Genomic DNA, 112,296 nt, shown 5'->3' on the forward strand with positions numbered 1-112,296 from the left:
CGAACTTGCAAAGTTCCTGATGTGCACTAACCGGTCCTGGCACACAAGGGGAGCCCTTGTTAGTCAAATAAAATGCACACTTTTAATCTCCAGTTCTTCTGCCATTTTTCTTGGAGTGAATATCCTAAAAAAGCGGAAGAAAAAAGTTGGGGGGAGACCACGTGTTCCCCCCCCCCCCCCGCCCCCCCCCTCGGTTCCTTGTGGAAAAATTTATCCACGGTATCAAACGTGTTGTAAGGGTGTGTTTCCTTGCTGTGAAAACACATGGCATCCAATGCATTTCCATGGCCCCCACGGAGGCAATGCAAACAAGGGATTTCCCTTTTTTTCCGGGGAAAGGGAGCGCCATTGAGGGGTGTGGGCTCGGATTCCCTTCCCTTGCAAGACAAAGGCACCCTAAAACTAGCTAGCTAGACTAATTTATCACCTTGCCAACCTGTCTGCTCTCATTCATTTGGAGGATTCCCGCAGGTGAACATCCCTATAGTCTAAGAAGTTTCATTTTCTCTAACCTATATAACAACTAATCTCAGGTAAATGTCTATTGTTTACCCGAGAACAGCAAAAGAAGATAAGATCAGAATTTGGGATTATGTGGTGCTGATGGTTTCATTGGTGAAGATCCCTATAGTTTAGCATGACATTCTGTTAGCTTCATAGGTTGAGAACGTGGCATTCTCCACCAAAAGCCGAGTGTCTGGTGCGTCGTTTATTCGTCCAAATTAAAAAATACTTTGGATGCCCTTTTGGCTTTTGCCTGCAAAGACTCATTCCCATGGTGATCGTTATCTGTCCTATATAACATGTAAAACAAACCAATATCCCCCACTTCAACCAAAATGAAAGCAGAAAAGTTTTGGGGTTACTGTTTATTATGCCAATGTGGAGCTTTGCACTTGGTCCTTTACAAGGAACTTCATTGGCACGCAACGCAACGCAACGGGTTCCTCAAGTAATTCTTAATTTGCAATGAAATACAGCCATGGGTAAAGGTACTAGGAGAGAATCTTTAGAATTATGGGCAATCTCTGTCACAGGCTAATGATTCTAGCAACACCCATTGAGTGACATGATTCTTCCGTGTGTCCAATCAATGAATCATTATTGAATTGTTGTACATACTTCCCTCGTCTTCTTAACTGTCCGTTTTTTATTCCTGTAACCTTGCTTGGTTTACACACCCTCCCTTTGGTTCTCTTCTCTGACGTTGAATGAAGCCATTGACTGTGATGTTTATGCTTTGATAATGCCTTTGATGAATATGCACTAATCAGGGAGCACCAAAATCCTCAGCTTCCAAGGCCTTCCTCGCATTTACAGTAGAACCTCACAAGGCAGTTCTGCTTGCACAAATGTGATCATTCACATATTATTTCTAAAAGGAGAGCCATCTTCCATGTCACCACGGTCTTGTGTCTATTCCTTGTCATGACCTTTCTTCTCATCCCTTGGGAGCATATGTCAATTATCGCGAGATCTATGAGAATCTAGCTATAATATTGTGAGAAATTGCCTGAAAGTTTAAAATGGCAAATTTTTGTGTGATTTTTTTCAAAATATCGTGATTTAAATGTGATATTTATGTTTTAAACGGCTATTTATCATGAAAAAACCATGTAATTTTATTTTTATATAAATTTTATTAATATTTTTTTTATATAAATTTTTATATTTTTTAATTTATTTTTTATTGCTGAGATTTTGCCAAAAAAAATATGATATTTATGAAAAAAATTCAAATTCTCGCAAGTTTTTGAAAAACGAGATTTTTGCTGTTTTTAATCGTTTGTCACTATGCTTGCGAGAGACAATGGCAGCTATGCATTTATAAAAGATCATTCCCACCCCGTGAGAGACAATGTTTGTGCTCAGCTCGGTTCAAAACTTGAGCTTGGTGTGCTGAGCTATGAGCCAGCGCATTTAGGTAAATGAGTGGAGCACGAACATGGCAAGCTCAGCTTGTATACTCTTGTTTTACGTATTATATATATGTGTGTGTTTTATACATTTATTGTATATATTATGTATAAAATTTATATCTTATCAAGTTTAAAAATACTTAAAATCAAAAATTTAAAGAAAATGAGCCAAGCTGTGATTGGCTTGCTAAGCTCAGCTCATAACCAGCTTGGGCTTGGATTGGCTCATGACGATCTCACAAGCCAAGCTCGAGCTGGGGTGTACCCTTAATGAGCCGAGCCTGAATGCCAATTATAGGCTGGTTCGGCTCGTTTACCAGCCCTAGCTCTAGGGATATAAATGGTTCGGCTTTGGGTTGGATGTAGCTGCCAAATCCGACTAATTGGATATTGGCTAATCTGTCTCAGATTCGGACCTGGATCTGTATGGAAAGCATATTACTGAATCTGAAAAAAATGCATATAATAATCAGATTCAGGCATCTGTTCGGTTCGGTTATGAAATCCTATTCCAAATCCGAATCTGACCGCTAATCAGATTCAGTTTTCCTGAACTGAATCCAACGAATCAGATTTAGAATCGGGTTGGATATTAGATTTATCCAATCTGTTAACAATCCTAATTAGCTCTACCTTGTACTGGTTATCATCGAAAGGGTGGACGGGCCGCACAATAGTGCTCCATGCGTTTGATCTAGGGGAATTCAAACTTGTGGCATCTAGAGCCAGTCATCCCAATGCTCGCCCTAGCTAACTGGGTAACCATGCATTGCCATTTTATGTTTCTTGTTGGCTTGCATCCATTTTTTTTGAAAGGCAAGCTGGGGTTAGGCAGACCCCTACCAGTCATACAACTATACCATTGGGTTTTGAACCTGCAATGTCCCAACACAGGGTGACGTGCACTCTCTGCTCCTACCACATCGTTTCTTCATTCCTACAAATTCCACCTCATCTTATGCTACCCTTGTTAATGGTGGTCAGGGAGATTTCTTCTGCAACTCAGGGCGGCGGCGGCGGGGAGGGGGGATCAGGCAGGGGGATCCCTTGTCCCATTATCTTTTCCTTGTAGTCATTTAGATAAAAGTCCTTCCCCCCTGTCTATCCTGCGCTGTGCTCATCCAGAGCCAACACTTCTTTTTGAGGATGATGTACTTTTTAACAAAGCAACAGCTGTTTGCATTAGTCAGCTCAAAGCTGTTCTTGACGAGTTTGAACTCAATTCTGGTACGTGGATCAATCCTCGAAGTCCTTCGATCATTTCATTCAATGAGATCCTCTGTTTGCATGGAGAATAGATCAAGAAGTGAGCCTGATGCCTTGATTCAAGGACCTCGGTTCTCCGATCCAAGGTAATCAAACACACCCTTAGGGTTGTCTATAGTACTAAGGTTTTGGGTCTGATGTCGGTGACAGATGTAGGTGAACTTGTTCTTTCTCTTAACATGGGTGAGTGAAGAATTTTTCTTTTTTCGAGAGAGAAAGTTGGGGTTAGGCTCAACCCCTACCAGTTATACATTCATACTATTGAGATTCGAACTTGCGACATCCCAATATGAGGTGACGTGCACTAACTGCTCTTGCCAGACAAGCCGAGCAAAAAACGAGAGGTTTCAAACAAGTTCAAAGTTGGATTAATGAAGTTAGGCCAAAATGCTAGCCTCCAATCGACCAGTTGCTAAGCCGGGGCAAAATAAGTAATCGAGTTGGGCTTGCAACTGGATGTACATGGTCCAACCTAAACACATGGCTTACTTAATTCGTATCTTGACCTATATGATCAAGTTGTCCTCAAAAGCCAGAAAAGTGTGATAGAAATATGCTGTCACTTGTGAACAGATCTAGTTTTTTCCTTTGCAGATTTTGTTCACCTTTCAAGATTCGCTCTACTTTCAAGATGAATACGTTATTGTTCTCCCATCTTCCTCTGTATTCCAAACAAGCAACGATCATTTCTACTTCCACGTGAAGCTTTGCATATCAACAATCGTTAGGTATAGGGTAGCTAAAAGTGCTAGACGTACCAAGCAGTATCCCTAACCAAATCTTAGCGTGTGACACTGGCCAAGTTTTTTTTGGTTCATGGGGTTCCGATTAAGACCCAAAATTTTTCAATGTAAAAATGATAAAAATACCATTTTACTGGATATATATGGTTCGGGTAGTTCTTATTGGGTCTGGGTATGGTTTTTCTTATAGTAGACCCAATTAGACGCAGATCTTGACCGGATATCATACCCAAAAATCTATTTTAAGTCTGATTCCACCTCCAAACCTGACCCGTTGACACCCCTAACGTATATATATACATGCATTTATGCGTGCACACACACAAAGAAGAATGTTCTTGACAAAAAAGAAACGATTTCTTCAAGTCTCTTTTCAGTTGATATGATCTTTTACATATATTTGGTCCCAATGGAGGGTCCAAAGGCAAAGGGATTGTTTAGAGTCGCAGTATCCTAACGAGAGGTCTTCGATTTGAAATCCATGGGCTACCCCTTCATCATGAATAAAACAATAGGCTCAAGAGCTAAAAACCTTGCTATTTTATCTATTTAGGTAAGTATAGCTTGATCTGATCATGGAAATGATATTAAGATAGTCATTTTTATAGTTTCTTATTTAATAAGCTGTAAAGATAAGAAAGATCAAAATGGTAACCGGCACTTTTCTCTCTCATTGTACTTAATCTCATCAACTAATCTAATCTGGCCTTTTCATCGCTTACGTACCATGGCAAATGTTAAAAAGTTAAAGCAGAAATTGATAAACAAAAAGGAGTTGGTCAACATCAAACCATAAATTATTATTTCAGTCCCTAGTGTGTCAATATATTCAGTCTCATTTATGAAGTTAAGTGGTAGTGTTCACGGTTAGCTTTATTATAGAAATCAAGTCCCTAGTGTGTGAGAAATGGGAACTGCTAAATGGATAGGGTGCTAAACGAAACATGTTATTGGATTTGCCTTATATATATTGTAATTCTAACTCCATAATTGATTTATTATAATTGGAAGCTTGGATCATGCATTTTGGATGAAAAAAATGGTATTTAGAGCCTTGAATATATATGAAAATTGTGAGCTGTTGACTTTTGAAACCTTATAATAACATATTTATGCATCAGAATCAAATGCTCCAAGAACTGATTCTTATAAAAACCAACACACAGATCACACCACCTATATGGTCAGAATTTCAAAAAAAAAAAACCCACCAAAAATTCAATAACATATTTCATTTAGCATGATGCACATTTAGTAGGTTCATATTTCTCCCTAGTGTTAGCACCCATATGGTTTTCTAATTACTAAAATCTCTAGCCTAGGCTTGAGAGAAAGTTTCTACCCTTTTGATAGGATTACTTTTATGAAAGCAACTCGTATTCAATGTGCTATTCTTAGAAGGCTAGCTACTGTTTTGCTTTTTGAAGTGTAAACTCACTCGAAAACCCACCCTCTGTTTTACACTTTTATTTGTTACCAAGCGTTATGAATAAATGGGAGGGGTACCCCAAAAGCCCCAGCTTTCTTATAAAAAAGTAAAGCTTTGTTTGTGTCTAACTCTAGTTTGGTCATTGCAAGGCAGATTGATTTATCATATGTTTATGCTCGAGCTAGGCTTATTCACCAAAAAGGTGAAGAAAAAAGAGAAATAATTAAAGGCAAATTGATTGGGTCCTAGACCAAGCATGATGATCCAAGTCCAAATCTGATAACCTAAGGTAGGGTTGGGCAACAACCCGGTAGGCCCACGGGTGGGCTCAGCACAGCACATCCTGCACATTCATCTTGGACCATTTCATGGCCTCACCCAGCTCAATTAGGTCCACTGGCCTAATTAGCAGGCTGTGGATTGAGCATTTAGCAATGAACCAACTCGAACCAAGCCTAGACCCAATCAACCCGGTCCATTTGGTGGGGAGGGCTGGACCGGGCAGGCCCATTGCCCACCCCTACCTAAGGGTATCTATTCTTGGCTACTAACAAAAGCACAATGACACCTCTGTGGATTCTCTGTCTTTACCTGTAAACTGTAGACAGACAAGGTTATATTGTTGAGTTTGAAAATTAAAATGTAATGATTCTATCCTACCATGTGTAAGAATGGGACAGTTTTTCTCCTCAACCTTTTCATAATTCCTAAAAGATCCTTTTTTTTTTAGTAAGGGGCAGCATGATGCTATCGGCTTGATTTTTGGTGAGCCAGCCTTGTTTTCTTTTAAAAGAAAACTTAAAATTTCATGGAGTGGAATGAGGATTATGAGATATCAACCATACAGATTCATGTATTGTTGATCCAAGCAATGTCATCGTTAGTCCACTTGATAGAAGCAAAGGCTCGAATGTCATTCATGGCTTTGAAATGGATTACCAATATTGTAGATGATGCATCGAGTTGTGTTCCTTCCAAAGGTACCACTACACAGAGGTGATCCACCATCTCCATACCGTCAGCCATCACTTTTATTGGATAAAGGGGGTCCGAAGATGAAGCTTCTGATACATTTGGGCATACATTGTACCCAGATCATTTTTAGGAGGCTACCAAATGCCAAACAATGTCCAAATAGATGTCCCAACGGTCCTTCATCAGTATTGCACATGACACACTTGCTAGCAAGCTGAAAACTAGGGGTGGCAATCGGGTGGGTTGGCGGGTTGGCAGGTCAGCATACCTCAACACGAACCAGACCCATTTATTAAACGGGTCGGCTGTGGCAAACATGAACCCAACCCATTTATTAAACGGGTAACCCGACACGACACGGTTAACCCGTTTAATAAACGGGTCGGGTCGGTAAACGGGTTGGCGGGTCAGTTTTGTGTTAGCGGGCAGGTCGGGGTCGGGTAAACGGGTTGGCGGGTCGGGTTCGGGTAAACAGGTTGACCCACCCGCCTAACCTATTTATTGAATGGGTCAGCCGGGTCGGCATACCCCTAACATGAACCCGACCCATTTAATAAACAGGTTAGGCGGGTTGACCCGTTTAAGACATGAACCCGTTTAAGCCAAACCCGAACCCGCCTAAGAAGCGGGTTGGCGGGTGGTGTCAGATTTTGCCACCCCTACTGAAAACCTCGATTTTTCAGCTGAAAACCTCTATTTTTCAGCTGAAAACCCCAAATTTGACCAGATCATTTCCAAAATCATATGCTATAATATAAGGGTGTCAATGGGTCAGGTTTGGTTTGGACAAGGTGGAACCAGACTTGGATCAAATTTTCAGGTATGGTATCGGGTCTGAACTCGGGTATACTATAAGAGAAACCATATCCAGACCCAATAAGAACTACATGAACCAGACCTGAACCATACCCGGTAAAATAATAAATTTTTTTATTTTTTGCATTGAAGAATTCAGCTCTTAATCAGAACCTGGATCGGGCCCAGGTCTGGTATAAAATTTCACAAACTATACTCCGATCCATGTAATAATCGGACTTTCGGGTCTGTACCCGAGTCATAATCAGGTCTTCTTATTTGTCACTATACTCGTACTAGAGTGTTTCGTCCGGGTAGAGTCTGAATAAACCCCACCCGTTGGCACCCTTAGTAAAAATCCAGTGTTGTCGGTTTATTTCAAACAAATCCTAACCGTTATTTTTGCCTTTAAGATAGGGACTCGTTGTTAAGCTAACTGTCATTTTTTTATTACCCATATCTTCGTGACATGTAGGGATGTCAACGGGTTGGATGCTATCAGACATTTGACCCGAATCCGAATCCTTTTAGTTGGATTCGGTGGCCAAAGTCAATTCTTATTAGGAATTGGATCCCGATTTGGTATACAATTTTCTATTCAGATTCAAGTTTGATTCAGACTACGATCTGAATCTGTATTTGTAAATGTCTGTCCGATTTTAAGCTAATTGGTTCCGGATTCAGTTTTAGATGATCCCACCTAAATCCAAATTTAATTAGGTTACATCCCATTAAGTTGGACTCTGTCATGCCTACATCCGAACCGACATATCATTTTAAATAAACTGGGCGGTGCCAACAAGAAACAGACAATATTTTATTGTCATCCTATTTTAAATTAGCAATAAATACATTAAAAGAACAAATTGCGGAATAAAATAAAAACATAGTGTCAAATATTGGCTAGAAATCTCCCGATTTTATCGTGAGGTTGTCAAAAACTGATATAATCCTGAAAAGCTTGTTATTTTCAAAATAGCTTTGAAAATATCATCTTTTACCATGGCATTATCTTGTTATTTATACTATATTTATATTTTTTAAATGTACAATATTTATTTTATATTTAAATATACTAACAACCCTCGATATTTTTCAGGAAAAAATGGTATTTTTTAATTTATCCGAAAGTTTTCCCTTGCCGAGAAAATCCCAATACCGAGATTTGTGATAAATGAATAAAATAAGGTAATTTTCTAATACAGCCCAAATTTTAGCTGATATTCCATGTTAGGTACAATTTTTTTGAAATCGCTAATAAATCCCCAACTTTTCGTAACAATAAATAGAGCATAGTGACAAAAGTTAAAAACGTCAAAATCTCGGGAGTAAAAAACTCGGGACATTTTGAAAAGTTTCATAAATCTCTCAATTTTTTTGGCAAAATCTCGGCAATAAAAAATAATTTAAAAAATATAAAAAATAGTTTTTATAAGAAAATATAAATAAAAACATTTAAAAATAAAAACCTCAAGGGTTTTCACCATAAATACCTGTTAAAATTGTAAATATCGTGATATTTGTCACGGTTTGAAAATCTCGCAAGAAATTGCTGTTTTAAACTTTCAGGCAATTTCATGTGATATTATCGCGAGATTTTTATAAATCTCGCGATATTTGTTACAGAGAAATAGAGACCTTGAGTTATGCGGTGGGGACCCCATGAAGGTTTCAGGATTTCCTATTTTGCCCTTAAGGGATTTTATTTAGGGCGGGTCAGGTTTGGTTCAGACTCAGGTAGAACCAGACCTAAACCTGATTTGAGATGATGGTACCCGGTCCGATCCTAGGTCTAATCAGAGTGATTATAAGAGAAACCATACCCGGATCCTATAAGGATTACGTGAACCAGACCATACCTGGTAAAATAATGTTCTTTTATTATTTTTACATTAAAAAATTGATGATCTTAATGGGTCAGGCCCGGGTCTGATGAAATTTCACAAATCATCCCTAGATCCATATATTAATTGGATCCGAAGGTCTGAGGATTCTAATGGGTCCTTATTTATCACCAAACCCTGACCCTATAAGGTTTGGTATGGGTGGGGTCTGTGTGAAACCCAACCCATTGACAACCCAAATTTTATTGCCTTTTTGAAACACTGAAATGGCCTAACTATCCCTACTGAGTACTAACCCACACTTTGGCGTTTTAAGTTTATGAATGGGTTGGAGTTCCGACTCAGGTCTGAAATGGATCAGATCCATATTCTGTTTATGGATAGCATAGACCCAAATTTAGGGTTGTTCCAAAACAAGTATATTCAGGTTTACTTGTACCAAGATTGGGACCAAGTAAGCATTACAGTTGAGTTGGGTTTGTGTTATAATAGGCTAACTTGCCCCATCTTTTGCTTGAAAATCAATATGTTTAACTCGTTTCACCACATCCTATATCACAAGGTCTCATTTCTTTAAACAGATTCGAAACTTTGTTGTAAAATACGAGTAGGATTCAGATATAAGAAGAGAACCATCCTCGGAAACCAGATCCAATATCAGATCTGTCCCATAATTTATTGGTTAGCATATAGAAGAATTTGGATCAGATCCATGACAAATATATTTGAGGGTTTATTTGGATCTAGTTTGGAACGGGAAAGTGTCATAGTAGGGTTTGGATCTAATTTGGGCCTAACCCAACTCAGTTTTTCTTGAAAAACAACCGGTTTAACCTGTTTTCAGCAAATCCAACATCACAAGGTTGCATTCTGCAACCAGATCTGTGGTTGCAGTATAGTCGGGTTTGGGCCATAATCAGGTTTAGCCCAACCTAATTTTTTTTACTTGAAAATCAATGGGTTTAAGTGTTTGACACATTTTCAGTACTGGATCCAGACTGCATGGTCTCGTTTAAAGTGGTTCCGGATCTCATGGTTTCATTTTTTTTAACTAGATTTGAAACTGTGTTGTGTGATCTAAGTTGTATCAAGGCAGGGAACTAGAACAAATGCTCAGAAAAACGGATCTGAATCCAGATCTAATCCATATTTTCAATTCTAGATTTCATATATTCGACTTGGATCAATGGAGAGAGGAGAAAGAGAAGCAGTAAACGACATTTTTGACATAGGTTATAGCAGTTCTTTATTTGACTATTGTCAGAAAAAGTTGGGTCTATATCAGAAATTTAAGAAAAGATAGCACCTGAATAGAATATTGGTAAAAGTTAGGTCGTATCAGAAAATTATCCAATAAAATATGAACAAAATTCGTCGCTATGGTTTTTGTTTCAGTAGCAATCGAGATTCCTAGAAGCAAGAGAGAGAAACCTTGCTAGGTAAGTAATAAGGATCGAGGAAGCTGCCTTCAGTACGACGGCGAGAAGGAGAAGCCCTCACGCTCGTTCCTCCCTGCATCTGTCGACAATCGCAAAAGAGGACCACCCAAAACGAGGGTAACCCGTCTCTCTCTCTCTCTCATCTGATTCACCTGAATCAGAAACCCCTCGAATCCAATCGCGCATGCCAACTATCGAACCCACAACGATTGATCATCATCCTCTCTGCAACCTCAAATCCCCTTTTTCCTCTGTTTTTTAATATAGATTGACCACCACCACCATTGTCATCATCAATCCGATCGCTAAACAGGACTCTCTCTCATTCCGTTACCACCATCGATCTCAATCATTAATCTAATCATCACCATGGTTCCCCCAATGTATGGTGCGAATTCATCCCAGATCTCGGTCCAATTCCTCAACAGCCTGCTCTCTCAGAGAGGCCCTTCCGCTCTGCCCTACAGCGAAGACGTGAAATGGTACATCAGGCAGCACCTCGTGGCTGTGGTCCAGGAGCATCCCAGCCTCCAGGTGAAGACGGCCGTGTTCACCCACAACGATGGGCGGACGGTGAACCTTCTCCAGGCCGATGGGACGATCCCCATGCTCTATCAGCAGGTCAGCTACAACATCCCCGTGGTCATCTGGTTGATGGAGTCCTACCCACGCCAACCCCCTTGTTTTTACGTTAACCCAACGAGGGACATGGTCATCAGGCGCGGACACCCCCTTGTAAATCCTTCCGGGATGGTCTCCGTTCCTTATCTTCACGGTTGGATCTTCCCCAGTTCGAATCTCGTCGATTTGGTGAGGAACATAAGCCATTTGTTCGCTCGGGATCCTCCCTTGTACACCAAACAGCCCTCTGCTTCTGCTTCTGCGGGGCACAGGATTCACAGCCCAACTCGACGTTCTTCGTCTTCTACGGTGGGCGGACCGTCCCCATCGTCGTCCCCTTCCTCTTCCTCGGCGCTGAATCCTCCGGGCCCTGGTGTAAGACCAAGTGCAGGTCCTATTCCCAATCGGCTTCTATCGCCCTATGGCCGGCCGATGCCGCCGTCTCCTCAACGGCCGCTAACGGAAGACCCATCCGAGGTTTTCAAGAGGAATTCCATCAATAAGCTGCTGGAGATGCTGCATTCCGATATTGTTGCTTTGAGGAAGTCGAGGGAGGCAGAGATGGACTCACTTTTCAATGTGCAGGCAGCGTTGAGGCAGCGGGAGGAGCAGCTCAATAAGGGGTTGAGGGAGATGCTGGATGAGAAGGAGGGGTTGGAGCAGCTGCTCCAGATAGTTCTTATGAATGAAGATGTACTTGAAGCGTGGGTGAAGGAAAATGTCAAGAAGAAGTCGGGGATCGATATTGATGATGTCTTTGAGCCCTGCGATGCTCTGTCGAGACAGATGCTGGACTGCACTGCAGCTGATCTCGCTATTGAGGATTCTATTTATTCGTTGGATAAGGCGGTTCAAGCAGGCGTTATCCCCTTCGATGCCTACATGAGGAACGTAAGGGTGCTCTCTCGTGAGCAATTCTTTCATCGGGCAACTTCTGCGAAAGTGAGGGCAGCCCAAATGCAGGCTAGAGTTTCCAGTATGGCATCTAGGGCTCCTCCATATGGTGTTTGAATTACGACCTTGGGTGGCTTGGTTGCACGTTTCCTACAGGAGTCAATGCTGTTATTTCCCGTCATTGGTTTTAAGTTAACCATAATTTCATTGGAAGGAGAGGGTGCATATGATGTCTGGTCCAAAAGAAATGAATCGAATGGTGGGGGATTGGATTCTTGGAGGGATTTTCAGTTGCTTCGATGAGGCATGCTTGTACAAAATTTCTTGCTTCCTATTGTGTATTGAGGAATCTGCAGGATTTTGGTACTTGACGCTGCAGCTGCTTCAAGTATTCTCTGAGTCATCCTTTTTTATTGTCAATCATATTGATGCTTTGACATATTTTTTGTGTTAACCGCTTATAGTACTTGAACAGTGTGTATCTGAGAATATATTCTTTGAGACTCTTTGTCTTAGTTTGCCCTTAGAAATATGATTTTTATGATGTTAATTCAAATAAATATATCGGTGTTTTCTGCAGCATGCCAATGATATGTTGTTGTCTTCATTTATTTTTCTCCACTTATATGAACCCAAATGAAGCTTTGTAACCATCTTTTTGATTCTACAATATTTTGCACTGGGTGATTAATAATCAATAATCCTTTTTTTTGAGATCACTAAGATTATCTTGGAGCTCCTCATTATTGGCACAAGTGGTATCATTTAAGTTTAGAGCAGAATTTGGATTAGTTCATCAATGGTGGAACTTGGTTGGTAGAAAACTAGATTTCTATATGCTTAAAATGGTTCATGTAATTGTATTGATCTGTTTGGTTTAAGAAGTTATAAACTCTAGTTCCTCCAATTTGTTTTCTGTTTTTCATTTTTACTTTCTGAATTATGGCATTATTTTGCAATGTTTCTCGTACTAAAAGGAAGTATTTATTTGAGCTAGGAGATGTTCTGCTTTTGAATGATTCCAATATTGTTTGTGTGGAACTTTTATTTTGGATTCTATTAGATGATTCCAATATTGTTTTAGGTTGCTCCATATTCCTGCGGTGGGCTTCTTTCATGCATATTTTTGGCTTTCTAAATAAACACAGTGTTGCAAGATGATACTCTAACCTGTGGGAAGAGCTTAAGATATATATATTTATGATGCCATGTTGTATGATATTGTAATATCAAGATGCATGAAAAAAAGAAAACTAGATAAAAAATTAAAACATTTTAACTTAAATTCGTATTAAAAAATAAAAGTATAAAAACTAAAGTGCATATTTGACATTGTTGTAAGTATTGTTAATATGGGCAAAAGCGATACAATACAGTCCTGGATCGTGCCGTATTGTACAATACGTACAATACACCTTCAATGCACTTTAAAAATTGCCGAAACTTGTTTTTTTATTTTTTGGGTTTTAAAGACCTCTTTAGGGCCGACTTCTTCGTTTGTGTAGAGGCCATTGGAGGGGTATCCACGTACCCTAGGAGTCGTGAGAGCGATTTGGGGGATGATCCATGCGCAAGGGAGATGGGTTTTGCGGTTTTATCAAGTAAGAGTGCATTTCACCAATTTTCCACTAAGGAAGCGGGTTAAGGAAAAAATCTCTATTATGAATAAAATCACAAAATTACCCTCCACCCCCCCCCCCCCTTTCGAACACTCACATTACGGGTAGAGGCTCTGCCACCTTGCAACACCCCCTTTCCGCCAACTTATCGTGAAGTTGGATCTACGAAAATTAGGGATTTATATCAAGATAGAAATCAAGCTCCACACTCCAACCGAAATGGCATCACGGCCTGGCAATGGGACACTCAAGTAATGAGTGGAAACCGTTTGAAAATCGAGTGCAACTATTGCAATAATATTTTTGTTTATGTAATATAAAACTATGAGTCTTGTGGCATGTTCTTAATTGCAAGATATTCAATATTTTACATCGTTCTTGTGAGATAGCTGATGTATGATGATGTCTTATGCAACTCATAGAGACATAAATGCTGCATATGTGATTTTATGGTTGTATTTTGTGCAATTCATTATTGCTTCATGTGTTATGCTTTTTTTTATAGATTTTTTGCAAATTTTTTCTGATTATTTCATGATTTTTTTTTTAGAATTTTCCAAAAAATTTATTAAAAAATTATGCTTTTTTTTATGATACAATATGTATATTATTTTGGGCCCAACCGATATGGGTAACTATACGATACTTACAACCTTGATATTTGACAATTTTGCCACAAGAAGATAATTAATAAGCAGTTGATTTGAACACTCATTAGCAAAGTGACATATTAACATATTATAGAAGCTGAATTGGGAGAAGATGTTGACCAACTCTTTCATGCTTACTAGACTCATTTTTTTTAAAGTCATTTTCCATGATGTGTGAAAATTTCCATGTCATATTATCACATATATATGGCACAACTATCATTATCATCTTAGAATTACCCCTCTTCTCTCTCTCTCTCTTATGGTTTTATTATAAAATTAGCATATCAAACTAATAGCCAACAAACAAATTTAAACTTTTTCAAGAGCCAAAGCTTACCAATTCTTTTATGATGAACTTCCTCTATGCTTATATACGGTTCATTTTGGAGGTGTTGACTGATGCACCCAACTTAGCTGGCCCCTGCTACTAGTAGCATAAGGACTGATATGCCTTAGATTGGCCCAGTCACTGTCCATCTGCTTTGTGTTCTGAGTCTGTGGTGCCCTGCTTCTAGTTTTCTAGTTGTGATCCGTGTGCCTAAATTCAAGGGAGTAAGGCTTGCTCTGCAGTTCAAGCAGTCACTGAAACATGTAGACGGGAAAAACATATGGTCTCCCACATCACTTTCTGTTACATGGTTGTTTTGGTTTCGTCTTCTGATAAATATAGTTGGTCTTCCTAAATGTTTGGTGCTGGTGGTACCTTTCAAGATTAATTTTAACTTTTGTATGTTTGTATTCTCGAAGATAAGAGACCAGCATGTCCTTATGAATTACCTTTCACCCAAAATATAACATTTTGACCTCTATTTTTGACCTTGAATTTTTGTGGCATAAAAAGTGCTCTTTGATGTCCTTGTCAATGGGTACACAAAATCCCATGTCAAGTCATAATATTTTGTCTTGTGCTCCAGTTGCTATTAGTATATATCTCATCAAGCGTACAATTTCTTGTGCTCCAGTTGCTAATAGTATATCTCTCATCAAGCATACAATTTCTTGAATTGCACAATCAGACTAGGAAAAAACCCACTATATTGAATTTAGTGATAGCAAACCCTTAAAAGTCGGTGTCAAATTTGGTTTTAAAGATTTTGATTTAGATCAAGCCTCTTACCTCATGGTTTTCAATTCTTCATCCCTGAAACCATAGATCTAGGTTCTTCATGCACGAATCAACCTTCCAAATGTTGGAATATGACAGACCAATAAAATCCACAAATTTTCAAGAGTTGAAATGTGTAGAGGGTAAACTCTCTTCTCGTGATTTGTGTATGAAAATGAGGTTGCTTTTCACCTCTTTCTCCATTAAATCCAGTTATCTAGTGTTCTCATATATGAACTGAGCATTCCAAGGGTCCGATTAGGGTAAGATTTCTGAAATATCTAAGCTCCAATGGGTAAAAAAAAACCTAAAACAAGAGGGGAAAACTCTTTTCTCTTGTATAAATTAATAGGGTTAAAATGAACTTATTTAACTATGTCACATAGGTGTGGATGCGGCGATGCGTCACTTTAAAAAAACTTGGGCGCGGGGAGGTTATATATATAAATGTTTTAACAGTTTTAAGTTAACACTACATGTATGTGTGTGCATTTATGTATTTATATATAATATAGATAAAACTGGACTTGGTTAGGGTTAACTAAATCTACTTTTGGACAGAAATGGACCTCAGTGTGGTTGTCTTCACTTGACACAAAGGAAGCCGTGTCCAAGTGTCGTACCCGCTGTAAAAGTATCTTCAACAAGATACTTTAGCCGATAACGCAACAACCTTAAGAATAAATGTGTGAACATACACACCCAAGAACACTTGTGCACAACGAACACAACACACCGAATCACAAATGTGCACTTGCACCCATAAGTTTCATAAACACTGAAGAGGTTGGGCTATAATCCCAAATCTCTTCTTACAAATACAATGGAGAGAGCCCATATTTATAGGGCTAAAGGAGACCTTGGAAGGGGCTCCACATAGTCGTTGGAGCCCCTCCAACGGTCACAAATGTGACCGTTGGAGGGGTCCAACGACTAGTGTGTTGGGCCCCTCCCAAGGTAGGTACAACTCATTTATTGAAAGAAAAATAAAAATAAAAATGGGAAAAGACTACCTCTAAGACTAAAGATAGAATTATATATATATTTTACATATATAATAGGTAGATACATATACATATATTATATATATGTATATGTATTACCTTATATATGTAAAATATATATACGAAGTTACAAGTTTGGATTACATATTTTAACACCCCCCCTCAAACTTAGGGCAGGATGACCGATAGTTTGCCAAGAAGGAAGTTGAACCGTGGAGCACACAAGGCTTTGGTAAAGAAGTCCGCCAACTGATATTCGGACGTAACATAAGGAAGATCAATGACTCCTCGGAGATATGCTTCGCGAACATAGTGACGGTCCATTTCAATGTGTTTGGTCCGCTCATGGAATGTGTGTTTTTTCGCAATGTAGATTGCGCTCTTGTTGTCGCAACACAGCTTGGTAGGCCCTTCAATTGTGACTCCCATGTCTTCAAGCAGTTGATGAATCCAAACAATCTCCATGGTAGTAGTTGCCATGGCACGATATTCAGCTTCTGTTGAGGAGAGTGACACCTTTTGTTGCTTCTTGCATCTCCATGAAATCAGCGAGTCACCTAAAAATACACAAAATCCAGTGGTGGAGTGACGGTTATTTGGGTCACCTCCCCAATCAGAATCAGTATAAGCAATTAATTTTAAATCGGAAGAAGAAGATAGAAAAACTCCCTTATTTAGAGTACCCTTTATGTATCTTACAACTCGTAAGATGGCACTCATGTGAACGAATGTAGGCGCATGCTGAAACTGACTTGCAGTGTGGACTGCATGGGATATATCTGGTCTGGTAATACTTAGATATATCAGAGATCCTACAAGCTGTCTGTAGGGTGTAGGGTCCAAAAGTGGAACCCCATCATCAATTTTCATCTTTGCTCCTACAACCGCAGGAGTTTCGCAAAGCTTCTCATCCGTAATACCTGACCTGTCAATGATCTCAGAGGCAAGCTTAGTTTGAGATAAAAAATATCCTCTAAGAGATTATGCTACTTCAATTCCCAGAAAATAAGTTAGAAAACCCAAGTCAGACATTTCAAATTTATCCTTCAAGATAGATTTTATACTCTTAACCCCGTTAGAGTCACTCCCAGTGATGAGCATGTCATCAACATACAAAAGTAAAATTACAATCCCTGCATTGGATTTTCTAACAAATAGAGCAGTGTCAGTAAAACAAGAGGAAAAGCCATTTTCAATCATAACAGAATTAAATCTATCATACCAAGCCTTGGGAGCTTGTTTTAGACCATAGAGTGCTTTTTGAAGACGAAGCACCTTTCCCTCAGGAGCCTCCATTCCAGGAGGAGCATCCATATAAACTTCTTCACTCAAATCACCATTTAAAAAGGCATTTTTAACATCCATTTGATAGATGTTCCACTTGTTGATAGAGGCAACGATTATTAGGCATCGAACAGTGACCATACGGGCTACAGGAGCAAAAGTTTCTTCATAGTCAATACCATATTCTTGACTATATCCTTTTGCAACCAAGCGAGCTTTATACCTTTCAAGGGATCCATCACTTTTAGTTTTTACTTTAAAAACCCATCTGCATCCTATTGTTTTCTTACCTTTAGGAAGATGTTGAAACTCCCAAGTTTTGGCTCTTCTCAGGGCCTCAAGTTCATTGTCCATGGCATTAATCCATTTAGGGCATCTACGTGCTTCTTCAAAATTTCTAGGTTCTATATAAGAGTGGATGGCACTAAGGCAGGCTCTATATCTTGGTGAGAAAGAGTCATAGGAAATGAACCTAGAAGGAGGCCTTCTACTTCTCTCAGTTCTACGAGGGATCACTTCATTCTGAGAGGCACTGGGACTTGCATCATTATATCTGTCAAGAGCACTCCTAAAGTTGTTTTGATCTCTATGAGAGTAGGTGATAGGGTTTCTAGGTAATTCAATAGGTTGATGTGATGAAGGAGATAAGGAGATGTTTTCCTCGGTTTCAAGTTCATTTGGGTTACTTTGATTTGACTCATTATCACTAGTATCATCGTCCTTATTCAATAAATCAAATAAAAAGGAATAATCCATATTTTCATTATGGGGGTCACAACGTTCAAACCCACTAACATTTTCCAAAAAACTCACGTTTCTGGAAACATACAATTTATCACTTTTGATATCATAACAACGAAACCCCTTTTGGGTTTCAGAATAGCCAAGAAAGGCACAAGGAATGGCTTTTGGAGAAAGTTTGTCATTCTTATCAGTAAGAACAAAACACTTACACCCAAAGACCCTTAACCTGCTATAATCAGGTTCCTTATCATACAGTTTTTCAAAAGGAGAAATTTTGTTTAAATTTTTCGATGGAAGTCGGTTTATGAGATAGACAGAGGTAAGGGCTGCCTCAGCCCAAAGATTTTTTGGAATGTTTTGAGAAATGAGCAAAGTCCTAGTGGTTTCAATGATGTGCCTGTGCTTTCGTTCGGTTAACCCATTTTGTTTCGGGGTTTTCAGACATGATTTTTGGTGAAGAATTCCAAAATTTTCAAGATAACTCTTAAATTCATTTGAGAGGTATTCTCCTCCAGAGTCAGACCTAAAGATTTTTAAACATCCATTGAATTGATTTGAAATCATCATGTGAAAGCTTTTAAAGGTTGAAAAAACCTCATGTTTATGTTTAAGGAAATAGATCCAACAAAACCTAGTATAGTCATCCACAAAGATCACATAATATGAAAAACCTCCTTTTGACATTACCGGAGCCGGTCCCCATACATTTCCCAAGAATGCATTCATTACACAAAAAGTCACTTTTACAAAGATGTTTAACAAAAGGCAAATACGCGATTTTAACAATATTGGGATGACCCAATCTCTTATGCCATACATGAATGTCTTTGTTTTGGACGACGTTGCAAAATTGACTCTTGGGAACTTGAAGAAAATCTACGTAGTAGAGGTCTCCTCTTCTAGAGCCTTCCCCAATCAATCTCCCGGACTGGCGATCCTGTATCCAACATTTATTAGAAGAAAATTTTATATCGCAACCATGGTCCGAGAGTTGGGAAACGGAAAGAAGATTTAGGTTAAGGTTTGGGATAAAACGAATTTTTGGAACAAAGAAGTCTTGTTTTTCAAAATTACCTATTCCTTTAATCTCAAGAGATGTACCGTCCGCGGTTGATACAAAAGATGGAAAAGCATTTTTAGAAAAGTTTGAAAGAGTGCAATAACTAGGGGTCATGTGAAAGGATGCCCCGGAATCTAAAAGCCAAGATGTCTTACCGGGGGAAGAGGATGACATAGCGGCTCCGGAAGTACCTCCCTTGAGAAGAGGTTGTAGGGCTTCCACGATTTGTTGAAGAGAAAGAGACTCACTTGATAAAGAGGGTCGTTCTTCAACTTGAGATGCCATAGCCGTTGCAATCAATTTCTTCCATTTAGGACACAAGGGTTTGATATGTCCGGGTTCTTTACAATGATAGCAAGTTACTTTGCTATAATCTTTTTTGCCATACCGATCATTTCCTCCTTGACCTTGATTCTTGAAATGAGGAGGTCTATAGGTTCTCATGTTATTTCCCGGTCTTGACACGGCATTAGCCATTTCACCATCTTCTTGAGTAGAGGAAGTAACAAGAATGCTAGGATTATTTTTGCCAATCCCCATACGGGTTTCTTCACCACTTAGCTTGGTGATAACATATTCGAGTGAGGGGGATGTGAAGGCGGAGAGAAGAGAGGACCGGACTTGTTCAAATTCGGGTCTAAGGCCATTTAAAAAATTGAAGAACCGGTCTTCTTCAAGTTGTTTGTGCCTTAATTCGATTGCCTCACCACTCCATTTAGGTTCAAGAATAGCGAGCTCGTCCCAAATAGAGGATAATTCGGCAAAATACTCTCGAATGGTCATGTCATTTTGTTGGAGAGTCAAAGCCCTCTTTTGGAGAAAGTACTTGTGGGATAGATCTCTTGAGGTGTACATTTTCTCAAGATATACCCAAGCTTCGGAAGCCCTTTTAAATTTGATGATGTTGGCATTTATCTTGGTCTCAACGGATGAAAAAATCCAAGATAAGATCTTGAAGTTCTTCATTTCCCAATCATCATGTTTCTTAGAATACTCTTCAAGGGCCTTTTGTCTTTCATCCCCTTCAAGGATCTTAATATCCCCTCCTTCAACAATGGTAATCTTGGGTTTCGGTTCCGGTATGGATCCATGAACGTAACCCCAAAGCCCCTTTCCTTTAATATGGGCTTCCATATTACCGGCCCAAACGTGATAGTTTGAGCCATTAAGCTTAAACCCAAGAGAGAAATGGGAGTCTTTTTCGCCCATTAGAGAGGAAAGAATGCAAGAGATAGTATGTACCTTAATTACTTTTTGCGTCTTTCTTGACAAAAGAGGCTCCTAAAATATTGCTAGAAGAAGATGATCCTCTTTGATTTCAAAAAACTTGAAGGCACGCTTCCCGAGGAATGCAAAAGAAGGCGAATCACAATTCTTCTTCTTCAACGAGGCTCTGATACCATGTAAAAGTATCTTCAACAAGATACTTTAGCCGATAATGCAACAACCTTAAGAATAAATGTGTGAACATACACACCCAAGAACACTTGTGCACAACGAACACAACACACCGAATCACAAATGTGCACTTGCACTCATAAGTTTCATAAACACTGAAGAGGTTGGGCTATAATCCCAAATCTCTTCTTACAAATACAATGGAGAGAGCCCATATTTATAGGGCTAAAGGAGACCTTGGAAGGGGCTCCACATAGTCGTTGGAGCCCCTCCAACGGTCACAAATGTGACCGTTGGAGGGGTCCAACGACTAGTGTGTTGGGCCCCTCCCAAGGTAGGTACAACTCATTTATTGAAAGAAAAATAAAAATAAAAATGGGAAAAGACTACCCCTAAGACTAAAGATAGAATTATATATATATTTTACATATATAATAGGTAGATACATATACATATATTATATATATGTATATGTATTACCTTATATATGTAAAATATATATACGAAGTTACAAGTTTGGATTACGTATTTTAACACCCGCATGGGTGTAGGTGCGACGTGGGTGCGGTGCCCTTTTAGAAGAGTCTGTGTTACATAGCTATTTAATGTAAAAAGTTTGGTAAAAATGGTCAGAAATTTAAGAAAAGTCTTCGACAGAAGGTCTTGGCTCCAGCAAGTATCAACTTGTACAATATATGCCAATACTGTATGATATACTATTTTTCCAAAAGGGTTGTACCATATCAAGGTCTGATACACCAATATAGCATATTAAAGCACAGTTTCTTTGGATATATGTGTTTGATTAAATTCTGTTAAAGAGAACCGTGCTTTGTTAGTAGCCCAGCCACTTATTTGTATGTCTGAGACCTCTTTTTTATGTACTGACATTTTTTTGCATCAAATCATGTTGGGCTGGTGTGCGTACTGCGTACAGTGTAGAAATCTAGAATTGTGATAAGATTTGAGTGCTGAAAAAATATAGACGGCCTGGATAGGTCTTAACATATTCAACATATGCTCAATCAGAGTGATTTGCCAATTCAGGCGCATTCATCCAAAAGATTGTTTATATATATATATATATATATCCATTTTGTTCTAGTTTGCTCGATAGGGGCATTTTTTTTTTCACATGTACTCATAGTTGTTTTCTAGAAACAACTATTTTCTTAGTTTAGTTTTTGTATTTTTTAAATGTATTTTTTACTTTTTTATTTTTCTTTTTGTTAATACCATTTGGGGCCCGACTCATGGAGTCGTTGGGGCCCTAATGGTCATAAATATGACCGTTGGAAGCTCCCCAACGACTCTATGAGGGGAGCTCCCAATGGTCTCCCCTCCTCTATTTATTGTGTATAAATAGGGGGTGTTCCCCTTTGTTCTCTTCATGTATTTTACAAGCCTCTTTCAATAATATTTATTCTTTACTTGTTGGCATTGCCTTTTGAGGCTTTTTGTTTTGTCCCATCGTGGACTTCTTGCTTATGTGCTTATTGTGCCTTTGTATTTATCCACTATTGGACTTAGTTGATGGTTTTGCATCTTAAGCTTGTAATTTTGCATACTTCATTACAAAGATTGCGATCCTTTCCTTTTTCAGTATTTTTTTTTTACATATTTAAGGAATTGTTGAAGTTTTATCTCTGAAAACAGCAAACTAGTTAGAGTATATAATATAGTAGGTCCCATACTTTGTTTCCATGGAACCCTATTTAGGGCCACACTTCGATTAATCAATGTACTCACATGCACTCTTCTGCTATTGTTGAATTTTTTAATTGAGAAAAGGTTCAAACATGTGCTGGTTTCAAACCTAGATACCCTTATGAGGTTCAACCATGTGATCACCCATCTTGGACATTCATAACTGTTTTCATAGCCGCATATCCCTCATGCTAGGAAATTGGCTTATCTTTCTTTTCTTCAAATAATCAATGTCTAAACCATGCATGAATGTAGTCCTTACAACTATGTTGCAGAACTGCTCAAGATGTCACCTCATCACTTTTTGTAGATGTAAGAAACAAGAAAGACAGAGTATTATACTTAATGTTATAACATGATGTTTTCGGTCATCCTTATCCAGTTCAAATATTAAGAATAGAAATAAAAAGACGGATGAATATGTTCTAGCATCAAAGAAAGTCTGATTTGTGATACTTATTTCTACTCTCATTCCTGAACAAGTTTTTGTGGAGAGTATTCTTTCTGCCAAACAGAGTTCTGGTTTACTTCCCTTGGAAGAGAGTATTGCTGATTCAAGTATCATATGGAATAAATGTCTTTCAGTTTTCACTCAAGTCAACTTACTCTCACCTTGGGCCAACTTCTTTTGCAAAGGGTTGTCATCTCCTTACAGAGGGTTTGATGTCCAACCAACTTATTAGTGTTAGCTGGATATGGTCCCTTGCAGTATCTTGATTACATATATGGTTGAATTTTAATGTATATTCAACATGAAAATCCTTTATTTGAGTCTCAAGTAAAATGAGATATGTAATGGGGTAAAAGGATAATTAGATCTGGATGTAACAAGTGCTTTTCGTATCCAAGTTCATATCCGAGTCTATATTCACTTGTACTATGTCTAGTTATGCTAGATTTTGACCATTTAGTTTCAAAGTTACCAGAAGCTTCTTAGATAGATGGGAAGCTTGCTTCCTGGAAACTCGCTTCGAAGCGCGATACTCTTTGCTTCCGAAACTTGATGAGAACCTCAATTTCCCCACGCTTCTCCTATGCTTTCCACACACTTCATCTATTCTTCTTATTTGTTCTCTTACTCAACTTTCATGTTTTTATGTGTTTTCTCTCAATCTTCTCACTCACTTCCATGTGCTTTCTCTAAATTGATAGTCATCATTTTTAGATTTTGTTAAAAATCTATTTCTTACACTAAAAAGTCATGAAATTTAATATTAGTCATTTTTATTTTAGTTTTTATTTGTGTTTCATTTTGATTCCCATTCAATTCTTATATATATGTTTTTATTCCTCGCTTCCCGCTTCCTATAAATTTTAAAATGCATCGCTTCTCGCTTCCGCTTTCTGTATCGTTTCCCACTTCTGCTTTCTAGTCTGATAACCTTGTGTTAAACAAAGAAGGAACTGTTTGGTCCTTACTTGTCTTTAGGACTGATTCATGGCTTCGGCCATCTTTGAGCCAATGATACCCATGTTTTTCTTGCTTGTGTTGCTAATTTTGATCCATCTAGGTTACTTCCCTTTCCATATCAGGATTATCACAACCAAGATCTTTTCACTTTGAAAACATTTTTTATTCTATTTCAGAAAGCATGAAGTCATACTAATTCTCCTCTGACCCACAAGCACACATTTATGATATGCTTGGTCCCCCCATGGGAGATTATACACATAATAGCTTCTAAATTGGCAACATGTACATCAACAATGTTTCAGGAACATCCACTCAAGGTAAAAAAAGGGTTATTCCCAATAATCAGGCAGGCAGTCACCATGAGGGCCAACATTAATGATGAGTTCATTAAGAACAAAAACCTGGAATAGATAACTATCTTCCCTGGAGAGGACTGCAGATTTGCATCTGTGAATTCCCCAAAGCAATTCCCATGGGGTACTTGACAAAAATTATGGGATTCTGGTGATAAGTACATCAATTTTAGGAGAGTTAAGTGGATATCTAAAAATCATAATTTACAAGTTCCAAATGGGATTTCATGAGGAAAGATCAGGAAGTTAAAAATTTAGAAAAATTTAAACTTAAGAGATTCATAGAATCAGATCAGATACAGCCAATGTACTGGATAAAACTCAAATGAGCATTCATTTCTCATCCATGCAGTCTACTGCCAGTAATGTACTTGTGTTGTTGTGCCTATCTACTAGGTCCTCGTACCCAATGGCCTTGGCTGGAGAAGCCTGAATTCTCTGCCTGCTTCCGCATCAGTTCTGTATCTTAGGGCGAGCGACCTTCATTCTTCCCATAATCATTTACAAAAAGTAACGAACCTATGTTAGATGCTGTTTTTTCTCATGACAATAAATCCAAGCTTGGCTTTTTCCCTGAATTTGAATAGGCATGTCAAGATGCTCGAAGCGACAGCTGTGTCCAAACATCAAATGAAATTGTAATGATCCATTTTGGCTTGCCATATTTAATTGTCAATAGATGATCTACTTGTCACTGAAACATTTAGATATGTCTGGACAATCAGTTTAACAACATTTGAGGGTGAAGGACATGCAGCAAAGCTGCTAATCCAAGTGTCTCTGCCATACTGATGGATCGTCTTCAATTTGATCGATCTTGGACAGCAAAAGAGTGATAAGGGTAGAAATAGTGTTCAAGAACAATAAGACACATCTTTAATTGCCCCTATGTTAAATCTATAACCAGAAAAAATAAAATCCTTAGCAACAAAATATGACCTAAGCCGCCAAAGGGGTCCAGTGGCATCTTATGATTATCACCTTGTTGCTGTTGTAATCAAGTCCCTCCGGACATATCTTCAAATTATGGAGATGGAGCTAATTTTCATATGGCTTTGAAGTGCCTGCACACAAATCTTGCAATGAAAGATGTTTGCGGGCCTCTAAGATTCAAGCATATACCAATTCGTACTATATGAAGAATTTTAATCTTTCAGATGTTTGTGTGACCCCATGGAGACAGTGGGGGGGGGGGGGGGGGTATGCTTAAGTTGATGTTCTCATAAAGATAAAAAAAATCAATATTCGGTCTAATGGTGTAGTATGGGATTTCATGTGCCAGGATATTGCTGTAGTTTATTATAGACATCCTGGAATCTATTTTGCATTGGTATTTGTGGAAGGGTTTTGTGCCCGCGTCGACAGTACTAATACTTCATGGGTATAGGGCATGCTAGTGTTGGATCTTACCTTATCTAGACCCAATCCATTACCCATTCTATGTTTTTGAAGGTGCATAAAAGGGTTGTTTTCATCTATTTTTGTATATATATATATATATATTAGTACCAAATATTCACCCATATGTGTATATATACTCTTAGTTCTCGTGTCACCCTGCATACCTGCACTTGCACCCATACCTATGTGACTGCCTGGAATTTAGTTTTTCAGGCAATTGTAAGGTATTTACTGGTAAAAGGTGCTTGGGACAGTGTTGTAGCTGTACAACTTACGCATCTTTTGTTCTGAAAATGAAAACCTGTCTTTCAGTTTTGCCTGCTGCAAATTCAGACAAACAAACTTGTTTTTCTCAAAAAATTCACTGGAAAAAATAGGTGTATCATCTAACTTCTAACATTTTGGTTATGTAGGTGCTCTCTCTCTCCTTTGCGGATCCTACATTTTTACTCTTGTTCTATATCTCCTTGTATATTTCTCACAATGCAGAACTCCCAACAATGGTTGTACCTTAGTATTAAAGCCTTGCATTCATGCATATCTGTAAGAGAGAGAGAGAGAGAGAGAGAGAGAGAGAGAGAGAGAGAGAGAGAGAGAGAGAGAGTGTCATTCCTTATCCCAACATAGGGTTGGCTTTGCCAGTCCTATTTTTCCCATTCCTTCTTTATGCAAGAAAGATATCAATCTTACTATGTTTGATCCAAATTAATTTTTTGTTATATGTCATTAACAGACTTGTTTGTTACCAGTTATGATATAATGAGGAAATTACTGTACTAGCCATTCAGTTCCGGAATTCTGAAAGGATGAACTCACCCTCAATCGTTAAAGTTTTGATGTTTGTGAAAAGCAATGTCGGTTTGTTGATTCATGCTACGTTGCTTCTTCATCACTTTGGTTCTTGTCTAAGTTTGAGTAACACTTGGAATGACATCATCTTATTTACCGTAAGTTGATGGGAAATTTTTGAATAGGTTGTTCATTTGACATGGTTATTCTTTTATTTTCCTATGATGTTTGTGTATAGGAACTTGATTGCTATAATGAAAAATGTATTAAATCTGTGGACATTTTAGGAGTTCAAAAGTTTCAAAGATTAGTACAGTAATTTTTTTCCCTAACAAAATGAGCCGCTCAATCCTTTGAGGTAAAGGCAGTAAAAATGAGCTTCTCAAGAGTAGCTGTTAGCTATAGAGCGGAGTGCCTATTCTCAAGAGGGTAAACATGAATTTGGTAATTCTGAACGGGGATCATTTGAACATTTTTATTACGTGCCAATGTTCTCTAAAATGAAGAATTGTGCTGTTTATACAGTGGGGATGGGAGGTTTTGATGTAAAATGCATGGCTACTAAATGGCATCTCCTTGAGTCTTATTTTTGCCTCTTCTCTTGGTAGAAATGATTAAAAGACTGAAAGAAGATCTAGACCTAGGTTTAACCATGGTTAAAAACACGCATATAACTATTGGCATATGCCTTTCTGATGCTTGCTATCCTTTGTGTTCTCCGTCCCTGAGATTCATATACTAAAAATCGAGTCAATCATTTTTTGTCCATATGCTTAGGCAGCCATTAGTCACATCTAGCATAGGGTTCTATAGACAAGTCACATCACCCAATTGAATTTGATGCCATCCCAACTACCACTGCCACCATGGCCATCAATATGGGTGTGTTATATATCTAGAATGATCTTGATGACAGAATCTGATGGGTGGTCCCTAAGTGTTAAATTTTGCTATGAAGTAGCAGTCTTCCTCACAATCAAAGTAGCATCACTATATGAGAATGTTGGGGTATATTTGGTCATATGCAGTGAGTTGGCACAAAAAAGGGGACTTGGTGATGTTTTCTTCACCAACCTAGTGCAACCCTCATCTCACAATAACTGTTCATCTGGATTTGTGGTTCTTATTGGGCTTTGCCTAGCCAAATTTTAACCTATATATTGTTTCAGTACAATACGGTTAGGGATCTCTTCTTGGTGTTTGATTTGTGATAGAAGTCGTTGAGAGAATCCTTTGGTAGTTTTTGGGAGGTAATGACCTAATTCTATGTTAAAAAATGTTGCACAGTTTGAATTGTTAAGCAACATCATTAAGAAGGTAATCTGAGTATACAATAACCATCTTTGGGACACCTTCCACAGCCGAAGTGGCTCTTTTTGTTGAAAGTACAAGATCTGAAGTTGGTGCAGTGAGCTGCTAACCCTTTGGTTTCCATGCAAAACCGAGTGTTAAATGTCAATCTCGAGCACCACCATCTTCTTGATGAAGCTATAGACCTAGAGAGTTAAGCATGCAAATGGATCAGATAGTCTCAGATACCTGATCTGAATCTGACATTTTATTGTTGGATTTGGATTCTTAAAGTAAGATCTGCATGTGCATTCAGATTTGCTAAAGAGGATTATTTTCAGATTCTGATCAATATTTTAGGTTGGATCTAATTTGAATTTGGATCAAAATCCAATATGATTGCATTTTTTTTATTAAAGAGCTCATTTGGTTTCTCGCTGAATCCAATATTGCTGCATATATTTCCGATCTGGACTCGACCCTCCCTCATCTGTTTTGAATCGGACCCTGACCCCGATCTGGATTTACTATTCACAATTTGGATTTGGATCTGACATGATCTGGCCTGTTTCCCCTATCTATTTCATGTGGCAGCTTTTTGAGGTTCCTCTAGCTCTGTCTGAGCTTATACTAACTCACAGAGACTGCATGATTCGGTTTATATGTCGGTTAGTTCAATCAGAGCCGTACCTGTGTTTTATGGGGCCTGAGGCGGAGGGAAAAAATGGGCCCCCTACTAATAGTAGGAGTTCGGGGGCAGCGCCTCCGATTTTTTTTAAAGAATCAAAATAATAATAAAATTTGCATTCACATTAAACAAATATAATATTCCAAATATTTATATTATATTAAATAAAAATAGGGGAGCTTGGGCCTTAAAAATGGGCCCCTAATTTTTTTTTGGGCCCAAGCCTCATTGGCCTCTTTACAGGTTCGGCTCTGGGTTCAATCAAAATACAAAAGAATTAGCGTTAAAAATTGAAGTTTTTGAATTGATCATTTCATCTGTCAGCATCTTGCCACTTGAAGGCTATGTTGATTTTTAAAAGGGTCATTGCTTGCCTAGTGCACAAACACAGGTTGGAGCCTTAAAAGCAGTCGACTTCATGCAAAAGGTTTTGCAACAAGCTCAACATGACCCGGGCAAGATGTAGAGGTGTGCTCGAGTCTGTTTGTGGGTTTGGTTGGATCTGTTTCCAAAGTCCAAACCCATTGGGCTCCACAACAATTCAAATGAGAGAGTGATTCTCATGGGGCACAACCAAACATGCTCTAAATGCGTTCTTGGTACATGGATGCACAGACTTAGATGAGTTATTGCAATTTGTATTTGCCTTGGTGCATGCATATGATAAAAACAAAGATTTGTTTAAGTATGGTCATATACATGCTTGACTACATCGGAACTAAGAGATGCTTACTCCTTGATATGGTTCTAAAAATGAACGATCCAGATGCTTTGCCCATTCCATTTTCATTGCTTGCTCAAGCATCTAATGGAATGTCCAGACCACGTAGTCACAATTTTCAGGGAAACCACATGTTCTTTATACTATAAATCCGTCGAAATTTTTGCAAGAATACTGATGCTTAAAACACAAGGAAAAATCTAGAAAAAAACATGGAATGCCCATTACTCTAATTCCTTCATATGATAAACTATACTTAAACAGGACAGCAGAGTTTTACGCTGACAGGACAGCGACCGCAAGTATGTGTGGCTGAGCCAGCGTGGCTAGGTCTAAAAAAAAAAACTATACTTAAACAAGATAACACTACATTTTAGACAAGCGATAAACCACGGGGAACTTCAAAAGAAAAAGTAGCACTCTATATGCTCATTATTGTACAGACAAAAATTGACAACAAACAGGTCTTGTTTTTGGATCAAGAGCGTAATTTGTGGGGTTAGATCTGTTTGTCTTTGAAAAAGAGCACCAATTTGGGTAGCTCCAACTTGATTTGTGGTGGGGTTGTGTGTAAATACTTAGCTCCAACTTAATTTGTGGTGGGTTTGTGAGTGTAAACACTAAAATATCTAAATGGATCCATTATCCGCTTTGTTGGAAGTCATTGTTGAGGGACCTGTTTTTTTTTTTTCTATGAAAATAATTGAAAAAAAACAAACAGGTTCATCTTGGGACAAAGTCCATACCCCATGACCATGGGATCTCTTTAGAATAGAATAATTTGAAGAAAGAACAAGTTCACCTAATTTTTCCTTCAGCAACTCCTGCAATGAGACTAATCTTTCACATCTTGAGTCACTGCGCTTGGGTGTGCTGTTGTGCTCTTTTATTTTTATTTCAAGGGGAAATCATAAGAAAATATTTAACAATGAGAAAGGCTTGCCTAAAGTCCAAGGTGGATATTAAAAGGCTACGAATATGTTTTAAAATAATTTTAAAATCTTTTAAAAGAAAACATATAGGATTGCCATTCAATTCTGAATGTTTTTAGAATTGATATTAGATAAGAAGTTAATTTATTAATTAATAAAGGTTCTTAACTTTCACAATTCATCATAAAAGTGTTTTCAACTCGGACAAAATTATGAGCAAAAATGTCACGCAGATGGTGCTTACCAATGTCACAAAATCACCGAGGTGGTATCCCATGTGGTAAGTGGGGTCCTGTGTCAAGCTGAAGGCCCAGGATATAATCCCTCTGCCACATGGTGCGGCTGTTGTTCTGGTAGTGGTCCCCCTAACCCCAGCTTGCCTGTAAAAAAAAAAAGAAGGTTGATTTATCTAGAAGAAAAATCAAAAGAAAATATCAGAGTAGATATAAAATATGAAGATTATATGAAAATAAATAAAAGTATACTTTAAAAACATTGCAGTTTTACCATACAAATATTGCATTGTTTGTGGCATTGCTTAGATTTTGGAAATATCGCGATATATTGTCGATATTTGTGACATAGATGTTGACAACCCCCATGTCAGGCTGAGGTCTGAATAAGGATGGCAGTGGACCGGGGAGGGGGCAGGGGACAAGGTCTCTACCCCCCCGCACCATCCCTGCACGGGTTTTGATTTTAACTTTCATTCCCGCCTCCATCCCTGCACGGGTTTTGATTTTAACTTCCATTCCCGCCTCCATCCCCGTTTCATGTCCTCCATTGCCGGTCCAAACGGGGTGAGGCAAGGGTAGCCCCGTTTCCCCTCGATCCACTGCCATCCCTAAAGAAGGATTGGATGATGGGGGCAAGGCGGGGTAAAGCGTAAGTCCATCCCCGAACGGGTTTTGATTTTAACCTCCATCTCCACCTTAATCCCCGTTTCATATCCTCCATCCCGGGTCCAAACGGTGCAAGGCAGGGTGCGGCCCCGTTTTCCCCAGATCCACTACCATCCCTAAGGTTTGAACAGAAGATGATGAGCAGGATAGGTGTTTAGTGGGCATCCAGTCTTTCTTTGAATTGAGTAATATAGGAAATTAATCAATGACCCTTAACATATAGGACAGTGCCTGATAATGATGATGGTGCTTATGGTATAGGTTTCTCAAACTCCACCACTGGTCTTAGTAGGACAAAAAAATCTGACTCATGTACATGGTCCAGTTAGGTCGAATTAGGTGAGAAGTCTCCAAAGAAGGTTAAAGTCCAAATCCAAAAAACATTTACATCAGTGGGCCCTAGGCCCACCCTAACAGGCCAAGAACCACTTTGGTAAACAGGGTAATTGAAACAACAGCATTTCCTGACTCAAGTATATTGGTTTGTAAGTTTGACATGATCTATAGAACCGGTAAGCAAATCAAATAGGTGTTCAATCTCATCTCACTCTTATGATGAGCCGAGCCGAGCCAAGCCGAGCTTGAGCTGACTTATTAACAAAAACATATATCTTTTTAGAATTGGAAACAATAGAAATTGAATTCCAAAGCTGCTGAACCAAACTCAAACTGGTTATTTACAAAACCGACAAAGACAGAAATGGCACTCACTTTTGTCACCATTTCATGTTTTGGCTGAGACTGAAAAATATGGCAAACATAGCCAATTCATGACTCAAGCCTGCCGATAAAAAATCTATCACAATTGATTTTTTTTTTCTTGATGGTTTTACCTTTTTGTTTCCGGAAAAGTAGGCACCTTGGTCAAACCACTTGCCTAAATTGCCATCGGAAAATATCCGGAGACAATAAAAATAAGACGCCACGATTTCAACCAAATAAAAGAGCAAAACTATCAAGAAAATAGTAAATTAGCCATGTTTATGATATTCTCTAGTTGGTGGTCAGTTATGATATTGTGTTAAAAATTAATGCCATCTGTGTCATTGTTCAAAAAAATAAATACATTGTTTCAAGGTTGTAAACAATGAATTTTTAATTCTAAACATATTGCTTGTAGGCCAATAACCACAATCTTATATACTCTATGATGTAGAATATATGCAAAATATATTTATTACTAGTAAATGAGCCTATACGAGTCTAGCCGAGCCAAATACTAGGTGTTCTATGTTTTGCTTGTTGAGACCATTTCACGAGTTCGAACGAGTTGTTTACAAGCCAAACATGAGCAGCTTGTCTCATTTCTCAGCACACAGACCTTGTCCAAAGCATCTGGTAGGAGTCACTTATGAATGTCACCAAGTTGAGGAGACTTCACAAGTTCGAAACCCACTAGTGACACCCCTTGCCACAAGGTCAAAACTGAGCGTACTCCCTGGTAGGCAGGGGAACCTAAAGCGTTTGGCCAACTGGAGGCTAGCCAATGTGTGGTGGATGTGATGGGATTTTTTAACTTGAATTACCCAAAGAAACACTTGGTCCAAAGTAGGCCCATCCCACTAGCAACCGTAGATATTTTTTGGCGAGATGGCTGATTTCCACGTACAGATGTTTAGGACTTGATAGGGTTGCAAACAGGTCAGATTCAGGAAAACCAAAATTCTAAAATTTGGCTGTTCCAGATCCGAACCAATCCGACTTCAATATATTTTGAGATCCAAGATCCGATCCATTTGCAATCCTACTTAGAGGCACGTTAATTAAGCGAGGAAAAAGGGTCTCTGACCTACCGTTGGTAGGTCTTCAATGACATTGAATTGTTTATGTGACTCAAATGTGCTCCATAAGGGAAAAAACAGTAAATAGTAATGAGTGGTATCATATATTCTCACCCACAGTAAATACATATAGTAATGGATGACTACCATATGGCATTATGTGGGCAGTGTAGGACACCTGACTCACACCATGAGGCACAGTCACAAAGTTGGTGCCTGGTGGCTCTCACTCAATCCATTGAAGTCCCCTCATTTATTTATTTAGTTGGAGCCTTACCTTAGACTAGAAACAGGAGGGGGATGCTCTCATGCTCCAATTCCAAAAAAATCAGTGCACCCACTTGCTGAATTGGCTTGCAAATGGCTCTTGACATTGTCTTTTTCCCTCCCCCATTCCCAGTTAAATTAAGTGGCATGCAGCAGCTCCACATTTTGATACTGTTTGAATTTTGGTCATTAACAATCTGGTGCATGCCATTACTGTTATCATTGATCATCATGCCAGAGCAGCAAAAGAGTAGATATTAATAACAGTAATTTCAGGTCACCTACCTTGGGAAGAAGATGCTGACTTCTTCGTCTCAGGTTGCCCCTGGTTGGATCTGTGAGGGCTCGAGTGTTGGTGGTTTCACCTGAGGTTTGCCTTGCCGGTTCACGACGAGGGTTTCTCGTTATTAAAAAGACCCCAAGTTAGTTACCGGATCTATGGGCGCATTTGATACTGGATCTGTTTGAGATATCAGATACGAGGATTTGAGGTCCTACACCACCTACCCCTAGGAGTGGGCAACAGCCTGGCCCGACCCGCCAATGGACCAGGCCAGCCTGTCAATTGATGGGCCAGACCAAAATCCTGGATCTGACTGGCACACCAGGAAACCCCAAGCCCACGATCCACCCATTATATATATATATATATATATATATATATATATATATATATATATATATATATATATATATATATATATATATATATATGTGTGTGTGTGTGTGTGTGTGTTTTATTTAAATATGTACATAAAAATCTAGTATTCATACTGCTCTTAGCCTGCACATAAACAGTGCCCTACTCCTACATGTACAGTCAACTATTGCACCTCAACACCTTTCAGAGAGAACTAGCTAGCTCTGGGTTCACTGCTGATTCTTCAACATGAGTCGGTTCAAACCTCCACTTAGTTTCACCCAAGCTTTATCCTGGTAATGGATAGATCACCAAGGATCGGGTCTATAAGCCGTGTGTGCGGCCAGTGGACTGACCCGTGTGGGCCTGCTTTGAGTTGAGCCAAGCTTGGGTATAATTTATAAGCCCAAGCCCGACTGAGCTGGGTTCACCCAGCCCATTGCCCACCTCTACCTGCCACAAACAACCTCTCCTCCTCCCCTCCCCTCAAATTTCATAAATAAGGATCTTAGATCTGAGGTAACCACAGATCTGATATCTAGTGTTTGACAGACGTTGCCCATGCCACATCAGCACCCCATAAGTAATTCGCCCAAAGAAATTATTCACAAAGTAAAAAATTGAATTACAAAATTAAATATAATTACATTTACCAATGTCTGCACTTGTGGAGGGGTGACAACCAATTTTCTTATAACGGTTGGGTTACATCAAGGATATGCTTTAAGCCCTTTCCTATTTGCTATAGTGATGGATGAGCTTACGACATCAATTCAAGAAAATGTGCCGTGGTGTATATTGTTTGCTGATGATATTATTTTGATTGATGAGTCTAGAGCTGAGGTTAATGCTAAGTTAGAATTATGAAGACAGACATTGAAAGCAAGAGGTTTTTAAGTTGAGTAAGACAACAACAACAACAACTACGCCTTCATCCCAAAACAATTGGGGTCAGCGATATGAACCAAAAAAGAAATTTCATTTTGGGTCTTCCACATGAATCCTTTTCCTCCAATCATTTCTATCCAATGCCATGTCCTCGGTGACGTTCAAAGCATTCATATCCTTTCCTATCATCTCCATCCAAGTCTTCCTAGGCCTACCCCAACCTCTTTTAACTAATATATTTTCCCATTTCTCCAACCTTCTAACTGGAGCATCATTAGGCCTTCGCCGAATATGTCCAAACCACCGTAAACGATTCTCTCGCATCTTATTTTCAATGGGTGCAACACCTACCTTCTTACGTATCTCCTCGTTCCGAATCTTATCTTTTATTGTATTTCCACACATCCATCTAAGCATCCGCATCTCAGCTACACTCATTTTTTGAATATGATGTCTCTTGGCAGCCCAACATTCCGTACCATATAGTAAAGCGGGTCTAATAGTCATCCTATAAAACTTTCCCTTCAACCGCAATGGCATTCTACGATCGCACAACACTCCAGTTGCACTTTTCCATTTCATCCACCCAACCTTTATCCTATGATTTACATCTCCATCAATTTCTCCATACTTCTGAATGATGGATCCCAAATATTTGAAATAATCATTCACCGGTATTTCTTGCTCACCAAGCTTCACTACACTCCCATCACTACTTCGTTCCTTACTAAACCGACATTCCATATATTCAGTCTTACTCTTACTCAACTTAAAACCTCTAGCTTCCAATGTCTGTCTCCATAATTCTAACTTAGCATTAACCCCAACTCTAGACTCATCAATCAAAACAATATCATCAGCAAACAACATACATCACGGTACATTTTCTTGAATTGATCTCGTAAGCTCATCCATCACTATCGCAAATAGGAAAGGGCTTAAAGCAGATCCATGATGTAACCCAACCGTTATCGGAAAATTAGTTGTCACCCCTCTACAAGTGCGGACATTGGTTACTACTCCATAAGTTGAGTAAGAGTAAGACAAAATATATGGAATGTCGGTTTAGTACGCAACAAAGTAGTGATGGGAGTGTAGTGAAGCTTGATGAGCAAGAAATACTGGTGGATAACTGTTTCAAATATTTGTGAGCTATCATTCAAAAGTTTGGAGAAATTGATGGAGATGTAAATCATAGGATCAATGTTGGGTGGATGAAATGAAAAAGTGCAACTGGAGTGCTGTGCGATCGTAGAATGCCATTGCGGTTGAAGGAAAAGTTTTATAGGACAACTATTAGGCCCACTTTACTATATGGTGCGGAATGTTGGGCTGCCAAGAGACATCATATTCAAAAAATGAGTGTAGCTGAGATGCGTATGCTTAGATGGATGTGTGGAAATACAATAAAAGATAAGATTCAGAACGAGGAGATACGTAAGAAGGTAGGCGTTGTACCCATTGAAAATAAGATGAGAGAGAATCATTTACGGTGGTTTGGACATATTCGGCGAAGGCCTAATGATGCTTCAGTTAGAAGGATGGAGAACTGAGAAAATATATTAGTTAAAAGAGGTCGGGTTAGGCCTAAGAAGACTTGGATGGAGATGATAGAAAATGATATGAATGCTTTGAACCTCACCGATGACATGACATTGGATAGAAATGATTGAAGGAGAAGGATTCATGTGGAAGACACAAAATGATTTTCTTTGTTGGTTCATATCGCCGACCCCGATTGTTTTGTGATGAAGGCGTAGTTGTACAATTACCCTAGCAAAAAAAAAAAAAATTTATACAGAAACTCTAGAATATTGGCATCATATTCATGAGTTGAGATCAAAGGAGCGGCTAAGTGCCATTGCCAATGACATGACAGCATTGTATGAGGCCACAGCTAAGAATGCAGGCCCCACATGAAATGCTATAATGTGATTGGCTGTGTCGAATAGTCATGGCACTTAACCGATCATGCAGTGTCTAAGCATTAGTGGCAAAACCACCCTAACTACCATCTACTCCACATTATAGCAGATGTGACTACAGGTGAATGACATGGTTTTTGCCCAGGGTGCACCTACACCTACCTAGGCATAAGAAATCATGGCTCTTAACTGCATCTTCCTTCTCAATCAGATCTCACAATGTATTCAATATGATAGACGGCGTTTGCTTGATAGGAATCACATCTTCGATCATGCCTTTTACACTTAATATAAATTTTCATGTTAGAAAAAAAGTTGATATATTGTAGGACATTGAAGGTCTTTCAAGATGGTAAAAAACTTACATGCGCCTCACAGTCACATGACCCAAAATATGCTTTCTGCTAATGATAGAACATATTGGTGAGGATTAATTGACAAAAAAAAAAAACTCAAAAATTATGGTCTCCACTTGGTGGGTGTAGATCTATTTAGAGCATTCTATTGTATTTAAAAACGAGAAGGGTATGGTCCTACCCTTTTTTTCACCAGGTCTTGGATCCTCCAAAAATAGTATTTTCAAGTATTTTTTTCTTGAGTTTGATTATCATTATTTACTCAATAGAGAACATGTATTCGATTAAGATATTTTATGTTAAAATGTATAGTTTAAAGAGGTAAACGAATCAATGGATGATATTATAATAAAATTTGATGATAAAATATTTATATTTTTGCATCAAATCAATTTGAAAGAAAGCTTGTTTTTTGATAAATAAGCTATAGTAAATACATCTTACAGAACAAAAAATACAATCTTTAGGAGGTCCTAACCCGACATAACGGAAAGAGGGGTAGGACCATCCCTTCTCCGTAAAAACAAAGGGAAAAAAGAAAAAGAAAAGAGGGGGGAGAAGTAAAGAAAGAATTGGAATTAGGATGTAATATATAAAGTGAAATGAAGTTAAGGGCAGAGGGGATTGTCCCCCGGCCCACCAAAGTAGAAGTAATTGCCCCAGACATTGCTGTAAGAGCTCTTAATGTTGTAACAGTTGGTGTCCTCTGCAAGGGTGGAGAGGATGGAGACGGGGCCGAGGCTGTTGTCGCTGTCCACAATCTCTATGTTGCGGAAATAGCTGGAATGGCGGAAGCCATCCTCAGCAAAATGACCGCTCCCCATCTGAGTGGAGGTGTGGTGCCCGTTCCACTTGGTGTTGACGATTTCTCCTCCCCATTCCACCATGTCTGCGTGATCGGCGAGGTGGGTAAAGAGCTCTGCGGGCCAGTACCCAATCAGTGTGTTGTCTCCAAAGCCCATCCACCAATTCCCCAATTTGGGATCCTAAAATTAAATGTTTGAACAGAAAAAAACATTGAGAAACAGAAGAAAAGCATGGTTGGAGAGAGAGAGAGAGAGAGAGAGAGAGAGAGAGAGAGAGAGAGAGAGAGAGAGAGAGCAAAAAAGTTAACAATTCTAATCTCTTTTGAATACCCAAATTCCCAATAATCAAGGTAGATGGTATAGTGTAAGTCAAAAAATTTTAAAAATGAGAAACAGAAGAAAAACATGGTAGAAGAGGGAGAAAATAAAAAAAGTTTTTTTTTGAAAGAAAGATTGGAGAAAATAAAAAAGTAATCAACAATTCTAATCTCTTTTGAATACCCAAATTCCCAATAGTCAAGGTAGATGGTATTTTTGATATATACATAAATATCTTCATGAGAGAGAGAGCAGAAAAGTTATCAACAATTCTAATCTCTTTTGAATGCCCAACAATCAAGCTAGATCGTATAGTAAAGTTAAAAATTAAAAGAAAAAGAGAAGCAGAAGAAAAACATGGTAGAAGAGGGAGAAAAAAATAAGTTATAAACAATTATATTCTCTTTTGAATGTCCAAATGCCCAATAATCAAGCTAGATCGTATAGTATCTCGTTTGGATATATACATAAATATCTCCACGAGAGAGAGAGAGAGAGAGAGAGAGAGAGAGAGAGAGAGAGAGAGAGCTCTAAAATTCTCTCGTTTGACCATGTCGTTTTTGGGGGTCAGAAGTAGTTTTAAAGGCCTTATTATTGGGCTGGTTCTTGTAATTTTGTCTTTGTAGTTTTCTAGACTGGTTGTGTAAGTTTGAAGCTTCGATTTCATTTGAAAACAGAAACAAAAACAAAAGAAACTAACCTTCCAGATGAGAATGGTGATGTCATATTGATTGCCCGAATACGAAGAAATGGGGGTTATAGCAGCTCCAATGGCTATTCTGCTATTGGTCTGAACAAACCCAGAGCATAGGAGGTTGTAACATCCTGTCTCTTGGTATGCATCACTCTGTAAACCAAAGTAAACCAAATGAGAGAGAGAGAGAGAGAGAGAGAGAGAGAGAGAGAGAGAGAGAGAGAGAGAGAGATGTTGACTATGAAGAAAAATGCCAACCGTCCAATATGTGAATAGCCTCGGTTTGCTATCACCGTAAAGTTCAGGGCTAACCTGACTAGAAGAATCACAACTTCAGTATCCGTCCCTTTTTGTGACAAAAAAAAGAGACGGTATGAGAAGAAACATACTTGCCATCCAGCTTCAATGCTATTGAGATCAGACCCATCAAAGGATCCGGAAATAACCCACATTTGTGAGAGGCTGAACTCATTGTCCACTTGAATGGAAGGATCCCAAACATTGATGGTAGCCTTTGCCCCATAAAACTCCCCAGTGCCAGTGTATGCAATGGCATGCTGCACATATATTTCCTTCAGTTTGATTCATATGAAGCAACAAAAATATGAATATGGGGCTGCATGAATCTTGTCTTTAAACAGGAGTATTCAATTTTCATGCCTTGGTTTGTTAACATACTTCATGTCCATTGTCGCTAACAACATCAGGGGCCTCTGTGAATCTGGCTGGTTGACTTATGAAGCGGCGCACTCTCTTCTTTCCATAATGGTATATGGATTTAGCTCTCAACACATCATCCACAGAGCTTCTCCTGATTGGTATTGTCTCCCTTGGGCAGTGCCCAGTTTTGTGCCAAGTTTGCCATGCCCCTGTTGAAAGCCCACTGCTAGAGTAGTTGCTATGCTTTAAATTCATTTTTGGTCTGATTGGAGGCACATTCTAAGCAAATACAACAAGTGAAATAATGGGTTTGATAGATAACCAAGAGGAAATGAAAGATCATTATGAAAAAAAAGAAAACAACAAATACCTGAATCTTATGGTTCTTTAGTAGTGGATGGTCTAAAGCCGGTTGCTTGTGCATGTGAACACAGTCGATTATATCCCCATCCAAGCTCTGCAAAATTTGAATCACTTATGATGATGGATTGTGATGAGGATAATGATGAGAAAGGAAACATGCCATACCTGTATTGTCCTTACTGCAGGCTTGTTGATCTTGTCCAAATGCCTCTGTATTCTTGCTAATCTGAAGCTACTAACATGCTTATACTTGGTGGAATTGAACTCTGTACTTCTAGCAGTTGGACTTTCAAGAAGGAAGAGGACGATGAACGCTAAGGAGGAGGAAGAAGAAAGAAAACTCCCTGAAAACTGACAAACACCATCTTTTCTACTGTTCCTCCTCTCCATCGTCAGCTCTCTAGCTCACACACCTCTTCCTCTTCCACTCATGAGGTCAACACTCGTGTAAGTGGAAGGAGAAAAGGAAAGGAAACTATGGCAAAGGGAAGAAGAAGAGTTGAAAAAGATGGTACAATTAAGAGCAGTATTTATTGCGTAGTCTGCATTGGGAAGGGTGGTTTCTGCATAGGAGTTGGCCGGATATGTTGCAGACTTCAGAATGGATCCGGCGACGTCGGTTCCTGTCTGAATGAGAGAGTGCCCAAGCACGCTTTTATCAGAACAATAAAAACGCAAACCTACTGGTTTCCCTTCCCCATTTAATGACCAACTTAAATTTGCATCTGCCACTCCACTCAATTTGCCTTTATTGCCAATAAATAATATCCCCTCTCCCTCTCTCTCATTTTTCTTTTCTTCTTTCCTACTTGCCGTTGAGTTTGCTTAAAGATACCTCATAGTTGACAAGATAACGATTAATTATTTGGACTGTGGACCAAAGCGTATGTATGGCCCGGTATAACAAAACAAGGCAAGGCCTATGAGTGGTGACAAACGTTTAAAACGGAAAAATAACGGGTGCCAAATTCTCGTAAGAAATTCAAAAGTTTCATTTCTTGCATCTTATGTGTTCAATATCAGCAAAATAAATAAATTAAAAATAATTAATATATATTTATTTATAAGAATATGTGTGTGTGGGCGTGCCTTAAATGTTACTGGTTACGGTGGTACACAATTGATTTACATAGATCTAAGCTCTAAAAGCAAATTTTTTGAATTTTTTATCTTATAAAATCTTACCTGCAAACAAAAAGTTTGATCCAAGAGTCTATTCATATGTTTTGAAGCATGAAGATCAAATTCATTTTGGTCAGTTTTACCAAAAGACATATATAACATAGAGACTTTGAAAGGAAGAATAAGGGGTGGTACACTGATTTGCATAGATCTAATGTCAAAAAGCAAAACTTAAGCTTTAGATCATGTTTGACATGTTCTATTTACTATTTTCATGTATGTAAGTTAACTAAAATATGATATTTTATACCATTTTTAGACCACCCTTATTTTTATGAATTGTGAGCCGAGTCTTAAAAATAAAATCTTATGATGTATTAAATATGATAAAATATTCTAACATAGTAAATAAACTATGCTAAATACATCTGTAGGTTGGGTCTACCATTTTGTGGCTAGATCCATACAAACACGAGTGTGTGCCAGTATAAGGTATCATGGTAAAGAATCACCTTATATATATATATATAATATAATCACAGATAAAAACATAAAACATCACATCACAATACAATGATATTTTGACATTTAAAATGGAGACTTAAAATATTTTACAAATACTGCAGTTACCTGTCAGATATGTTCTAAATAGCTTAGTGATTCAGCGATTTCCGAGTCATTTGAGCCAAGTCTCTGAAATCTGATGTTAACCGAGAAGAGTTCTCACTCACAACAACAAGTGGTTCCACCGCAGGAGTCAAGTGTAAGGGCCAAAAAAATCCAAGGATAAAGGTACGAAGCTTTTGGCTTGTGTGAAATCTTGGCTTTTTCTGTGAACCCAGTTTCTTGAATCTTGAGGATCTTGGGGAGGCTGGTGTTTCCATAAATGTTCTAGTATCCCGTACTTATTGTTATATTTTTTAAGTGAGGAAATGTATTGGCCTCGCTCGTGAGTATCCTATCCCTCAAGTAAAAACCATCTGTTTCTTTTTTTGTGGATCAAGCCTTACAGGTATGATCATGGCTTGTTTGGTAAAAAAAAAAGAAAAAGAACTTGAACATATTGTTTTGTTGCTAGTCTTTATAATTAAAAAATAAATCATGTTTTTTTTTTCTGTCAAAACTGTTTTTTTTTTGAAAGGCAAGCTGAGGTTAGGCAGACGGCAGACCTCTACCAGTTATACAACGATACCATTGCGATTTGAATTTGCAACATCCCAACACAAGGTACGCACACTAGCTGCTCCTACCGGACAAGCGAGCTGCCGTTCTGTCGAAACCATTTTATTCAAAGTTTAAGGAATCAGCTGGATCTGGACATGTCAGACCCAAATTCATCGCCATAGGGTCTCATCATAGTCACATGTCATTATCGAGATTTTCTCGGCAAAGTTAAAATCTCATGATAAATTAAGAATCTTTTTTCCCAAGAAAATTCTTTTAAAAAATAGCATATATTTAAATTTTAAAAATATAAAAAAATGCAAAAAACATACAAAATATAAATGTCATGTCAATAACATGATAGTATCGTGATAAACCATCATATTTTCTAAATAAGTGATATTTTAAAAAGATTATATTTTTTGGGATTATATATGTTTTTTAAAATAAAAAATGGCCGATATTTTTTACTACGGGTCTCACAATACGAACCCCAAAAGCCAGCAAAAGATGGGACCATTATCCCTTAATCAGACAAAGATGGAATCTCTTAACTTTCACTAGATATATAGTGCAGAACAATCAGAGTGTACCAAATATAATCCCTTCAAACGATTAGGTAAAAACATGGCAAACTGCTAAATAAATTATTTACATGAAAAGCTTGACAAATCCATTTTCAAAAAGAACGTTACTACAAAGTTAAAACAAGAAACCAAAGTGACTTTTTTGGCTCTTTTACTGTAACATTTTCTTATTCTTTAATTATTTAGGCTTCGAGTTTTTTCTTTTTTTGAGGGAAGCTTCGAGGTTATTTTGAAACGAGCAATTCTGGCTTTGGAAAAGGCTATATGGTGAACAACTCATGTTATAGTTTTACCTGCTAACCCTGTCTCCAGAAACTTCTATTCTATTCTTTTTCCTATTATTTTAATATTGCCATTTGTTTTATTTGACCACCTTATTCTTCGGAGCAAGCAATCCCTTAGAGTTCTGTTCCAATGCACTTTCTTTCATGAACAGTGTGTGAAGAAACAATAAAAGATTTCTCTACAGTATTTAGTTACTGCACTAAAGAAACTTAGGATTTAGAGCCTTGGGCTCATGAAGCACATGCTTCACTCTTTCAGTCATATTTGCTTTGGTCATAGGTGAGATCAGCAATCACAAAGGACACGTTTGCAACGCCATGTTAAAAGTTGGATTTTCTTAAGTTCTTGTGATAACAAAATTATGTTTGATTCACCGGTGATTCTATATACCTTTTTTTTAATGACCAAGGAAAACCCTTGTCGTCACTTAATGAGCTCACCTTCCTGCAAGGTAAAACTTCAAGTTGAGGACACGATCATCCAGCCTCATGTGCACCAACCATAATAAAACAACAACAGCTCCCATGCAGCAGGGGGATTCGATCTTGGGCCTTTAACTTGACACAAAACCCCATTGACCACACAGGTAACTACCACGGTGAAGTGATTCTATACACCATTTAACCTATAGAAATTGATCATGATTGTGAACCTAGCTATGACTGGCTTTTATAGGTTGAGGAATCACAATTGAGAACAGTGAATGTGAGGAAGACATAGTGGCTTGAGAATCCAAGAGTTGTGATTTATTGGTCACAACTACCTGCTCAGTCATGTGATCGACCAACTTTTACAGGATTCAAAGGAGAAGCATTCTCAAGTGCTAATCACATACCATCTGATCTCTTTAAAAAACATACTTGCATGAGTTTTTTGCTTAATCCAAACTTGTAGATATGTTTATCATTGCTTATTTTATTAAAAACCTTGCTTTGAATCAATTCAATTGAACAAAAATTCTTGATTTAAAAAAAAAAAAATTCATAGAATCAAATCACTGTCCTGTTAGCGTAAAACTCTAAGGGAACCTAGACTGCCCACCTAACGGGTGAGGCCCCATCCCACTAAGCCACGCCCCTTGGGGCTTAGCTAAGAATTCTTGATTTTTAAACTGTTGTTTTTTTTTTGTTAAGTTAAAAACATATCTAAACATAAAAAAAAAATACTTAAGCTAATACATATTTTCTATTAAATAAAACATAAAGATCACATTTAAGGGGTTTAGATTAAACAAAAAGCACATGCAAGGATCTAACTTGAAGGGGTATGGGACGATATGAGAAACAAATGGTATGGAAGCTACACATTTTTACTAAACTAAACTAAAGAAAGTATTGTGATTGCGATTTACAATCACAGGAAGTTGAGAAATTCCAGTTGCATAAACAAATGGATGTGTGCCCCATCATATTATGACACCGCTGCTACATGCAGCCATTCTCCATAGAAGATGGCAGCAGTACCGCATGTCCTTCCATGTATCATGAGACGGACAATTCATTTAGTCATTACAGCTACTGAACGTAGGAGTACAATACTAAAAGCCATGCATGTCATGTGCATTTTCTAGTCCTTTCAAGATAAATATGCATTCTAACATGTGGAATTACTACAAATATGAGAACTGGAAATATGAAATATGAGAACTAATGTGTGAACTGCAATTTTCATGATTTTTTTGTTTTTCTCTTAAATCTAACCAGACAAATGTGATCTACATAGTTTTGTAAGACTCCGCTCTTGAATCATCGGATTTTGATGCATAAATAAAAATTTTTAAGGCTTTAAAAATCAATGGCTTATAATCTTCATAAATATTCAAGTATTTAAAAATCATATTTTTTTCATAAAAAATACACGATCCAATAGTTGATTCCTAGCAAATTCACCATGCACCCTAACATGTCTATCTCTTATCTAGATATTTTTATCATATATAGTGCAACCGTCTCAAGCAAATGACGCTACCAAGTTACTATGAAGGGCATTCCTTACCTATTAAATTGTGTAATGTCAGACGTAAAGGTTGACAGGGATGTGTGCATTTGTCATGTTTCACTGAAATTAAAAGCTATGTTTGTGTGAAAATGAAAGTTTTTCACGCGTGAGGTGAAACATACACGGCTTACAGGAAAAATGGTAGAACCATAGTATCTGTTTTTTTTTTACATGTAATTGTATTCGGATATTCATCAAATCCGTATATCCATTGGATTCGGTAGCAAAAAACCAAAAACCATACTTGCTGCCTATTATAATGGGATATTTTTTCAGCTTACGAAATCTCCCTAAACAAAGTCGGTTTCGATTGAGTATGAAATAAAATCCGATCCATTGACATCCCGAAATATTTCCAATAAAAATTTGCATAAAAATGATGTACCCCATGTCATTTTTGCAATATATAGGTTATACACTCTCTCTCTCTCATATTTTAATCGAACACAGACCCTGCTTTACGGTGAAGACAAGTTTAATGCTCCGAGATAACTAGCAGAGGTGTTGAATGGCGTTTGTCTGAATCCTTGTGTTTTGTATTTTATTTACTGTTCTTTAGGGTCTCTTATGATTGTATATTATGTATTTTATATAAAAAAAAGGTTGTATTATTATGTATTCAAGCTTTTCGAAAAATTAAGAAAAGTTGCTTCCTATCTTTATCCTCACAGCCATTTAGGGATGTCTGGTGACCAAGGGGAAACGGGGCTTCACCCTGCCTCACCCCGTTTGGACCGAGGATGGAGGTTAAAATCAAAACCTGTGCGGGGATGGACTTACTCTTTCTCCCATGCTGCCCCGTTCTCGATCCCTGCCTTGCCCTGCCCTACCCTGTTCATGATCCTTCTTTGGAGATGGCAGTGGATCGAGAGAAAACGCGGCCCACCCCGCCTTGCCCCATTTGGACAGGGGATGGAACACATGAAATGGAGATGGAGGTTAAAATCAAAACCCGGGAATGGAGGCAGAGATGAAAGGTAGGATTTTGAGACGGAGCGGGGGTAGAGACCTTGTCCCCGACCCGGTCCACTGCCATCCCTACAGTCATTCAACAAATTATTATGCGAAATCATGGAAGTCCTCTCATTGATCAAAATTTTTAGGGTAATTTAAGTATAGGCCCTTAATGCACGACAACATTATGTGAAGCTGCCTATGGTTTCAAATATTTAATATAGATGCCTAACCTTTTGAGAAATTGCTCTGATGATGGCTGTGTGTAGGGGTGCCAAAACCTGACACGACCTGCCAACCCGCCTCTTAGGCGGGTTCGGGTTGGGCTTAAGCCAACCCGTTTAATAAACGGGTCGACCGGCGTAACCCGTTTATTAAACGGGTCGGGTTCGGGTTGAGGGTATGCCAACCCGCCAACCCGGCTGGCCCATTTAATAAACGGGTTAGGTGGGAGGGTCAAGCCGCCAACCCGACCCGCCAACCCAACCAGTCGACCCGTCAACCCGACCCGACAACCTGACCCGCGAACCTGAGAACCCGTTTACCCGACCCAACCCATTTATTAAATGGGTTGGCGGGTCGTGTCGGGTTACCCGTTTATTAAACGGGCCGGGTTCGTGTTTGCCACAGCCGACCCGTTTAATAAACGGGTCGGGTTCGGGTTGAGGTATGCTGACCCGCCAACCCCTAGCTCTTTAAAATTACTTATTTACTTTTAAGTATCGGTTCCAAAGGTGACATTGAAGGATTTAAATAAAACAAGTTTATTTTCAAAAGTTGGTTAGAGAATTAAGCGTTAAAAAGCAACTCTGGCGGGTAATTTGAGCAATTATGAAAAGGTTTGGGCTATCTTAAATATTTGAAAGCTAAGCATATATATGTAAATTATGTTTTTGTCCAAAGAAGCACGTGTTTATGTTTCATGGTCCCAAAGTCTTGTACCTGTCGATGGTTTACCTGGACCCGACTCAAACCAAAACCTATAGGGTCCGGGTATGGTGATAAATAATAAGACCCGATTAAGACCCGGGTCCGGACTCAAAGGTCCAATTAATAATACATGGATCTGGGTATACTTTGTAAATTTTATACCAGACTCGGACTCGACCCAACCCGAGTTTCAATTAAGACCCACGAAATTTTAATGTAAAAATGACAAAAAAATATGGTTTTATGGGGGTAAGGTCTGGGTTTGGTTCATGTAGTTCTTATTGGGACTGGGTGTGGTTTTTCTTATAGTGGACCCAATTAAACCTGGGTACGAACCCGATACCATACCCCAAAACTTGGTCTAAGTCTGGTTTTATACCTGGGCCAGAACCAAACCCGACCCATTGACACCTCTACCTGTAGAGCTTAGAATTTACCGAGGGCGTATATTCAGGACCATGAGTCTTCTCAAATTTTTTTTTTTATCTTCTCAAAAATATATTCAGGAACATGAGTAACTGAAGAAACAACCCTTATAGTAAAGGGTGTGTCCCTAAATCATTAAGTGGCCTGGTTCTGGGCGAGGGTTCCTCGTCATAAAAAAACATATTGGGCCTATTGAGTAGAAATCACAAATTTTTCATACTTTCTCTTTTTTTTATACTTTCTTTTTTTTTTTCTTCCTAAAGATCAGTCCCTGCAGATGTAGTGATCTACATGGCTTGTTTATTAGCAAAATGGTTTTGTATCATGTGAACGTGTAGTGTAGTTTAAACACCAAGAGCTTATAATATACCGAGTGTTTGCTTTATGGCCTTTCTAACGAAAGACGCTTTCTTTTCTAGAAAACACGGTCTTCTAACCTACATAAAAATGCAAAAAAACAGTTTTTTCTGTCAAAATATGAAAGAGATTTTTTTATGAGAAACCCTTGCCAAAGTGAGAAAAACCCGGGGGGGGGGGGGGGCACATCTACCCTACCTTACGTGGCCCATCCCTAAAAGCTAGGGACACCATGCATCAACATCTCTCTCTCTCTCTCTCTCTCTCTCTCTCTCTCTCTCTCTCTCTCTCTCTCTTAGTTCATGCCATGACACTTCCATGACAGCAGAACCCAGCCTAGGTCAGACCAAGATCACTTTCACGCCAACCAACATGATGGTCGTTGAATGCATGTCCACAGCTTGAATGGCTCAACAACCACTGCAGGTTGAAATCACTTCATCTTCTGAGTTGAAAGAAGCTCAGACTGTATGATGCATCTTTTTCAAGGCAAGTAAAGATCTTTTTAAGTTTGTTCCATGTTCCCTTAGTGTCTGTCTGATGGTTTGTCTAAGCTTAGATAAAATAGTTGAGCAAAAGTGACAGAACACATGTTTTATCCATAACATGAATAACTGTACTTGTCCAGTACTCTGTTTTGATTGGATAAGGACATATGTTCCGTGTGTCTGACGTTTGATTGCTTTTGTGCGGATAGCTTGGACACATGAATAATGGGTCAAACAACTTCATTTTGGATCATACAACTAGACCCACCCTACTATATGAGTGTTTGAACATGTTTATTATTGATTTTATCTCCGAATATGGATATTAGATTGAATCCAAATATCAAAAAATATAGAATTTATGAACTTTGAAGAAAACAATAGAAAATCATATTTTTTATATAAAAAATTTAAATATAAAATGCCTTAATCAATTCAAACCTGATTTGAAAAGCCCAAATTCAAACCCCTAATTTAAACCCTAATTCGGAAGGCCCTATTTCAAAACCCATAATTCGAAAGCCCTAATCAATCAAACCCTAATTCAAAAGCTATAATCAATCCCTAATTCCCTAAATTGAAAAGCCCTAATTCGAAACCATAAGTTGGAAATCTCCAATTCAAAAAGCATAATTTGAAACCTTAAATTGAAAATCCTTAATTAGAAACTCTAATTTGAAAAACCCTAATTTGAAACCAAAATTGAAACACACTAATTTTAAAAGTGAGCTTGTCCATTATGTTAAGCCGCCCATTCTGCACCATCTCTGTCAACTAAGAAGAAAAAGAAAAATGAAGAGAGAGAGATGAATGAAGGGGAGTGGGGGTGTTACAGTGTACACACCCCCTATCCCCAACTTTTTTTTGTTAAGTAGGGAATATTGTCCCTATTCCCACCGTTCTAGGGGGGGGGGGGGGTGTTACAGTGTTTTACCATCCCTAGTATGCAACAAATGTGTCTTTTAAACATCCACAGTTTGAATATGGGATACACATTCAAACACGCTAGGGTATGCTTGACTTCTTCTCTATGCTTTTGATGAAACTGTAAAATAGAACAAACAAAATACATGTTCTATCTAGAACAAGAAAAATTGTACTTATCCAGTGTTTGTTTCGATTGGACAAAGACATGTTCCTTATGTTTAATGTTTGATTACTTATTGTACGGATAACTTGGACATGTATGGTTAATGGGTTATATAACTTTGTTTCAGATCGTACGATCTATTCTGCCTGACCATATAAGTGTTTGAACATGTTTATAATGGATTTTAGTCTCAAATATGGATATCAAATTGGATGCAAATACCAAAAAGTATAAAATTTATGTAATTTGAAAAAATAAGAAATCATATTTTTTGATATACAAATTTAAAATATAAAAAACCTTAATAAAATCAAACTCTAATTTCAAAAGCACTAATTTAAAACTCTAATCAACCAAGCCCTGATCAATCCCTAACTCAAAAAAACCCTAATTTAAAACCATAAATAGAAACACTCTAATTCAAAAGCCCTAAATAAAAAAGCCCTAATTCAAAACCTAATTCGAAAAGCCCTAATTTGAAACCCTAAATTAAAAAGGTCTTATTCGAAACCCTAATTCAAACCCTAAATCGAAAATCCCTAATTAAAACCTTAAATCGAAAAGCGTTAATTTAAAACCCTAAATTGAAAATCCCTAAATCGGGAAGTGGGTTGAAAAGCCCAAAATCAAGATGGGTGCTTGTTTTGCACCATCTCTATCAACCATTAACAAGATCAAGAAGAAAAAGAAGAAGAAAAGAAGGAGAGAGAGGTACCCATTCCCACAACTTTCAGGTTTTTTTTTTAATGTAGGGAACATCGTCCCCATTCCCACTATTCCTATAATAATCAATATTTTTTTGGTATTTCTAATCGATTATAAATAGAATGATTATTTTTTATAACCTATCTTTTGTAATTTGAGTGCACGATTGTGTCTACATCAAAATTTTCAAAAGAATGAAAGTGATTTTGTCGAATCAGAGTTCATACAAGCTCAAAACATGCTGACAAGTTCAAGGGTATATTTGATAATTTTAGTAATTTTAGGGGTTGCCATTGACCTGAGGGTCATAGTCGTCCATGCCCTTGTTGAACAAGTTGAGTCAACTAATTATATTTTATAAAATATCTTTTTCTTTTATAAATAAGTTTTTCTTTTGATATAAAACGATAAAGTAAGAAGTTTATTAGAACCTAGTTAGAAAATCCTAATTAAAGCTAACTAGATACCCAACTAACCTAATAAAAATCCTATCTAATTGGGCCAATAGGATTCAGATCTAGATCGTGCTCTAAGATCCAGATCCAAATCTCTTCCCCCTATGGCCCATGGTTTCTTACCTATGGTACACCATGATCTCTCCCATCTTCCCAAAATGCCCCTTTCCACCCCTATAAAAGGGGGACCTCCCCTCCCTCTTAGACTCACTCAACCCTCTCCCTCTTTCCCTTAGCCCCTTCTTGCATCACCATTTTAGTGGTTGCTACCCCCTTGGCCTAGCCCACTTTCTCTTAAATTAGCCCACTTGGTTCACCCCCTTGCCACCTGTTTCCCTTCAGGCTGACCCAATTTTTCCCTAAGCTAACCTGATATCCTCTTTATCTGGATTCGTTATTCACCTGGTTTAGCCGCACACTCGTGAGGATCGCTAGAGGTTCGTGTCTTATTTGAAAGAAAATTCTCCCAGAGATATTTTGTCTCTTTGAATTAACACACTCTTTAATGTAAGTTTTCTTACATGGATTTATATCGAATTATATGATGTTTATGCATGTATTTTCATACGTAAATTATTCATAAAATACATAAAGATTCAGTTTAAAAACTTCTATAAACACCTGAACCCCTACTAAGTTCTACTGATTTCTGTAAAAACCTTGACCCATAATACTATTGACTTTTGTAAAAACCTGACCCCTGCTGAACTTACTATTGTCTCTTGACACAAGGTCGATCCCATCTTCATGAGGGTCAACTCTTACTGAGTCTAAGAGTTGAATACTTACAAAACATCACTTATGAAGGAAGAGTTAACCCCAGAACTATGTGAGTCGACTTTGAAATTTGATAGGTTGACTCCTATGTGAAAGAAAACTCCCTTGACCTTGGATGCGGGTATATGATAATATGACCCTGGGTAAAGAATGTATATGCATACTAAGCTATACACAAACTAAATATGGCTCACGTAGAGCCCGTGGTTCAAAAAACTGGACCGAGGTCCTGGCAATTATAGGGTGTGGTATGTGTCTGGGTTTTGTTCGACATGTAAGGCATGCATGTATTATTGATGGCTCTACAACGAGCTTGGGAGTTATGAAGGACTCTTCTGAGTGAAAAGATGCACATATTAAACATACACACCTAAATAAATAAATAATGGTGCCTTCATGAGTGGGTCGCTCGAATGGTTCAAGGCACCAAATCAATAAATAGATGGTTATGATATAGACAACCCTTATAACCATTATGTCTGCATGCATTATCTTGGAGATGATATACCGTACAAACCTCAAGTGGCCTTTGATAGGTTCATCTATTTTCTTGATGATTTATGGGAGCAAAGCGTCCTAACTAGTCTTCATGAACTCGAGGGTTCGGAGGTCAGAGCTATCAATGTGTCATAGGTATTAGTACCCAACTACTACAGTTAGTTAATGATACATCCTAATTCTTTTTTGTCCTCTGTCAGAGCTATCTCTCAGCCACGGGTCATCTGCCTTGAAAGTTAGGGATAGGTAGACCTTTGAAAATTTTAAAATACATAAAATAATAAACATCCAAAGTGTTCTCTCCTGCTGTTATATGCGCCCTTAGAGGCACTATAACTAAGAGTAACAAAGACCTTGCTAATCACACAACTTTATATTGAAAACATATCTAATTAGTCTAAACTCATTAATGTTGCTTAGCATATACGAGCTTCGAGTAAGCTGACTTATTATTGAGGTCATACTGAATGTTAGCATGTTGCTCTCATAAATGTTCCATAACTTTTTTTTATTGGATACCTGAACTGATGTGTTGTATCATCTGGTTGAGAATATGTCTGAATGTTATGTAGTTTTGTGTAAATTTAGTGTATATATCTACTAGGCCTTCATCAAACCCCTTTTTATAGGGCATAGGTAAGTAGTGACAACTATGCATTGCGGTTTGGATGAAAGGCAGGGAGCACAAACTAGGACTTCTAGGCTCAGCTTATTTTGATATTTTTGTCTCCATTTTGTGGATATTTTGATAAACATATTATTATTCCTAAACTTTGGATTGTAGTCTTATTCATTTTGGAATGATATACATGTTTTTGCCTAAATTAATTTGCTTTATTTTCACATATTTAAATTACTCTCATTTGTTTGAAAAAACAAGGGTTTGGATTCTGAATAGAATCCTCCTTGTTAGACCATGATCCAAACCCTAGGCCAACCAAAATAAATTTGGATCTAGGCCTATGCAGTTCACCTTTCTCTTGTAATCTGCCCAAGCATTTGTTAACATAGGCCAACCAAAATAAATTTTCTGTTGTGCTATAGCCCCGTTTTACATCACCAAGGAAAATTTCAAAATTTTCCTGAATCTTCAAGGGGGGTTACAATGTTTCCCTATAGTTGAGACCCGATAGATGCACATTTGTTGTTTGAATTAAGGATGCACACAAACTGATCTTGAGTCAAGCTTGGCATGTACAATCTTGGCTCTTGGCTCGCCCATGTAAATTGGTGCACATGATCGACTCAAGCTCTACCCAAGCTTGAGTTTGGCTTAATTCATTAAGGTCGTCAAGAGCTTAACAGACCAAGCTGGCCCATGCTTGACTCGGTTCGTTAAGCTACATTTAATAACATCAGGCATACGACTTTTTATGGTTTTATAAGATAAGAGAGAACATTTTAGAGAGAGCGATAGACGACGAAGGTTTTTTAACAGAATTAGGCTCCAAAAGGGTCTTGTCAGTTGGATAATAATCTAGAATTGGAAGGATTGGTTCAACAAATCAAGTCTAATTTGGATAGATCTGACTTTGAGATGGAGTAAAAAACACAAATATAGATAAAGAAAAAAGAAGAGAAAATGGAGAGTTGAGTTTGAACAGAGTAAAGGAAAAAAAAAAGAACCTTGACTAAGGAAGAAAAAAGAAAAAGAAAAAAAACATATAAGTATCTAACTAAAAAATATCAAACAGAGCAAGAGGGTACATGGCAAAAGCAAAACCCTAACAACATTATATCACAAAAGGAGAGCATCAAAACAAAAAACTCCAATAATCGAAGAAAGAAATAATATATTTTCGATAGAAGAAGGGGAAGAGTCAAAGGGGAAGGACTTACCAACGAGGTAGGGTTTGGGTTTTTTTATTAGACATTGTCTTTTCTCGGCCCTCTTTCCCCTCAGTGAATGTCAATTGACACAACAAGGTTCATTGGAGAAGGGACACAAGGCAAGTCAGGAAAGAGGGGCACATCAAGGTTTTTCGGTAGGGGTCGCTCTCATGCCTCATTTTTTTATCCGGTAGGTGGACGCCCTCCTGCCGTTTTTTTATTCGGGCTGGGGGTTTCCCCCCAACCCCCTGATTTTCCGGCAGGAGGGTGACCTTGCCATGGTTTTTTTTTTCGGCAGGTGGTGACTTCATTTTAACACAGTGTCTCTTGCAAATTTCTCAACGGAATCCGCTTGTGCCCCACCACCCGTGGTAAGTAAGTGACAAAAACAATGTAAATCGGGTAAATACCAGTGGTGAGTAAGTGATGCAAGTGCATCACATGTTATTTAATTTATTGGATGCAATACTTTACTGTTCACACACTCACTTAGTTGTTGATATCTAGGACTACTTTCTTAGAGTTTGGAGATCATGTTGAGCATGATTTTAATGTATGAGAATAGAAGTGTTTTTATTTTTGGAGTACGAATTCCATGCTAGGCATGATAGTAGTTAGCGGGATATTAAAGTATGTTTGTTGTAGGTACATGTTTAACATTTGTTTGATATGAATGATTTCAATGTATTGCAATGTTTTATGTGATTGTATTCATTCTTGCATGTAGTTACTTTCAATTTGATTATGACTTCCATGTGAAATTGTATAATGAAAGCATGCTTCAAATGAATGTATCGTGTTATGAATAGTTTGCACATGAAAATATTAAGTTATCAATGCATGCATCATAATTCTTGTGATTGCATGACATCATATATTGCATGATAAACTTGATATTTTCTTCATCATAACATTCTGATGGTTCTCTTTTAACTGGTTAAGATATTATTCGTAACATCATACGACAAAATGACTGCAAACAGTGATTGAATGTACCGTATGATAGTTGACAATGAGTTATCCCATGAATCCTAGTTATGCCACTGCTTCCAGCAATGCGGCGGCAAACCCGGTGACTCGTGCACGGAAGACCTTTCATCATCAAAATCCAATAGTCGGTATTTTTTTCTGATTTTGTTTTTTTTGGGGGGGGGGGGGGGACACGTAGGATCCCGTTGCCCAAGTGGGTGGTGGAGGAGATTTACCGAGACTCGGAGCTGGCGTACCCGGACCAGTCGGGGAGGAGGAACAACGAGTACGTGTCGTTGGGGTGCCAGAGCTTTCCATGCTGAAGGGTAGGACGCCAGTTCAGTTCTACGTAGATTTCATGAGGGCCTTTTGAGACACTTTCTCGCACCTTTTGGGCGATACCATGGTGGTATGCACTGCCTGACCTGAGCTTATTGTTGCTCCCCTCTCATTGTCTGAAACCCGCTGGGGGGTTATTGTTACACTGATTTATTATAATTAAATCCTGCGGGGAATTCAGGTGGGCATGGGACCAGCAGGCGAGTTGAGGTACCCTGAGTTGAATGGGGCGTGGAAGTTCCCCAGAATCGGTGCATTCCAATTCTACAACAAGGTATGTATAGTTTATTGCTTGAATGGACTTATTCACAAATTGAAACTCTAATAAGACAGTATTTTACGTTTCCTTCCCTTTGTGGCAAACATGCAGTACATGTTGAGCAACTTGAACACAACAGCGAAGGCGATAGGCAAGGCTGAGTGCAGCCAAGGAGGGCCGAGCGACGCCGGTCACTACAACAATTGGCCGGAGGACACCCCCTTCTTCCTCAAGGAAGGCGGGTGGAACTGCCCCTACGACGAGTTCTTCCTCTCCTGGTACTCCCAGATGCTACTCAACCACGGGGAGCGAGTACTCTCCTTCCCCGAGGCCATCTTCCGGGGCGCCGGCGCCAAGCTCTCTGCCAAGGTGGCGGGCGTCCACTGGCACTACGACACCCGCTCCCACGCCCCCGAGCTCACAGTCGGTTACTACAACACCCGTTTCTGAGACGACTACGTCCCCATTGCCAAGCTGCTCTCCTGCCCGTGCTGAAAAAAAAAAAAAGAACACTTTACCTGCGACGGGCGACAGAACGGGGGGTGATGGGCGGCGGACCGGGGAGCGATGGGCGGCGGGCCAGGGAGTGCGTCGGTTGGTGGGGCGACAGGCCGGGCGGAACGAGGGGCGACGGGCCGAGGAGTGCGTCAGGTGTCGAGCGACGAAGGGCGGCGTCGGGAGGGCGGGAGAAGGAAACAGGAAAAGAGGGAAAATGGCTCTAGTTATGGATTTACGCAAAAATTAGCGACGACTTTAGCGACGGAATTAGTCCGTCACCAAGCCATCATAAATTTACAGGAATCGTTAGAGATGGAATATTTCCATCGCTGACGTCGTCGCTAAGTAGCGATAGAAAACCTTTCGTCGCCCAATCCGTCGCTAATCGTCGCGTGTGTTGCGACAAAAATGGGCCATCGCTAAGCCGTCGCTACTTATTGACGGACGGTTTTCGGTCGCTACATCCATCAATATTACAAATCTTAGCGACAAATTAGTTTATCTCGCTAATCCGAGGCAAAGTTGCGACAAAAAAAATCCATCACTAATATCCGTCGCTACTTCACATTTTTCTTGTAGTGATGGATGATAATGAAGCTACTTTTTCAAATTGGGTGTCGTTTTACAATGAGAAACAAGACAATCGGTTGAATCATATTAGTACTACAGAACTTACCTGTAAAGGTGATCATCAAAATCAAACTTCTGAATAGCTGAAAATGGGTGAACAATATGGGCACATTCAAGATGAACAAATTCAAGTTGAAGATAAACCTACTCAAACAGATCAGCTGAACCAACAGGAAGTCACCGCTAGTAGCATCTCAAATATACACAACATAGTCACCCAATCCAAACGTGGCATCATCAAGCCAAACCCAAAGTATTTTTTGGCTCAATGTGATGCCCCAATAGAACCCAAGAGTGTTTAACCAGCATTAAATCACCCTGAATGGCATAATGCCATGAAGGAAGAAATGAATGCACTATACCACGCCAACACATGGGAATTAGTGCCTATACAACCTAATGTCAACGTTGTTGGGTGTAAATGGGTTTTTTAGACTAAGTTAAAAGTCAATGGTACTTTAGAAAGACCCAAAGCTCGGTTAATTGCTAAGGGGTTCAATCAACTTTTCAAAGTAGATTTTGTTGAAACTTTCTCTCATGTCATAAAATCTACTACCATACATATTGTGTTATCCATTGCTCTCACAAATAAGTGGGATATCAAGAAACTGGATATTAAAAATGCTTACCTTCATGGGTTCTTAGGCGAACCAGTATTCATGGAGCAACCTTGAGGGTTCCAAGATCCAACTAAACCACATTATGTGTGTAAGCTTACACGTGCATTATACGGGCTCAAGCAGTCTGCTTGAGTCTGCTTTGACAGGTTTACCACATTCTTACTCACCATGAGGTTCTATTGTAGTGTGGCAAACTCCTCTTTATTCATTTGCTGAGGAAACATGGGATGTGTATTTTTACTTTTATACATGAATGACATCATCATTCTGGAAAGCAATACTATCTTTCTTCATGGGATTATAAAAAAATTGCATCTGGATTTTTTAATGAAGGATCTTAGATCTATTCATCATTTCCTTGGCATTCAAGTTCAACGCTTCAAAGAAGGTTTATTCTTAAACCAGAGCAGATATGCTTATGATACGTTAGATCGAGCAAAAATGATAGATTGTCGGCCCATTGCCACTCCTATAGTAGGCAAAAATCAGCTTTTGCAGAATGATAAACCATTTGAAGACATCAAATTCTATCAAAGTATTGTTGGGAGCTTGCAGTATTTAATTTTTACTAGACTATACCCGTCTTTCAGCGTCAATTGTATTTGTCAATACATGCACGCCCCAACAAAGTTTCATTTTCAGCTTGTTAAGAGGATTTTGAGGTATATCAAGGGCACAATAGAGTATGAAATCCAATTATTACATAGAAATTCTCTTGTTTTGTATGGGTTCTCTGACACCGACTGGGTAGGCTGCCCCATTACTCGGTGATCTACTACAGGGTACTACATCTATCTCAAAGGCAACTGCATCTCATAGAACACAAAAAAGCAACCAACAATAGCTCAATCAAGCACAAAGGCAGAATATCAGTCATTGACTTCAACTACTGCAAAAATCACATGGATCACTTAAATTCTACAGGATCTTGAAGTTTTTTCTACACAAGCTCCCACCATATATTGTGATAACATATCAGCCTTACACATGACCATCAATCCCATTTTTTACAATCGGTACAAACATATTGAAATTGACTATTACTTTGTTCGGGAAAAGGTGGCTCAGGGTTAGCTCATCACTCGGTTCATTCTTTCCAATCTACAAGTAACAGACATCTTTAATAAACCTCTTATAAAGAGCAATTTTTAAATACTAAGGCCCAAACTTGGACTTTGTTTAGCACCCCAGCCAAGTTTGAAGGAGGGTACTCTAGAGCCTTCCAACGATAATGGTGTGAAGCTTTTCAAAGATAACAAAGGAAATAACAAATTTACAATAAAAAAACATTATCAACTAGCCAAGGATAAATATGAGAATCATCAAATGCATATGGTAACTTCTTCTATTACTAAATCCTATCCTGTAAAAAAGAAAAGTCACGAGAGATAAAAGGAAAATATTAATAGGAAAGAATCACGTAGCATATAAGCTACTAAGAAAACAAATTGTATATATATACAAGGTAGCCTTGCTGAATGAAGCAAGCCAGCAAGTGATTCCATCGTGGATGTAGGCCTAGCAGCTGAAGCACGTTAATATTTAATTTATTTCTTCTTTCTCTTTCTATTGTTTTCATTTTTAGGTTCCTCAGCCTTAACGTTGCGGCTTCTGATGCCTTGGCGAGAGGAGGAAAGATTTGGTGCAATGTAATTGCTGAGTTTTGTTGTGCTGCTGCACCAATCACCTTCCATCTGTTGTTGGGCCTCACAGTTGACAGTGAAAAGATCAGGTGCAATATGATTGCATTAAGCACCTGATCACCCTCCATCTTGAGGACAGGGCCTGTGAGTTGTGGGTTCCAAGGCCTGATGGAGGGCAATCAGGTGCTTAATGCACAAATATTTGTGCAATCATATTGCACCCGATCCGGACTCCAGTTGAGAGGCTGCATCTCAAACATGAAAAGTGATCAGGTGGAAGTGTGCAATCATATTGCTCCTGATCCTCCCTATGCAACAGTGGTGAATTGTTGGAGTGCATCCTCAATTCTGCAGACCTCTGTCGGACTTGGATCAATTGCAGAATCTGGATCAGTTTTATGCATTGAGGGTCGGTTCCGCGCTTTCGAGTCCTAAATCATGTCGGTAAACTCCCTTAATCTTATTAATATAATGTTTTCTTTTCCCTCAGAAAAAAAAAATATACTCACAGCTGAAGCAGGTTCATAACGATACACTTGAGAACTACCAGAAGTTTTTCGTTGGGTGGGCAGACTTCGGGTCTCAGGGACAATGCCAGAAGTTCCCGGCGATGACTCCATCGTAGGTGGGCTTGCCGAAGGTGGGTCTGTCCAGGTCCTCGGCGGAAGGGAGGGCCGCCCTCTTCGAAGATGGTATGCCAACCCGCCAACCCGGCTGACACATTTAATAAACGGGTTAGGCGGGTGGGTCAACCCGCCAACCCACCAACCCGTTTACCCAACCCAACCAGTTTATTAAGCAGGTTGGTGGGTCGTGTTGGGTTACCTGTTTAATAAACGGGTTGGGTTCGTGTTTGCCACAGCCGACCCGTTTAATAAACGGGTCGGGTTTTGGTTGAGGTATGCTGACCCACCAACCCGACCCGATTGTCACCCCTAAAGGAAATATAAAGAAACCCAAATTAGATAGTTCTAATATCCAATTAAATTGAAAATTTTAAACATAAAAGTTCAAATATCCTTTTTTTATGACGCATAAAAGTCCAAACATCAAAGTGCATATCTTTTTTAGCATGATTGCGTCACTCTCCTACATGGAGGTGTGGTTATGTGTTGGGGACAGAACACTTATAAAGTGTTATTGGGGGAGGAGGGACCCAGTATCCTGGGTCCCCACTCTTTAATAGGGGGCTCCCCTTAGTTGGGCAGAACACTTATGAGCACGTTTGTGTGCCAAAGAAAATGTTATTTGTGCGATAGTCGGGGGGTTTCGGGGGCAGCGCCCCCGAAAAAAATGTTTTTGAGATAAAATAAAAAATGGCTACAATTATTAATAAAAATCTATTTCATATGGACAAATCAAACTATTTGCTGCAGTCAGGGCTGGGCTACAAAAATGGATAAAAATCTATTTCATATGGAATCAGGGCTGGGCTAGGACTGGGCTTTTAAAAAAAAAAATTAACTGTTTCGGGAGGCAGCCCAGTCCTGCCCCCCCCTAGCTACGCCTTTGGTTGGCGACACACAAATTTCCTCATTCAGCGCCATTAAGCAAGCATTCAAATTTCAAAGCTGACTTGGTCATATTTCTCCAATATTGTGGACCAAACATGTTCTCTATGCTGGTTTCCATTTGATCTAGGGATACCCGCCCAACTTGAATCTGAAATCCGATTAGTCGGGTTTGTTAGCCGAAATCAGATCCTATTAACAATAGGATTCAGATTCAGTAGAGTTTTGCATTCAACCCGAACCCGCCTAAAACCCAATTTTCTGCTAGTTGGATTGGGATTCAGTTTTATCTGATTCCATCCAACTCCCAAATGGATTAGGTCAGACTCGTTCATGTCTAGATACAAACTGAGCCTGATCCGACTGGCATATCATTCACACAGGTTTTGAATGCCATTCATTTCAAGATGAGCACAATCTAATCTGATCTCATCTCATTGAATATATCATCGCTTACTTTGAATTTTTCGTGCCAACGTTTTAAAATTTAAAGTCTCCAACGTTTTAAAATTTAAAAACTGCATTCTCCCCTAAAAGGGCCTAGATAATAAAACCCTAAAAGTCGATCATTAATATCCTCAAAACAATTTACCTGAATGTCCTCTCAACGTCTCCTTCTCTTCACCACCTTTGGAAATTTTCAAATACCCCTCAAACGAAGTTTCGGACTTTGCAAATGCCTTAATCAAATGACCCTAATCATAAACTTGGGTTAACCTAACTCATTGTGAAGTTACCATTTTATCCCTGTGATTAAAAAAATAAAATGTGTCTGAAGGCCTGTTTGGAATCTGGGCGCTGGAATGGGCATTTATGCATTTGGTGATCCTGAAGCAAAATCTTGCTCAAATGCCCATGGTGGTCCTGTTTGGAATCTCTGCGCCACCATGAAACTTGTTATTGATTGTTTTTTAAAACACATTATATATTTAGATTTTGATAAGCTAATCAACCCAACAGTTACTGGACCCGCTAAAATATGATCATACAAATGTGATCTACAGGCTTAATTTTATAGGAATTATAGACTCTTGAATCTTTAGATTATCGGTTATGGCACGCAGTTAGGTTTTATAAGATTTAAAAATCAATGGTCTACAATTTTACAAAATAATCAATGCTTAAAAATTATATTTTTAATAAAAAAACATGATCCAAATGACATTTTCTAACAAATCGACTTTGACAAACACATAGGCAAGGTCAGATTTGCAAAGCAACCTGAAACCTTTATTTACTAGTGAAAGGCTTGCTATAGGTTCAAAAAGTGTTAGGCAACTACCACTTTTCCCAAATCTATATAGGCTCAAAATTAAGTGGATTAAGTTGTGAGATCTAAATTTAAACCTTAAAACTGACATACTTACTATCATAGCAATAGCTAATTGATCTTGATTCTTGAGTTAGTAAAACTCTTGTCAATTATATATAACTACATCAGCTTTTGGGTCAAATGAAAATGCATTTAGTTTGTATTCAAATATTTATCAGATCAACTATTGAGGAACCAAATGAACCCAATTGCGTTATAGTAGGTCGAGTAATTGTTGGGTTCATTGGCTTATCACAATCTAAATATATATTTTTTCAAAAAATAATTATTAATAAGCATCATAGTATAGTAGTTAGAGTTGTGATTTTTGTTAGCAAGGTCAATAGTTCAACTATCATTATAGGTAATAATTTTTTTGCCAAATACATTTAATTGACAATACTGCATATTTTATTTCCCTAGTTACAAGGGTAAAATGGTAACTAAGTCTGAAAAATTTGGTGTGCGGATGAATTAGGCAAAAATGTTTGGAGGGTATTTAATATTTTATTTTTGGTTGGTGTGCACATCATGACGAGGCCTGGCCCGTTTAGAGCTGGGCTCGCAAGTTTTAAGTGCGGCCAGCCCGTTTACTAAGCTACTATGCAATAATTAATTTTTTGAAGAGCATCCCATGGCCCGACACATTGGCCCAACGTGACAATGTGAAGCGGGCCAGATCCCACATGGCCCAACCCAAATCCATTTGTAAAGGGTAATAATTAACAAGTTCTTAAGTTCCCATGTACCCAACTAATTATTTTTCTAGTATTCATAAAATTAATGCAACTAATTAGGTAAACAGTAATAGTTACCAAGTTACTATGTAATAGTTAATTTTTAAAATTTTATATTATTAAAAAATTAATAAATAACTCAGGCCCATTGGACCGGCCCGATAGCTCATGGGCCTGCCCAAGCCAGGCCCACGTATATAACGGGCTGGGTTTCGGCAACGGGCCTAGACCTAAAATCTTGACCCAAACCCAGCCCATGACGGGGTCGGCTTGGCTCATCGGGCTGCCCGCCTGTTGCTCACCCCTATGTTTAATAGGTAAGGGCTATTTAAGTGATGAAAGTACCCTCGTTTTCAATGGAAATGCTACTCATATCTAACCAAGTGCCAATGCTTTTACTATATGATGAAAGTTGTCTTTCTGTTAAGAATACTAATGTGTATTTTCATTTTATTTTCTTTTAATTTTTATCATTTATATATATATTTTTAATTAACAGATATTTTTTCAAGATTTTCCCAAGAAAAAGCATTTTTTTAAAAATCTTTCAAGATTTTTTCGAGAATAACATTCATGACTATAATAACAAGCGTGCATGTTGGTTTTATATCGCTTTATATTTGTATTCACGGCAGTTGTTAATTGCTTCTGCCTGTGTTTTTATATTGTTTTCTGTGTGTTGTCTTTTCATTTTTCATACACTTGCATAAATTCCGCTTCGCTTTCCCGCTTTTGCTTCTCATATCCATTTTTTGCCTAGTAACTAACTATGGTACGGACACTTCAAAACAGTATTTATGTAACCCCTACGATACAGAAACACACCAGCTGCAACTACACTTGCATAACTAATCAGCTATTTGCAAAAAGCTGCCTGATGTTTCATTTTTTACATTTAGCCATCTGACTTTATAAATTATATTTCAAAGACATGCTAAGTATGTGCTATCTCCTAAAACCATTCAGTTGAAACCAACAGGGCTCCACGTGGTTGGTAGGAGGCTAGGAGCTGTTAGTGCAGGTTGCCTTGTGGTGGGACGTTGCTGGTTCAAATCCCAGTGGTACTTTGAATAATAACTGGTAGGGTCTGCCTAACCCCAGCTTGCTTTTAAAAAAAAACCATTCAGTTGACCATTATTTAGTTAATAAAGTGATTAAGATGCCCTCATGGTTGATCCCAATAACAAAAGATCATAGGATGACACATCATGCATTGTTCTATAGAAAAAAGGCAAAAATGTCATTTAAAGTTCAAGTGAGTATTTGAAATGCATTCAAATAAAGTAGTGGTTGAATGTAATAATTAAAAGCTGGGCAACTTCTCGTTAATAGCTTATTTATTTATCAGTTTTTTTTTTGTAAATTACTCAGCAGTTTATCTTTTCTTTCTTCTTTTTTGGATAACCACCACCTGCATGGTTTGGGTGTCCTGTCATGGGATGATAAGTGCTTCCTTGACCATGGCCTTCTTCCAGTGTTGTTGGTACAAAACTGCACGAAGAAGTCTCTCCTGCCCATTCCATGGGGGAGAGGGGTTATCCTACCGAGTTTTACATTGTCAAAACAATGATAATAAGTATGGCAAGCGAAGCCAACTAGACTAAGTCTTTGATCTTGGGGTGGTTTTTTCATGTAAATATATTTTAAAAAAATGTGTCTCTTTTTTATCAACGATAGTTTTACATTAGCTTGTTGGAGGAGTGTGAAGCATGTTTCCTACCTAGATATAAATTTATAATTTTCATCAATTTAATTTCGTGGAAAGTTGGCGGGGGTTGCAGGGAGTCGGCTCACTGCCTTAAGGTGGGGGCGTTAGCTCAAAGGCAAATTTTTTTTAAGGGAGTTATGTAATTTTACCTTAAACTCTTTGTTGTATCCATCAACACTAGTAGACTTCATGTAAAATTCGTAGACTTCTAATATTTAATAAGGCATCCTCATTTGTATTGTGTATCTAAATCAATAAAAAAGAAGGCTCGGTGCGATCATGAATGTAAGCAATTTTATTGAACCATGCAAAATCCTTGTTTGTTCTTTTTTTTTGTTTTTTGTGCTTGTTTCTTTGATTAATCGGTAGGTCAAAGTGTCGTTCCCTAACATAGCTTTCACTTTCGGGCATGAGATGCACACTCCAGGTATCAAAATCTTAAATTACTTATTAGTTTATCTTGAATTTAAAGTATTAGGAAGACAAAGGAAATCCTTGACACTGCTGAAATTCTCAATCAAAAGCAATGTTTTTCGAATTGGTATTGAACTGAATCAGCAAGTTTTTAACCAGCAGATGACACCTGTTACAAAAATATTAAAATAATTTAATCAATTCTATAAATTTTAAAAAATGAGTCAAATCATCCCTGTTATCTATTTATAGCTTATATTCTCAACTATACTGGCAACATTCATCAAAAGAACTAATGGCTGGGTGCATTTTTTCATCATGATGCCATTGGCTACACAATGCATTAAAAGGTCTCTCTTTGCTCATCCAAAGTTGGATGGGGCAAATCTAATTGGTCCCCATCGTGTGGCCAAGGGCAAAAGGGCATCACAATTCAGTGTTGCACTTGTCATTAGGATAAGGTTTGGTCATGTGTCCTCTGCCCCTTTGCCTGATGTTCGTCCAAAGTATTATCCTTTTGTTTGTTGTTGTACCCACCATTCCGACCTCTAAAGGGCTTCTTGTACTTTTGATGGTCACGTCCACCATACTGAGACTTTCTCTGAGAGGTCTCGGGCATGATCTAGTTGCTAGATCTTGGCTCATCTTCTGTCTTAGGCTTCACCTTTATCCTCTTGTCCCAAAACTCATACCTCGTAGCTTGATCCATGAGCCGACTATACTTTTTGATCTCCAGTGATCCCATCAACCTCAAGATTTCAGGCCTCAAGTCCCTCTCATAGCGCATGCACTTCTCTTTCGCAACTGTCACCAAGGACTTTGTAAAGTGAGAGAGGGAGTTAAATCGAGTAGTGTATTGACACACCGTCATGCTTTGAATTCTTCCTCTTTCTTTAATTTCTTAGTCCTCCAGAAGAATTGTTTGTGGAACCTTTTTACAAACTTTGACCAAGACAAATAAGTGTCTGGTTTCAAGGTATCTTGGATGAATCTCCACCAGTGCTCTGCGTTTCCTATTAAATTTGTAACTGCTACACAAACTCACTGATCTTCTGGGCACTGAATAGCATCTAGAGCTTTCTCTACTTGCATCAACCAGTTCTCTGCTACCATACCATCTGGAGCACCATCTTACAGAGGGGGGTGTATGTTCTTGAACCTTTTAGCCCAAGAAGTAACACCTGAGATGATGGTCTATAGTTGTCCTTGTTGTGCCTGTGTGGTTTATAGTAGTTCATACATAATAGGATATGTGGTGTACTTTAGAGGTATTCTCATATTCATTCTTGCAGGACTACTTGCGAGAGTTGTTGGTGGAGCCTCCCGACTCTCTACTCCATAACTATGTGGAGTACGGCTACTAAGAGTGCAGGATGTCGAAGGTGCCCTTCTAGATTATGCACCTCCTCACTCATCACTACCCTACACTGCTTATAAATGTGTTGTTTCATGCCTTGCAGGATCACCCTTGACAAGTATGAAGTTCCTCTATGAGTAGCCATAATATACTGCATTGTAATATGTTACATAAATAATTTGTTATTTACTCAATTATGCTTTTTCAGGACAAGTTATATAACATTTACATACAACATAAAAGAGGTTTTCTTTAACAAGCATTTTATTTATTTTCTAATGTAGTATATAAATGAAAGCATTAGTTGTTAATATTTAAGGACACTAATATCAGTTCCATTACCTATCACAGTCATCACTCAAATTCTCTCTCGGGAGATCTAATAAGGTTATAAGGGGGTGTAGCTAGAGTGTAGTAAGCAGAATCTGGGTTGTATGTGGGCTTTGTATTTTTTTTTGTGTCTGACGATCTCTCCTGGTTTGCCATCACCCGGGACGGTACAAGACCACCTTCCTTAGCATTTACAAAAGTAGGTGGAGGAGGTACAATAGCTCGTACTGCTGCTACTTTTCTTTTCTCGACTTGCACCTCCATAGCCATGACTGCCACCTCTTTATTGGCAGTTGTCAACTCAGTTTGACTTTGTACTCTCATTGTTGCTTTGTAGTTTACATGAGACATATAGCATCTTCATGCACTCCTCATGCCCCCCATAGTTCTATGTACAACTCCTCTCCTAGTGGGTATTTAGTATCTGACTGTCCTACCGCGAACAACTTGCACACCCTACTGGTAAAATTGACACCTTCTACGATCATTGGGTTGTGTTTGCCCTCCTTGTGTCAGAGGTGGTACTAGTGGATTTTTCAACCAGTCTCATGTCATATCTCGAACCACTTGCCCCACGTCAAACATTGTCAGGGCTATAAGTGTCACCACAATGGCGATATGCTCTAATTGGTTAGGTGCATTGTTGTTGTTTTGATTCTTTATTCCTAACCACATAATGACCTTAGTTTATAGGTTTCTATCTATTGGAGACTTAATATTATATTGAACCGATTATGAATGATGTAGCATTTATGCCAACCTGACTCTGATACCAATTTGTAACACTTCGATTCGAGACCTCTCGAGTTTGGGCTCGTAGGTATTACTTTCCAGAGGGAAGAGTCCAAAGTGAGCATAGTAAAATAATGTCATAAGATATTTTTTTTTAAATAAAACATCATCGTTACATAATAAAAGCCTTCACAAGCTACATCATTCATGCATATATGAGTTCAATAAAATAAAAATATAAACCAGATGAAAGTCCAGTTTTCATCTAGCCGGTTAAGAACACTTACTAAAGTCTAGGTTACGTTGCCGTCTCTGAAAGACCTCTTAGAACCTATAATTGTAATTATTAAAAGGGAGTGAGTCTACAACTCAGTAATGAATATTTATAAGCAACTTAAACTTTGACTTACAACTGTAGTGGGCTCTAAGCCCCTAATCTTAGTTTAGTTTTTTATCACATAAAATATATATGTCTCTTTTAACCCCCCATTAACTTTCTTAAAACTCATAAATTAACAATTATTCAGTGATAACTATTTCTGTAGATAAGCCATACCGAAAATAGCCTACTATGGGTATAGCAACCCATGTAGAATACTCCAATTCTACGATATTGGCCAGACTATGAATCATTCTGAGCGATCCTGACTGAGATCACTAGGCACTGTGGTGAAAGAAGACCCACTAGTAGCTAGCCGGAGAGTCAGACTGAGGAGTTATACATACCCCTAAGGTTCGTGGCTCACGCTATATCCTGGTCTACCTAAAGTCCTAAATGACTGTGTGAAACATAACCCTTATGATACATTATGCAATTCTTGATTTTCCTACATGAACTCCCTCAAGTTCACTTTCTATCTCAAGTAAGTTTCTCATAGTATTTTTAAGGTTTAGATATTCACAAAAATCTAAGCATGTAAAAGATGTGATGTCTCTATATCGATATAGTGTCCTTATATCAATAAATCATTAGTGGCTCACGCTTACAGTGGCTCTCACTGTAACACCTCAATTTTTATAACCCGAAAAATGATGGATTTTTTTTAAAGCCCTTTTAAAATTTTTAACAATTAACAGCGGAAAAACTCATTGGGTCTAAAATTTGGTGTGCTACTTCACATAATCACTTGCAATCAGACAATTATGGAATTTAAAATTTAATAAATAATTAACCATGCATAAAATCAAACGTCCATAATGTCCATAACTAATTACAATTGTCTTTGAATTGAATTTAATTAAAAATAAAATCAGAGTTCAAAATTCTTATAAAGGCAAAGTAAAGGTAGGCTCGATCCCCATCGCAACCTTACGCCTTCGCATGTAAGTCTCTACTCGTTACCTGTAAAATATTAAATCATATAGGGTCAGATATAACATGTCTCAGTAAAGTGAAATATACTAAACTTATAAAATAAAATACAAAGTAAGAATTTTATAAGATTTTTTATAACAACAAACAATAACTACTACGCCTTCATCCCAAAACAATTGGGGTCAGCGATATGAACCAAAAAAGAAATTCATTTTGGGTCTTCCACATGAATCCTTTTCCTCCAATCATTTCTATCCAATGCCATGTCCTCGGTGAGGTTCAAAGCATTCATATCCTTTCCTATCATCTCCATCCAAGTCTTCCTAGGCCTACCCCGACCTCTTTTAACTAATATATTTTCCCATTTCTCCAACCTTCTAACTGGAGCATCGTTAGGCCTTCGCCGAATATGTCCAAACCACCGTAAACGATTCTCTCGCATCTTATATTCAATGGGTGCAACACCTACCTTCTTACGTATCTCCTCGTTCTGAATCTTATCTTTTATTGTATTTCCACACATCCATCTAAGCATCCACATCTCAGCTACACTCATTTTTTGAATATGATGTCTCTTGGCAGCCCAACATTCCGTACCATATAGTAAAGCGGGTCTAATAGTCGCCCTATAAAACTTTCCCTTCAACCGCAATGGCATTCTACGATCGCACAACACTCCAGTTGCACTTTTCCATTTCATCCACCCAACCTTTATCCTATGATTTACATCTCCATCAATTTCTCCATACTTTTGAATGATGGATCCCAAATATTTGAAATAATCATTCACCGGTATTTCTTGCTCACCAAGCTTCACTACACTCCCATCACTACTTTGCTTACTAAACCGACATTCCATATATTCAGTCTTACTCTTACTCAACTTAAAACCTCTAGCTTCCAATGTCTGTCTCCATAATTCTAACTTATCATTAACCCCAGCTCTAGACTCATCAATCAAAACAATATCATCAGCAAACAACGTACACCACGGTACATTTTCTTGAATTGATCTCGTAAGCTCATCCATCACTATCGCAAATAGGAAAGGGCTTAAAGCAGATCCTTTATAAGATTTTTTATAATTTAAAATTTTAATTAACTAAATTAAACAAGCTTGCACCAATTCATTCATCCAAAGCAATTAAGATGCATGGACATTTAATATACATGAACAATTAATATGCATGAACTTACCAACTGCAGAAACCCTTCGATGTATGCATTGTTTCTTATCTTTAATTATATTTTTTTTCTTAAATGATGCATGTTATGCCTAACTATTGAACTTACATATTAGGTTTTACTTCTTAGCCCCGTTGGTACGATATATGCCTGAAAATTGGATCAGGACCATGTCATAGGGATATTTTCATACATAAGGGTGACTTTGACCTAATCATACACCTTTCACCAATGACAGGGTAAAGAACGATAATTTGAGAGAGATTCTCAACACCTTTAAACCTGATGCATCCGATTTTCTCATGAGTATTCTTAGCCCTCTACGTTACAGTCTAATACAGAGGTTTTTCCATAAAATCATAAGAGGGGAGGAGCAACCTTCTGTGCTCGAAACTTACTTGACCCACGAAGTTTGTATCACTTGCCACTCTCCTAGCAAGTATCTTTTACTTGAGATGTTGCATTGTTTTACTTGATTACTTAGTATCTTACATGAAATCGTAATTGAATCCATAAAAAGGATTTGTCCACTTATAGGACAATGGATGCACTTACGCAACAGTGAAACATTCATTCATGCTTTTAAACTTAAATGTATGCATATACATAAATGAACCTTTCATACATTTTCATGCTTTGGCAATCACATATACATGTACATGGGTAATGCGGTAAAAAAAATATGTCCTTCATGCGTCCATATAATTGTAATATCAATATCCTTATCAACGATATCATAATCATGATAACATATTCAAGCATGCAGCCACACGATGAAACATTGCACTTTGCATGTTGGACCCTTCGGTCCCTTAATTAATGCTTAGCCCCCCTTTAGGAAACATGTTTAATCGTTACAATATTCATTCATGTCATAAGGTAGGTACATCATACAATGCATAAACTCAGACTTGTATGTGCAAACACATTATGCATGCTAATCATACAAAAAAAATCACAAAATATAGGTAACTACGCATATATCGGGGTTGGACCCTTAGACCAACTCCCAATTGTGAAACTCTCAACTTTGTCTGACTATTACAGAGTTCATAGAAAATTTTACATTCAATGAAAAAAGTTAAAAAATTTATAAATTATAGAAAATTTCATTAGCTTTCTATAGTCATAAACCGTTCATAAAAATTCTTCCGTATGAGGGAGTTACGAATGTTTTACTACAGATATATCATATTTTGTTCCAACTATCACAATATTGTGCTCATACCATAAACAAAGTTTAAAATTTCACAGAAGGTATAAAATTTTGTTAGCTTTCCAACGCAATAAACCGTTTATCAAAACTCTTTTGGATGAGAGAGTTATAAGCGTTTTACTGGTCAGATGTCTGGCCAAAAAACTATAATTTCGGGTCTATGCATTCGGGTGGGCCCAAACCGAGTCACCCGAATCCATACATCTATATTTTTTTGATATAATTTTAATTAAAAATTAAAATAAAACTACACAACTAAGTCTGATCTACTCTAAATTAGATAAATCATATTTTTCCTTGGTCGTTTGGTCAAAAAAATCGACCCATCTCTCACATGCATTATTTTCTTAGAAATTAATTCAAGAAAATACATAATTAATGAAATAAATCATAGAATTTATATGCAAATAAAATTTAAAAAAAATCTATAAAAATCACAGAGTATCTATATAAACATAATCTACCAACTACAATTAAAAATTGCATGAATCTAACTACAAAATTCATGATTTTATTAAATTTACTGATTTTTTTTCTAAAAAAACTGATATAACTAAAATTGCGATATTTCAAAATTTTAACTATAGAAATTTACCATTTTTTTACAGAGTGTCCACAACAACCTACTCTGCTAATCTAAATTATTTATTTTAATTAATTGTAACATGGTTAAATCTAGATTTTACCGAAATATGACTTGAACTTCCAAAAGCTCTAGGCGTGTAGGGTTAAATACGTTTTAATTATTTTATTTTTCTTTTTAGACCCTACGAACCCTCCAATGCATTCTTTTTCACCAAAATTTAAGATTTCATTTCAGCATATAATTCGAAAATTCGAAAATTCAAGAAAAAGTCTCAAAATGATCACTTTTCCTCTCAAACGGGTCTGGATCCTCCAAATCTAAACCCTTCATTGAACCCAATCCCAGAACTAGTCTGGTCTAGGTTTAATCCAAACTGATTCTTCTTGGTTTAGTTTCTTATTTTCCAACTTGAATCCAAATCTAAATCTACTCTGTTGTGGGTCCCAAACTAGATATAGATCTAGTCTTTGTTTCGTATACTGGATCCAGATTCAATATGATTGATTTGAACCTGGTTCACTCCAGGTTTAGTATAAAATGGAACCAGACTGATTCAGTTTGGGACCCAAACCTGCTTCATTCTGGTTTGGTCCTATTGAATCCAAATTTGATAATTGGATCTAAATTCATATCTGATTCAAGATAAAAAACAGAGACAACTACTGTCTTGGTTTTCTCATATAAACCATACTTGGTCTAAGTTTCACCCAGACTAAGCTAATTTGGGTTCAGACCCATCCCAGATCGAGGTCTATGGCACACTTGGTCTAGTTAGAACTAGAACTGAGTCCGTCCCGGCCTCACAAAAAAATTCAGGATATGTCTCTCCTACCCCCCACCCCTTTATTGACCTGACTCTGTCTGTTTGTCTTGCCTCCTTTTCAATCTGACTTCGTGTGGCGTGCCCAAATTGAGTCGGTCTCTTTCTTTTTTCTTTTTCTAGCCATACTCGGTCTTGACCAAGTTGGTTTCGTGTAGACCCGGTTTGGGTCGCACCCTGACCCAGACCGAGTTGGTCTTGGCCAACTTGATCCGATTCAAACCGGCCCGAGTTCGTCTAGGTCCATTTTTAAAACCCGCGACAGAGGGTCACGACCCTCTGTCGTCTCTCTCCTTTGAGCCAAACAACATCGTTAACCAACCGGTTGTCGGTGGTAGTGGCAGGGGTGCCACCACCCCTCCCTTTGTTCTCTATTCCCACGACGACGCCACAGACGACTTCTCCAGTCGCTGGTGGCTAAGACAGGGGCGGTGCCCCCCTGTCTCACACCCTCTTCTCTCTCTCGACTAAAACCTCATCGGAAACCAAACGGTTGCCGGTGGCAGGGGCGCTCTGCCTCCTGTTTGTTACAGCAGCGACTCTGACAACCTGGTCTGGTTGTTAGTTGCTGAACGTACGGACGAAGGCTCCACCTTTGCCGTCTCTCTGTAGCAGAGCTGCACGCCAGAGAGGGTGGCTTCACCTCCCTCTCTCTTGTTTCTCATTAAACTTCGAGGCAGAGGGTGCACTCCTCCTCTGCGTCGCCTCTCTTTTTCCATAACACCACCAGCAACCTCCCTGGTTGCCGGTGTGCTTGTTAAAATGAAACAGGAAGTGGGGGGCGACCTACCTATTGTCTGTCTCCCTCGTCGGACGGTGTCGCGGCCGATGCTCCTCCGCTCTCTCTCTCTCTCTGAAAAATGAGAAGAATGAGAGATCTCGTGGGCTCTCTCGAGAAGGTGGGTCCTCACTTCTCACATTTAATAGCCAGAAACCGTTCGGGATGGTTTCTCACAGGAATTCCTCCACTCTCCCACTACCTATCATCGTGGGAAGAGTGGGGGCTTGTTAAAGTGGTTTTACACGTTTGGAAGTGTCAGAAAATCCATATGGATTTTTCATTTTGCATCACTACTACTACATTTTTCTCGCTTCCAAACGTGCCCTTGATTAAACGGGCTACTTTTGAAGGGTTGTGTGGTCGTTCCTCTGAATATTTTTACCGTTCCTCTCTTCCCAAACCCGCCACCATGCAGCGCAGATCAACCATGTCAAAATCATGAGCCATTTCTTTGAGTATTGAACGGCTTGGGGTCTGAGTAAAAGCTGCCTGAAGTTCATATCCGTTTGATTGCTTAGCACCCTGCCAGGCTAGCTAGGTTTTAAAGAGTATTGCTTGGAAGAAATCGCATTGCCAAAACAGGTGTATGGGTGATTCTTGGCTCAAAATTTCAGTTGGATTAGCAAGCAATTAAACTTGATAGCCAATTAAGGACTTGTGACCTCCATTGGTTCAATGGTGCAGTATGATGACTTTGGTGTCACATGGAATTGTGCCCAAGTTTATGAACAAGGTTGTGCGTTCCACGTGAATGGACAAGCATGCTGCAAGGTTGAATGCTCAACAGTAGAATGGTGGACCAACAAATGATGGGTTGTCCTTGTAAATAGAAAAAAAATCTGAAAGTTTTCTCACCATCCATGCCTCTTTTGTTCCCTAAAAACACAGCATATATATGTTGCTTTGAAAATTGAAACTCCTACCTTGTGTCAGACTCGGATTTTCGATCATATGATTGTAGAGGCAGGTGAGAACAATCAAACCCAAGCAGAAAGAAGAAAATTTATCATCTCAACCAGGTGAAATTTGACCATTTCTTCACCTTTAATCTAGGCCATTAATTTCTAAGATATATGGCCTTGCTCAAAGTGCATGTCAGTATGATCAGTATGTAGGCACTAACCATAGGGAACCAAGTACAGTAAGCAAATAAGGGCATCTATTTTTGGACGCCGTTTTCTACGTGAAGACCACAAATTTACATGCAAATTATCGTTTCAACCAAGTGAAGAAGCTCATTGGTCCAACATTGATCCTTACCAGCAATTTCGAATATCAATCTTCACGTTCAAAACCATAATCACAAAAGTTCAAAAATGGAAAAATAACAGCAGCCAAATTTTCATGAGAAATTCAGTTGTTTTGTTTTCTTGCAAAACAAAATAGATTAGTAGATTAGGAAAAATATGCAAAAAAGGAACACATAATAAAAAAATACAACAAAAAGTATACCACCTTTCCCCCCCCCCCCCCCCATATGTAACTGAAAAAAACATAAACATCACAATAAAATCACAATATTTTTCAAAATCTTGACAAGTAAAATATCATGTTTTATTACGATTTTCAAACTAGTGCTGATATTTGTCACTATGATCTTAACATGTTTTGGGTGATGCCAACTTGAATATTTGTTTGAACCAGACCATCTGTCACTAAATCAAGGTAAAACGTGCATTGGACTGATTATGTAAGACATTACCATGTTGATGCTGCTACATTAGCATTTCATCACAATCAACAGTCAAACATGGAACCATATGGACCACCTGCACCAAAAAATCTACAAAGCTGGGGCCAACACCAGCTTCTAGCACCGGCACAAATTGCATTGTTGCTCTTGAAACGTCATTGAAGTGGACCATTCAATTTGAAAGAGAAATGCAGATATGGTTGGGCCAGTTGGGGGCAGCACATGACAGCCCAACAACTGAAACAATGCAGCAACTGTGTGGGATCTACTACCTTCGAAAAAGGCACACTCCAATTTCCAAGCCATCACAATGGAAAGGAAGTCAATAGGGCCAGATAGATTTCAGCTAAAAATCCAAGGTATTAAATAGGAGCCCAAGTATTAAAATCTTAATTTGGGTCTATCAGAAGAAAAGGAAAGGACCAACCAAATAATAAAACAAAATTCTGGGGAAATGATTAAAGGCCAAAATGGCAACTTGGCAAGCAATGGAAGGATTCCAATGGCTTTTTGGACGTCCAGCTTACACATGCATTTCCCACATGACTTAAACAGTAGGGCCATTAGTGGGAAAATGAGCATCCAAGCAACCTTCTTATCTCCCTTTTATGTTGCTTGCTTGGTATCTCTCAAATACCTTTCCCCCCTCTAATGCTATTCTTTCTTATCAAAGGATGCTTTTCCAAACATATTGCTTCCATCTCAACTAATGTCTATTTCATTCTGTGACAAGTGATGACATAGGCACTTTGCTCATCCAAAGCCCAAGTAACCCTTTAATCATCCAAAAGACCACCCTTTTTAATTGAAGCCATTGATGAAGATCGTTTGCATGGATGCTCACAAATGATTGGTACCAACCAACAACAGTGAAAATCAGTATAAGAAGGGAATTTAGATTTGGATGTTTTGAGGTTCAGAATGGTTAAGGGCACTGTTGCTCCATGTCACTCTTTAAATTTGCATGCATATCATCTTTATTATTATTATTATTTTCTGACAAAAAACACTAAACGAGAACCAGGTCACTTAATGGGCCCGCCTCCCTGCAAGCCCATTGACTGCCAATGGATCTGCCAACTGAGCCAAGACCCGCATCATTTGCCGAAGGAGTCCAACCCATGAGCCAGTCAAGGTCAAGGTACATACTTACTAGAGCCCTGATGGGCACGAGCTCATGGTACCACTCTTGGTCCTTGAAAAATAACCTTCTGGTCCTTTACATCATTGATCACAAAAAGATCTGTTCTGAACCTGAGTTTAACTAATATAGAAAATATGATAAACAAACCAAGAGGGGAATAACGAACCTCTTTTACCGATAACAAGATACGATATAATTAACTAATAAGGAAGCTAGGAAATCATACAACGCCCCAGAAAATAACCACTATCATGTATTTATCATAACCCATAAGAGAGAGAAATAAAAGACGAGCCGTTAGCCTCGCCAAGGAGTTGGATCAACGCATAGCAAAAAAGCAAGAAAAAGAAACAAAATTAAAATACAATAGGGGCGGGCAGCCAGCCGCTATACCATCAAAATAGAGAAACTCGGTTGTTGTTGATTGGGGTGTTGAAGGCAAGGTGGTCACCATTTTGCCGCCATGAGAGAACAAAGACAGAGGTGAATTCATGTCACAATCAGAGAACACCCATCTGAACCAGGTCCTAAAATCTCAGATCACTATAGGTATCTATATTTTTCTGTTTTTCTTCAGTTTTTTTTTTGCTGTACTTTTTATGTATTGCAAGAAACTATAAGGAGGAATAGGTTGTGATCTTTTGTGGATTTTTCTTTCTCTTTTTTTGGGTTCTCTTCTCCCTTTTTGGGGTTTACCCCTTTGTGGATTTCTGTTGAAATTCTCTGGCGTCTTGTATGATGAAGGGAAATCTTGTGTTCAGACTTCAGAGTGGAATTGGTTAGAGAGAGTGTGTAATCACTTGGGTCTTTTTCTTTTTCTATAATTATTAATACTGGTTCTGGTTGGTGATGTTGGTGTGTTTTGAAATATGGAGTTGATGGTTGGTGCGAGATCTTAGCATGGTTTTCGGTCTATCTATGGTCACTGATTAGGATATGTATTCTTCCCAAAAAGAAAAAAGGGTATTGGAGGAAAATAAACTAGCCAGAGGCTTAGAAATCGCATTATCCAGCGATCTTTTTTATGGTTTTCCTTTGATATTTGGCCGCAAATGATGTACAGAGGCCTTATAGGTATAGCATCATGGAGGGAACCGCTGCCCCCTGAGGAATTTGGTATATGTTCAATAGAAACTGGCTTTTGGTTGTGATTGGTATAAGGCAGCTATGGCAGAAATTGGTAGGCATGTCTTTATATGGAGATACTTGGTTCTGAATGTTGGAAACATGAAGCTTTGTTGAACGGGGAAGGGAGATGAACATGGGAGAGCAGAAGATAATGACTATGTGCTATTTGTGTAATAACAACTGAGCTTTCATTTTGGGTGGTTTTCTGATGTCTTGGCAATGGTGAAGCTTGAAATCAAGTATAGCTAATTTAGAGTCTTTAGACCCTTCATTCGTTCTTGCCAGTTGTAAAAGGAAGTGCCACGTACTAGGCTTGAGTTTGCAATGCAAGCTGCATCAGTTGAGATCATGGATCCAGTTGTTGAAAATAATTAGCTGCAGTTCTGGTGCATAACATCATTGTCATCATTAGTGGTGGAGATGGTAGACTGGTAGCCTACTGACAATTATTATGACATTTCTTGAAAAATCACAAAAATTGCAATATTTGTACAAAAAGTTAAAATCAGTAACTAAATTTCAATATATCGAAAATATCGTTATTTTATTGATAAATAAGACCGTAAACAAATGTTTTATCAAGCAATATCTTGACCATAAGATGTTAGTTTGATTTTTAATTATTTCAAGATTTTATATGGTTTCCTTATATTATTTTATTTATTTAATTTATGTGATAAATTTAGAAGTTTCAGAATATGCTGGTAAATACATCATCAGCAAAGTGTTGTCTTTTACTTTTGTCTCCATGGGTGGTAGTGCTGCTGCCACTACTATGACTACTACTATTTTTACATATGGAGGTTACAAAATTACTGAATTTGGTCTGGAATGCATATGTACATGTTTTGTAAAGAATGCTTGATTGGTTTCTCCAAAAATAAAAATAAACAAAGATAGATAAGTAGTGTCCCTTCCTTAGTTGAGCTGGTTCTATACATGTTTGAACTTTTCAACCTCAAATTGGGATGAAGCTTATAAGGACAGAAGTGGCTCACGTAATAATTCAGAATTTACCAGTAGAGATACAGCAGATAATTCATAATGTCATTCATGATGCCCCGCACAACAAGTTGGCAAAGGTTTGTGCTTGATGATTTGTAAGGTATACTTAAAAGGGATACATGCTGATGCAAGTTGCATAGCTTGTCAGACATGGTGTACATACAATGCATAGGCTAGTGGAAATGCTATGCAATGGGAGTTCAGCATTGGTGGAAAATACCTTTCTTTTAATAACCATTTTTTTATTGGCATAGTGAGTGGAAACAGTGCACTTTAATCCTCAAGTTGGCTTTGACCACATAGTGGAGAGGGTAGTGGTTCACAGAAGTGAGATATGCTTTAATTCCAGATTTCAGGAAAAATGTTTAATAGATTACAAGCAAAAAACATCATCGTAAGGGTTTTTTGTGTTGTGGGATTCTGTAAGCCTGAGACAGTTATTTTGTGTTGAGGGACCGGATGGACCGGAAACAGTCATTTGAAATTGTCAGGCTAAAGTGTTTTGATAAACTGAAAAGACCAATACACCTGCTCTCGCTTACTTGCCTGCTGGCTTGCTTAATGGCTTTCCTTATTTAGCTTTCTTTCTTAGAATGCCTCTACGGACGAAGATCCCACTTGCAGAGAATCTCATCAAAGGTCTTTTTCTTCTTCTTTTGTAAAGTAAGAATGTGGTAACTTCTTTCCTTTGTTTGGCTTGAGAAGCTCCTGTTCTTGATTCACACATAAAAAGACAAGCGTACAGAGATCCAGTACAAAATGGCTTAATTCCCTTTATAATGTATAATGTACAGATTCCTTTAGCCCACAAGGTATTCTGTGTTTTTCTTGGCTTCAAAAGATGTAATGGATTTAAATAACAAAACTTGGTTCATTTGGGTTTTTAGTGGAAGGTGACATGAAGTATTTTGCTTTTAGCACAGAAACTTTTCCTGTATATTAGACAGTGGCAGAGTTTGTTGGTTGTTCCTGTCAATTGCTCAAGGCAGTATCAAAGCTTATCATATAATCTGGTTCCATTGTGACTTGCAGTTGCAATCATATTCACTTATGTTGTTTGATTAGTTTGTAATGAAGTCGTGTTACTCCATAGTTCTTTAACAATGGAAAGTCATCTGCTCAAAAGAACAGTTACTAATTAAGCAAGAAAATTAGGTTTAAGCTAGTATGGCAACTGTTCATTAGGTTTTGCATTCTATATTTAAACTCCTCAGTTCTCTTGCAACTCTTCCTTCAGACATCTGGCAATGTTCTGGCATAATAACTGGTCCCTTACCACACAACTCGAATAAGTTATGTGGGTGACTTAAAGAGCTCCACAGTTATTTAGTTCTATAATTTTTATCCTGAAGAACTGTTGCAGTAAGTTCATGATCATTAGTTAGATTAGCTGACAGCAATGACTTTGTGCCACGGAATGGTATTTATTTTTTAGTTTGTTTCTTTCATATAGTGAATTTGACCTTCTGATCTGACTATCTTTTCTTGGTTGATATGTTATGCTGGATTGGTTTCTTTTGATTTCTTTTTGTTGCTAATAATTTAAGATGGGATTGTCTTTTATCTTTTGGCATTTGTAGAAACCTAAATTTTCTGAATCGTGAGAACTTGAGTTTGCTTGTACATTATGCATGTCTGGCCCTGAGGCCCATGTTGTTGATGATGATGGAGTATATTCTCATTCTGAGAAAGGACAAGATGCAAGTTCATTTGGTGATAGAGAACATTGTCCTATACTGTCTAATGGACAGAACTCTCAACCTGTTGGATCCAATATCAGTGAGGTGGCAGAAGTAGTACTTTCAAATGGGGATCTGTATTCTGGATCATTACTGGATAGCATGCCAGAGGGTTTTGGGAAGTATGTCTGGTCTGACGGTTGCATTTATGGGGGTGAATGGAGAAGAGGAATGCTAAATGGACATGGCAAGATTATATGGCCTTCTGGAGCAATTTATGAAGGGGAATTCTCTGGTGGTTATATGCATGGCAATGGAACATATACTGGGATTGATAAAGTTACATATAAGGGGGGCTGGCATTTTAATATCAAACATGGATCTGGAAGGAAAACTTTTCCTAATGGAGATGTCTTTGAGGGTTCTTGGGTTGATGGTGTAATAGAAGGGTATGGAAAGTATTTCTGGGCCAATGGAAATGATTATATAGGAACTATGAAAGGTGGAAATTTGTATGGGAAAGGTGTCATTACTTGGACAAATGGGGACTCTTTCGAAGGAAACTGGATGGGTGGCATGATGCATGGTTTTGGAGTTTATACCTGGGTTGATGGTGGGTGCTATGTTGGAACGTGGACCCAGGGGTTGAAAGATGGAAGAGGAGCATTCTATCCTAAGGGTGGTAGGCTTCCTGCAGTGCCAGAGCTTTACCTTAGTGCTTTAAGAAAAGGTGGCCTCATACCAAATCTGATAAGGAAACAGCATAGTCCACGTATTCGTAATGCTTCTTCTGTGGAAATGGGAAACCTCAACCTTCACAAGCCCCCTAAGCCTCATCGTGGTTCATCCACTGGCCTTCCCAAAGGTGTCCTCCAGAACTCGGAATACTCCAACAATAGGAACTTGCCCTTGGAAAGGCGCTGGAATCTGGACGCTGCACTTGAAAAGATAATCGGTCATGATGCATCAACTACTTCAGAAGCCATTTTAGAAGAAAATGAAGAAGAGATGGATACAAGCATGCCTGTTCTAGAAAGGGAATACATGCAAGGTGTTCTTATCAGTGAGCTGGTAATCCACAATAGTTTGACATCGCTATCCAGGAGTGCCAAAAGGAGGCAGAAGAAACTTGCAAAGGACCTCAAAAAGCCAGGTGAAACCATCATTAAAGGCCACAGAAGTTACGATCTGATGCTCAACCTGCAGCTTGGGATCAGGCAAGGTTCATGGCCTTTGCTTTCAAAATTTAATAGTGCACTGCTTCCAATTGCTTTTTTCCCCTTCTTCTAAGTCATGTGTAACACCATGTGCATATTCAGGTATAGTATTGTTAGTCGCTTTTATAAATTTTGCATGATTTAATAATAATCTAATAATACTATATTTAGGATATCTTTTTAAATTCTAACATGCATCTTAAGAATAGCAGAATACTGAATAGGTTTATGAAATCATTTTCAGTACTTCGCCTTCAGTGCCATATCTGGTTATGACATCTAAGCCTATAGATTGCCAACTTTCAGGAGTTCTGAAAGATATCTCCCAACATTCTCATTACTTTCTTTTGTTCCTATTAACATCTTTGCAAGATCTAAGATATCCTACTTTAACTTATGTTTTTCTTTTATTTTCTGTTTTTCTGACATAAAGGGTTGGTTGGATCTGTGTATTCTTTTGTCCTTTAAGATCATGCATGCATGTTTTCTGTTTGTTTTTGTGTCTGTGTGCATGTTTTGAAATTTACATTTGTCCCCTTTTCTTTTGCCAGATACACTGTGGGAAAGATCACACCCATACAGAGAAGGGAGGTTCGAGCATCTGATTTTGGTCGTCGAGCATGCTTTTGGATGAATTTTCCTAGAGAAGGTTCCCAACTGACACCTCCTCATCAATCAGTTGATTTTAAGTGGAAAGATTATTGTCCAATGGTCTTTAGGTGATTGCTTGGATCTCAGACTTGAACTTTGATGAGGAAGAAATGCCTTGCATACTCATTTTCTTGATTTTGTTCATTGTTCTGTGCTCTTTGTTGTGACAACAAATTTAAACTTTAATTTATGGGTTCTATAGCTCCATTGTATGCTGTGACTTTGATTCAAGTCTGGTTTTGCAAAAGGCATTGAAAATAAAATTATTTCATGTTGTGCTTTTTCTTGTCACTTGATTCTATGAGGTTTCCACAATTGTATATCTGTGTTTGAAGTTTGAAGGCCATTGTTTTTGGTCTTGCACATATACGTGCACATGCTACCAAAAAGCTCAAATACTGAGCGAAGTGTAGTACTGATAGCCATGGTGCTGCTATGTGCTCTCCTTTTGTATTTAATGCAAAAACCGGAAGTACCTATTTATGACAGCTGACAACAGAGATGCACACGCATGTCATACACAGGGCATGCCGCATGCCCCTTGCAGTAAGAGGGATCATATTGTTCTCCCGTCTGACTCCAAATGAAAGCTCAAGCCACGTGCAATCCATCTTTGATCGAATTCATAACCTCAATGTGATTGCGTGAAGCACCATGATTTATGACTATGCAAATGGCAACCCCCTATCCGATGCTCTCTGCCCCTCTCTCTATCTTTGCCTCATGCACCAGCATGTCTCTCTCAACCAGGACCTTCTCCTTTGTTCTCAATGTGGGGGTTTGCTTCTTCGCTAGAAGGATTAGGAGGTTCATGGGTAGAGTTTGAAATTCGGGTGTGGTTTGGTGTCTTCTGCAGAACACCTTTGTTGATTTGTATGGATGTTTTGGCCAGACAGAGTGTGCACACAAAGTGTTTGACGAGATGCCTCACAAAGATAAGGTTTTGTGGTTGGCTGTTATAGAGTGTTTTGCTTTGCAGATGTACTTGAATTGTTTAGAGCAGATGCCGAATGAGGTGACAATGGTGAGTGTTATTGCTATGCGTACGAGCTTGGGGTTGTTGGAGTTGGTGAAGTGGGCTTCATTGTATTCTGGTGAGAAATGTGTTCAAGGTGAATTTAACATTGGGAACAGCTTTGATGGATATGTAATCAAAATGTGTTTTGTCAAAGGGGTGGTCCAAGTGTTCAATGAAATGCCCCTGAGAAATGTTCTCACCTAGATGGCTTTGATTATGGGGTTGGATATTTGTGGTCACAGCCATGAAGCTATAGATGCTTTTTCAAGAATGAAGGAAGCAAGAATCAAGGTGGACGATGTAAGATATGTTGGGGTACTGTCTCCATGCAGTGATGGAGGCCTTATTTGGCTCAATAGCATCATGAAACCAATAATAGAGCAGTATGGTTGTATGGTTGATCTTCCGGTCGAGCAGAGTGGTGCAACCGACTACGGGGTCGGTTCGCGAACACACTACTAGTGTACAATGTGAAAGTAAGTAGGTCTCAAAACTAGATATGACTTTGAAACAATTTTCAGATTTACGTATGCAAGAAAAATCAGATTTGTAATGTTGTGAAGATTAACTATATTCAGTCCCCAAACAGCGATGTATATATATATATATATATATATATATATATTCACATACAGTTCATGAATTTGTATTCACTTGAGCTAACGGGGCAGTTCAGGAATATCAGATTTCAAGTTAACAGATTATAGTATGTTTGCAGAAACAAGAACAGCAATATGCATTAACTATGGCATTCAAAACGTATTTGCAGCAAGAATTCTAGGAATCAGGACACGGTAAGCAGAGGGAAGAAGCACGCTGGTTATGTTGTGCTAATTTGAAGGGCGTCAAACTGAGCCCAACATGCCCGGGTTTGACGTTTGCTTAACGAAATCAATTCAATCAAAATTCCTCACCAGATTGCAGACCTCAGAAATAATAATCAGATTCAACTATAGATCTTAACCAACAGAAAAGAGTTACTCTAATTCAGTTGCAGATCTTATAAAAGTTCAGCATAAAACTAATAGGTCAGATTCATCATGTATGGATCCAGCATCAGGTGTAGAAAAACGCTGGTCAGGTTCACATTAAAATATTTCGAACAGAAACTTAGAATCAGTCCAACGTTAACACAGTTCAGTGTAATGTAAACAGAGAACAGTCCAATGATTTGAGGTTTCAAGTTCAGTCACAGAAACTCAATCAATCACTTTATAAGAGATAGGACGGAAATTGCAAACTCAGATGTTCAGCGATAGGGCTGGGTCAGCCACCAAGTTTGCAAAGCGATTTGCGTTGCAACCTCCCAACATCGGGCTTAGCAGTAGAGGATTCAGTTGCTGTTGCAACAACCGGTTCAGCTGTCACGGTGATCCGGCTCAGCAGGTCCACAGTGGTAGCTGAGCAACATCAAGTTCAGCAAGCAACAAGTTCATATCAGGTTCAACAGTCACGTCAGCAGGCATACACATGCAGCATCAAGATCAGTGGCAACCCGCGAACATCCTCAAGTTCAGCAGAGCTCAGCTCCAAGACGTCAAGACGCTTTCAGCAGCTCCCAAGTTCATGTCAAGTTCAACAACAATCACCACAACTCAGGTGGAAATAATGAACAGTTTGACTGGTGCGCAACAGCTCCAACACTCAACAACCACGAGCTTTAACGCCGACAATGGAAGGGTTGAAGATGAAGAGGCGTCTTTCACCCTTTGACACTCTCACTCAACAACCCACTCAAACACTTACACCCAAGAAAACCCTCACCCAGGCTCACTCTCTAAAGTAGCTCATTTTTACTTCACATTTTTTTTTTCAAAATGTAGACAAAAGACCCATTCACGTTTTTTGGAAAGGCTTTTAAAGGAAGAAGGAGACCTTCCCTTGTTCTCATTGGCTCTTATAAGAGGCCACCTTTCTTGAAAGCCAATGAGAGACAAATCGATTATTTTTGTCTCATTTTTCTCTCCTTTTGGCCAATGGAAAGCTTCTAAGGCGGTTGAGAGTGGCTCATTTAAGAGGCCACCTCTCATTTTCCTCTCTTTTTGGCCATTGAACACTCCAAGAGGCTACCCTGTTTGGGCCAATGATGAGGATCCACTTGTGGGGTGCATTGGATCCTCTACACTAAAAAATTAAATGGATCTAGTGTTAGAATACAGTTTGCATATGCGTATGGATCTGGATCCAGATCCATACGCATATTATATGAAACACATGTTAAATAGGATCTCATTAATGGCATTCTTTTAATATGTATATGTTTTTACTTTATAATGTTTAGGGTTTTGGAGGTCGAGCATTGAAGTGCCGCCCCAGCCATTGTGAATTTTTTTTTTCTCTCTCTCTCTCTCTCTTTCTCACTCTCTCTCTCCTTATTTCCTGTATACAAATCTGTTATGGTATCAGAGCATTAGGTTAATCCTGTGCGTGAAGAAGTTCCAACGTGAACAACAGATCTGAAAAAGTCCCTGAGCAGCGTGCAAATCGTGGTTCTTCATCGTGAACAACAACCCAGCGTGGACAGGTCCCAGCGTGATCATCTCGTGGTTCGTCAGCGTGAACAACAACCCCAGCGTGGACAGTTCCAGCCGTGCAGATCGTGGTTCTTTATCGTGAACGGCAACCCCAGCATGATCATCTTCTCTTTATCCGAAATCTCATCTTATGAAAGTTGGTACCTTTTTTTTTCCCTTTTTCTTTCAGTGTGCTCATCCTTCTTTTCTTTTCTGTTACTCATTTTTGTTATTCTCGTTCATTGGTATTTGTTTATCTTCTTCATTCCATCGTCTGTATTGATTTCCTCTTTTCCTCAACATCAACGACTGGTTTTTAGACCTGTGTTGGTTCCATATTTTTTTTTTATCTTAAACACCAACGACTGCATCCTTGAATTGCAGACAAACCGACTGCAGTTCCTTTTTTATTTCAAACCAGTTTTTTTTGTGATTCCACAAGTTTTTCCTTTCCTTTATTGTTGTTTTAGTGTTCTTTGTGCAACACTTTTGGTAGTACAGGTATATGCCTTATTTAAGGTTTACTGATTGATTAAGTGATCTCAAATCTGTTTATTTCTTCCCATTCATCTTGTTTGCTTATTCATTGTTTCACTGCTATGGATTACTCTTCGTCATCTAGTCCCTCTGCCAATTTCTTGAGTCAGCTCGTTACTGAAAAACTTACTCATTCTAATTTTTTGATCTGGAAGAGGCAAATCCTTCCTTTTATACGGAGTCAGGATCTCGATGAACATTTGGGTGGTTTAGTTCCTATACCACCACGGCTTATTTTGCAGGAAACCAAGGATGAGAAGGGTGACACAATTACCATTTCTATTAAGAATCTAGAGTATATAGCTTGGAGGAAGCGGGATCAGTCTTTGGTTGCTTATATTACGTCAACACTCTCTCAAGAAGTGTTGGTTACTCTTTCAGATGATTGCACCACAGCAGATCTGTGGAGTAAGTTGTCTCAGTCATACTCTCAGATATCAGAAGCCCGAGTTATGTACTTAAAAAATGAATTTCAAAGTTTGAAGAAAGGCTCTATGACCGTCATGGAATACATAGGCCGCTTGAAGAATATTACTGATCAATTGGCTGTTGTTGGAAGTGCTATTGCAGATAAAGATAAAGTTCAACAACTTCTCAATGGATTGGGTCCTGATTTTGACATGTTTACCACAGCTTTATCATGCCTTCCTCACTTGCCCACTTTTGACGACTTCCAAGCGAAACTTCTCCAGCATGAGATGATTATGAAGCAAAGGGCAGCAGAAAATGAATCAGCTCGTCTACATATAGTTTTGGCCATGAACACTTCTGTAGGTTTTGGACTAGGGAATGGAGGGCATCAAGGAGGCAGAGGTCGTGGACGTTTCGGGCAGGGAGGACGTGGTATCTTGCCTACACCTAATATTTCAGGGGCTTTTAATACAGGGAATCAGAGGAGAGTGCCCACTTGTTTCTTATGTAATAAAAGAGGACATGTGAAAGCTGATTGTTGGTTCAATCTACAGAATAGAGGGAAACTAAACAAAATTGAGAATAAATCAACTACTGCTATGGACACAAAAGTGCCATCCACAGATGTGCAACAACTTGTGTTATCAGCATTGTCACAGATGACGATCAAGCAAAATGAACAAGGCGAATGGTATGTTGATTCAGGTGCCGCCACACATGTTACGGGTAATGCGGGTAAGTTATCTCACTTATTGCCTTATTTTGAAAAAGGTAGTATAGTTACGGGAGATGGAACTTATCACTCCTTTAGTCATACTGGCAATGCACATATCCCTATGTCAAAGTCCTCACTTCATTTATCAAATGTCCTTGCTCCTAATATTAAAAAGAACATTGTTTTCGTAGCTAAACTTGTTGACGATATGAATTCTTCCGTCGAATTTACTCTCTCTTCTGTTTATGTTAAGGATCTACGAACGAAGGAGACGTTCGCTAAGGGGGAGCGACAAGGAAACATGTACGTCTTCAAGGAGATTCCTCCAGTGTCTTCGCCCTCAGTCCCAGTCCTCCAGTTGAAGTCGTCCAAGCATTCTTCAGTGTCTTCGCCTTCAGAGTCTTTGTTTTTTCCTTCATTGGAAGTTTTTAATTCATCTCATTGTAATAAGCCAGATATTTGGCATAGTCGTTTGGGACATTATAGTCGAGGTTTCGTTGAAAATCTTGTATCTAATGGTCTCCTTCCAGAGTCTAGTTTAAGTTCATTTTTTGATAATAATAATAAATGTTCTTCATGGGAACTCTGCAAAAGCCATGTTCTTCCTTTTCATATTATAAATAAAAGAGCTTCAAAGCCATTTGAGATTATTTGTTTCGATGTTTGGGGACCCGCACCTATTCCTTCTCTTTCTGGCAGTCGTTACTATGTTGTCTTTATTGATTCCTATTCCCGTTATACTTGGATATATTTCTTAAAACACAAGCATGAAGTTTTTCAAATATTTCGGGAATTTCATTCGATGGTCAAAACAAAGTTTGTTTGTGATATTGTGCATTTACAATGTGATGGTGGAGGAGAGTATTCGTCGAACGAGTTTATTGTCTTTCTTCGGGATAAAGGAATAAGCCGACAGGTTTTTTGCCCTCATACTCCTCAACAAAATGGAGTTGCGGAGAGGAAACACAGACACATTGTCGAGAGCGCGATGAGCATGTTACATGATAGCAATGTGCCCGTTAGTCTCTGGACAGAAGTTTTTCACACATCTGTTCATATCATAAATCGTCTTCCTATGGCACTCTTGGATCAGAAATCTCCCTATTATACTTTATTTGGGCAACATCCCTCTTACGATGAACTGCGTGTTTTTGGTTGTGTATGTTATGTACATATTGATTCATCTTTGTGAAATAAGTTTCAGGACAAGGCTGTCAAGTCCAGATTTGTTGGGTATACAGATGAATACAAAGGTTATCGATGCTATGACCCTACTACAAAAAGTATTAGGACCTCTAGAAATGTTGTTTTTGATGAACAAAATTTTCAGGTTAATGACTCTGCAGTGTTGCCACCTCGAGAATTAGAAGTATATGATCCATGGATGAGCGCAGATCTTTTTGCTAATACAGGAAAAACATGTCAAACAAATTGTCCTTCCTTCGGCTCGAGTAGGGAGTTGAATGACTCACAAATGCATGGTGAATTATCTCCAGTTGAGCCACCCCCAGTAGAATGTTTCTCTGGACAGATATACACTAGACGGGACAAAAATACAGAGCCGAGGAATATGGAGGAAAGCATCGCCAATGATTCGGCTCAAAGGCCGTCACGCATTAAGCATCCTATTCAACGATGGGTGAGTTATGAGACCTTCTCCCTTGATTTCCAGTTGTTTATGTCTCAGCTCACAAAACAGGATGAACCCACTTGTTTTAATCAAGCTCTTCAATCCCGTCATTGGACTGAAGCTATGAATGAATAAATGGAAGCTCTTCATGAATGCCAGACTTGGGAAATAGTCCCTCGGCCAGAAGGAAAGAATGTAGTTGGCTCAAAATGGGTTTATAAAATAAAATATAAGTCTGAAGGAAGTATTGACAGATATAAGGCGCGACTTGTTGCTCGAGGATTCACACAACAATATGGTGAAGATTACGACGAAACTTTTAGTCCCGTAGTCAAAATGGGTACTATTCGTATCATCATATCCCTAGCAGTCGATCAAGGTTGGAGCCTTAGCTAGATGGATGTTAAAAATGCATTTTTGCATGGAACTTTAAAGGAAGAAGTGTATATGGAGCAACCACCTGGTTATGCCGAGAAGGATCCTATTGCCTGGGTGTGCAAACTAAGGAAATCTCTGTATGGGTTGAAACAGGCGTCCCGTTCCTGGTTTGAAAGTTTCTCTATGCAGATTTAGAGTTATGGTTTTAGAAGATGCTCTCTGGATCACTCACTCTTTATTTACCAAAAGGCGAACATTGTTATACTTCTTTTTATATATGTTGATGACATTGTGATCACTGGGAGCTCAGATAGTCATGTGCAAGACGTGAAACAGTTTTTAATGAAAACTTTCAAGATGAAAGATTTAGGGGAGTTGCTGTACTTTCTTGGTGTGGAAGTTGACAGACAACAAGACACATTGACACTCATGCAACAAAAATACACTCTTGACCTTCTGGAAAGAGCTGGGATGACGAATTGCAAACCAGTCAACACTCTTAGTGTATTACATCAAAGGCTGAGCTCTGAAGATGGTCATCTTTGTGTCAACCCTACAACGTATAGAAGTCTCGTGGGGATGTTACAGTACTTGACCTTTACCAGACCTGATATAGTTTATGCTGTCAATCAGGTATCCCAGTTTATGCATGCTCCAACAGAGGGTCATATGGAAGCTGTGAAGCGCATTCTACGCTATTTAAAAGGAACTATAGGAGACAGACTTGTTTATCGCAAGAACGATAATCTGCATAGAGGACATGCACTCATCACTTATACAGATGCAGATTGGGCAGGGGATCCAGATGAGAGACGATCTGTCTCTGGATATTGTGTTTATATTGGGCACAATTTAGTGTCCTGGAGCAGCAGAAAACAAAAGGCAGTGGCATGATCGAGTACAGAGGCTGAATACAGATCGATGACTGCAGGCACGGCAGAAGCCACATGGATTAGACACTTATTGAGTGATCTTGGGGAGACAATTATTCGATCATTTCTTTTATGTGACAATCAAAGCGCAATAAACATTGCATGTAATCCTATCCAGCATAGCAGAACGAAGCACATTGAGATTGATCAACATTTCATACGGCAGAAAGTCGAGATGAAGGAAATCGAACTACGCCATGTTCGAACAGAAGATCAAGTGGCAGACCTGTTTACCAAGGGATTAACAGGACGTCAATTTTGGCTATTGAAGAGCAAGTTGTACATGCTCCAAAATCACGTACAACTTGAGGGAGGGTGTTAGAATACAGTTTGCATATGCGTATGGATCTGGATCCAGATCCATACACATATTATATGAAACACATGTTAAATAGGATCTCATTAATGTCATTCTTGTAATATGTATATGTTTTTACTTTATAATATTTAGGGTTTTGGAGGTCGAGCATTGAAGTGCCGCCCCAACCATTCTGAATTTCTCTCTCTCTCTCTCTCACTCTCTCTCTCTCTTCTTATTTCCTGTATACAAATCTGTTATCAAGGTCCATATCCATTGCTGAAAAAAGAATAAAAACTACCCAAGTTACCCCTACACCCTTTAGTACCAAAATGGATCCTAATAGGTACTAGAACTATCAAATTTCTTAGAATTCGGCTCCTACTAAAAAAATATAAAAATTATTTTTGTAGTTCCAAAAATTCTCACATTTGGAACTATTAACTAAATTATCTAAATACATTTTTGAGATATTTATGACAAAAAAACTCAGGAAATGAAAAAGGTGAAAAGACGAAAATACTCTTAGACCCCGTTTTGGCCCAAATGGGTCGTTTTGGGTTTGGGTATGTGATGGAATGTCTTCCCATAGCGGGTCTTCAATGGTGGATCGTCCTCCAGCTCTTTGCAGAATGATTCAGATGTGCTACATCATAGAGCTTCTTAATGAAGCATATAGATTTATTGAGCAGATGTTGATTGAGTCCAAGACAATCATATGGAAGACTTTGCTTGGACCATGTGTAAACCATGGCAGTGTTTTGTTCAGAGTCATAGAAGTTGTGAGCCACAGAATTGGAGAGCTAGATTCCAACCATGATGTTGACTATATGCTGCTATCATATATATAAGGTGGCAAGGAATGATGGAATGAGAAGGCGGCTTGCACAGCTTGCTGAAGCAGGGGGAATTGAGAAGGAGCCTGGCTGTAGACTGATTGAGGTTGGATCTGGGGTCCATAATTATTTTGCTGGAGATGAAAGTGATCCTCAGTATGAGGAGATCAGTAAAGTGCTTGCACTGATCACCACTCTTGAAATTTGCCAAACACATCAAATGTTTCTGTTTGATATCAAAGGGGAAGAAAAGGAGCAAATTCTTGTGTATCACAGTGAGAAACTAACTGTGTCTTTTGGATTGCTCAGGACATGCAAAGGCATAACCATAAGAGTTGTGAATAACCTTTGCATCTGCTGTCACTGCCACTGTGTGATGCAGTATGTCTCATAGATGTTCAAGCATGAAACCATCATCAGGACTCACAACAGATTCCTTCATTTCGGAAAAGGGTCATGCTCTTGTAGAGATTATTAGTGAATGATCTTGTGGAGATTGACATGAATGACAGCAACAGATTCCACTGTTTCTTATATTGTGCCCGGAGCAAGGATGACCAAAGTGGATGGACTGAACATTTGCAGTCTATGCATCAAAGGACTACCAGATGATCAGTGGGATGTAACATGAAAAATGGCTACCATGGAACATTCTGGGCTGTATCATGTAACTATGGTTCCTGTCAGGGGGACAGCTGACAATTGACAAACGATAGGCATATCAATTTAAACCAAAAACTGTTTATGTATAGAAATTTTATGGGTAATATGATGTTAAAGCAATGCATTATTTCTCCATCTTTTCTTCAGTTTTGGTAATGGAATTCTGTAATGATATTAATATTTTATAGCCGGTGACAGTGAATGTTGTAAACCTAACAATGGAATTCTGAACTAGAATGTTACTCTTTTAGCAGAGCAGTTTTCTATTTTTTAATATTATAGTTGGTTAATTTCTGACGTATAGTCTTTAATTATTCAAACCAGGAACATATTTACACATCTTCATGCTTGTAATAGATCTTGTCATGTTCTTGTAGGAATTTGCGTGAGATGTTCAAGATAGATGCTGCAGATTACATGATATCTATTTGTGGAAGTGCTGCACTTAGAGAGCTTTCTTCCCCTGGCAAGAGTGGAAGTGTATTTTTTCTCTCTCAAGATGATAGATTTATGATTAAAACCCTTCGAAAATCTGAAGTTCAGGTAGTTTCTAATTTTTTATCTTCATTCCTCATTTCTAATAATCGTTGTTTCCTTATTTTATATGAGCACATGCATATATTCTGAATCACTGAGGCTGGGCTTTCTCCAGTTCCTGTAAATGCTTGTGAATCTACTCTCAATTATTTGTAGTATCTCTCTTTCTTGTTAGATGCTTCTGTTGTTGTCAGGTTTTGATTGCAATTTATTTTTTCAAGGGTAGATATTTTCTAGTGTTGAGGATGTCATGAGTGGCACAGAATCTGAGACACAAGAAGAAAACAAAAATGACGAATGAAATCCAAATACATTATCACAATGCATTTGACTACAGCAAACACTACATAGCCAAGAACATGAACAAGAAATATAAAAAATATTCACATTATTTACAAGGCAACCTCACTACAATCACTCATACACACACAAACACACGCCTAACTGCCCATCACTCTCTCAAGCACATAATGAGGCATATTTCTCATATATAAAGGAAGCTGTTAGACCATCCTAACAGCTAGTCAAAGCCTATTGACTGGCCCAACAACCAGTTGGAGCAGCCAAAAGAAATTAAATTTTTTAAAAATACAAAAAAAAGAAATACCTAAAATAGCCCTAATCTATTCTACAAGTGTACATTATTCATACTTCACCTAGACTAATTAGTATGTCTTTGAGTATACCTTACCTAAAATACAAAATACAAATAATAGTATACATCTAATATACCTAGAATACAAAAACAAAAGAAATAAGAACAATACAAGATGCCTATAAGTATACTTAGGCATGCGCAAGACGCCCAAAACAAATACATTAAGTCATTAACATTACATATTTCTTAACAAATAATAGTATCTATAAGTGTAGCTGCCTATCGGGATTGTCAGTAGAGGTTGTTCTCTTCAGGTTACAGATAAGATGATCCTTTTACAGTTTGTGGTTTCTTGTTTTCTCCAATGTGGTGTTTGCAGAGATTATGGTTACACTGGCTGCCATGAATTATCATTTCATCTCAAATGGTGAATTACAGAGCCAGAAAAGTTATCAGAATATTATTGGGCCCTCCTATGACTTAAATTCATTACATAAAAACCTTGTTCTTGCTGAAAATGAGTTGTTCATACATGCTCTTCTATGACAAAGCTATTCATGATGTTTCATAACTAAGACTTGGTCTCCACTCTCATAGCTAATATACCTCTGGATTTGTTTTCTTTGACTAGGAAGTAGTTCTTAATACTTGAGATTGAAATTTGAGCAGTTTTTAGGTGGGATGGCATGTTATCTTTTGGAGAAATTGAAAGCAACATGCTATTGCTTGCTCTGGTACTGAGGCTGAGTATCACTTTGTGGCTATTGTTGCTGTTGCAAGAATTCTCCATCTGCTCGTTGATCTCAATTCATATCTTGCTTCCTTTTTTACTGCATTCATTATATGTTTGAATGTTAATTAATTTTGCTGCATTTCGGCATATGCAGATTCTCTTACAGATGCTCCCAAACTATCACCATCATGTTCATACTTATGAAAATACTCTTATAACAAAATTCTTTGGGCTTCACAGGATCAAAACAGGTGGCCAAAAGGTACTAAATTTATTTCAAGATTTTATCTTGTATTCGACTTATGTTTCTATTCTATTCCCATAAAAAATGCGCATCCATTTTTCTTTCTGCACTTTCTTGCTTATAAGATTTTGGTTAAATGCTTGATGTCACAACACTACATAATGATTTCTTAAAATGTTTTGTGAATGTGCAGTTTCGGTTTGTAGTAATGGGCAACATGTTTTGCACAGAACTGCGAATTCATCGAAGATTTGATCTGAAAGGATCATCCCAAGGGCGTTCCACAAACAAAATTGAAATTGATGAGAACAGCACCCTCAAAGATTTGGATCTGAACTATCAATTTTATTTGGAGCCTTCTTGGCGTCAGGGATTGTTGAAGTAAGGGTTTTATTGACCATTTCTTTTTATTGTATGAATGATACCTTCATCATTCATGATCTATGTACAGTGACATGCCTGACAGGGAATTCATTGTATGAAAGCAAATGAAATCATTGAAAGATCGAAGCACAAAATGGATGGAACAACATATCTTAAATGACTACGCAAGCATGCATGAGTACAAAGTTCAAAACAATCATTATGCGCAAACACACAGCATTTTGATATCTAGCATATGAATAATGAGCATCCATTGACTTTGAACTACTAAACATAAGCGGGTTCAGTGTTGGATGAACCTATATGCTTGTGTGTGTGTGTGTGTGTGTGTGTGTATGCATGTATGCAGATATGTGGTTAAAAAGTTATGCCTATTTAACAGATACCTGTTAAATTTTGTCATGTTTCTGACATTTGTGAGGAAAAGGAAGCATCCCAATCACGTTAGATGCTGTCATACTAAGCTTGAAATAGCTGTAAAATGTTCATCATTGCTTAAAAGGAAAAGTGGTCAGTTTTCCTTGTGGTAAGTTTGGAGTTTCTTGAACTCCTTTTGTTTGTACAAAGACCTGTTGTTTAAAATAACGGTGGTTGAGAATTTTCGAGGTTGAGCAAAATAGATTCTTTGGTAACTTGCACCTAGTTAAATTAAGAATAGAGGAGTCATTCACGCGTGGTAGTTAACCTGGTAAAGTTGTAGCTGATCAAGTTGAACTATAGTGTAGTGATCATTCAAGGCTTCAATTTATGCAGTATTGACCAAAGCAAGACAGGAGATGACTGATCATAGGCTATTGAGAGATGTACATGGCCTGACGCTAGAGATAAATTTATGCACTTGAGCCCAACAAGGTTTTCACATGCACATGCATACATAAGCTACACTCTTTTCCATCGACCATCATGGTCTTCCAGTAATATATTTATGTCACTGTTTCCTGTTAACCTGTTTTGTGTAAGTGGCTGTCACACAGATTCTCCATTTGGCTCCCGTTTTGTATCCCCTTCAGTGTTATTAAAAAGGCGCAAAAAGCGCACCTCGCCTCAAGGCGAGGGCCTTTGTGCCTTGAGGCGCAGGTATAAAGCGTAAAGGCTCTGAGGCGTACGCCTCATACGCCTTGAGGCGTACGCCTCGGGGCGAGGCGCTCCTCGAGGTGAGGCATATGCGTCTCGTTTTTTTGGTCAAATGGGGGTCAAAGCCCCCATTTGACCAAAATTTAGGATTGCAAATTAGGGTCGGGGCCCTCATTCTCTCACTCGCTGCTCTCTCTCGTCTCTCACTCGTTTGCTCTCACCCATCTCTCTCTCTCTCTCTCTCTCTCTCTCTCTCTCTCTCTCTCTCGTCTGCTCTCCCTGGTCTCTTTGCTCTCTCCCATCTCTCATCTAGGCCTCTCCCACCTCTCTCTGTCTCGTCGTCAACCTAACTCAAGCTTTCAAAAGTTGGTCTTTCAGGGTTGATCTTGCTGTTGCATGAGGGTTGTACTGAATTGTAGCCCTAAAAAGAACATTTTATCACCTCATTTCAATTTATCCTCATACTGTTGTTATGTTTGTCTTTCACATATACCAGTTCTTTGTGTATGATGTATGGTTTTTAGTTATTTGGGGTTATGCCTATGTCCTCCCTTGATCTATGATGTATCTACATGATTCTGGAACCACTCCACTCATTCTTTCTGTTTTGTCTGTTGACTATATATATCTAATCCACTTGAACATTTTGAGTAGTTTTTTGTCCGAGTTTATGAAACTTTTCAGCTTCAGGTTGACAAGTTCTTTTATAGCCTTAAAGGTGATTGGTATGTTGAATGCTCATGTGTACGGTTTCAGATTTTCTACAATGTAGAACTTCTACTGGCTGTAAGCATTCCTCATAACCATGAGTCATTTTGATCATATTTTTCTTGAAATTAGTTATAAGGCACCTGTTCTGCAGTTCATGAAGGATCATGTAGCTTTCCACTATGACTTGTACAGGTCCTCTTGGAATCTGGATACCTGAACTTGTATTGCTCATAGAATTGCTTTTGGTTTCTGTCCTGAAGAGGAGCTTGAGGCTTAAGTTTCTTTGGTTTGCCTTTCATTGAGGCAAAGAGATGGAAACTTTAGGTGATCAATGCAAATAACTAATATTATGAAATTAGCAAACTCTGCAGATGTCAACATAACATGGTTATTGAATAGGAAAAAGAATTTTTTATTTTTTCATTCAATGGAAAGATGATAGACTTGAACCAACACCACACACCAGCAACCTGTAAGGATGGTTCCCTCAAGAAACCATCTTCCTAAATGTTTTATGTCCTTCCAATGAGAAGACGAGTCACTAGCTCGGTCCCTTGGTAAATGAGCCAAGCCCAAACATGCTCTGTTTATTATTTTTTGGCTGTTCTTGTATAGGTATAAAGTGTAATTCCTTCATCAATAAAGCATTTTTTATTTATTTATAATTTAAAATATTTTTTATAGTTTTTTTTAGTTTTCAAAAAAAAAATTGAGGCTTACGCTTTTTGCCTCGAGGCTTACGCCTCGCCTCAGATTTCGGTGGAGCGCCTCGCTACGCCTTAACGCTTTTCACAACATTGATCCCCTTATACTAGTCATATTGAAAACTTCACAAAGATGGTCATATCCCCATATCTGCAGCTGCATCCATTTGACATAGCATTTGAATAAGATTTAGCTTAATGGTAGTTCTGAGGCCAGCTTATATATCAACATATATAAAGAATGACAAAGTTGAGATGATCATCCTTAAATAGTAGGCCGACATGAATTACACCCTGGCTCCCCAGTCACATGACCTCTAAAATGAGAGCCTGTAACTTAATTGAGAAAATTTGTTTCTTAACTATAATTACACTCTAGTAGAACCAGATAATGATTGAATATCTGGAAGGCTTACTTAAATATGTTATTATTATTGTTATTGTTACCTTTAAATCCCTTCCTATTCTCTCCTTGCCTTTCTTTTACTAATGGGTTTCAGTGACACGGAATCAGCACTAAGTTGCATTGATTTTAAATTCTCTTTTTGTTGCTCAAAAGGGAAAAAGCTGTAACTGTAGTTGTCCAATTGGATTATATTTTCTTGATATCCTTATACCTATGTCACATGGATACGGATGCGGGAGCAGGACACGATGCAGATTCGTTTGGTACAATTCGATAATTTTCAATAATTAAGACACGGGCACAGCTGTACACACACATAGATGTACATGTGTGTGTATGTATAAAACAACAATTCTAAATCACTATATTTAGGAAATCAAATAATGAAAGTAAATTAAAATTGAAATGTAATGTAATTGGTGACAAATTAAAAAAAAAATACTTCAAGTGAATGTGAAATAAGATCATAAAAGAAAATAGATAAAGTTAATGGCACAATGTTGACCATGTGAAGCTGGTTTGATTGTGCCCATGAAGTGTCGAGTGTCATATCGTGTCGATACCGGATATGCATGTTAAGTGTCGGTGTCATGTAGCCTTACAGCTGTTCTTTTTCACCAGACCGTACTGAGATTGTCTATTCATTTTTGTTCTTACTACCTTTTAAGTTCTAACATCTTCCATTGAAATTCTTCTCTCCAAACAAAAAGGAGAAAAGGAGAAATGAAGGGTTAGCCTGTTTGATTGCCGTCAATAGTGGAGTATGATGTATATGCAATACGCTTTTTACCATCTAGGCAAATGGGTATTTAAAAGGTAGAAGTACTCAAACAAAATTATAAAAGATAAGTTGCTATGGAATGAGCTGTTGAAACAAATTTCTGTTACAGTATTACATGCAAAAGTGGCATCTTCTTTATACTCCCATGATCTGCTGAATGAAGGCATCTATGACATTGTGCTGTCTTATCGTTGTGGAGGCAAAAACTATGCTCGCAAGAACTGGAAGCATTTTCTGTTCATAAATTATTCTGGTTTTGCATGTATTACCCAAATTTGTTACTTGAGTATCTCTTCATTCCAATATCAGTGGTTTTTTAAGCTTTTTAGCTTCTTTGGTTTCTTATCAACTCTTGTGGTTCTGCAGGCAAATAGAGATCGATTGCAAATTCTTAGAAACACAAAGGATTATGGATTATAGTCTTTTACTAGGTGTGCACTATAGAGCTCCCCAGTATCAACCGTCATTCATGACCGATCAGGAGGCAGGAACACCAGGAGGATTTAGTACACTTGCTGAAGAAGGTAGATTACTTTCACTTGATAGAGTTTTTGGCATTTGGCATTAGACATATAAAGATTAAAGAACAATTTTCAGGTTGTATAACAAATTTATGGATGTGTGAACCCTTTTGAAAAAGTTGTGCTGACTGATTCATATGAACTTTTTTTCTCAATTGAAAGGTTGATAATTTAATTCTTCCTCAGAATTAATGAAAATTTCTGGAAAAAAAGTATAAGTATTTGTGATTCAGTCAATCTTGTTAAAAGAAAACTATCATTTGTAATCTCATAGCTTATCTCATATGTAATACATCCCTCATATGTAATCTTTTTTTAGTTTAGTTACATAGTCTAGTTAGGGTTAGGATAGTTATCTTTTTTTTAGTTTCTTTTTAGACATTTTTAGCCTTTGTGCTTTTTGACCAAAGTCAAAAAGCACAAAGAAGAGTGAGCCGTTGGACTCTCAATATCTCTCAATAGAGCTGTTGGGAGCCCAACGACTCCCTCTTCCTTCTCATTCTCTTGTATTATAAATAGGGGATTCTCCCCTCTTATTTTGTATTCTTGAGTGTGGGTTTCTCCCACTTGAATGAAAGTCTTTCTTATTCCCTTTTGCTTTGCATACTCTTTTTGAGTTTGGTGTATGAACCCTAGTGGTTCTTGTGGGTGTATGCTATTTGTGAACCTTTGTGGTTCTTTTGTGAGATTAGTTGTGAGCATCATTTGAAGATCCAATTGTGGACTTCATTTTCTTACATGGTATCAGAGCCATTAATCAAGCTAAGGTTTCTTGGTGCATTGGGAAGCGTGTCATTCGAAATTTCTTTTTTTGAAAGAAAAAGGTGAAGTTCTTTACAAGTAGTGATCGTGTGAAAGCTTGGGAGATTGGAGGAATTCTTGTGCACATCATCCGTGGTGGAGTAACATTGCCTTTGGTCCTCTCTTTTCCCATCTTCTTCTTTGCTCTTCTCCTAGTCATTTCTTTTCTCAATACTTGTAAAATGGATGACAACGATAATGTCATAATTAAGCCTATCAAACTAAACGACTCAAACTATGTTACATGGGCTTCTATCATGAAGCATCTTATATGGGGAAAGGGCTTGTGGGGATTAGTGAATGGGATCGATTTAGAACCTACACTGATCCTCACAAAGATAGAAGGAGAGATAAAAATTTCTCTCACGGAAGTGAAAAAAATTAAAACTATTGCGACTTACGAAAAAAAATGGAAAAAATGAAGAATGATACATGCCAAGATTATGTCTTGGCTCATATCTAGCGTGAACATCAAGAAATGCTCAAGCCTTGCAAAATTTGAGCATGCCTATGATGCTTGGGATTATCTTAAGAGAATGTATTCTCTTAAAGATATTGCACATATGTGCAACTTACAAATCAAAGTTAGAAATATGGTTCAAGGAGACAAGAGTATGAGAGAATATTATAATGGCTTATCGGAGTTATGGGAAGAGTTGACACTTCTTGAACTAAAGTGACATTGCCCACAAGATATAGAACTCCGCCAAAACCAAATAAATGTGGAGTACTTTTTTCAATTTATTAACAGATTAAGACTGAAGTTTGAATCTACTAAGTTCATTCTTCCTCACGGAGGGAAGGTGCCTTCGATAGAAGACACCATAGAAGAGCTAAGTATAAAAGAAAATAGGCTCAAGAGTAGAATCACCAAGTGTGATGATGATTCGGTTCTTGCCGTATTCAGACCAGGAAATCATGTTCGAACATACAAACCCCCAAACTACGGAAGGACAAATGATGAAAGGCAAGGAAATGAATTCGAGAAAAGAAAAATTATTTGTTATTATTGCCGTGAACCAGGACATGTGAAAACTCATTATCCAAAATTGAAGAGACCTTATGAGAAAAAGGTTGCCTCTGTCGGACCTCCACAAGAATCAAATCAATCTTCCATTGAAAATGTCTTTAGCTCAATTGGTGGAAGCACTTCAACCACTACTCAAGGGAGCATCTTCATCAGTTGGAGCCACAGTCTCTTTCGTTAGCACTTCTGATCCAGGTAAATCTCCTTGGCTTCTTGATTCAGGTGCCTCATTTCACATGACACCAAATATAAACATATTATCTGAATGTCATAACTCAAATGAGTCAAATGTTTTTACCGTTGATGGGACATAACTTGAAATCAAAGGAATAGAGAATTTTGAAAATAATTTCAAAGACCCAAAAGGTTTTTACATTCCAAAAATTAGATATATCTCTAAGTTAAACCTCAATCTCTTATCTGTTTCTCAATTATCTAACCATGGATATAACGCTCTCGTGGTTGTCGAGTGCATGATCACCAGTCAGGGAAGTTGATTGGGGAAGGCCATAGAGAAAGAGACCTATATTATATGAATTTTTTGGAAATTTCCAAGAATGATTTATGTTGTAATGTTAAAAAAATGGACTTGGATTTATGGGACAAGAGACTTGGCCATCATAGTATATCCAAGATTCAGTTTTTTCCAAAGATGGAACATTTTTGTAATTTTGAGCCCTTTAAATGTGAACATTTTTCCAAGATTGAGAGAAATAGAGAGAGGAACAAAGATTTGCATATGGTTTTTATTGATTTGGAGAAGGCATACGATAGAGTACCTAGGGACGTTCTCTGGTGGACAATGATGAAGAAAGGTGTTTCTCTCAAGTACATTAGTATAATTAAAGATATGTATGAAGGAGTAGTAACCAATGTCCGCACTTGTGGAGGGGTGACAACCAATTTTCCGATAACGGTTGGGTTACATCAAGGATCTGCTTTAAGCCCTTTCCTATTTGCGATAGTGATGGATGAGCTTACGAGATCAATTCAAGAAAATGTACCGTGGTGTATGTTGTTTGCTGATGATATTGTTTTGATTGATGAGTCTAGAGCTGGGGTTAATGCTAAGTTAGAATTATGGAGACAGACATTGGAAGCTAGAGGTTTTAAGTTGAGTAAGAGTAAGACTGAATATATGGAATGTCGGTTTAGTAAGCAACGAAGTAGTGATGGGAGTGTAGTGAAGCTTTGTGAGCAAGATATACCGGTGAATGATTATTTCAAATATTTGGGATCCATCATTCAAAAGTATGGAGAAATTGATGGAGATGTAAATCATAGGATAAAGGTTGGGTGGATGAAATGGAAAAGTGCTACTGGAGTGCTGTGCGATCGTAGAATGCCATTGCGGTTAAAGGGAAAGTTTTATAGGACGACTATTAGGCCCGCTTTACTATATGGTACAGAATGTTGGACTGCCAAGAGACGTCATATTCAAAAAATGAGTGTAACTGAGATGCGTATGCTTAGATGGATGTGTGGAAATACAATAAAAGATAAGATTCAGAACAAGGAGATACGTAAGAAGGTAGGCGTTGCACCCATTGAAAATAAGATGAGAGAGAATCGTTTACGGTGGTTTGAACATATTCGGCGAAGACCTAATGATGCGCTAGTTAGAAGGATGGAGAAATGGGAAAATATATTAGTTAAAAGAGGTCGGGGTAGGCCTAGGAAGGCATGGATGGAGATGATAGGAAAGGATATGAATGCTTTGAACCTCACCGAGGACATGGCATTGGATAGAAATGATTGGAGGAGAAGGATTCATGTGGAAGACCCAGAATGATTTTCTTTGTTAGTTCATATCGCCGACCCCAATTGTTTTGGGATGAAGGCGTAGTTGTTGTTGTTAAATGTGAAGAATGCATTCTTGGAAAAATGAAGAAATTACCCTTTCAAGAAAGAAATTTTGTCTCTTCTCGACCACTTGATTTAGTTCATTCGGATGTATGGGGCCCTGCACCTGTTATATCCGAAGGAGGTTTTACATATTATGTCATCTTCGTAGATGACTTTACAAGGCATACTTGGATTTATTTTCTCAAACATAAGTTTGAGGTTTTCTTACACTTTCAAATATTTCACAACTTAGTTAAAAAACAGATTAAAAATGATATTTTCATTTTTTTCACTGATTCAGGGAGAGAGTACTTATCAAAAGAATTTAAAGACTATTTGAATTTACATAGAATTACACATCAAAGGTGATGCCCCTATACTCCACAAAAAAATGGTTTAGCAGAAAGAAAGCATAAACATATTATAGAAACAACAAGAACTCTACTCATTACTCACAAAGTACCAAAAAAAAATTGGGCCAAAGTTACTCTAACTACAGTCTATCTCATTAATAGAATGTCATCATCTTTACTAAACAATATATATCCTATTGAAAAAAAATTCAAACAAATCCCAGATTATTCGCGATTAAAGGTATTTGGGTGTAAATGCTTTATTTTTTCTAACAAAAATGACAAACTTTCTCCTCGTGTTATTCCATGTGCGTTTCTTGGCTACGCAAACCATAAAAAAGGTTATAGAGTTTCCTGTTCGCATACACCACAACAAAATGGTGTGGCTGAACGGAAACATCGCCACATTGTTGAGAGTGCGATGAACATGTTACATGACAGTCATATCTCCATTCAGTTATGGGCAAAGACTTTTCATTTTGCGGTCTATATTATAAATCGTTTGCCGATGGTTATTTTAGAAAACAAATCTCCTTATTATACTCTTTTTAGATAGCACCCAGATTATGATGATTTACGAGTTTTTTTTTGTGTTTGTTATGTGTATATTGACAAATTCTTGAGAAATAAGTTTCAAGATAAAGCTTTTAAGTGCATATTTGTAGGATATGCGGATGATTACAAAGGCTATCGGTACTATGAACCTATGTCCAAGTGTGTTAAGATATCCAGAAATGTGGTCTTTGATGAGCAGAATTTCGAAGGTGGCCACACACATTTTTCGCAGAATACGCCTCACCGTGTTGAGGTTTATTCTCCATGGTTGAATGTCAATTTGTTTATTAACCCCAATGGAGAGTGCTCATCGGGTTGCAGTGTTGTTCCCATGTCTACTCTTGTGCCAGATGAAACACCTTGCACAACTTAGATTGAAGTTGACGATTTGCCGCCTAAGGAGATTCAAAAGTTTTTAGGACCAATCTATGTGAGAAGAACAACGTAAGTTATTCCCATCATTACTGATGAACCTGAGAATCAATTTTTCATCAGGAGATCATAAAGAATTCAACATCCAATTCAGAGATGGGTTAGTTATGATAATTTCACTTTGGACTTTCAATTATTTCTATCACAGATTGAGAAGCAAGATAAACCTACTACCTTCTATCAGTCAGTCAAGTCATACAAGTGGATAGAGGCAATGAATGATGAAATGGAAGCGCTACATGAATGTCAGACATGGGAAGTTGTTCCCAGACCCAAAGACAGAAATGTTGTGGGATCTAAATGGCTTTATAAGATCAAGTGCAAACCTGATGGGAGCATTGAATGACACAAAGCAAGACTTGTTGCACGAGGTTTCACTCAAGAATATAGGCAGGATTATGATAAGACATTCAGCCTTGTGGTTAAAATGGGAACAATTTGTATCATATTATCTCTAGCCATTCATCAGAGATGGATGTGAAGAATGCCTTTTTTCACGGGGACCTTAAAGAAGAAGTATATATAGAGCAGCCACCTGGATATGCAGGAGATTCTAAGACATATGCATGCAAATTAAATAGAGCTCTTTATGGTCTAAAGCAAGCATCGCAGTCCTGGTTTGACAGTTTTTCTCTCAAAATTCAAAATCTTGGTTTTCACATATGCTCTCTTGATAACTCACTATTCATCTTCAAGGATGACCATACAACCCCATTGTTATTTATCTATGTAGATGACATAATTATCACGGGCAACTCTTGCAACCATATTCAGGAAGTCAAAGAATTCTTAAGTCAGAGTTTTAAGATGAAGGATCTTGGAGAATTGAGGTACTTCCTTGGCATAGAAGTTGACAGGAAAGATGATGTCTTGACTCTAATCTAACATAAATATATTCTTGACTTGTTGGACAGGGCATGAATGAAGGATTGCAAGCCCCTGGTTACTCTGAGTGTTTTACATCACAAGCTGAGTTCTCAAGATGGAGACTTGTATGATGATCCCTCTAGATACCGAAGTATAGTCGGAATGCTTCATTATCTTACCTTTACTAGACCAGACATTGTTTATTCTGTAAATCAAGTGTCCCAATTTATACATGAACCAAGAACTGGGCACATGGATGCAGTTAAGCGAATATTGAGATACTTTAAAGGCATAGTAGGAGATGAACTTGTTTACAAGAGGAACCTTATAGATAATGAAGCTCATAAAATCCTTATCTATACAGATGCAGACTGGGCTGGGGATCCATATGAGAGGAGGTAAGTTTCAGGATATTGTATATTTCTTGGTGGCAACATTGTGTCTTGGAGTAGTAGAAAACAAAAGGCGGTTGCTAGACCAAGTACTGAGGCTGAATATCGTTTAATGGCAGCTGCTACAGCGGAAGCTACATGGGTTAGACATTTGCTAAGAAAATTGGGAGAATCTATCTCGAGATCATTGTTACTGTGTGACAATTAGAGTACCATAAATATTTCTTTTAATCCCATTCACCATAGTCGCACAAAACATATTGAGATAGATCAACATTTCGTCAGGCAAAAGGTTGAAGAGAAAGAAATTGAGCCATATTATGTTCGCACTGAAGATCAAGTAGCTGATTTATTTACAAAAGGGCTGACCAAACATAATTTTTTGTTCTTAAAGGGCAAGTTGTCCATGATTCAAGATAGTGTACAACTTGAGGGAGGCTGTTAAGACGTGATATGGATCTGGATCCAGATCTGGTCTAGATCCATACATTATGTTATGTATACTTTGTACTTGTTATATCCTGTATTTTGTATTCTTGTTTAGGGACATTATTGTTCATATTAATATTTGTAAGGTGCTGTAGATAAAGTAAAGGTTTTAGGTCAGGGATCATTAAATTAGGCATGACTTTTCTGCATCCTCTTTGTCTTCTTCCTTCTATCTTCCTGCTGGTAAAAGTAATATATTGGACTTGTAAGTGTTTTACACTTTGTTATTTGTAATTTTGCATACTTCATTACAAGAGTGTCCTCCATAATTCTGATCTCTTGTTCACCTGCCCATGTCTGAAATTTGATTATTTTTGTTATCAACCTTTAATATAAGCTGCTAATTGTTGTTTCGAGAAAACCAATCAATGTCGAAGACATACCTAACTTTGTCTTGTATTGGCAGTTTTTTGTTTTTTGTTTTTTGTTTTTTTTTCAGATTGACATGGTTAGGCAGACCCCTACCAGTGTAATAGAAAGTCACAACCAATCACAGATGATCATCAGAAGGAAACCAATCTATTGTTTACTTTATCCATAACCAGTCATGACCAGGATTCCCAATTCAGCTAATTGCTAGGAAAGTACAAACATTCTTTAGGAACCCAAATACATTGAAATGGATCAAAACTGTGAAAACACTTTCAAAGCAACTGCAGTCCCCAAAGAACAGCTCAATCTTCCCTTTGTCACCCGAGACAGTGCATGCATCACATCCTTCCGAGATGACTTCGTGAGGACTCTAGGTATCTGCATGTCATAAAAAAATTCATGCCACCGTACCCATTCCCTTAGTCCCAACTCCGCAATATGGACCAAACATCAAGTCTTAAGGAATTCCCTTACATGGTTCAAACTGTGAAACCAAATCTTCTCAGCTGTGCACGGCAACTTAAAATGGCTAAGGACACCCATCTGTGGGGGCAGTTTCCATCTGTTTACGTACAATCAGTTAAGCCAAATTGGGTGATTAGTCAAATTGAGAATCGGCATTATATGTTCCCTCGCACCATTTAAGACCTCAGCAACTGTGATGTCTTCTGGTCAGGATCCTGTGTTGAAAGTGAGAGTTCCTGAGCTCCCAAATCTTGCAAACCATCAATTGAACTGAGATTATCCATTTACATTTAAATATGCTCGTTGGGCATCGATCACCTCCCACACATGCACTTCAAGCTAACTCGTGGTTTCCACCAAGCATGACACCTTCCCAACTCTTTCTAAAGTTTTAGGATGCCACACAATACATAAACAAACCATGAATTGACCAAGTTGGTCAGGATCCTGTGTTGAAAGTGAGAGTTCCTGACCTCCCAAATCTTGCAAACCACCAATTGGAATGAGATTATACATCCACGCTTAATATGCTTGTTGGGCATGGACCACCTCCCACATGCACTTCAAGCTGACTCGTGGTTTCCTCCAAGCATGACAACTTCCCAACTCTTTCCAAACGTTTTAGGATGCCACATAATCCACAAACAAATGGTGTGCTGACTCCAGGCCTTGGTTACATAAGCAACATTGACTAGCAAGCTGTATACAAAAGTGTTGGAGCCGATCTTCGGTGAGGAGCCTATTAGCATGGGAAAAATGAAGAGTCGTTGCTGTAAGAGGGCCTTTGTTCTTAGCCCACACCAACTGTCCAACCTTTATAAAGGATTGCCTTCTTCCCTCATGACATTCCAAGAAGACAATGAGTTAAATTTGTTGGAGTAGCACCACTCCAATTGATTATGTCCAGTGCCACCTGTCCATTGAGCCTGGATCTATGTCACATGGACTCTTCTAAAGGGTCGCTGCACCCGTGTCGACGTGACGCAATGCAGGTGCGGCTATTTTAAAAATCAGCCACACCGGGTGTGGTCAACCGCACCCAAGATTATAAGTGTCCATAAATGAACTCGGTCATTGACCGAGTCCATTTCGTTAGAAAAATTGTGTTTTAAAGGGGGGGGGGTTAGGGCACATTTGCACAAAACACAACCCCCCCCCCCCCCCCCCATCCCATTCTCGACTCTTCCTCCGCTCCTCCTCCTCCACTTCCTACCGATGGCAGCAGCGCAACAGTCCTCCTCCTCCTACCGGCACCCGCGGCTACAGGTAATCCTCCTCCTCCTCCTCCCTTCTTCTTCTTCCTTCTCTTCCTCCCTCTGCCGCCTTCTCCTCTCTTTCTTCTCCTCCTCCTCTCTTTCTTCTCCTCCTCCTCCTCCTCTCTCTTTCTTCCTCTTCCTTCTCCTCCTCCTCTCTCTCTCCTTCTTCCTTCTCCTCCTCCCCTCATCTTGGCAAGGGTCGAACCCAACCTTGGGTTCAGCTCTGCTGAACCCAGGCCTGCTAGTTTATGCTCCTGGGTTCAGCAGAACCGAACCCATGGTTGCTGGGTTCGGATCTGCTGAACCCAGTGTTACTGGGTTCAGCACAACCTAAACCCATGCCTGCTAGTTTATGCTCCAGATATGATAATTATTTTTATTTCATTATTAATGCTAACTTAAAACTGTTACATTATATATATATATATATATATATATATATATATATATATATATATATATATATATATATATATATATATATATACACACACTCCCCGCACCCAAGTTTTTTTAAAGTGCCGCATCGCCGCAACTGCATCCGCACCCGCACCTGCATCCTCACCCGCACCTTTGTAACATAGGCCTGGATTTCACTAGGAATCTGCAAAGCAAAGTTGACAAACTAATGCAATATATTAGCATATTCCTGGACACCTTTGATGCACCCTGATGAATTTTAAGGATTTATAACTATCTTTGTAATTGATCCTTCAAACAGGCTGATGAGTGGGGAGTGTCATAATTTCAAATTCTGGTTGTAATTATCTTGGTTATCATCCATTCATGTAACCTGTTGTGAACATTGTTTCAGAAAATGTAGCCATCATACGCAGGTCTAGGCATGTATGTATGCATTACGTGAATACTGAATAAGAAACAAGATCATGGAGTGAGGTTGACATGAAACTTCAAATTTAGTAGTTCTTTGAAGGAGATTTCTTTGGTTCCAGGGTCCATTTTGAGATACAAACAGGAGCATTTATTTCAATAAATTTCTCAAATTCAGGTTTGTCAGGATCAATGACAGACCTGTAGACATCAAGGGCTAAGAAATAACCAAGTTAGTTTTCATGTTTGGATACTTCAAAATCACATCACAAGTTGTTCAGTATTGATCTGCTGTTGACCACATTAATGAACATTTTGAGAAAGCGCACGAGTTATTGAAGCCTACGAGTGGAAAATCTTTGTTGTCTTCAAACAGGTCTTAATGATTTAGTATTTGTAATTGAACTGTAGTGAAAATTAGCTAGCTATTATTACCAATTTCTGTGAGCATATTCAGAGGCATAAAGCAATTATGACCATATTTTTCCGGTTCAGTAGCAGCTGCACATGAAGATGAAATTTCCAGCAACCCACAAGTCCTTGTTTTGGTTGCAAGAGGACCTCACCAGAATGGTGTTGTGGTCGGTCCTCACATGAGAGGTAGCAGGCTGCGAGCATCCGCTGCTGGTGATGAGGAAGTGGATCTCCTCCTTCCTGGCACTGCAAGGTTCTTTGGCATCTATTTCTTCTTCTTCACACATGTGCATACATGTGTGCAATTGAAATTTCTTTTTCAAAGTTAAAGTTTCTTTTCTCATTTGAGCAGGTTTCCGATCCAGCTGGGTGTTAATATGCCTGCTAGAGCAGAACATATTTCGGTGCAAGAGAAAGAGAAAAGTGACTTGTTTCATGAGGTATATGATGTTGTTATCTATCTTGGCATCATTGACATATTGCAAGAGTACAACATGAAGAAGAAAATTGAACATGCCTGCAAATCTCTTCAATTTGATTCCTTCTCGATCTCAGCTGTTGACCCCAGACTTTATGCCCTCCGTTTTCTAAAATTCATTGAACATGTATTTCCTACAAATCCTTGAAAAATGAAAACCACCTTGAAATTATTTTCTGTAAGATTCATTCTCCTGGTTCAGAGACATTTTCCAACCTTTATATGATTCTATTGGTAAGTTCTTGTAATAATTTTATAATGAGCAAATCATATATTAGCGCGCATACCACTGGATCTTCTACGGTAGCACTGATATGAAACACATCTGTTGCCAACTTTTAATGACAGCAGTTACATTGTATTTTTTTACTGCCGGTGACCTGTGTTTTGCACATTGCATTTTTTTCCCTTTCCTAAACAACGAATTCAGCTTAAACGGTAGTTAAAATTTATGTCAGCTGGTACATTTAGCTTGAAGAGTGTGTTCCATAAGATGAGGTCCTATGCTCTCCGCGTGGACAGGTATTGAGATGGAGAGCACTCGACAGTGGGTGGCTTTGTCTAGGTTCTGCTCACTGCTTGACCACTATTGAATCGCATCCATCTCTTAGGTGGCCACTGCTCAGCTGTTGTTCCTTCATGGAGGACCTTGTCCTCTAGAGATTAGCCTTTGTCATTTGCAATGTGTCCTTTTATTTGGTTACAAGTTGGATTTGATTCTGTTATTCAATTTAGGAAACAAAACTAGAATTTGTACTGAAAACCAAAGGCCTATGAACTATTTCTGGAATTTGGAAGGGAAAATGTTTTAAGTATACTATATTGTGATGGCTACATTTATTTCCTATTGCATCTGATTTAAGAGGGGAAAAGGTTTTAGTACTGAAGTTCTTGATTGTTCATGTTTTCGAGGTTATATCTTGAGGAATGTAATGTAGGTATATCTAAAATTTGAAGCCACAGTTTCTCAAATGTACTTAACGGGAAAATATTGGCTGCACTGTAAAAGTACCATATTCTCTAGCTGAATCTCATGGGTTCTGGTTTTATTTGATCAATCTGACACTGTGGATGCATTCAACATGGTCCATTTATTAGGAAATGCAATTTTGAGTAAAAAACGTGTTACCGGTAACCCTGGGCAGGAGTGATAATGTGATCATCACTTAATAGGGTATCTTTCAAATAAAGGGGAACTCTGTGTCCATATCACATATCAAGAGCCTATATCAAGTAGAATGTCCCATGGAAACATGGTGCTGATTACCTCCTCACAAAAGAAAATAAACTAGTAACCATCAGCCTACGAAGATCACCTCTCATGCAAGCTTATGAACACAGGGCTCATATAAAATCGACTCGACTGGTGTCAGTCAACCTACTGAGCCGGGTCACTACATGGTGGGCTCAGTTCAGTCACGAGTCGACTTTGGTTTTCCTATAGTCTGTTCTGCTGGCCTTGTAATCTGTAAGATTGACTCCACCTGAATATATTATTGAGACTCAAAAAACTGTTTGTGGGAATGTAGGTACTCCGACCAAAAAGTTAGCATGGTCAGTGTACTTGTTCACAACACGCATAAACGAGATTATATGGATGTCAATGGCACAAACCTGCTCCTCCTATCTCTTTACATTTTCTATTGAAGAACCCCAACTGGGTGATATTCCAATCTATTGGTTTAAACCTCTCATGCTGTATAACCGGGTCCCAGGGATTTGGGTCACTTGGGTATTGGCTATGAGCTAGTGCGACTGAACCTTAGACCTAAATGCTCAAATTTGGATCATGGGTTGTGCGGATTTAAATCTGAGGCCGTTGCAGGTCTGGAGTTAACCAGCTAGGTCACAAGGATACAAACACAGACAGGAACTTGATACGAGTTCGAGACACAAATTTGCACATTTTTTGAAATCTAGAGTGTGTGGATGCGGAACTTTTTAATTAATGAAATAATGTCATAAATAAATAAAAATTATTTATTATAAAAATCATTATTAAAAACATGAATTTAATTTTTTTTTGACTTGTCATGAACATGTCGAATGGCGTGTCCACATATGTCATGCCATGTCTCCGGTTAGTAAAACCTTTGAGGACCCTCCTGCCCACCGGAGAGTAAACCCAGCTTCGACCTTGCAGCCAAGGACATCCCCATGGAAAGACTCTTAATCTGTTAGAAGAATAGTAATTGGAGCACTCTATTGTTTAGATATGTCTAAACGAATGAAAACCTACCCACTAAAAAACATGTCAAACCTACCTACCACACGTTTTATTGGATTTTTGGTGTTTTTATCAAAATTCCGACCGTACAGATGTGATCTACATGCTTGTTTTTATAGGAATCAGTTATTGGAGAATTTGATTCCGATGAATGGATAGGTTTTTATAAGTTCAAAAATCAAAGCTTACAATTTTCATAAATTTTTGAGACTCAAAATACCATTTTTTTCTATCCAACATTCATTATCCAAGTATCAATTTCTAGTAAATCAATCATGCTGAACATATCTGTATGGTCAAAATTTTGAAAAAGAACACTAATTTTTTTTCATTTGGTAGGTTTGGCATGTTTTTTAGAGGGTAGGTTTTCATTTTTCTGTCTAAACCATCCATGTATAGCTACTAAATATCGATTATTTGATTTATTTTGTGTGTTCTAGTTGTGATGTTATTGTGCTTTCGAAGTTCTGTTGAATGAAGCCGATCTTGCTTATAGAGGGACCCTGAAAAAAATATGAAATCGGAAGTAATAAGCCAATAAAACTTGAAATCAAGTTTGAACTCGATATAAAACTTTTAAGCAAAAGCATCTCATACCTAAGCATGGTTAGTTTGGCATATCAGTTCCAACTCAAACCCTATATTTTTCAATAAACCAAGTCCGAGGCCCCACGCACCTGGCTAAGTGTGTTGGTTTGAGGCATTCAAGTTGAAAGTTGCAAGTTTGATATTCTCTCGTATATGTATGTGAAAGTTGACCAGCAAAGAAAACATAGAAAGTTCTTTCGTCTAACCATAACAAGAAATCCAATTCCAAACCATAACGATGTTTATTTGTTTAAATAAATAAATAAATAAAATAAAAACTAAAAACTCTATTTGGTTCGTCTCCTTTACATCCCTAGTTGCACAAAAAACTTTTGATGCAGTGGGATGGAGAATCATAATAGAAGAGTCATTTTCAAGTTTTCAGTCATCCACAACAATTTGAGATCCAAGTTTTCAGTCATCCAACGTAAATTGGGATCCAAACATGAGCAATCTGTTTACCAAATTCATGACAGCATCGATCCACATGGCATTAATTTTGGGTGGGACCTGCAGAATTATGGGACTTGAACCCAATCGAACTGGATGGACCAATTTTTAACCAGCAAATGACGTGTTAAAAAAATATTTAAAAATAATCATTTTAAAAAATATTTAAAACTAAGCTATATCAACTTGGTTTCGGATACAATGTATGGAAAAACCATATCCAAGCTCCGTGGCTAGACTGCGCTCTTTGGACTTTGAATTTGGCCGATTCACAACAATACTAACCACATTGCCTGCAATGCAGCTCTATGATTGGTTGTTATGACATTGTTTATGATCATTGTCGCAAGTCTCATTTTATAGGAAATCTTCATGAAGTAAAAATCTCGTGCTATTTTGAAAATTAAGGCTTCTTAAGAAAATATTTAAAAATATTGGTCTTATTATTAATTTTTTTTATTATCATGACTGTCAAAAAATTAACTTTTATTAATCTGAAAAATTGCATCCAGTTTTGAGTTCATTGAGACCACCAAGCCATATCCAGTTCCTGTTATTTACTCAGAAGGCTGATTTAAATTTTAAAGGTTTAGGAAATGTTTATAAGGAATTTAGGTGTAAAGGACATGCTAAAATTTTTTGATGAGGTATATGCAAGGGTTGTGAGGATTATGGTGCGCAGGGTACCTCAATTGAGGTGATACTATGTATAATAGCTGTCTTAGGTAGATTCTTTTGTTTAGCGACATATTCATGTCAGGCACTTGCAGACATGTGGATTAATCTTTTACTTGGTTTTATGTAGTTTTTAAGCTCATTTCATTTTCTCAATGGCTCACTTTTCTCTCTTTGCCTTCATAATGTTTGGCTTACAAGCTTGTACCTATTAGTTATACATGTAGTGTATGCATATATATTCTCTGAGGCTTAAAGAATCCAGTTCCATGTACCAGCATCTGGCATCAACCAATGACTGAATCCAGCCTTAGACCCGATGC

At 38.3% G+C, this 112,296-nt stretch overlaps 3 protein-coding genes and 1 pseudogene across 5 annotated transcripts; 3 read left to right on the forward strand and 1 right to left on the reverse strand.

Annotated features, from left to right (window-relative positions):
• The first annotated feature begins 10,365 nt into the window (after window positions 1-10,365).
• On the forward strand, window positions 10,366-12,485 carry LOC149819362 (protein ELC-like). The gene has a single exon (XM_089984667.1). It carries the CDS (start codon window positions 10,780-10,782, stop codon window positions 12,040-12,042), a length of 1,263 nt encoding a protein of 420 aa, XP_089840793.1. The 5' UTR covers window positions 10,366-10,779; the 3' UTR covers window positions 12,043-12,485.
• A 24,969-nt stretch (window positions 12,486-37,454) lies between these two features.
• On the reverse strand, window positions 37,455-40,077 carry LOC149819363 (protein neprosin-like). The gene is made up of 7 exons (XM_089986392.1): window positions 39,853-40,077; window positions 39,695-39,781; window positions 39,343-39,603; window positions 39,054-39,236; window positions 38,923-38,976; window positions 38,671-38,817; window positions 37,455-37,832 (listed from the first exon to the last, which is right to left on the reverse strand). The coding sequence occupies exons 1-7, from the start codon at window positions 40,075-40,077 to the stop codon at window positions 37,455-37,457; spliced, it is 1,335 nt and encodes a 444-aa protein (XP_089842518.1).
• Window positions 40,078-54,725: 14,648 nt separating this feature from the next.
• On the forward strand, window positions 54,726-55,370 carry LOC149819364 (beta-amylase 1, chloroplastic pseudogene; annotated as a pseudogene).
• A 20,090-nt stretch (window positions 55,371-75,460) lies between these two features.
• On the forward strand, window positions 75,461-108,403 carry LOC149819365 (phosphatidylinositol 4-phosphate 5-kinase 9-like). 3 transcript variants are annotated; one of them, XM_089986525.1, is made up of 9 exons: window positions 75,461-75,701; window positions 78,866-80,181; window positions 80,733-80,900; window positions 91,141-91,306; window positions 92,786-92,893; window positions 93,069-93,256; window positions 97,302-97,459; window positions 107,637-107,808; window positions 107,908-108,403. In XM_089986525.1, exons 2-9 carry the CDS (start codon window positions 78,917-78,919, stop codon window positions 108,179-108,181), a joined length of 2,499 nt encoding a protein of 832 aa, XP_089842651.1. In that variant the 5' UTR covers window positions 75,461-75,701; window positions 78,866-78,916; the 3' UTR covers window positions 108,182-108,403. The 3 variants fall into 3 exon arrangements, with proteins under 3 accessions (XP_089842651.1, XP_089842652.1, XP_089842653.1); XM_089986526.1 differs by having other exon boundaries at window positions 75,471-75,701; window positions 107,640-107,808; XM_089986527.1 differs by having other exon boundaries at window positions 75,471-75,701; window positions 107,643-107,808.
• The last annotated feature ends 3,893 nt before the right edge of the window (window positions 108,404-112,296 follow it).

This window comes from Nuphar pumila, chromosome 13, assembly GCF_984573655.1.
Source record: "Nuphar pumila chromosome 13, dmNupPumi1.hap1.1, whole genome shotgun sequence".
Classification (NCBI taxonomy): domain Eukaryota; kingdom Viridiplantae; phylum Streptophyta; class Magnoliopsida; order Nymphaeales; family Nymphaeaceae; genus Nuphar; species Nuphar pumila.

Bases quoted from the DNA above. Each gene is read 5' to 3' on its own strand.
- LOC149819363 (XM_089986392.1), bottom strand. From the start codon at position 40,077: ATGGAGAGGAGGAACAGTAGAAAAGATGGTGTTTGTCAGTTTTCAGGG. The intron at 39,604-39,694 runs GTATTTGTTGTT...GTATTTGCTTAG, and splicing joins TAAAGAACCATAAGATTCAG to AATGTGCCTCCAATCAGACC. The intron at 38,977-39,053 runs GTATGTTTCTTC...TCTTCTAGTCAG, and splicing joins GCATTGAAGCTGGATGGCAA to GTTAGCCCTGAACTTTACGG.
- LOC149819365 (XM_089986525.1), top strand. From the start codon at position 78,917: ATGTCTGGCCCTGAGGCCCATGTTGTTGATGATGATGGAGTATATTCT. The intron at 91,307-92,785 runs GTAGTTTCTAAT...CGGCATATGCAG, and splicing joins TTCGAAAATCTGAAGTTCAG to ATTCTCTTACAGATGCTCCC. The intron at 107,809-107,907 runs GTTCTTTGGCAT...TCATTTGAGCAG, and splicing joins CTCCTTCCTGGCACTGCAAG to GTTTCCGATCCAGCTGGGTG.
- LOC149819362 (XM_089984667.1), top strand. From the start codon at position 10,780: ATGGTTCCCCCAATGTATGGTGCGAATTCATCCCAGATCTCGGTCCAA.